Genomic DNA, 108,576 nt, shown 5'->3' on the forward strand with positions numbered 1-108,576 from the left:
GATTTCAATCAACAATTATTATACTCAAAGGGTATCCAACCACCGCCATCACCCTAATATTAAAATTCAAGTGTGTGTAGGATGTGTCAAAACAAGACCCTAGATCAAGTGACTATAAAGTTTTTATGTTGATGTTTATAGAGTACCTCATATAGAATCATGACTTTAACTTCATAGTCAAACACTTGAAATTGTTGAGGAAGCGTATCACCATGTTGACATACCACGAGAAGGCATTTGGTAATAATCTCATTTTCAATTCATTTATTGTGCTTATTGGTTAGATGAGTTAATTTATGAAATATTTTGGTTGTTTATACAGACTTGGAGGAATTTCCTTAATCTTAGATAAGCATGCAAACTTGATGGACTCAATTTAATTGGTGTTTTACTCATGTTATTGATTTTTATATTAGTACTTTGTTGTCACATATATCGATGTTATAGGTTTTTATATCATACAGTTATTTTGCATTAGTGTAAAATAAACCATGACAAAATAAAATAAAAGATAATCATATAAACCATTACAACATTAACAAAATAAACCAAACGTGATACTGGAGTGTCTTTGATCCTATCCACTCAGAAATGAAATGCATAAGAAAAAGTTACAATCTTTGTGTAACAAATCACTTATACTACACAACTAACTTTGCTACATAGAACAAGTGACTTTGCTACATAGAAGATGGTAACTTTTTCATTAACATACATATTGATTTTATGGCAGCAACAACCTGCTATTAAAACATAAGTCAATAATTACACGTGACTGTTATAACATCATAATAAACAATAATCACATTAATACAATTAAACACTGACAAAACAAAAAACTATGATAAAGAAAATTAACCATCAATAAAGAAAAAAAAACATGATATACTATTCCACTAGTTGGGTTGCCCTGACGATACAACAAGCTTGTCCTCTGCCATTACCTGATGTGCAAGATAAGCCAAAATAGGCATCGAAGATAGACTCAGACAATGCAATCAATTATGGTCTGATTGATGACATTGACTACAATTTTATGGTTAGACTTTCTCTCATTGTGATAGTCACCTGTCATGGTTGGATGAACGACTAGATCATATTTACTGCATCTAAGGTAGATAAATTGTCTGCATATTATATGGTGCTAAAGTTGATTGGTGGCCAACCAGAGTAGCATCTTCTCTATACACTGCTTGTAAATAATCTATAGAGTAATATATGCGAGGCCATCTGAAACAATCTAAAAGATTATTAAACCACGCAACAGTTGTGACGTGGGTACATTGAATTTGAGAAAGTTGAAATTTCTCATAGTCGCACATCCAGTAAAGAAGATTAACAAGGAACACTCACTACCCTAAATCATTAACATCGTATTTGTGGGCATTAATCTGTTTGACTATAATATTTGCAGATTTATGCATATAAATGACCATCTTATCGTCTACCTATGGTATTAATAGATAAGATCACTCATCTAATTAAAAAACTAATCAAACCCAATATAATCAACAATAAATTAATATACCAAATTTAAGCAAATATACCTATCAAGTTTCACCAATTGTAAAACTAATGTTGTATTGTGCTCCTAAGAAACTCAACCAATATGGTGATAGGTAAAACTCATGTAGTACGTGTCAAAGCATTAAAGGACTTAACAGTATTGGCTGTTATGATGTTATACTGTCATCCTCTAGAATAGGCATGCATGTATTTTCATATCCAATATTGGCCAAATAAGGTGTGTCAACACCATTTACCCGAGTAATCTTATTCGTGGCAAATTTGAAGTCCATAAGGTAATACGTCTTTATAGCTCTCCAAAATAATCTTTCAATATACTTGGTGTTTTTGAATTGTGTATGCATATTACTTGTATATGGCAGTTACAAAAACCATGACGAACATTTAGGAATTCGATCGTCACTGACATAATAATTTAATTTTGCTGATCAGAAATAACAGCCAAGTCCAAAATATCGTCGATGCATATATATAGGTACCTCAAGAGTGGGGTTCACGTATGGTGTCAGATGCCAAATGCTAATGGATAACTTTGATTATTATCATCTTTTACGACAGTTATGAAAAGAGACCCAAGGTACTTTTCCATCAAATATGAAACATCAATGCAAATCATTAGGCAACAAAATTGTTGGAACCTTCTTGTCAAACAAACTTAAGTTATGAAGAAAAATTGGAACTTATTATCCACATTGACATCAATATGTATAGTAATTTTGGGGTTCTTAAGCTTCAAATTATGACAATACTCAAGTAATAGCATGAAAAACTCCTTAGGAGATGCTCGTAATGCATTTATAGTGTATGTCTTTGCACACCATGCTTATGTGCATGAAATGTCAATTTTATACTTTTCTATCATATCGAAAACAATTTTCTTTGGTTTATAGATTCGATCAGTCACAAACATTGATTTAAGGATGATCTCCAGTGATCTAACTCCAGTCTAGCTATGATAGGGCAATATTTGTTCCCTTGGACAAATGTGTACATCATCGATAAGTTGTAACACCCAATAGTCTCCATCTTCCTCTCTTTTGGCTTGTCTCTGTCAAATGTATTAAGGATGTACACACCTAATCTGAGAATGCTTCGTATCAAAGTAACTTTCCATTGAATATATGTCTTTAAAGTGTATCTTTCAAACAAAGCTATCAATTCAGTCTTCAAATAATAAAAGCACTTTACTTTTATACTGTTGTCTATTTGTATTTCCCAATTACTAATACCTACATTATTAACATTTATAGCGAGCTCAAGAACCCATTGAAATATATTTGGATTATGAATTTGACTGGTATATGCTTTAATATCTATAGAGTCATAATGTCCCGTGCTAGACTCAGTCTCATCATTATGAGCATTGCTTTGACTTTTCTAACGTCTTCGCTTGATACACAGTAAGTCTAGTTATCATCATCAAATCTTAGAAACTCATCATCATCATCTTCTTCATCATCTTCATTATCGTTAGAATTATAATCTTCATCCATATTGTCATCATTATTGTCATTATCATGGTTCATACCATACTTTTGGAAACTTTGTAGTTGTATCCAATCGTATATTGTATAATCCTCTCTTTCTTCCTCCTGAACTTCTTTGTCTTGTTAATTGTCTCTTCCTTTAATACGACTCTCAATAACATAAAGTTTTGTCAATCTGTATAAACTTCTTGCTTCCATCATTACATACATAAGATCATTATCATCCTGAATTTCAATATGAGCCACTGATGTCTCATCAACGATAAATATATAAACATTTAACTAACTTTGATCGATTCTCAAATGATAGCATATTTTCATCATAAATATTTCGAAATCAACACTTGTATCAATGCAAACTGGTCTCTCTTTCCCACCAACATATTTCATTGCATTATCATCACATGTAATTCATTGCCCTCTAAAACGAACCATAAATTTGGCTTTTTCCATTTTTCCTTAAAACCTGCATTGTCCAAGCAAATATTAGATAAAAGTTCCTATGGGATGTAGGCAAGATCACCTACCCTAGGCAGGATCACCTATATTGCCTAAGGTAGGCAATCTCACTTACATGTTCTTCCTAATTTTCAAATTTCATTTAAGCTAATGAATGTTACATCTGCCCATTCTTAGTCAAGATCTAGGTCTTACTTGAACTATTAATCAATACTACAACTACTTTTAAACTACAAATAACAACATTCAACAATATTTTCACACAAATTTACTATAAACTATTTCTATACATATTTAGATTTCAACTATTATACAAAAAAAGTTATATGTAAGATAAAAGGTATAGATCAACACTGACTTGGATTACGATGAATACTCTACAAGATCCCTAAAAAAGAATTTTGTTTTTTAGTGTTGAAAATGACGTCTATTCCTTGTGTTTACATAGATGAAAATAAAGGTGTTTTAGGTATTTAACAAATTTTGTGATGTAAATGTTTAATGGAAAAGAGTGTGATGAAATTGTATACGGCCCAAAAAGTGATTTTTTTTTCATACCCCTTTAAAATAAATTACATATAACACTGTTCTACATTCAGCTGAGGACATAATCATGTGCATTATGCTCCTTGACATCGTGCTGACAACACAAGTACTCACTATATAAAAGCACTTATGACGTTTCTCTTGCTCATTATGACCCACATCTCACATTGACCACCCATGTAAAAAATTATAGCAGAATTTTGATGCATTTCATTCTACCAAAAAACGCTCTACCAACACCAGCCAATTGATTTTTATAGACAATGAATTTTGGTAGAATCTAATAGGAATGGGGTCACACCCTTGAATTGAATCTAATCTACAAACAATCAACAAATCTATGTCAATCATAGAAACTAGGAAAACGAAATACTAAACAAATATCTCATAAAGTAAATATTTATATGAAATATTTACTGAAAAAAAAGATATGAAAAGGTAATGATACCTTTAGATCTCACAAAATACATATTGAAATTAATCTTTCATACACGGAAGTAACGGTTTGATTTTGGGTTTGCTATGTGAGAAAATGCAAATAAGTGTGAATTCTAATGCAAAGGCTTTTTGTGTGATTTACAATCCTAAGAATATGTGATGATAATCAGCCTTGTAAATTTATATTAAAAACCATTGATTCTTTTTTTACAGTTGGGTTTGTGATACTTGTATATTTATATTAAGCTTATACTTTTGCATAAGCTTTTACTCATTTAAAAATTAATTAAAATTTAAAAAAAACTATTTTACTCAATTAGAAAATTTAGATTTAGTTTTTTATAAGAATTAAGTTTAAAAATAAAAATAAAAATGTGTATATTTACAGATTATTATATCATTAAGGCTAAACTTATTAAAACAAAAATATATATAGAAGTGTGGAATACTAACCAATTTATTGGAGTTGAAAATCATTTTTTGGTGTGCTTGCACTTTAAAAATTGGCCAGCCCATTACCGATTCAACAAAAAGTAAGCCACTGTTAACTTATATACTGTTGGATCTCTTGGTCCAAGCTTTTTTTTAACAACTCGACCTATGTGACAAAGGCAAACATGAAAGTGCTGGGCTATTGGCCCCCTTTTATTGCAAGGGAACATTATTTAAAGGGCCAAAAGACTTATTCCCACCCAAGGTTTAGCCAATTTCTAAATACAAATCTACAGAATTTCAAAAACATAAACACTTACTCATAGACTATTAAAATTAACCAAAATCATTAGATATAGGGGATAAAATCGTTATTTCACCACTAAACCTTAAGAGTTTATATTATTTTCCTTCTTTAGTTTGAAAAACTAATAATTTCTTCCTATGATCAAGTTTTGAAAAATTCACTAGGGTTTCAATTTTTCTGTAAAACTTCTCTCTCTCCTACAACCAGCACCTTCCGGCCATCTCTCTCCCTTCTTCCAGACTCATCTTTGCTAGAGAAGATGAATCGTCTTCATCCAGATGAATTGATTTGGTTTCGTCGTCTGGAATCAACAAAGAGCCAATGATAGAAGGTGACCAAAATACGATAGATTTGGACTTGATTCGACGAAAACACAACAAATCTAGAAGCTGATTCTTTGTCTTTGATTTGTCATCAGTCGGAGCTTTTTTGCCTGTCATCAGAGTCGTTGGTAGTGACAAAAGGAGAAGAGAGGAAAGAGATGGTAGTTGTCACTGAAGAGAAGAAAACCCTAAGGATGTAAGGGTAAAAAGTCACTTTTCAAAATTAAAGCCTTTGGTGAAATGTCAGTTTTCAAAACCTGAAGAAAAAATGAGATAAAATTATATATTTTTTAATATTACTGGTAAAATAATAATTTTACCATTGGCTCTAATAAAAAATTATAACAGAAGTTGGCCCATGGGTGGGTGTGGGGTTTTTGAAACCTCGCAAGTGTATTTGAAAATTGGCTAAACCTTGGGTGGGAATAAGTCTTTTGGCTTATTTAATGCAATGTTTTCAAAGTCAAATAAGATGTCAACATGATAAGAGGGTAGTTTGGTCAAAAAAGTGGTTAGAACGATCAATAAGTGGTTAAACCAGTTAACTGTTTAAATAAACATAAAAATTAATATTTAAAATAATTTTATATAATTAATTATTAAATATATAATTCTAATTACTTTAACGTAAATATATATATATATATATATATCTGGATGACATACATGTTCTAAATTGATAAAGAAGGTTTTAGGTTTAAGTCTTTTTAATGAATTTTAAAAAATGAATATTTTCTATATTCACTCGGTCAAACTATGAACCAAGGCAATTTGGTTGGTTGGATTGACTGGTCTGATATAGTTTTTAAAACTATGCACTAATAAGAAATATTAATTTTTATACTAATGAAAAAATGTTGTTATATGATTGGATATTATTATAATTTTAATGCAAATAGTTTTTATTGTACTCCAGAGTCTCAACACAACAACTATTTGACATTGATTTTCCTCAATCATTTGATTTTAGACGTAACTCATTACCAAGGTTAAAAGGGTAATTATCAGATACACAATGTTAAACGTAAAAGAGATAAGTTTTTGTTTGTAAATCCCTAATATCCATCAACAAACCCTAGTGCCCATCTTCTCCATCTCGAACCACCCATATGAAAAAAAAAAAACTCATCCACACTTCTATAACTACTAGATGCCACACCTCGTCGACCTTGCTATAAAACACAATTGCTATGAGTAAATTTGTACATTTAATATTATTATCTTTCTTTATATAAATGTTAAAAAAGATTGTTTGGTTTTTAAATATTAGGCTATTTTCTCTTTTTCTTTCTTTAATTTTGCAAAATTTGTTACCATTTCCCTCTTATTCTCACTCAAATGTTAACTAGCAAAATATTAAATTCATCTTTCTGTTCCTTTTTCTTTTATTCAAATGCAATCTTTCCACTTTGTGATCATTTCTAGAGAAATACTTTGGATTATAGTTTTTTAATGTTAAGATCCAAAGAGATGTTTCCTTTTCATAATAAATAATTTTTCTATAGTTTTACAAATTTTTTTTAGCGAATTGTGAAAAAAGACAGATAAAATATTATAATAAAACAACTTACACCATCTTAAACTTGAACCCTAATCTATTTTAATGAAATCCATTACCGACATATAATTATATGTTATATGTGTCATAAACTGTTATTAGGGGTAGTCATGTAATTATGTATATAAGGGACAATTTTGTCATTTCAGCTAAAACGATTGTTGAATCATTTCTCAGTTAAGATTTTTTTAACCATAGGTATATAAGCCCAGGGTTATCAATCGGTTATCATTGATTGAATAATCCTTCATAAGTTCGGGTGTTCTATTTTGTTAAGATTTCTAAAATCCTTATGTCCTCTTCGATATTGACTGAATCCAGTGAGAAATCTTGGATTCCTTCTGAATTTTCTCTATTTCGGTCCATTTATTTTAATTGTTTATGTAGATTGAAAGGATCTTGTGTTGCAAATTGTAACATTATTTTACTTTAGAGAATTCCATCAAAAGGTCTCCTCCACCTTGTATGTAAAAATTCTTTTAATGAAATCCAAACTAAGTATATTGATTTGTGCCTATAATCTTTCTTTATTGTTATATTGTAATTTGTAAGTCGATCCTAAAATCTACAACATTACAAAATTAGCGGGCATTTGAGTTATGTTGTTTGTCTCAATGTGTTTTTAGTTCAAGTTAAAACGTGTCCTTTACCCCATAAAATATTTGGTTTCTCGGAATCTTTATTATCCATACTCGTACCAAATTTGGAACATTTAAATTTGAATGTTTGAAAGCCGAAAAAGAAAACACTTGAAAAAAAAAAGTAAAAGTAAATTGGGACCATGTAGTACTTTGGAATCTAAAGTAGGTTCATACTTTAAAAATGAGTGCTAAAAGCACTTCACTATTTTATACAAAATTGGGATTTTGGTAACAAGTAATATGCAAGAAATATATAAAAATATATATATAAAACTATGCACAAAAGGATGTTTACTTGGTTTGGATTTCCTAGCAGAATATATATTTACAATATTATACTGTAAGTCATTTATGCACAAAAAGTAGAGAAGATTCTCTAGTTGAATCCACTAAAACAAAATATTATAACTTACAGTATAAGAATACTTTGATCTATAAAAGAGAATTATCATAGAAATTTTGATATACAATAACACTGAAAATATGGTTAAAGATCTCACCAAAACTCACTCAATACTAAACAAAACAAGATAATTTTTTCAGAGTCTAATAAACTCTAACAAAGGAAAAAAGATGAACAGTTAGATAAAATTCTCTCGAATTCTATTAACTAAAATAACTCTTAACCCTGGTTTATATACTAGGGGTTATTAAGATATCTAAACTAGCAAAAATACTATTTTGCTCCGCTACAAAATGACGTATAAGCCATAAATTACAATTCAACTCTTCTAGTTACAAGTTTAAGATACTTAAGCCCACTAAAACAATTCCTACCTTTTTCAATTTTAATCCCAAATTCGTTTTATACTTAATTTTATGTTTATTTGAGCTAGTTTTGATAAAGAATTTATACACTTGGTATCATTCTGAAGGTTCGTGACGGTTGATTTTGTCGGAAGAAGCATTATATTGCAAAACTAAGACATAGTGACCAATTCAATCCTTGTAAAGTTTTAAGTATATTCAAGTCATTTGACTGCTTTGAACCATGTAGTTCAACGTAAGTTGAGGTTATGATAACACTAGCATGGCCAATTCTAGGCATGAAACTTGAACATGCTCAATTATTTTACATTAAAAAAGTCAAAAAGCCCGAAGGAAACCACAAATATTAATTTTTTATATCACTTAGCTTCTCCAAATTGATATCTAATTCTTCATTCCTGGTAGTTAAGTCTTTGGACACCCTAGAATTAAGACTTGATGAATCTAAATAGCTCAATAGAGGTATAATGAACTCAATTCAAATTGTAAAATCAGATCGAACTGTTTGAAAATTATAGTTTTATTTAGTTTAGTTTAGTTTATAAAATAATTTAATTTTGATTAATAAATTTGGAATAACAATTTACTCTTTAAGCAATTTTGAAACTGTATTTTTTTAAAAAACATATATATAAAAGAATATTTGATAAAAATTTTTGATGAGTAATTAGTTGTACTATTTTTTTTTTATATTTATTTTATCATTTTCTTAAAATGTTTATTATATTTGTATTTCATATTTATTTTACAAATTTATTTTATATTCTAAAAAACTATAATATAATGTATTTAGAAGTAAATAATTTTTAATATATTCAAACTATAATTCAAAGTGTATTTTATAGTTTAATTTTAATGGTTTAGTTTAAAAAAAATTTTAAATCATTTTTTAATTTGATTTAAATTAGTTTTTAAACTATGTCAAACTAAACCATGTGCACCTCTATAGTGAAAAATTAAGTCCAAATTTTAGTTGTAATGTCTCATAAAAAAATAGGTATAGATAACCTCAACCCTACTGAATAGATATTATTTATAAAAATTTGGATTTAATTAAATAAATATTATCTTGTTTGAATCTAATTCGTACAAGCTACATACCAAACAATACGTTTGATGAATTGGGATTGATGGCGGTGGACCTATGAAATATTTCGTTTCAGCTTCGACGAAAAAACAAAATAGAGTAATTTGATGAATTAAAATATATTTTCAGAAAGTTCTGCGGTCTCTCCATAAAATATGAATTTTATTGAAAGAATGTTCATGCATGTTTAGAGTGCTTTGTAGAAATATATAAATGACCAACTTATTAGATTCTTTCAATTTTGTCTATGTTCATATAACCTTAATGTTTTATTATTTGCCACACTCTAAAGGACTTGGAATTCAAAAATAGCATATAATCAAAATAAACATGAAAAAATCCAAAAATCATCTTGCATAATCATTCTTTTTTATGAATTCTTCCTATTTTTTCAATGAAAAATGTAAAAATGTTCCTGTTTCTTTCTTCTATGTTCTTAAATTTTTAAGTTCATATACTCTAAAATCAACAAATTTTCTTGTTATAAGAAAGATGAAATATTTCATTTTTTTATAAATAAAAAAATTTTGAGCTTTGTTACAAAGAAAATTTTGATATTTTAAAAGAATTATGGCATATACAAAAGAAAAACATTTTATAAAAATCAAATATATATTTCAAAACATAGGAAAACAAACTAAGAAAATCATCCGGTCCTTCCGACTAAATTTCATTGATATATACTATGAAATTTTGAAATAAATATCAGTCAAATCTCCTTTAATTTCGATCAAACTCATAGACATGACACATTAGAGATGATTAGCAATTAGTGAATGGACAAAGCGAGATGAAATGCAAATAGGGTATAATCTCATCCAAAAATAGTAAAAAGAAAATAGGAGTTATCGATAATTGTCACGATCTCTCCGATATGAAATGACAATTAATTATCTATTATTGTGTAACCACTTTCTACAACTTCAACTATTACAATAAAAATACAATTACTCCTCCATCATATCAAAATTTAGGATTATGACAACATTTAAACATTGACAACTTATAGCATTATGACACTATTCTTACCCTATATATAGGCTAACAGTATCTTCATGGAGGTAGTTTTTCATTTACCGGTCAAACCACATTAAAAATTTTTATATGTCTTTACTTTCTTGTATTGAATCTCACATCCGTTTAATATGCTTTTTGTTTGTGCTAACCTTATCACCAACACATCAAATAATTTCATCTGATTATTGCCAAAAATATCAACAAAATTTTTTGAACATGTATAGTGACATTTCTCTGCAAGATTTTTCTGTTTAATCCACAGACAAGATAAACTATATTTAATATTAATTATTTAATTATTTAACCAATAAAATGATTAAAGGTGTAAACACATGATTAAGCAACAATTCTATTGTCGCATTTATATAATAAAAAGGAATATTCAAATAATTAAATATTATTCAACTTTGTTGCACGCATAGTATTAAAATCTCCTCTTATGGGATCAAGAATCTCCATCTCATATTCTATGTTTATAATCTCTATCTCTTATGTGTACCCAGTTTTGAGTTGTTTATAAGATAATCAAATCAATGATATATTTTTATATGATTAAATGTTATTTTACACTTAATTCAAAATTATTTAATCATATATATATATATATATACACACACCCCTAATGGAATATCAAAAACTTGGTACATATAGTTTTATTGATCGTATATACATTGTATATCTAGTAGTCTTTCCTTCCAAAGCTTTCTTTGAAAACAAAAAACCAAAAAAAAAAAAAAAAGCCCTATTATTTCTAGCACATGAAAATTAATTCCCTTTGAAAAAAATTTATAACCAAATTTTAGATTCAAGAAGTAATTAATGTCACATCTTGCATTTTTGGCTATGAGAACTCACATTACTCATAGAAAAAATATTATTCTTAAAGTTGGATTCGAATCGAATTGATTCGGTATCATCCTAGTGTTTGGTTTGAATAAGGCAAACTTAGGCGGGGATAGCCCCGTTTAAGTTCAAGTCAAGTCGACTCAAATCCAAGAGTCACTAGCAGATTCATCTTTTTTAGAAACTTTTTCTTCTTCTCTTATAATTTTTTTCGATATATCATTATGTGATTGGTGATTTTGAATTATAATTAAAATAGCATCTAATCACATGATATATCAATGCTTGTACTCATATTTGTATCTATTGTTATTCCATATTAGGGGTGAATTCAAGCCAAATATATTTTAGGATTGGCTCAAATTCAATTCGAATCCATAATATAAATATTAGTTTGAGTTTGAGCTTATTTGAACGAATGTACAGTGTTGTTAAAATGTTGTTAACAAGATGAATAGCATTATGAAATAAATGAATAATTTTATTGGTGGAGTGAGCATTATCATAGATGGAGTAAAAAATGTTATCGAAAAGACAAACAAACTAAATTCAAGTTAAACTAGAACTCTATAAGTTCAACTCGTTCAAGCAGATCTATGTTTCTATAATATTAATAAAAAAATGAAATATTAAGTAAAATGTTGAATGACTAGTTCCCACCCAAGATTTGATACAAACCTAACTTTCGACCGGTTAACTATCAAAACTCTAAATACTGATATGTCTATTAAATTTTGTTGTTACTGTTAGGGTAAAATTTTCATTTATCAAAATATTTAAAAAACTATAAATTTATCATATTTTCCCCTCCTAAGTTTAAAAATCTAATAAATTTTTTTCTACCCAAAGTTTGAAAAATCAATATTTCCCCCTAAAATTTTTCTAGTCACCACTGTTGGCGACCAAAAATAGCGACAACAGCGTTCTTCCTCCCTTTCGGCTTCCCTCTTAGTCTCACTTTATTTTTTTACCATCACCAACCAACAAAGATATTTTTTCATCTTTAAACGAAGACACAATTTGTCTTTATTTCAAATGAAGACGACATGTCTAAGACATTAGTTCAAATCTATAATATATACATTAGTTTGAATTTGAGCTTATTTGAACTAATATACAATGTTGTTCAAATATTACTAATAAAATAAATAATTTTATTAAAAAAATAAATAATATTATCAATGGAATGCACATTATCATAGATAGATTAAAACGACACATGAACTAAATTCAAGTCAAATTGGAGCTTCATAAGTTCTGCTCATTCAAACATAACAATCTTTACATAGTGTTAATAAAAAAAAATGAAATACCAAGCAAAATGAATGTAATACAAGGAAAAAAAATTTAAAGAGTGGTGGGTGGTCCGACAAGAATGTGTGGAGGCGATATATCTCTAATATAAGTTAGAGAGAGAGAGAGAGCCCCCTACCTACCGCATAAATTTAGGGTATGGCGGTGGCCCCACTTCTACCGCCACGCTCAGTTTCACCCTTGTCGCTTTCCTCTCCAAAAACCGTCGGTGATCGTAAACATCGCCACGAGGAATTCACATTCTTTGTGAGTCCGGGACCACCCCCTTGCCTGGCGGGAACCACCGTGCGGGTACCCCTGGACCCGCCCATGGCATAATCAAATCAAATCAAATCTTTTCAACTTAATTAACCAACGAATTCTGTTACTTTCCTTGATGTCAAAAGAATGAAGAGGGGACTTTGATTTATTTATTTTGGGATAATATTTTATTTAATTGGCGGTTGTTGAATCATGTTATCAAAGGTAGTTGCGAGCATAAAAAGATATAATCAAGAATCCTTTTTTTACGAGGTTTCAACAAAGATAAATATAAATCAGAATTTGTATACTTTTTAGTTTAAATTTGATTGATATAAAAATAATTTGATTCTAACTTGTGGAGTTAAAATAAAAAGTAGATTGAGTTTGAGGCTATATTCCGAAGATAAATATAGTGATTATAGGTTTAATCATTGTATTTCGGATTTATCCTTCCAACAAATATGTTTGGAATCTCCGATTATCAAAAAAAGAAAATTTGTTATCAATGGTTGAGCGACAGAGTGATGGTTCAGGTTGACGAGATTATGGCAGAGGTCTTAGAGGAACTCTTGGAGAAGCGTCGGTGAAGGACTATCATATCTTCTAAGCTTGCTAAGAGTATGATATGTGAGGGACCTTTAATGTGGTTGATTCATCACCCTATTATGATGATGAGTTGGATGATAGTATGATGGGTGGTACGTGTGTTCTATGATTTAGAAACGGATGTTCCAAATATTGTAAATCAAAAGGAGGTCATTACCAAGATAGGAGCAGGCATTTCAGCCGTCAAAATAAAATAGAACCTATAACCACTATATCAAAATAAAATAAAATTGATTATTCCTCAAAGGCCAAAGGGTTATTTCCCACCCAAGGTATGTTGAGTCTCAAGTTTTTCTCAGTTAACTTTGAAAATCTCATTTATCCACTCGTAGGCGGTTAAAATTAACGGTTTCAAGGGTAAAATCGTCATTTTGTTTGTATTATTAAAAATAAACTTAAATTGGATTTTCTTTTCTCTCCTAAACCCTAAAAACTAATAATTTTTTTCAACTCAAGTTTTAAAAAACAACATTTTCACCCCTAGGGTTTTCAATTTTTTAGAGTTAGTTTTCCGACGTCGTTTCTTTCTCTTCGACGACCTCCAGGCAACACTTCTTCCTCTCCGGCGTGGCCTCCTTTCGGCAGTTATCCTAGGCACAATCATCGATGAAGACGACCGTGCTTCTTTGAGACGAAGACTTCTCATTGATGAAGAGTCTTCGTCTTCGTTGGACGAAGATAATTCGTCTTCGTCGACAACCGTGTCCAAGACAACCATCAGAAGGAGGCCGCGCCAGAGAGGAAGAAGCGTTGCCTGGAGGTCGCTAGAGAGGAAGAAACGACGTCGGAAAACTAACTCCTAAAAATTGAAAACCCTACAGGGAAAAATGTTGTTTTTTAAAACTTAGATTGGGAGAAATTTGTTAGTTTTTAAAATTTTAGCAGGAAAAATGAGATAAATTTTTCAGAAGTTAGGGTTCTGTTAATTTTAACAGTCCATGGATGGGTAAATAGGATTTTGAAAATTAATCAGGGGAAACTTGAGTAAACCGTGTACTTTGGGTGGGAAATAGTCCTTTGGCCTTCCTCAAAATAAAATAGAACCAAGATTTCTCAAAATAAAATAAAATAAAATAGAACAAGATAGGAGCAGGATATGATATAATTAATTATTCCTAAAAGTTGTTTTTGGTCATAGCAAAAGCCTTTTAGCCATTCCCATGGTTAATTCCTAAAAATTATTTTTGTTTCTAAAGATTTTTAAGACTATTTAATTGATTGTTTATTTTCAAATACATTATTATATTTTGATTTTCGAGATTGATTCTCTTAAAATAAAATTATCGAAAGGGTTATTTTATTCATATACTCGATATGAATATAAATATAATTCGACGGTCATCTTTCTTCGTTGTTTCGGCATCAATGATATTAATAGAAAATTCTTGGGGAAGGTATTTCCTATTTAGAAGAAACATAGTAGTAATGAAATGGTTGTGATTTGAGAAATCTCAACCACCATACTTGATAAATTTGATTTGTTTTTGTCTAGAATTGATACCAGTACAAAAGATAGGGCCTGGTGAGACCCAAGAACCAAAGGTTGGCCAGCAGAAGAAGCCGATTGGTACGGAACCACCTGGAAGGAAGGACAACTGTAAATGAAAGCCTCAACTCTCTGAATGGGATCCATTTCATTTATGTATCCATTCTTTAATATCTCAAGTTTGAGTTTAGAAAACGATTTTCAAACTTAAGATCGAATTGAATCAATTGGTTCAATTAATTTGATTAGGACGACTAGCTTTAACCTCGAGTAAGATCTATGATAATGTTCGTATTGCATTAGTAACATTATCGAAGCAACAAGACTTCAACAAACACCTTACTAATCCACATTATATGTGTGTGGTACCAGACAAAATTAAATTTTAATTAAATGTAATTCGAATTTTATATTTAATTTATTTAATAAATTAATTTGTTTTAAATATTGATTTAAAGAGTAACCTACTCCAACCACTAATTAATTGATTTGATTATAAGTTTATATGGATTAATCAGAGTAATGTTCAATCCAAACCTGAAAACATTGGCTCAAACTTGAGTAGATCGAACTCGACTCAAATCGAATCCAAAGTCAAGTTGCTTCTAAATCAAATCTAACTCGAGTTCAGCACATTGATCTTGAGTTGATTATAAGTTGGCCATTTTGGATTCAAACTGATCACAAGTTGACTCTTGGTCATACTCAATTTGAATTGTATCCATCTATAGTACCAATACAATCATGATATTGATAAAAGAATAATTTTGTTGGTTTATTAATACAGGCAAGTGGTGGATATGAACCGAGCAAACCCTAAACACCCCTAGCTTGAGTTCAACTAGAATGAAAGATAAGTGTAGCTCAAGTTTGGCTTCATCATTAAGTTTGAAGTTTGAAACTCAATTTGAATTTGTGGTTTAAGTTCACAATTCATTAATAAAACTACATTATTTTAATAAATTTTTTACATGACTCTAATTGAATGACGAGTCAAACTCGAACCAAATCAAGTCATCTGCCCTGCTAGCAAGTCAAACTAAATAGAATTTCTTCTAACTCAAGTTTAACTCGGTTTTAAAAACAAAACGACCTTCTTAGCTTGAGTTTAATCTAAATGAATTCAATTTAAGCGAAGACGACTTTTAACATTGAGTTAACTCAATTCGAGTTCAACCCAACTGATGGCAACAATATTATCAGCATTTACTACACTCCATTGACCTAGTAGACCCCAAAATTGTGTTACATGAAGTGCCTGTGTCTCAAACCACGTCACAATAGAGCTAGAACACTCATAGCAGAAGCTACATCATTATATTTCTCACATTTTATTTACAAGAATATCTTATAACATTAAAAAAATAAGGGTATACTTTGTATTTAAATTGAGAAAAATACGAGACTTGAATCTGATCAGTGCTGCGATGTAACCAACGAAGCTTCATTTATGAATAAGATTTGGTTGGGGCCTCGCTTGATTTTATCTGATTTTTTCAGTACATTTCTGGGATTAAAAATTGATGATATTTGGCTCTTCATGTCGGTACAACCGTACAAGTATGGTGCCACGGACTAGCACATATTATAAAGTTCGAATTGACCTATGTTAATCGTATTATATGGAAAAGAAGGCCAAAAGACTTATTCCCACCTATAAAGTTCGAATTGACCTATGTTAATCGTATTATTTGGCTCTTAAATTTTTATTTATAAAATTTAAAAAACTTAAATATCTATATTTTTATTAAATTTTGTTATTAAAATTAAAATTAAAATTATTATTTAACAAAATATATTTAAAAAACTAAAATTTTATCTAATTTTTTTCTTTTAGTTTTTAAAAACTAATATTTCCTCTCACTAATAATTTTGAAAAGTTATATTTTCCTTCCTAAGATTTGATTTTTTCTAGCTACCACTTTTTGGTGAACTTCATCATCTCCTACTACATTTTCTTTCCGTCCCAGCTTCTCTCTTCCTCTGGGTCTCTCTCATCTCAAACCTTGTTAGCTTTGTCACAAACAAAGATGACACTAGAACGAATCATCTTCGTCAGTTTCTTCAGTCATTGATGGTGTCTCCTTAGCGACTAAAATGGGAAAAGATAGGTGAGAAGCATCAACTGTTGGCCAAAACGAAAGAGGTGATTGGAGAAGAAAAAACCCTAAAGTGAAATGATAAATTTTCAAACTTTGGGTGGAAAAAATTATTAGTCTTTTAAATTAAAGGGGAAAATGAGATAAAATTTTGGTTTTTTAAATATTTTTTATTAAATAACGGTTCTACCCTTAATCTTAACAGAGAATTTTAACAGATTGATGAATATTTAAGTTTTTAAAACTTTGTGGGTGGAAGTTTAAAAATGCACCAAACCTTAGGTAGGAATAAGTCTTTTGGCCAAAAAAGAATAATGTTATAGATATTCCACTTTTGAGTACCTAAGTTAATTGTTATTTAAAAGGTGTACTATCTTATAAATATGTGTTATTTTATTTTTTATTCAAAATTATCAAATCACAATATAACATATCATATAAATATCTCGTTCAATACCCAAAATCATATATATATATATATATAATTTTATTTTTTTGAAAAATAAATTATATATTGAATGCAACATATTATGTTATCGAAGATCTAAAACTATTTTTAGTTTATTTTTTTAGCTTTGAAGTAATTTATTGGATATTGTTTTCCTTGTTTTTTAAATTACTATGTTAAAAAAGAACACATAAATAAATAATAATAAAGTTATATGTATATATTTTATATATACAAAATAAATACATAAATGATTTAATAATTTTAAATTAAAAATAAAATATATTTAATAATATAATAATATATTATTTATATATTTATTTTATATACTCAAAATATATATATATAATATTATTGGATAAAAAAATAGAAATTGAAATCGGAGCAACCACTGGTCACTACATCTTATAAGGACCTACAAGGATTTTGGTACTGACTATCTCAGTCAAAGCTTTCATAAGGTACGGAGAACACATATTTTCTTGTTTGGATGCTCAGAGAATTATAATGAAAAAGAAACAAAGAGCTGTTTGGTTTCTCCAGCTGTTTTGCATACCATTGATATGAAAATTTACACCAGCCAACTGTGGATGTGGTCAAGAGATAAAATTGATGAGCATTATTTGCGTGATTTTATGTAAGTAATAAATAAATGGCCGAAGGACTATTTCCCACCTAAGGTCCAATGAAAGGAAAGATTCTCATTAAGTTAATTTTTAAAAATTCAAATATTCATTCATAAGTTAAAATTTACTATTGAAATTAAGGATAAAATAGTTATTTAATTAAAAATATTTAAAAAACTAAAAAATTATCACATTTCACCCCCTAGGTTTAAAAACTAACATTTCCCCCCACCCAAGATTTTTAAATTCACCATTCCCCCCTAGGGTTTAGAAATTTTTGCCAATTTCTTTTGGTAAGCTTCTCTGTCGTCGTCTTTGTCTCTGTCAATCTCTTCTTCCCAACACTCTCTCCCTCACCGGTTCTCCCTCTCCCTCCAAACGCCATCGATTTCCACCGTTAACGACTAACAACTTTAAAACCCATGAGTGGGTTTCAACCCTAACGATGATCGATGACGGATGACGCTTGAGAGACCAAATGTCGACGGAAGAGACGCTAGGGAGATGAATCGCACGATGACAACATTGGGGAGACGAATCACACAACGAAAGAGACGTCGGGGAGACAAGTCGTGAGATGAAAGAGACACCGGGGAGACGATCACTTAACATCTCTAGGGAGATAAATAGTGCGATGACAACACCAAAGAGATGCTTCTACTCGTGATTGAGATTCGTCGACCTTCTTCTTTGGCCGCCATCGATCTTCCTTCTTCAATTACATCGATCTTCCTTCTTCAATTACAAAAGACGACGAAAGATGAACCTTCTCACCTAGATCTGGATGATAAAGAGTTATCCAGATCTAGAAGAATAGACAAAGGACGATGTTTCGTCGTCCTTCGTTGTCGAGTCTAGATAAATTTCATCGATCTTCCTTTAGGGTTTCGTCATCCTTCATTGTCGAGTCTAGATAAATGGCTAACTCTTTCCATCGATCTTCCTTCTTCAATTACAAAAGACGACGAAGGACGAACCTTCTCGCCTAGATCTGGACGATAAAGAGTTATCCAGATCTGGAAGAATAGACGAAGGATGATGTTTCGTCGTCCTTCGTTGTCAAGTCTAGACGACACGACGAGCGACGAAGGACCGCCTTCCACCAAGAGAAGGAAGAAGCTGGAAACAACGTCAGAAGATGAAGTTAAAGAGTGAGAGTGAAACTGCTGTTTTTGAAAGTTATGGGGGATGGCTGCTTTTTGAAAAATATGGAAACCCTAGGTTTGAGGGTGAAAATATTACTTTTTAAAGTTTAAAAACTTTAGGTAAAAGTGAAATGTTGGTTTTTAAAATCTAAGGGAGTGAAAATAATAATTTTATAACTTTTAATATAAACAGTAAAATGACTATTTTATCCCTCTCTTCAACAAAAAAAAAATCGACAGAAGTTTGGTCATAAGTGAGAGTTTGGGTTTTTCATCTCTCGTGAGTGTAACTTTGAAATTGGGCTAAAATTTGGATGGAAAATAGTCCTTTTTCCTATATTTTATTATTATTCTAATCTTGACCTGTCACATTTCATTTGTGACTCCATCAGCGTAGATAGAGGGATTTATTTGATTGTCCCAAATTCCCAATTGGAGATTAACAAAATTCAACTCTAATCTAATATTTTTTTATTATAAATTTATAATTATATAATAAAGTTTTCATTATCATATTTTAAATGTAGTTACTAAAATAGAGCCAAAGCACGCACATCCACCACTTAACGTTCTCATCGCCGATTCATCGCCGTACAAGGAACCTTCCATGACGCTTAAACTATTCAAGCAGTCTCTTCGTATTCTCCTCTCTATAAAACAACTTCCACTCTCCCTTCTCTTCTTCATCCTCATCTTCATTTTCTCGTTTGCCTCATTTTGATCTCTCTCTCTCTTCCCCTATCTTTTTTATGGCTGAATATAACACCGAAATGAACAAACTCAGTTACGAGATCTTCTCCATTCTTGAAAACAAGTTTCTCTTCGGCTACAACGAAGACCCCAAACAGCAGAAAAAAGCCAATCACAAAGCTGTCAATCGAGGGAAAGTAAGAATCCTCTCAATCGATGGCGCCGGCGCCACCGACGGTATTCTGGCTGGGAAATCACTTGCCCTCTTGGAATTCTTTCTCTCGAAAAAATCTGGCAACCCCAATGCACGCATTTCCGATTATTTTGATGTAGTTGCAGGGTCTGGTGCCGGAGGGATTCTTGCTGGTTTGTTGTTTACACGTGGCAAAGATGGTAACCCCATGTTTACAGCTAAACAAGCGCTCGAATTTATGATCGAGAATCGCCCGGGAATTTTCCGACAGTCATCAGGTGGGATTCTCCGGCGGGTTCTCCGGTCTGGTAAGGTGGAGAAGTTGTTTCGGAAGACTTTTGGCGAGTGTACTCTGAAGGATACTGTGAAGCCAGTGCTGATCACGTGCTATGATCTGGCCACGTGCGCGCCGTTCTTGTTATCCCGCGCTGACGCGATGGAAGTGGACGGCTATGATTTTAAGATGAGGGACGTGTGCTTGGCCACGGCGGCTAATCCGACGGTGACGGGAGCTGTGGAAATGGAGTCCGTTGACCGGAGGACTAAGATTGTGGCCATTGATGGCGGAATTGCGATGAATAATCCAACGGCTGCCGCTATTACGCACGTGTTGAATAATAAACTGGAGTTTCCGTTTTGTAACGGCGTCGAGGATCTCGTGGTAGTATCGTTGGGTAACGGAGAGTCGGATTACGGCGTTGGGTCAAAACGAAGTCCGTTGCCGTCGCAATCCTTGAGAATTGCTGGTCAAGGTGCTTCGGATATGGTAAAAATATTTTTCTTCTTTTTTTTTTTAAATAAAATTATTTTTTTATAATTTTGTGAATAAAAATGGGTATTAATTGTGCGGGTCCAATAAATTTTCACCTACCACTAACTAAATATATTTAAATATTTATTAGCTTTTTTGGTTTTTTATTATATTATTAAATTAAATAATTATTAACCAAAATTTGAATTTGTTTTCCTATTTTATAGGTTGATCAAGCTGTTTCCATGGCATTTGCTCAAAGTGGGACAAACTATTATGTCAGAATTCAGGTACTAATATTCTTCATGCTTTAACAATAATTATAATAATTTAAAAAATACTCATTTATAATTAAATAAATTGTTTTTTAACCAAATCATAAAATTAATTTATTTATTTATTTATTTATTTAAAGTTTTTACCTTATTATCAACATATTTTTTTCAAAATATTATTCATGTTATTTTTTATTAAATAATTTATTTATAAAAAATGAGAAATATAATTATAACAAAATTAAGATTAACTTAATAATCATTTGTAATAATCAAATTATTCATATATTAAATATCATCTTATATTTAATCATAAAATATTATTAAAATTAATAAATATAATTATAATAAAATCAATTTTGTAGGTAAATGGGATAATAGCGAAAAGCGAGCAAGGGAAGCTGGAGAAAGCAATGAAAGCAAAGAAGAAAGAAGAAATATTATGTGCAATAGAGGAAATGTATTCAAAAAACACATATGAGTCCATTCTTTTCCAAGGGAAAAGGATGGTGGAAAGCACAAATTTGGAGAAGCTAGAGCTCTTTGCAGGAGAATTGTTCAAAGAGCAAGAGAGAAGAAAAACAAGCATTCTTCCAACTGTTGTGTTGAAGCATTCATTTCCAACACCAAGAACTTCATCTGCCACAACTTTATCGACTCTATCTTCTCCCTGCTAATTCGGAATTTTGAGAAAATTTCCGATGCGATTGATTAGGGTTGAGTTATGATCGATCAAGATTACTTAATGAATATATATATATATTTGCATTTGTGGCCGCTCTGGATAAAGTTTAAGATGTTTTTGTCCGAGCCGAGCTACTGAGTTTTTCGAATTAATTTTTAGTTTGATGTGTGTATATATATATTGATTGTTTGTAATATAAGTTAAAGCTTGTAATTTGTTACAAATGTTTTTCAAATTAATCTCCTTTTTAGGCTTAAATTTTCTGCATAATTGATAATACAAAAAATAATGTAGTAACAATGTTAACTAATTTTAAATTAAAAATAAAGTAATAATTGAGAAAATTTCTGATGCGATTGATTAGGGTTGAGTTATGATCGATCAAGATTACTTAATGAATATATATATATATATTTGCATTTGTTGCCGCTCTGGATAAAGTTTAAGATGTTTTTGTCCGAGCTGAACTATTGAGTTTTTCGAATTAATTTTTAGTTTGATGTGTGTATATATATATAATGATTGATTGTAATATAAGTTAAAGCTTGTAATTTGCTACAAATGTTATTCAAATTAATCTCTTGTTTAGGCTTAAATTTTCTCCATAATTGATATTACAAAAAATAATGTAGTAACAATGTTAACTGATTTTAAATTAAAAATAAAATAATAATCAATCACGTAAAAAATTATAATATCGTAAATGAAAAATATTACGGTATTTAGAAAAATAAATTGGAAAATTCGTATAGATACCATTTGAATGAACAATTATTTAGAAAAATGTTATAATAATCTTCATTAACATTAGAACATAACATAATTGAAGTGAGCAAATTAAAGTTAATTGTCACTACATGCTTTCTCATTGAATTAGAGCTAAAAATATTGAAACATTTTATAGAGTGCAAAATTATTAAATGGCACTAGGGATGCATTGAAATTTGAATGAATTTGGGAGCCAAAAGTGTAAACGGCACATGGGAAAAGAGCATTACAAAGGAATAATTATTAAATCATTTATTTCTTAAAAAAGAAAATTCTTTAATTATTATATAATGAGTAATACTACATGTAGAATCAGCACACATATGTGTTATAATATGATTTAATAATTTAATTATTTATCTTATTTTAATTAAAAATCACTTAATTATATAATAACACGTCAACTATTAATACCCGATAATACTCGTCTTGTAATACCAAAGTATTACTTTTACTATTCAAGTAAAAGCTATGTAATATACACAATATTATGTCATCATATGATTAAATAATTAAAAATTAAAGATAAAACAATACTTAATCACATGATGACATATCGTTTTTTATGTACAAAACTGTACATAAAAATTGTATACATAGTTTTATTGTTATAATGAGTACTAACTTGTGTATCCACAATAATATGTTATTATATGATTAAGTGTTATTTTATTTTTAATACAAAATCCTCCAATCAAATATTGACACATCATTATTAGTATCCAAATTGATAATATACTATATATAAAACAAATGGATATTAATGAGTACCAACAACTAATGTCTTATCATATAATTAAAAAATCTAATTATATATTTTATCTTTATTTTAAAATTATCAAATCACATCATAACAAGTTAACTATACACTTAATAATTTGTGTTATTAAATCATGTTTATATCATTTTAGTTCAAATTTTTCAAGTTAAAAACCCCCGACCATTATTCAAGCCAAATTAAGATCATATCAAAATCTTTCTACTTTAATATTGCCCGGAACCATGTTCAAATTAACCTAACAAGGTCTGAATTGACCCTCGCTATCCCAAATTGCAACTTAAACTTTAATCGCTAGTTTATATCAAGTTCCCTAATGGGGCATTTGGTTTGGGTAATGTTTTATTACCAAAATAAAAAGATTACCTTAAAGATAGATTACTTAAAAAATTACTGGATATAAATTATTACTATATTTGATAGATATATATATTTATTGTATTTAGTTAAAGGTAATAAAAAATTACTAGTAAATTATTTTACTTAAATGTCGTTGAATATAATTATTTTTAAATATTTTTTATATTATTTGTTATATTAATTAAAAACAAATTTATTTTTGTCTCAAAAAATTAATAAATAATAATATAATTATAATAAAATCAAGATTACTTCGGTAATCTTTAAATACCTAAGGTGAAGGTAATAATCAGATTATCACCTATGTTATCTGTCACGTCAACATTGATAATAGAATATTACTGTAATTTTTTATTACTAATAAACCAAATAAAGGAATAAAAGATAGATTACCAAGGTAATCTTTAGAGCAATACTATGTGTACCCACTTTAGGTACACAAATATATACACACTCATATGTGTCATCATATGATTGGTTATTGTTTTATTTTCAATTCAAAATCATCCAATCACATAATGACATATATAAATATGTATATATTTATGTACCTAAAGTAAGAACACATAGTTTTATTGTAATCTTTAAAAACTCAAACCGAACGCCCCCTAAATGTTGTCACAACTTTTGCCTTCCCAAAAATGCCATTCCCTTCAAAATGAGAAAGGCCCAATTTACCCTTTCACTATTTACCCACTCACTATTTACCCACCAAATTTTAAAATCAATTCTCACCTCTATTTCCTTCTTCTCGCTTCCATTATCGCTCCTATTGTCTAGGGAAAAACCCCAACTTAGTCATTACCTTCATTATTTTGTTAAAAAATTATTTTAAAACTCACAATATTTTTTCAAAAGATAATATTATATACATAATTTGTATACATAATTTTATTCATAAACAACTATGTATTCTCATGTGAGTAAAAATCTTATTATCATTGATTTCTAACGGTCTAATCATATGATAATACGTTATTATTTATATATAAAAATTATGCATATATCCCTACTTTTTTTCAAATGTCCAATTCCATACATATACATATTTTTTTCTTCCAAATCTTTCTCTTTGATTTCTATCTCCTATGAAAAATTCCAACTTAAATACAATAAACACATTAAAAGAATAAGAGACTGCAAAATCACACAGATAAAATGTACAAAGGCACCCGCGGCCGGGAGCAAAATGCAACCAACATGCCGTCGTCAAGATCTTGAGATCCGCGACCACAGAGCCTGGTCGCCATCAGAATCCTTAGGTCCCGCCAGCAATAAATTCTCACAACCTATTTGTTATTTATAATATCTACATGAAAAAAGAAAGAGAAAATATAAGACAGAAACTTAAAATGCTACTAAAACCATTATTCTACAAAAGAACATAGCATTATAAATAATGTATGATCCAAAGTGATGACTTACAAAATACAATCTCCAGTTCTGATATGGGTCAAGAGAGCAGTGCGTCTCCCTTGCTAGAAGCCGCATTCTTTTTATTCACTACAGGATTAAGCAATTTTTGTAGCACCCAGTCTGGTGCACTGCTAAGCCACAGTCCTTCACCAGATTCCTTGTGCTTAAAGTCAGGAAAGCATCTGCCCAACTGAAGAGGGAAGCAAGGAAGCATATGAGTAAGAGAGAAAAAGACTGAGCAACAGAAACGACATTACAGCCGATTAAATATAAAAGTTTACCTTATTCATTCTATCATCCCACCAGTTTTTTGGATTTTCGATCAAGTCTTTCCAGAATTCGTTCCCTGAAAGTTAGATATCCACCTTATTAAGCCACAAGTGTCCATTTATATGAAACAATATATATATATACACATATTAAAAAAAAGATACAATCTACAACATATATTTCTTTGTTTACAGATTTTTTAACATGACATGTTGCTAGAGACTGAGACGCCTCTCTATCTCTCACTTTTTTTTTCCAAAGGCATTCATTCATAACTTTTTTATCAAGCAGAGATTCTCCAACTCAGGGAGCTAGTTATTTATACTTATAAGTAGGGTCAACAGCAGAGGAACATTTTAAATTACCATGTGCTGATGATGATACAGTGTCACATTTATTTCTAGCTGAGAAGATTAAGATGGCAACTGTGTCTCTTCACTAAGCCTAAAAGATATCAAAGAAATTTCAGCTCTGGGACTCTATTAAAAATTTTAGCCAATTTTTTTTTAATTTTTAATAGGGTTAGGACTTAGAATTTTTCTAGTACCAGGGTAAGTACTCAATCTTTCTGATCAGTCCCCTCTGTACCAAGGTTGGGACCTAGCTCCGCTAGCTTAGAAAAGAGTTGGCGGCTACAGAGGAGAAACCCAAAAATGAAATCACATATGATAAAGGAGCCTCTGATTAAACTAAAGAGGATGTCATGTTGTTCAAGCAAATTCTACAGGATATTGATACATTGGACTACCAACAAAACGAGTAGAAACAACAGTAAATAAACTGGTTCCAAATTATTTAATTTAAATTTCAACAAAATCATCAAATTTGGCACAAAATTTAGCACTTACCTGCTGTAATAAATTAAATCATGTAGAGACATGTAAAGTTTTTCAAGATTAAATCCAGTAAAATATGCCAATATATATCAAACAATAAGAAAAAATTGTCAGAATATTAGAAAATTTCATTCCTTTCTGTTGCTTCATATATTTTGATTTAGAAGTCCGAAAATCTTATTCCAATCATTCAAGTCAGGCAATAACATTTTAGATTAAATGCTGAATAAATATTTGCCAGTATATTTCAAAAATCAAAACATCCGATATTCAAGAAATGATTGTATAGCAAGTTAGAATCAGAATCTAGTCCAAGTCCTGAGAAAAACTTTTTCAATTGTTCAGTGGACAGAAACATGCCAGTATGTGGGATATACAATGATAAATATTCAGTATCTAAGAAAAAGTTCAGACTTTTACCTTCCTTCACATTTTTTTACTTAGGAGTCTTTACATCAAACTCCATTCCATCAAGTTGAAATAAAACCCATCCTGATTCCTTAATAAGCCACAGTGAAAAGCTACCATCCTTGCATTTAAAGCCAGGATGTCTTGAATTTACCTATTATAGTAAACTATGGTATCAAATATTTAATTACAGTTACTCAGATGATGAAGAAAATTCAAAATAAAAGGGTCATCACCAATCTACTGAGCTTTTGACTACAATAATCCCACCAAAGTTCTGGACTATTAAGGAGATAATACTAGGGACTCGAAGATGAATTACACCAATTAGTATTAAGATGTCATACAACAACGACAATGAACAATATCTAAGATAGAATAATTGCAGGGAAAGTCCTGACAATGAGAAATCATATATGAGTAGCTACAGAAGATTTTTGCTGATTCAGATAATCCCTCCCAACATCTGCTTAAAGACAAGCCAACAGGGTAATGGCCTTCATTATCTTCATTTCCCTGTTTGCTATTTGAAAGACTTCCTAGTTTTACCAAGCAATTAAGCCCTTCATTGGTTTCATCTTTTTTTTTCATATATTCACTCTCACAGCTTATCATTAAATTCTTTTGCGGGAGAAAGAAAAGAAAAAAAAAACTACAACATTATCAACTATATATATCCCTCTAAAAATGTTGAACATAGCAACAATACAAGTAATTTGAAAGCCAATATTTTTCACATAAGGTGACAACGATACAAATGGGAAATGAACCAGACATTATGGTTTTACCTGAATGATCAGCAGTTCTCACTTCTTATTTTTGAGATGGTAAGGACTTCCCTTTTTCAGAAGATACCTCAACAAAATTGACACTATGGACCATAACCTAACATAATCAAACCTCAGATGTTAAGCCTACACAAGATGATAACCCAAAACTGCTCAAACAAAAAATAAAGAAATAAATAAATTCAAAGATATAAAATTTCCTTCTATAACAGAAATGCATTGAAGGAATTAAGCTGTTATCTTTATCAATAGTAATCTAGCGTCTCATGATAGTTTGAAGTAATATGATTGTGATTTTGTTGATAAGAAATATATAGTTGCACTCTATGCGAACCAGTAATCAGATATCTCACAAAACCACTAGCTCATTCTTCTTTCACTCTGTTTAGCTTAAGCTTAGATGTTTGATCTCTAACCTCCAGCTTGAGGATTATGTTAGGGATTATGTTTATATGAAGAAAAGAAGAAACACAAGTGGCAATGCTAGGAGGATAACAAGTAGCAGTCAACTAGCAAGTCAACTTGTACTAAAACATACTCAACCTGCAGGGGAACATGCAGCACAGCAGAAGCCTCCAAATCAGGATACGCAATCAGAATGTGGGACCACCAAGATATCCCAAGATCAAGTAGCAATGCTGGATTAGGAATAGAGGGAAATGGAGAGATAAAAAGAAACCTGGAACGGAAGAGAAAAGGAGGGAAAAATTTGAGTAGAGTGAGCGGGAGAGAGTCAGCCTCTCGGAAGCTGAACGAGGGAGCCCTTGGCTATGGTTTTTGGAGTTGTTTTGTGAATTCTTTTGGAAATCAGTTCAATGTTATTGGGATGTGCTTTGCTGGAGTCTGTAATTGTTCTGTAATTTTGAGTTAATCCTTTGTAATAGCTGGGAAATAGTCATTGTATTGGTAGAAGACTGCTGTAAATAAGTTTATAATTTCATCAATACAATACATATTTTTCTGCTCTATTTACATTTGCATGTTCTGTCTTGGCTGGAAATTACAAAGTTCTGCAGTTGCTTCAGTTGTGTGATTGAGTCTGGAGGAGTGACATCGTCTGGAGTGCTGTGGCAGTGAAAGGCTACTCAGGTATCCATCAGATTAGTTGAGTTCTTGAATTTTTCATATTTACATCTTCTTATATGGTTTAGCTTTCTGTTAGTGCTATTGCTGCCCATTTTGAGGCTATATTACATTACTCTTATTGAAGCGGGTCAGACCTATTCAAAGATAAACTTAAGATAAGGAAGATTGTTTGCATACTGCAACCAACTTTTATTTCTTAGTCTTCTATCTTCTCTCCCTCTCTTCCTTCAATCCGTTATTCTATACATAAAACTACCATGAACATGCTGCCGGAATTTCTCAAACGCAATAAAATAAATATATTTCTTTCACATTTTAGCACGCTTAAGGTAGAGTGAATGTTAGGGGAAAAGAGCCAGGTTTAATTAGAATTTAAGGGTTTAGTAACCAATAAAAGGCATTGTCATTAATTCTTAAGGATAGACAAACAATGAGCAACACACAAAAATTTTTGAGAATGAGGAAAATGACAACAAGAGATGTGAAAAAGTGGGGAAGGAGAAAGATTTGTGCCTTCAACAAACTATCAATTTCTATTAATCAAGGCCTGAAAGAAAATTAAGGATCAAATTAACAAGAAGACGAAATCATCATAAAACACAAGAAACTGATACAGACCTGGGATTAACTTGTTTTTGGTTCTTTTGCAGGTCTGAGATTCTGCTTCAACCACTGCAAGTTTCTTCTGCCGAGTGTGATATTAGTGGTATTGTGTAATGCTTGAGAATAAATGTATTCAAAGTATTCAGCAACCAAGATTAATTGAAGGGAGTTTTTATTAATTGATACAAACGAAGCTATTTTAACATCTGCTCTTGTTTCCAATACAACCACAGCAACATTAAACAGCAAATACATAAAATAAACTGATAGAATATAATACACGTAACAGAGTGTTCACTTCCAGCATTCGAGAGGCTGGAACTCTCACCTTTCCTTTACTCCTTAGATTCTTCTCTCTGTTTTCCTCTTCTCCCTCCTTCTTTCTTCAGTTTTCTGTACGTAACTGCTTCTGCGTTCTAGGCTTGCCACATCAACACATGATTCCATAACTGCTGCTTTCCCTTTGGCTAAATATCTGACATCTGTCACTCCAATGGTTTTGCCACATGTGCCCCTTCCTTCTTCTCCACAATTTTTCTTCACATACACATGGGTCCTAACATTATCCCACCCTTCAAGAGGCACCTTGTCCTCAAGGTGAAAGTGTGGAAAAAGTCACTTCTCACAACAGACAGCTTTATAGAAAAGACCCTAACTAAGTTGTACTAAAGCAGCACTCATGTCATGTTATTGCCAGAAAAAATTTATGAGTATGTTAGGTAGCAAATATGTTATAGATTTTTGTTCTATTCCTTCTACAAAAGTTTTTGGCTCCTAATTATGAAACTGTTTGAACAAAGACTTAAAAGACTACCTTAAACGTCTAATACACATACATGTAAGTTTTCCCCTAAAAGATAATCAGCTCAACTAAATCACAGTGAATATTGGCCGACATACCAAAAAAGTGTCCAAATCTTAGTAGCCAAAACATATAATAATCTACAAAAGATTCTATTCTATTTTATCAAAATAGCCTATAAGAACTTCCAGAAATTACTAGAACTCATCAAAGTTTGCGATGAAACCCCAACCAGATGAGACAACCTAAGAAATCAAAGAGTAAATTCTCTTACACCCTAAAACCATAACTTTAGTTCAATTTTTTTGGCAATAATTAAGTCAATAGATACATCAAAAAAACTCATCTCTTACCTGGACATTGGCACAATGACTTGCTAGAGGAGGAGGATCGGCACTAAGTTGTCCAGCTATATGTACAGGATCATCTTTCTTCGAATGACAGGCAGCAATGTGAGCCAAATCACCTTCGAATACTACAGGAATCCTAAACAGACGTCAAATAAACTACATTCCCAAATCTTAGGCTAAAATTTTTGTTAAACCTACCAAAAACCTCCATGAAATTTCAATATGGGTAAAAAAATTTGGAAGTACCTTAAGTTTTTTCTAAACTCAGGCAAACCCATAAAGAAACAATAGCTAAAAGGGGTTAGAATTGAAGAAATTCCAAAGTTCAGGAGAATTTGAACTCCCAAAGTTAGGCTAAAATTCAGGTAAACCTATCAAAAATCTCCCTGACATTACACAATGTCCATGGAAACTTACATTTAGTTCCCCTAAGATTTCCTCAAACACGGCGTACCCAAAAAATAGCAATAGAGGTTCAAATCGAAGCAATAACAAAGTAGGGGAGAATGAGAAATGGCACGCTGAGTGATGACAGTGCGAGCCCAATGCTTGCTGTCAGGAGAAGTCTCGAACCGAACCAGCAAGTCCACGTGGCCACCTTCACTTGAAACGGAATTTCCCTTGGCGGCTGCCAAACATCAGATGCTGCTAGTTTGGCTTTTCTCGGCTGTTTAGTGAAGTAAGATTGAGCAAGAAGAGCCATGATCCTCAGACGTAAAATGGTGCGCTTTGTTGTGGGTTGTGAATAGGCGATTAGTACGACTGCTTGACGAAGCCAGTTCATTGTGGGCGTATGAGAAGAACAATTAAAAGAACGGCATTAAAAGCTTGGAATTTTCTGTGAATTTTGGCGGTTGTTTGAAGGTAGACATGTAGGCCGGCAGGAGGTATGGACCTGGCCTTTTTTGGCACAATATGAGCCGTATCGGGGCTTTGAAGTATAGCCCAAGGACCGGTCTGATAAAATTATAATAATTAAAAGGACTTCCCGTATAAGGTGTAGAAAAATTCCAAGTTTCACCCTTGTATTTTCAAAATTTAAACGCCTATTTGTAAGTTATTTTTATTAAAAATTTTAATTAGAGTCAGAGATAAAGTTATCGTTTACTAAAAAATTTAAAAAATAAAAATTTTATCATATTTTCCTCCCTAAGTTTAAAAATTCATAATTTCCTTCTAAAATTAAGTTTTAAAAAGTAACAATTTCCCCCTATCTAGGGTTTCAAATTTCACTAACAATTTTTCTAATGAATAATGATCGATATCTCTCTTTCCTAATGATGTTTCTCCCTTGGTGCTTTCCTTCCAACCGATGACATCTAGATTCAATGGAATTCAAATAAAGAGTCGAAACTCTTTATTTGAACATTAGTCATCCAGATGAATTGGTTTTGTCTGGATGACGACTACATGTCCAGATGTAGAGTCATCATCCAGATGAGGACAATTCCTCATCTAGATACGTCACCATTGTCTAGACAAAGAATCAAAACTCTTTATTTAGATTTCAATACCAAAGAGACAAACATCACCAAGAAGTAAAGATATCGACCATCACTCATTGGAAAATTGCTGATGAAATTTGAAATCTTAGGTAGGGGAAAATGTCACTTTTTAATACTTAATTTTGAGAAAAAATTGTTAGTTTTCTAAATTAAGGAGGTAAAATGATATAAACTTTAATTTTTAACATTATTGTTCAATAATGATTTTACCTTTAATCATAACTAAAAATTTTAATAGAAATTGGCTCATGGGTAGGTATTTAGGTTTTTAAAAGTTTGAGAGTAAGATTTTAAGATTTCACTATACACTGGGTAGGAATAAGTCTTTTGGCCTAATTAAAAACATATAAAATAATGGGTTAAGGGTTTACAAATGTTAGAGCTTAAGTCGTGCCACCTATTTTATTATACTTGTAGGTTAGTTTGACTTGTAAGAGCAGTTAATTAACAAACTTAGGCATGGCACATCTATGGATACAATGGATCATATCATATGCGATTTGGCACGACCAATGTCGTGTCTATTTGAAAGGGTAAGGGGTTTGAGTAAATGTTTAAAATGAATGAAATTTTTAATATATTAAAGAAATCAATAAAACTATGTATACAACTTTGTGTATAACTAATTATGTGTCACTCTATGATAAGATGTTGTTTTATTTTTTTACTTTCAACTATCCAATCATATGATGATACGTCATTGTTTATACATAAAGTTGTATACAAAAGTTGTACATATAACACCCACAGGTAAGTTCAAACGCATTTTAATCTTTTTCCTTAGTTTAAATTCAATTATTAATGATTTTTTAGAGGCACACACCTATGTATAGAGACATACACGACCATGTATGATCAATAAAAAGTTAAACTTTTCGATCAGATTGTGATCATAGTGAAATGGGAAACTACTCTAATTATGCAACTTGATACATGGTCGTGTATGACCTATCCATGCTTGTGTATCACGTCTTAGAATTAAAATAAAAACATAATCAATCCTAATTCTCTTCATTCTTTGCATTTGCAGTTGCATAGATTGACAGTGCAGTGAGAGGAGAGTCTCGTGGATACTAGAGAAGTCGTTGTAGGGTGAGAGAAGCAAATCACCAAAACCCAAGTAAGTGCCATGGTTTCCCTTTGATTAGTCAGGAATATATCTGAATTTTGACGTTTAGATGTATGAGTTAGGGTTGTTGTGGGGTGAAATCGTTGTTCACTTGTTATAATTGCTTGTATATTTGATTATAATGAATCTTGTGCATGTTAAGTACCTTGATAGAATGAAATTAGAGAAATTAGGGTTTATATGGCATGATATGTGAAGTGTGTATATTATTTATTTATATGTGATGAACATTCCAATAAGATAGGTGCTAAATGTGCTTACAGATGGATATATATGCATAGGGGAGTCGTGATATTATGTTTGTTGGCATGATCAAAACTCATTATGGTTTGATAATTCAATAATGCTTTAATTGTGTTGTGTATATAGATTTTAATGGCATAGGGGACTTAAAGACTTTTGATACAAACTTGTATATGTGTTGAATAACCTTATGTGTGACCAAAACAATGTAGAAACCCCTAGGGCGCGATTTCTAGATCACGACAAACAGACGTGTATGGTCCTATATACATTTGTGTGTTGTTTCAAAAAAATTTTTAATCCAAATATCTTGTGCTCATTTTGAGGGAAGATATGCACAGTTTTGTGGTATGAGATATGTGCTCATGTATGGCTTCTCAAAAGTGGACAATAGGTGACATAAGGCACGTGGTAAGTATACGTGGACCCATATGCACAAGAGTATGTCCAATTTAACTCATTGTGTACACTTGTTTTATGCATGGTTATGTGTTAAGTGCCACAAGCCAATGTATATGGGTTAGGAGGCACACAAACGTGGATGGAAAAGTACAGACTGTGTACTCTCAGTCAAAGACAAGAGACGATTATGCCTCTAGGTTATGTGCATAAAAAATGGAAAGTTAAACAAGAAGAATAATAAGCCATCAAAGGATACATAATTTAGGAAAAACATAGTTAAGTGTTCGACTACATGGACAACAGCACAAGCTTGGATCGAGTTGAATCCATGTCAAAAGTCAACAACCTTAAAGTTAGTGTCACACATTTAGATAGTGATTAACTATGTGTATAAATGATGATAAACGTGAAAGCAATAAGGTTGAATACCTATGAGATGCATCATACACTCAGTGTCAACGTGCATAATTATCTAGTTCAATTCAAGTATGCACGGTAAGGATATAACTTTTAGATATTCTTCACATGATAAATGAGATGCATCACATAGATGCTCAAGATAATGGTCTTTTTGGATAATTAGTCAGTAGTTTCAGTCGGCTTATGTGATAAGGAAATGAGTTGTTATTAGAGATTTTCTCATGTGATCATGGTGTCCTAATTAGTTAGCCCAATAGACCATTTGACATGTGCAAGGCACAACAATAGCTTTCACTAGGGCATCAAATATATCAATTCCAGCTTGGGTCTGCTTAGTTCTTGTGGATGATCCATGTCAAGGCACCGAGGTGTTGTAGTGTGACCATATTCAACTTACGGATGAAATGCAAATTTTAGCATCAATTTATTCATATTAGTTTTGGATATCAAAAGGTTGTCACTTATTGAGTTTTACTCGTGCGTTTCATTTCATATATTTTGCAAATAAAAGTGAGTAAAAGGGACGGGCAGAGCTAGACAGCTACATGAAAAGGAGGGGTTATAATGTCATTTTGGTTTATTTTCTAGATGATAAGACTATTTTATTGATATTCCAAACATAACTGTTATTTACACTCTGTGCATTTATTTCATATAGAGATTTTCCAAATACTTATTATTATTCTGTGAACTTTTATTAATGAAGTATTTTTTTTCATTTTTCACCTTTTTGCACACTTTATAATTATGAGTATGCATTAAAATTTTTAAATAGTTCACTTTTACACGTTTCTTTTGATATATTCTTATCAGGGGTATATCTCTGGAGAGGTGTGTTATAATACACATAGCACTACTCGAAAGAAACTAAATAATGGGGGAATTTCATTAACCGCTCTTGAGGTTTACTTATAAGGCAAGAGCGTCCCTTTTGACCCAACTTTGTTGACCATCTTAGAAGGTTAAAATGGTCTTTTTACAAATCTTTTATATAAAATTTAGAATAATTTAGGCTCTCACTTCAATATTTGTTCAAGATAGCAACACAATCACTTGGGATAGTCACTTGGATGAGGTTACACCTATGAGCATATTTGAATCAAACTAAGTATAAACAAAATTTAATTCAAACTCGATTCGAATTTAAAAAGTTCATCTCTAGCTCACTCAAGTTGGCAATGAGGTTGTTGAAGAAGTTTTTAGAAAAGAATAAGAATAGACATTAGAGATGAAAAAGTTTTTAGAAAAGAATAAGAATAGAGGTTAGAGACTAAGAAGAAGAAGGAGATAAACAAAATTTGTAATAAAAAATTGACCCAAAAAAAAAAAAAAATGAAAAGCACCGAAATAGATTAACCTAATTTATAATCACTCCAAGACTTGTCCTTAAAACAAATATAGTGCAATTTAATTTCCAGCGCTTTCCTCTAGTTGAACATAAATTAAATTAATTGACATGTTGTGGGATTCAATTAAAAGATAACATGCTGCCCTAAGGGGTGGTTTGGGCGGTAAAAGGGTGAGCTTATAAAGTGGAAAGGTTTGGTTCAAGTTCTCCTGGTGGCATATTAAACTAAGATTCTTGACTTATCCAGTTTAATAATTATGAAAAAGTAATTGGATTTAATGTTTGATCTACTTGGTATGGTAGATTCAATTAGGAAGGGATGCGCTAACTTAAGTGAGGGTTGATTCAGTCCAAAAGAAATAGTTTGATCTAAATAAAGTTTATCGTTAATAAAAAACAAAAAAAAACATGTTCCATGAAAATTATAATAATAAAATTATGCGTATAAAAAATTTCTCATTACCCAAAAAACAAAAAGATATCATGTTCCATCAAAATTATAAAAATAAAATTATGTATACATATTTTTTTGTACATAATTTAGGTTATTTATTATCATGTGATTATATTATTTTAAATTAAAGATAAAGTAATACTCAATTATATGATAACATATCATCGTTACCTAAATTGTGTGCTAAAAATATGGATAATAATATTGTTCAAATTATAATTCAAATTAGTTGAATATTATTTTAGTGTTTATATAAACATGTCATCACTTTACTTGTTGGTTGGACTGAAAAAGACTTGATTAACCCCCTTGGTTTGATCTAAAAACACGTTTTTTAAATGGCCAAAAGACTATTTCCCACCTAAGGTTTAGTGGAAGGACAAGTTTTTATCTATTAATTTTTAAAAATTTAAATACCCACTAGTTTATTAAAATTCACTGTTAAAGTTAACAGTAAAATTGTTATTTAGTTAAAAATATTAACTAAACTATAAAATTATCATATTTTCCCTTTAAGCTTAAAAATCTAACAATTTCATTTTATCTAAGGTTTGAAAGGTTATACTTTCCCTGTAGGGTTTGATTTTTACCAAAAACCACTTTTTTGACGATCACTTCGAGAAGGCCATCGACTGGCCTTCCCACCACCTCCTTCCCCGATGGTTTTTGGTGTGGAAACCATTAGAAATCCAACCAAAATGGTTGGACAATGTCAAACAAATTTGTGCAACATTATAAGGATATGTGTGTCATTTGGCCACTTTGATTCAACTTGATGCACACATGTTTGTGTATCATCTGACCAACATCAAAGTAGCCAAACAATGCATAAATCCTTGTGATGTTGTATAGATTTGTGTGACATTATCTGACCATTTTGATTGAATTTCTAATGGTTTCCATGTTGGGAAAATTGAGGAAGGTGGTGAAAAGGCCAACTGATGACCTTCCTAGAATGGTTGCATGAAAGTGGTTATTGAAAAAATTAAAACCTGAGGGTGGGAATGCAACTTTTCAAACCTTAGATGGAAAAAAATTATTAGATTTTAAAACATAGAATAAAATATGTTAATTTTTTTATTTTTTTAATATTTTTAATTAAATAACAATTTTACTCTTAGCAGTAGTAGTGAATTTTAATAGATAATTAGATATTTAAGTTTTTAAAAATTAACAAATAAAAATTTACCTTTTTACTAAATCTGAAGTGGGCAATAATCCTTTGGCCTTTTTAAATTAAAAAAAATTGTATTTTACTCACCAGGCGAGAAAATTTTAGAACATAATTATTTGTTTTTACTCTTTAAAACAGGTTATTTCTTGACTCATACCGAAAATATAAAGTTTATCGGACACTTTTTGAATAATGAATTATTTAGTATAATTATTAAATTTAAAGAAAGAAAGAAATAAAACGTTTTTGTAACATGACATGCAAAGCTTATATTGAAATAATCTCCTAATAACAAATCATTACTTCTTAATGAAAAATTATTAAAATAGACTAAATGAAAGTCTGCAGAAAAAATAGCTTCCCACCCTTTGAATTCCATAATTAAAAATTTCACCTAAAATGTAACTCGGTTAATCAAAAAAGATTTCGTACTATTGTATTTCGATTCAATCGCACATTTCTCAATATAATATGATGTTAGTGGATTTTCTTTTTTCAAAATTTGAGAAAGTACAATTAAAGTTGAATTTAAACCGAATTAACTTGAACTTATTTGTTAACTATATTTGAACAAGATCAAAATAAGCTCAAGCTAGGTTGAGTTTATAGGTTGATCGACTCATCAAGTTTACGAGTTTAAAAAACTCAATTTAATTCGATTGAAATAATTTTATTTCGACTAACACATATTAAAATAATATTGTTTAGATTAATAATGGCTCACCTATGGTATTGTGTTATGTTTATCTCTAGCTTAAATCAATACAATAGTCGAACTTAAATTTGATTCTTTTTAAGTTGAGTCAAGTTTGAATTAGTTTAAAAGAGAGTTCAACGAACTTGAACTTAGATTTGAGTTTTACTTTTTCAAATTAAATTGAACTTAAGTTGACCCAAACTCAAACTTAGATTAACATGAATCTAGCCTTAAATATAATGACATTTATGCCTTTTAGAATTTGAGTGAATTTAAAGGGTAAAAATGACTTCTCTAAACCTTGGGTGGGAAGCTGTGATTTCCTCATTACATCAGATTATGAATAAGTTAAAACCTAACGGAACATAAATTTAAAAAATTTCGAATAGCGCGTAGGGTTGAAGGGTCACATTTTAGGATTAAACTATTTAGAGGCCAAGAATCGTGACATTTATAATTGAACTTTTATCCAATTGCCACGTACTCGAAAAACTGTCACTGTAGAGAAGCAACTGAATTAAATTTAATCTTTAATTTAATAATATATATAATAATTTTGACGATACCTGCCGGCAAAGTGACGCTTGGATTTTGATAACGTGTGTCAAACGTATGTTAGTAGTATGAGTCCTTTTGATATCAACCGTTCAATGGGTTTCTAATTTTATTTGAATAGATAGATTCAAATTAATCGACTATATTATTTGAATTCAAATTGAATATTATAACTACGAATCAAATTTGAGAGTTCTATTTGAATTCATATGTATTAGCTAGTTTAGTTTGTGAATTTATTTATTTATTTTTCAGATTGTTTTTTTTTAAATTTATTTAAGTTAAAATTATCAATCTATGTAATTTTATTTAGATGAGACAAAAACCATCACTAAGGGAAGGTACCATATGGTGATAGCACTAAAATTTACAATGAAACCGGCAACAGAGAATCATAAATTATAGGCATTGGAAGTGAGCTCTTTTTTATTAATTATAATAGTACAATGTCTCTTCTCTGTCTCCTTGTTTGGTCCCACCTACAAAAATTAATTATATCCCCCACGCGCGTTCCAAGATTTCCCTCCCACCCCACAATTTGAGTCTCGCGTGCCGCAACCCCACAATTTCACTGAAACAACTCAATAAGCGCAATATTTTTTTCACCCAAACTTTGTGAAATACATTTAAGTTTGAAAAGTTCATTTTCACACCTATTTATCAAAGCCATAAGTTATTTATAATTGTCAAAAAGGTGTTTTTGATATTTTAATAATATAATAGAATTAATATCACTTAAACCCATAAAAGTATAAACAAACTATATTGTCACACTGATTATTTCATATTTTTCTTTTTTTTTTCTATTTTTTCTTTCTTCTCCTTTCTCATATCTTGGTTGTTAAAAAACAATTAGAAAAGAGACTAAGCATCTTGTCTTGACGAAATGAGTAAGTGACGACAAGATGCGACAACCCAAACCCTTTAACCTTTATCTCCTTTCAATCTTACCTAGTGACGAGACTAAGCATCTCAACTTAAAAAACCATAAAGATCCAGCCAACTTCTAGTTATTCTAGTGTTGTGGGGAGGGCAACAAGGGGAAGTTGACTACTTCGACATCATTTTTTTAGGATCGAATTACCTAAGAGAGGGGGATGAATTAGGTAATTTAAAACAATCTTTACCAAATTAGAGAATTAAAATAATTTATTTAAATCAATAAATATTACTTATTTTTAATTCAATTTATGAGAAAAACAAAAATATTTCAAATAATCAATACAATCAAAATAATATAATATAAAATATAAGTTAAAGGAAAGAGAAAATCAAACACGCGATATATAATGGTTCGGCTCAATCCGGCCTACGTCCACTCCTCCAAGTTTCTCCTTTGGAGTATTCCGCTAATCTTTGGTTGACCAAAAACTCAACCAAGCTTTTCTTCACAACAAAATAGCTTCCAAGGTGCTATTAACTTTTACAAGTGTTAAAGTTCAATTTCTCTCACTAGAAATTTTCTAATCTCTCTAAGAGTGAACCTCACTCTTTTATAGTAAGAATTTTAGTATAAATTTAAAGTGTGATCTCTCTCAAAGAATGTATATGAAAGTTAAGCTTAGTACAACCCAATACAAATGAAATTATAAAGTATATGAGTAAGAGTTTTGATTAGAGAAGAGAATTTGCAAGTGAATAGTTCAAAACTAATTTGCTATCAAATATATGAAAGTTTTTTGTGGCAAAAGTTTTTTTCGAACAAATTTGATTGAGTTTATATAGGAAAAAATAAGGAAAGTTATCGTTGTGCACAAAGACTGGCTGTTTTAGTTTTCCAAAAAACACACAATTCGAGCGATTAGATATAATTCAATCAACTGAATATGACGTGGCACTCCCGTAGTGCCTATGTGGCGCTAGTCGTTGAAAGTTCAAACCAAAATTCGGTCAATCGAATTTTTTAAAGCCAAAATACATGGTTTTTGGACAATTCGGAAGCTGCCATCGAGGAATTCGGTAGACCAAATTTTATTATATTTTACCCCCAAAATTTTAAAAAATTATAATGTAACCCTTAAAACTTTGAAAAGTGACAATTTAACCCATTTTTGAAAATTCTTTCAAAACCAACTTTAAGATATGAAAATGTAGTTCACAAAACTTCATCATTTTAAATGAAACAATAATTTTTAGTGAACAAATTAGCTTAACCCAATAAGTTTGAAAAATGATATTTTAACCCAAAATGTGAAAGATATGAAAATGAGTTTTCAAGTGAGTTATCTCATGCAAATAAATATTTTAATCAAAACGAATGCTCCAAATTACAAATATATCTATCTAAACTTGAGTTTTACTTCAAATCTTCAAGATTTCTTCACTTGACCCTTGTCTTTATTTTCATCTTGAAACTTCTTCAAGTGTATTAGATAAATTCTTGCAATATAAACTCACACTCAAGTAAAATCATTAGTTAATATGCTACGGGACATATTAGTTTGTTATCATTAAAATAAAAATATAATGACTCATTGAGTCAATAATTTTATGGTGTTTTCAGCTTAAGACTGTTTTTTGTGACTTTTCAATGTTGTTCTCATGTTTATGATTTGACAATTTGTTCATCTCTTTCTAATGTCTTGTGGTGGCTTTTCGACATTAATTCCCAACTTCTTATATTGTTTTGGTAACTTTCTAATATTGTCTTCTTGTTTTAGTACCATTATTCATATTTTTTATGTTATTATTTTATTTTTTTTTTTGTCTTTAATCACTATATATTAAGGGCAAACTGATATTTAATTTAGCAATTATTTTATTATTCTGTTATCAATTTTATAAAAAACTTAATGATTTTTATAAACAAATTTAATATACGTATAAAATATTAAATTTTCAAAATTTAAAGGTGAAAAAATAATTTCATAAAAGTTCTGCTGAGAATGACCAGTTGACCTAAAACAAAAAAGCAAGTCATTCTATCTTTAAAATATTCCCAAAATTATAAATTCAAAAATAGCATACTTAAATTTATAAATTCATAATATATAATTAATTTATAAATTATTACAAACAAAATATCTATTTTTAATAAATGTCATGTAAATTTAATTTTATTCATAGAATATAGATATTTTAGCATCTTATAAAAATACAATAATGTTATTAAAATAAATATTTTAATGATTTCGATTCACTTTTTTTAAAAGATAATAAAAAGATGTGGTATATTAATATTAAAAAAAATATAATTTTGTATTTTTAGGACTTCCTTATATTTGAAGATACAATTTATGTTCTATTAAATAAAGTATTTGTATGTTAAAATATACTTTATTTGATCGTTTAACTTAAAACATATTAATTTTTTTGAAAACTATTATACATCTCTACAATGATTAAAAGCAGAGTATTAAAACTTTATGAAAAAACTCCAAATGATGAGTAATTTTAGAGGGCTGGTAAAAGGATTATTTAAAAACTTTTGGCTAAATAAAAGTATTTAAGCAAATTTATAATCAAACACCACTAAACAAATAAACGAAACAATATATTCAAACAATTAAAAATAAACTATATTAAAGAACTAATCAAAACATGCATTATATATGTAAACATAAAGTAAATAAAGTATAGAAAAGAAGTATTAAATAATTTATAGTACTTCGAAGTTTTCTCTTCTAAGCGTTCTGTATCCACTTGTTCAAGCAATCCACTTAAAGTTTTAATAGTAAAAAATCTCCTCTTTATAATAGTTATTCGAGATTTCGCCTACGTTCATTAATTGATTTGAGATTATGTCCAACTCAATAGTTATTTAAAATTTTGCCCACCACAATAATTATTTAAGATTTTGTACAAAGGTTTGAATATAGAAAATAATGTTTGTGAATTCCTTTAAAAGGTTGATACAAGAAAATAAACACAAATGTATTTGTCAAAAATTTTGAGTTATGAGCTTGTGTGAGAGGAATTAGAGAAGAAAAAAGTATAAGTTTTTTGCATTATATTTTCTAACCTATTTCCCATCAAAGAGTATTCAATTTATAGTTTTAGATGGTTGATATAGCTCAAATGACCGTTGGTTGGAATAATGTATCTGTTGAGTTTTGATAATGATGTTTTGGCCTTGAAAATATGATAAAACGAGTGTCCTATTTTGAGAGACGGGCATATTCTTATACATTTTGAATTTAAGGGCTTTGAATCAAACCTCCAACGGTTGAATTTTTGAAATATGCATTCGAGGGACAAATGCCCTTCTTTGCACATTCAGAATTCACTTCGAGAATGCTTTAGGCATGAAGGAACAAGCAAGAGATTGATAGAGGAATGAACGTCCCAAGCAAGGGAATGGGCGTCTATCATGGGAACGAACACCCTTGATCTGGGAATGAGCGTCCTAATCATAGGGATGAATGTCCTTGTTTTGGGAATGGGCATCTCTGATCATTTGACAAAAATTCTTGATATTTCTAAACTTGCAAGGACGAACATAAAACTAGCAAAGGAACGGACATCCCATATTTGGGGATGGGCATCCCATGTTTGAAAAGTTAAAATAAATTTCATCTATTTTTTGGTCATAAAAATTTTATGTTATGTATTTAATTAACTCATTAAATATAAATTAATAAATTTAAATTTAGTTTTGACGTTATTATAATATCTAAAGGTCTAACATTTTATTATGAAAATATAGAAAATCCTGTAACTATGGACTTATAATATATTTGGGATGTATTTGATTCGGGTAATTAGGAATTACTCTAATAATATATTTTTTATTACTGATATTTTTTTGTTTAGTTTGACAGATATTATCAAGCTAATGTGACAATTTATATAGTTTTACTTTGATTACCAATTTACCACTTCTTTCAATATTAAAAAAATATAAATGTAATATTAATTTTTAGACAATTTTACCCCTTATTTCAATTAAATTAACGATATACCATAACCCTTATTGTCACTACTATCCTCACTTGTATAATTTTTATGACAAAAAAATACCCATATTTACGATGAAAATTATAAACTACTGAACTCACCACCCAAACTACCATTGACCACACCACCCACTATCACTTACTAAGACCATCACCATTTGCCACTATGTGAAGAAGGTTGAGAGGATTGGATGTCATCGTCTACTACGGCTCCCAGTCTTTTTTTTTTTTTTTTTTTTATAATTTCTCCTATTTCCGCATATTTAATTTAGTTTAATATATAAGAACATTTTACTTTAATACATAAGAATATTTAAATAAAATAATATTTTAATATTACTAAAACAAATTATAATAATTATTAATACAAATCATCAAAACACAATACTAATTTATATCGATTGATCTGTAAAGTAATTTATTTCTATTGTAATCTTTTAATTTTTGTAAAAAGATTAAGATTAAAAGACTTATTCCTATCTAAAGTTTAGTTTATTCCTAAATTCATATCTGCGGGGTTTCAAAAACCCCAATACCTAGCTATCATCAAATATTTATTAAAATTTTCTATTATATATAATGGTAAAAATGTTATTTCAATATTAATATTAAAAAATATATAAATTTATCTTTTTCTCCCTTATATTTTAAGAACTAACAACTTCACCTTTACTTAAACTTTATTAGTTTTGAAAAGTAACTATTTCCCCTCACCTAGGGTTTTTTCCTCCCTTCTTTGGTCACCTCTATCTCCAATGGCCTCCTCTTTTCTTATTGACCATTACCGAGCTCTCCCTTGCCATTAGCAGACGACGTCAATAAATAGACAAAGATCTTCATCTCTTCGTCGATAAACAAAGAGACTTCTTTATCTCTTTGTCAATGACAAGGGAGAGCTAGCTAACGGTTATAAAGAAAAGAGGAAGTCACTAGAGACAAAGTGGGGGCTAGAGAGAAGAGGAAAAAAAAACCTGTGTAGGGGAAAATAATCACTTTTCAAAACTAAACAAATTTAGGCAGAATGAAGTTATTAGTTATCAAAATATGAGATAAATGAGATAAATTTATATACTATTATTAATGTTGAAATAATAATTTTACCCTTATATTAAAAAATTTTAACGAATGTTTGATGATAAGCGAATATTTGAATTTTTAAAATCTTATAAATTACGAATATACTACATTTTGAGTAGGAATAGGTCTTTTCACTTAAGATTAACCATACCATAAATGGATATAGCGTGATATAAATTATGAAAATAACCTTATATTTATTAAACTTTTATATCATAAAAAAGTTATAACAAAATTAAATTTTTGGTTTTACGTCAACCCTTGATGTTTGATAAAAGGACCAAAAACTCTATAATATTTTAGAAATGACAAAATCTCTCTATCATTGTTAATGTAATTAGAGTTGAATTCAACCTTAATATTTAAATTTGATAACTTAAATAAGATTTAAAGTAATTTTTTTGGAGCCAAATTTTAATTTATTAATTTTAAATTAACTCTTTTAAATTTAATTTGAATCAGATCTTTTTCATTCCCGGATCTTAAATGTATTGTTAAAATTTGTTATTTCTATGATAATAAAATAATTTATGTTGTTTAAATATGCCTGGAAGGGGGAATTTTAAACCCTTGAATTAATTTAAACTTATCGTGAAATACATAACAAAAAGTTCATATGGCCCACCATTTGAATCTCTCACTCTGCTCCACCTGATTGGTCACTTTTGCCACTCCCCGCTCCAGGCGCGTGGGCGTGACTGACATTCTAAACGTACAACCCAAATTACCCCGCCCCACTATTTCTCTCTCTAGATGTAAGATAAAGATATTGTACCTTCGTTCTGTCATTTCGTTTCTCTCTTCGGAGCCGGCTCTCGGCAGAAACAAAAGCGAACTCAAAAAAGGGCAAAAAAAAAAAAAAAAAACAAGCAAGAAAATCAAATCGATTCAAAGACGAAGACGGAGAAGCTTAAACGATTCGTTTTGGCGGAGACGAGAAGAGATCAGAGTCGGCCTGAGTGAAAAATGTCGGAAGAAGAGAAGCTTTTGAAAGAGGCGAAGAAACTGCCGTGGGAGGATCGGTTGTTACACAAGAATTGGAAGGTTCGGAACGACGCCAACATTGATTTGGCTACGCTTTGCGACTCCATTACTGATCCTAAGGACGCGCGTTTAAGAGAATTCGGTGAGTTTGAATTTGGAATGAGTTAGATCTGATTTGATCGGTGCTTGTTTGGATCTGATTTCAATGTCATTGTGGTTGTGAAGTGGGACGGTGTTTTTTTTTTGGTTTATTATGTTTTGAGTTGTTGATACGGTGTCGTTTGGTTGTTTTTAGGTCCGTTGTTTAGGAAGACGGTGGCGGATTCTAATGCGCCTGTGCAAGAGAAGGCGCTTGATGCGTTGATTGCCTTTTTAAAAGCTGCGGATGCAGATGCCGGCAGGTGAAGAAGTGGAAATGCTTGGGTTTTTATTGTTGTGAATGGATGAACATATGTGAATGAATTAAGTAAATTAATGGTTTTTGAGTAATTTTTTTGTGGTTTTCTTGTTGTGTAGGTACGCGAAAGAAGTTTGTGATGCAATTGTAGCAAAATGCTTGACGGGGAGGCCAAAAACAGTTGAGAAAGCTCAAGCAGCTTTTATGCTTTGGGTTGAATTGGAGGCCGTGGATGTTTTTCTTGTATGATTCTTCTTCTTTTACTAGTTACTAGATTAAATATGCTTTTGATTTTCTTGTTGATCATTTGTTAAAGTATGGCAACAGTGTATGTCTTATGGGTAATTTCAAATTTTAGAGTTTATATAATTGGGTTTGATGTGGGGATTGTAGGATTCGATGGAGAAAGCAATAAAGAACAAGGTTGCAAAAGCAGTTGTGCCTGCTATAGATGTCATGTTTCAAGCCCTAAGGTTTGTGCATGAACGAGTTATTTGTTGGGATAAATATGAATAAGTTATTGGATAATCTTGTTTGTTAATCTAATTAGGATTCTGTTGTTGTCATGTTCTTAATTAGTGAATTTGGATCTAAAATTGTACCTCCGAAAAGAATTTTGAAGATGCTTCCTGAACTCTTTGACCATCAAGATCAAAATGTACGTGCATGCTCTAAAGGGCTGACTCTTGAACTTTGTCGTTGGATTGGAAAAGACCCGGTGAAATCAATATTATTCGAGAAAATGAGGGATACAATGGTATGCTAAATATTAAGTTGTCATGACTTGGCATTTTGTGACTTACATTTCAATTGGAAGTAATTAGCATTTCTGGCATACTATTGTCTGAAGAAAAAAGAGCTGGAGGCTGAGCTTGGAAATGTTGCGGGGATAGCTAAGCCAACTCGGAAGATTAGGTTAGTGCTCTGTCATGAAGAACTGTCTCTTTCTTATAAACATGATAAACTTGGTTTTGTTGGATGCCTTCAGACCCCTTTCTACTGATATTCTAGTTATGCATTATCTTTTTATACTCTCGTCTGAGTGCCTCTCTATTTTTAGTATTGTGCTATCTGTAGATAAAAGTGATCTCATTAACTTAATAAATGTATCGCACATGTATGTATATATAATTAGTTTTCCCCATTTCCTAAAGAGAAATTTCCTTGTTTCTTAAATCTTGCCAATTACCTGGGGCTACATGAACTCAAGTCCATGTCCTGGTGTTGTTTTCAAGTCCATTAGCTTAGAGTGTAATTCATCTTATTGATCAGACAAAGTTGGTGGTACTCATATGATACTGGCATTGTCATATATATATATATATATTGTACAATTTGTCCTCGTATTCTGTTGCCGTTACTTGAATCAAATTGATTGAGCAGATCTAGCTGGTCAGTTTTGCCGTACATGTGGTGGAATTAATTTACATATAATTTTTAGATCTGAACAAGATAAGGAGCCAGAGCAGGAGACTCTGTCTGAAAATGTTGGTCCTGGTGCTTCTGAAGAGTGTGCAGCTGAGGGTATGCCATTTTCATCGAGGGATTATGGAATTTATTATCTTTTTATTGTTTCTAAGTGTTACCTAGCACCTTATATATTTTCCTTTGTTGCCAGCTCCTCAGGAAATAGATGAATATGAACTCATTGATCCTGTTGACATATTGACACCTTTAGAGAAATCTGGTTTTTGGGAAGGAGTGGTAAGTGCTCTCTCTTTGTTGTTTCATATTCTTTATTAACATTTTTCTGTCGTTTATGGTTTTCTGTTTGTATAACAGAATGTTTTCCATGCTTATTTTGTTTTAATAATTTTTGTCCTTTTAGAAAGCTACCAAGTGGTCAGAACGGAAAGAGGCTGTTGCAGAGCTAACCAAGCTTTCTTCAACCAAAAAGATAACCCCTGGTGATTTTTCAGAAGTTTTCCGGACATTGAAGAAGGTATTTCTGATCATTATAATTGAAGTGAACTAGTTTTCATTTTTTACACTGCATATTCTCACTCATTGTTTCTGATAGCAGATGGGGTGGTGAGTACAGCCTGCTACCTTTTTAATACTTGATTTCTGCCATTTAGAATGCCTTGTATTCTGGTTTGTGGATTCATTATTGAAAATGTTTGAATATGCATCTGATCTTGAAATTTTGGTGATGTTTTAAGGTTGGAAAGACTGCATCAATCAGAATATAAGTGTTTTGTGGGGTTCTAATTTCCATTTAGTTTTGCATTGTTTGATATGATTATTTATGATAGATGCACTTTTTGCCAGTTTCTGTATCTGGTTAGCTGGAGTTTCCTTGTTGCAACAAAAATTTGGCATGTCAATGTGCATATTCTCTTTTTATTTTGTGACCTTTTTATCCTACTTGTTTTCGGTTCACCGTTCATGTGATTGTTAGTTGATTTTCAAGTAAATGTCTGACCAGGTGTTTTTCTGCAGCTTATAACAGATGTGAATATTGCTGTTGCAGTTGAAGCCATTCAAGCGATTGGTAATCTTGCCTGTGGTCTTAGAACCCATTTTTCTGCTGGTTCACGCTTTCTTTTGCCAGTTTTACTTGTGAGTTCTGTATCCTTACATCTTTCCATGTTTCATGTAAAATCATGGATAATAGTATTTTGTCTGCCTATGTTTCTCTGTAGCAATCGCTTCTGTCTTCCTTGTTCCAATAAGACCGCGACGCATGTGGAGGCTTTCCATATCTAGCATAAAAGTAGTGCAAAAGCATAAGTCTAATGTTATTATTCTTTTTGTATTTGAGAGGCAGCCTCTGACTCCTCCCTTGCATGCATGCATGCATGCATTTGTTTCCACTTTCTAGATCAGTGCTTTTTACTAGAGAAACTTAATGTATTATAATTTCACATTTTCTAGTACAATGATTTTGTACTTCTTTAGTGGTAAGCCATTTTTTTCTCCTCTTTTTGTTGCTTTGCCTGTGCTGCCGCATGATGGTTGTTGAATCTTTCTTTTGGCATGAACAATTATTAGGTTTCTTTAAGATTTTTTGGCTATGCAATGACCATTTAGAATTTTGGACTTAAACCCTTCCCTTATCTGATTCATTCTCTTGGTGTGTTAAATTCCGTTATTGTTGAATACTAACTGTAAAGTGTTTCAATGCAAAAGGAATTTTTGTTTATGATATTTGTTAGTGGAATGATGAATCATATGACTTTAAAATATAGTATGATAGTTTAATTAGTTATGTTTTTTTCTTCAGAGAAGCTGATTTTGATGTAGACTCTTTAATATCATGATTTAAGAAATTATTGGATTGGTTCATTACTTATGGTTTTCTGCCCATACTGTATACAAATTAATTTTTAAAAAATTCTTGTACATACTTCTTCACTAGCTTAATAAAGGGCTATTTAAAGTCCATTAATTGCTGGTCTAACAAGTTTCTTCTTCTGTAGGAAAAATTGAAAGAGAAAAAACCTGCACTGTCTGAGGCACTGACACAAACTCTTCAGGCAATGCACAAGGCTGGGTGCTTAAATCTTGTTGATATTGTGGAAGGCAGGTTTTTTTTTTTTTTAATTGTGAATAGGAACTTATGACTTCCTTAGAAAGTACTCTTTTCGATTGTCTCTAATTCAATACATGTTTTTCTAGAAATATAGCTCTCTCTTGGAGATGAAATGAATTGTTTTTTCTGGGAGTTCTGAGCTTTTGAAATGAATTATTGCTCATTGTTCAATAGATGTTTGAATGTTACATTAATTGCAGTTTCTACTTTTTTTTGTAGATGTTAAGACAGCTGTGAAAAATAAAGTTCCTCTTGTGCGCTCAATGACTTTGAATTGGGTAACAGTTTGCATTGAAACAAGTAGCAAAGCTACTATTCTTAAAGCGCATAAGGACTATGTTCCGATTTGCATGGAGGTCAGTGAATCTGTTCCTTAAGGTCTTCTTTCCTTATGCTTTATCTGTGATTTTCTCTGAATTCATGAATCATCGGCACTTATGGTTCAGCTCTATTAAATTTTTGGACATCTGATCCTTCTGATTTCACCACCTCTAGTACATAGATAGCTGAAAAACTGAAAAATTACAGAACTTCTATTTGTTCTCTTGGACATAGTTTTTGGATGATCAGGATTTGCAGATTAAGATAATCATCTATTTAGATGTGTGATTTCTGTTGTGGACGATATTTTGATCTACGTATTCATAGCTGGGTACATGTGTGTTTGGACAACTGGATTTTCTTCAATTAATTTTTGGATCTTTTCCATAATACGTATACATAAACCAATTGAATTTTGTAGTGCCTTAATGATGGGACCCCAGAGGTCAGGGATGCTGCCTTTTCAGCTTTAGCTGCGATAGCAAAGGTAAATCTGTCAAATTTAAATTCACTCTCTGTTGGTTCTGATTGAAAATTTTGATTGCATTAAATTCTTATGATATCTTTTTTTATCCAACTTTAGTCTGTTGGCATGAGGCCTTTGGAGAGGTCTCTTGAGAAACTTGATGATGTTAGAAGGAAAAAACTTTCTGAAATGATTTCGAGCTCTGAAGGTGGTGTCTCCGCTTGTTCAAGTTCAGGTTTGTTTCCTTTTTTTTTTTTGGATTTCTATCCAGTAGTCATTGCTGAATTTAGTGTTCTTTTATTCTGTTTAATTCTTAAATTTATTGTGCAGTGGGGGCTAGGGTTCCTACTTCTGGTGGAAGCATGCCATCAATGGAGGTTGGTTTTCTATAACTTTTTATGTTAACAGTTACACTTTCTTTTTTTAATGTATTCTCTAATGGCATTTGTGCTTTATTTTCTCTTTTTAGTGTTTATGGTACTTATGCTTTATTTTCTCTCTCTATTTCCATATGGTACTCTGAGTATATTATAAGTCTTTGTCATGTGTCTTGGGTTGCTATTTCTGGACCAATCAGGCCTTAAAACTTACCATTGGGGTGAGTTTCAACCATGCTGTAACTTGAAAGCCCACTAACAGGACTTAAAATTATAGATCAGCTCTGCCATAGTGGATAGAGAAGATCAGTTATTTATCTGTCATGTTGGTGGTCTTATGCTTAAACACATTCTTTCCTGTTGCTTTCTTGTTCAACTATTTTGACAAATGTGTGGCAGATCCTCCTCTTCTACTGGTGATGAATATTCTTTTAATGTTGATATAGACCTATAATATTTATTATTGAATTAGCTGCAATCAAGTTTTATAGTTTTCTTGACAGATCAAATTGTTTTCCTCCTTACTTAAATGGAGTATCATGTGTTTGCAAGTCAATAACATTATTTAAACCTGTTTAATTTTTGTTTTTTCTTATGTATCCATAAATATTAGTGTTATGATGCGAGTTCTGTACAACATTAACCAGTCCATCAGGTTGGTTGCTTTTACTAATATTATATATTAAATTAATATTTATGCAGAATTCAGAAAGTTCATTTGTTAGAAAGTCAGCAGCAAGCATGCTTAGTGGGAAGAGGCCCATTCCAGCAGCAGTGAGTTCTTTGTTTATCCTTTTCATGTATCTTTCTGTCACAGAAAGATTCTTTATTCTTGAAAGTTTTGGAGTGTTCGTTTCGATTTAAATTTAAAAAATTTTCACTATCATTCTGATGTTCCTTGACAGGCTGCCACCAAAAAAGGAGGTCCAGTTAAATCTGGTGCCAACAAGAAGGCAGATGGAGCTGTACGGCAAGAAACTAAAAAATTGGTTGAGGCTCCTGAAGATGTTGAGGTAAACTAATAACCTGTTAGTCAAAGCTTTTGATTTGTATTTGGCCTGATAAATTTATGATTTTATATCTTTAATTTCTCTCTCTCTCTCTCCTTTTGCAGCCAGCAGAGATGAGTCTTGAAGAGATTGAAAGCAGAGTAGGCTCTCTTATTCAGGGAGATACGGTTGGTCAATTAAAGAGTGCTGTGTGGAAAGAACGCCTTGAAGGTTGTTATTAGAATTCTTTCAATTCTCCATCTTACTTTATTTCTTTTCGTTTATTTGGTGAGAAATATAAAAATTTAATTAAAACAAAGGGAGCTAGCATTTCCAAAATGAACAAACATTGCACAATAGAAAGACTTGCTTGAGAAAGTGAAATGAAGACATAGAGTGTATATTAATTGATCTGATATTTGTCTATTTACATAATCTCTTCCCTAGCTGTGCCCTGAGTATCTGTAATTATACGGGTGGGTAAAATTTGTAGCATATGCTTTCTTGATCAATTAGAAAATACCTATAAATATTATATGTACTTGGATTGTGAGTGTTCTGCATTTCCTACACTGGTTATCAAGATTGGTAAATTATATCATCTAATGCTGTTGTTTGAAATCTGTCATAGTACATGTGAAATGCTCCAGTTAGGATGACTTAAGTATTATAAAATTTTCAAAGTTGGGGATACTTATGTTAATTTCTCACAGTTTTCCTGTAGTACGCAGATCAGCAATAGAAACACTGTGGGCATATTCCTGACATATGTGGTTTAGTTATTTGCTTGTTTTTATATTAATTGTGTTTATTTGAACTGTCCCATTCAAAGGTATTAAAATGAAATAGTAGGAATATTCAATCAGCTTAAGAGGAAAAAATTGTCAAGTGGATAATTTGGACAGATGGCACAGTTTCTAAAGAATCTCTGAAGTTAATCATTGAACTATGACTTTCATTTGCCTTATGTTGTGATTGGACTCGACTAGTTAATTGGTTAGCTTCTAAATACCGAATTTTCTTACAGCTAATATGTTTGCTTTGTGTTTTTCATTGAACTTAAGGGTTTGCCAAAAAAAAAAAAGGCAGTTCAATTGTGCTTAATGCAATGTTATGTTATTACTTGTTGTGCATTTATTTATTTGTCTTTCTTTGTTGTTTATCAAATTTTATTGTTGAATCTATGGTTTCTATTTGGCTTGTGTTGCAGCAATAACATCTTTAAAGCAACAAGTTGAGGCACTGGAAAACCTGGACCAGTCAGTAGAGATTTTGGTCCGTTTGCTTTGTGCTCTTCCTGGTTGGAGTGAGAAAAATGTTCAGGTATTTACAGGTTTTCCTTTTTATATTGGTAGATTTATTTTTTTGTTCAGGTGCTTCTTTATTCTCTTTTTCTGACTGCTAGTTTACTCCCTTGTGATTCTTCCACCTTTTTTTCTGGTTAAGGTTTCTTGTTTCTTATTAATAGAAAATTTATGGATTTATCTTTGCCTTTGTTTTCATATAATCTTAAAAGAAGAAAAAACTACTAAGCCATTTAATAAACAATGCAGGTTCAGCAGCAGGTTATTGAAGTTATCACTCACCTAGCTTCTACTGCAGCTAAATTCCCAAAGAAATGTGTAGTCCTTTGCCTTTTAGGTGGGTATTAGGTCTCAACTACATGTTTCTTCTGTATAAAGCAAATAGCTCACAGTGTATCTGGCTTTCTTGGTCTTTGACTAAAAGGGGATTGGTTGGCAATCTCTAAGCTTAATTAATGTGCCTTTTTCTAACCTGACAGAGAAGATGCTTTGAAGCTATTTAACCATCTACTTATCTGGTTACATTTTGCCTAATTGACAGGTATAAGTGAACGTGTGGCAGATATCAAGACCCGTTCTCATGCCATGAAGTGCCTTACTGCTTTCTCTGAAGCAGTTGGTCCAGGATTTATTTTTGAAAGAGTAAGTTTGCAATTTTGGTTTTCATCAGTATCAAAAATCATCTCTGTACAGTAAGTGGTCTATGAAGCATCTTTGTTTCATCGCAAAGAAGTGGTCTATGAAGCAGAGATAAATAATTCTTCTTTTTATGGTTTGTTTTGGTATTCAATTTGTTCTTAAAACTTATAGTTTAGATTCTGTCTGTAGCTTTACAAGATCATGAAAGAGCACAAGAATCCTAAGGTTCTTAGTGAGGGAATACTATGGATGGTTTCAGCAGTTGAGGACTTTGGTGTATCACATTTAAAACTTAAGGTTGCATTTCTTTTTAAGTTCCTTCTTTTCATTTTATGTACTTCGATTTTTCTTGCTTTAATATTTATTAACTTTTATGATAAATTGGTATACAATCATTCCTCTGCAGGATTTAATTGATTTTTGTAAAGATATCGGACTTCAGTCCAGTGCAGCAGCAACTAGAAATGCTACTATTAAGTTATTGGGTGTTGTACATAAGTTTGTTGGTCCAGGTAAGCAGTCACTTTATTTGGAACTCACTATTTGATTTAATTTCATAATTCAGGTTCTAAGACTTCTTTCTTCTGCAGACATTAAAGGGTTTCTCACAGATGTCAAACCTGCACTGCTTAGTGCGCTTGACACTGAATATGAGAAAAATCCATTTGAGGTATACTTCAATTTGGTTATAGTTGTATTTTAAAAATGTTTCTCTTTCCTAGAATACTAACACAGTCCTATGACATTTTCAGGGCGCTGCTGCAGTTCCTAAGAAAACTGTTAGGGCATCAGATTCCTCGTTATCTGTGTCTGGTGGTGGGCTAGATAGCCTGCCACGTGAAGATATCAGTGGGAAGATCACACCTACGCTGCTGAAGAGCTTGGAGAGCTCTGATTGGAAGGTCTGGTTGCTCAACATTTATAAATTGAGCTTGATATGTTTTTCCTTGTTTTTGTTAATGTTATTATTGAAAAGTGTAATTAAAATTATTTTCATTTGTCTTGCACACTTTTGCTTTTTCAGGTTCGTTTGGAGTCTATTGAAGCTGTTAATAAAATCCTTGAAGAGGCAAATAAGCGCATTCAACCGACTGGAACTGGTACAATTTCATAATGCACTGTGTGCCAATATATGTTCTTTGCTCTACACATGCTATGACACAATTTTGAGCCTTGGAAAGATGAATTTGAATAGTTAATCTCAGCCATTTGAAATCCATTGATCCAATGACTCAAAAAAACTTGAAAAAATTTATTTAGAAAAGTGGTTCTCTTCTATGCTTATAAGTAAAAACATACATGCCATGCTTGCTTTTTTTCTTTTGAACATTTTCAATATTCTGATCTGTATCACACCATTTGATTCCCAGGGGAATTATTTGGTGCTCTTAGAGGACGTCTATATGACAGCAATAAAAATTTGGTTATGGCAACTTTGACTACTCTTGGTGCTGTTGCTTCTGCAATGGGGCCACCTGTTGAGAAGTCAAGCAAGGTTTGTGTATAGGCAATCAACAATTTTTTAAGGTATTATGTTGGCGGTACTTTAGGAATTTGAAGCTTAGCATGAACGGCTTTCTTGCAGGGCATTTTATCAGAAATTTTGAAATGTCTCACTGACAATAAGAAGCATATGAGAGAATGTACTTTGGCTACTTTAGACTCTTGGCTTGCTGCTGTTCATCTGGATAAAATGGTAAATGCTTATAGTAGTTTATTTGATGCTAATTGATGTCTTATTGTCATTTGTCATGATTAATTTTGTTGTTGTAGGTTCCATATATTATAGCAATTTTGACAGATGCAAAGATTGGTGCGGAAGGGCGTAGGGATCTTTTTGATTGGCTGTCAAGGCAACTCACTGGACTAACTGATTTTTCAGATGCTGTACATCTGCTGAGACCAGCTAGCTCTGCCATGGTGGTAAGTTCTTTGAAGAAAAATAATGACTAGTCATTGCTTGACCTATTATTTTAACCTGATCGCTAGTGCTGTACACATTGTTTATCAAGTCCCCCATTTTTTACTACATCATTGTCTGGAATCTTTATTAGGATAAATCATCAGATGTTCGAAAGGCAGCAGAAACATGCATTGTTGAAATCATCAGAGTTAGCGGACAGGAAACAGTATGTGTCATAAATTTTCTGGTGTCTTTTCATTCTTTGATATTGAAGTTGAAGTTGAACTTCATTTTTTCTTGATTTATATAACCTTTTTCAGATTGAAAAGCATCTGAAAGATTTGCATGGGCCAGCTTTAGCCCTTGTTGTTGAAAGATTGAAACTGCCTGGGGGATCTCATGGTGTGTATGATAACCTAGTTTTTGTGAATTTCCCTGTGTTTTTTTATATTTTTTACTTTGTATGCTATTTTATGTTGCTTGCTATATCTCTTGAATCTGCAAAATCAATTTCAGTGGGGCCTACATCCAAAGGCAGCACAAAGGTTGCAAAATCTACTTCTAATGGTTTGTTGAAGCACGGAGGCAGGACTATATCTGCGGTATGTTTTACATGCTTGAGTTGCAACTATTTCTGAATGTAATGAGGGTGCTGAGTGTTTGTTTGATGGCATGGACAGAGGACCATTCCAGCAAAGGGTGCAAGGCCAGATGCAGTTATGTCTGTTCAAGATATAGCTGTTCAATCACAGGCTTTGTTAAATGTCAAGGATTCAAATAAGGTATTGATCAGTGTAATTTGAGACATCAAATATTGAAGTGTTAAATATGCTCAGAACATTTTTTAAAAACATTTTTGTTTACAGGATGAAAGGGAGAGAATAGTTGTTCGCAAATTTAAGTTTGAAGAGCCACGGGTAGAACAGATCCAAGATCTTGAGGTTTGTTCTAGGTTTTTTCCTAGAAGTATTTCTTTGTTTGCTTTAAAAAAATATTTGTGATAGAGAATGTGCCTTTGTTGCAGAATGATATGATGAGATATTTCAGAGAGGATTTGCAGAGGCGTTTACTAAGCACAGATTTTAAGAAGCAAGTTGATGGGCTTGAGATGCTGCAGAAGGTGGTCTTGTCACAATTTTGGTTCTTGAATTTATTTCAAGTTTGTTAATAAGCCATCTTAAATGAATATATTTTATATTTACAGGCACTCCCATCGATACGAAAGGAAGTTATGGAAGTTCTGGATATACTTTTGAGGTGGTTTGTTTTGCAGTTCTGTAAATCTAACACAACATGCTTGCTGAAGGTATAACAATTTTCATACTTCTAAAAATTTCCTTTTTGTTTTGTTCCTTTAAGTCAGCAGCAGTGTGAGATATACTGATTTACACTTTTCTATTGGAATATTCAGGTGCTGGAATTTCTTCCTGAGCTTTTTGATGCATTAAGGGAGGAAGCCTATTCTTTGACTGAATCAGAAGCAGCTATATTTGTTCCATGTTTGATAGAAAAGGTGCTTGAATTATCTGTAGCCAGTATTTCATGCATGTCTTGATGTCAGTTGTTACCTATTTAAACTTTTTTTATGTTCATGTGCTACAGTCAGGGCATAACATTGAGAAAGTGCGAGAAAAAATGCGGGAATTGACAAAACAAATAGTCAGTTTTTATTCTGCCACTAAAACACTTCCTTACGTTTTGGAGGGTTTGCGTTCTAAAAATAACCGTACTCGGATAGAGTGTGTTGATCTTGTTGGATTCTTGATGGATCATCACGGGGCTGAGGTGCAAGAAGAGTACTTTAATCTTGTTTCACACTTCTGATTGTTTTTTGGAAAACTTATGTATGTTATCTGTTTAACAGATCAGTGGACAATTAAAATCTTTGCAAATTGTCGCAAGCTTGACAGCAGAACGTGATGGTGAAATTAGAAAAGCTGCTCTAAATACATTAGCTACTGGTTACAAGATTTTAGGTCTGGCATATCATGATGTTACATAGTTGCTTTGAGCTTAACTGTTATTGTTCTTTTATTCTTTGATTTTTTTCTCTGCTTTTTCTTTGTGTTGAGAATTGCATTATATTGAAAGAGTGTTTAATACTTTTGTGGGAGTTTTTCTTGTCTATATTTAAATGTAGATTCCTTGTTGTGGTAACCAGTTTGGATTGTCTTGGTACTGGCTCTTATTGAGTATTTTTCTTGTTCCCTTTCCTAGGTGAGGACATATGGAGATATGTTGGCAAGCTTACAGATGCTCAAAAAGGCATGTTAGATGATAGATTTAAGTGGAAGGTCCGGGAGATGGAAAAAAGAAAGGAAGGAAAGCCTGGAGAAGCAAGAGCAGCTTTAAGACGATCTGTCAGGGAAAATGGGTGTGTGTTTTAATCTTATACTTGTTTATCTAAATGTACCTATTATTGGACCATAATTCTTTGCTGTATCCATTCTTAATTTTTTTAAGTCACATTTGAAGGTATTTTCAATTTAATTTTTAAGCACAAAATGTACATTTTCACTCTAGATGTTGATGCATTGAGAAAAGTTGTCATCTGTTTAAGTTATGCTGGACTCTGGTTTTCTTGTCATTTTCCTGTATAATAAAAATAGAGAAGGAAGAGACATAGTGCAATAGCTAAATTTTAAGAAGCTTCTTCACAGTTCTGAGAAGATAAATAATTTCCTTGGGAATTTCAATAAAGTTGGCTTTCATTCCTCCTGATCCCGATAGTTATCTTGCTACTGGGTTTTTACCTTCTTGTGAAGCTTAATATTTTATTTAATTTTTTCATTTTTCGGATATAGGTACTTTACTGTAATAGTGGCATGGAAGCAGAAATATCATGTTTCTGATCCTTCTCTGTTTTAGTCTTTGTGTAGGAGATTGGCAAGTTAAACAACTGTACTAGAAAGTCTTGTCAATGAACTGGATATACCCCTTCTGTTATGGTCTTCATTTTATAACAAGTTTTAATATGTTAAAGTTTGCTTAGTTTGTGCTTTCAAGTGTTTTTCTTTATGATTTTCAGGTCTGAAGTCGCAGAGCAGAGTGGGGAAGTGTCACAATCTGTTTCTGGACCTGCATTTATGAGGTTATTAATGTTTAAAATTTTCCTTTTCTAAATGTACAGTAACTTCTTATCATGATGTAATTATTTGTTCTCTTTAATATGTCAAGGCAATGAAAATAATATTGTTTCAATTCCAGGAAAATCTATAGCCATTCCGAGCTTCATGTGGAGAGACATTTAGTGCCACGTACACTAGCTGGTGGTAATGGTCCCACAGACTGGAATGAAGCCCTGGATATTATTTCCTTTGGTTCACCAGAGCAGGTTTCTAACTTACCTTGTCTAATGTTCATTTGGTGTTCATTCTTAGAGCAGTTTCTATTCACTTGCGCTGAGTATCAATATTCTGGACTATGTCCGGGGTTTTCTAGTCCTATTAAAATTAAAAAAAAATCTCATATGTATAGTCTTGTGCACTATAATTCTTAGTAATAAAACTATGTGTATCTATTTTAGGTACACAAATATGTACACACTTATATCTGTCATCATGTGATTGAATGATTTTGAATTAGGGATAAAATAATATCTAATCATGTGATGACATATATAAGCGTGTGCATATTTGTGTACCTAAAGCGGATACACATAGTATTGCTAAATTCTTAGTGCCAATTGTGATTTTTTCCTTAAAATATGGAGCAAGTAAAAGATCACTTTGGGTGCCAAATATTCTTCAAATGTAAATTACTAATACTCAAACTCAAATTTCTATCAGGAATTATTTTTAAAATATTCTTGAACTAAAGGATAATATCCATTTTTATAATAGAATTTCTTAATTTTTTAGGAGTAATAAATTAACTGTGGATTGGTGTCTATTGCCCTTTTAGAAATTGTGAATATGATGGGATCCACTCCCTTGCGTCAATTTCAATTAAGAAAAGATCTTAAACTTAAAACAATGTGTTGCAGTCTGTTGAAGGGATGAAAGTTGTATGCCATGAATTGGCACAAGCAACTAGTGATCCAGAAGGTAGTGCAATGGATGAACTTGTGAAGGATTCAGATAAACTTGTTTCATGCTTAGCAAATAAGGTAGTGGAATTACAAATTAGTCCTTTATCTTTCTATCGTTGCTACTTCGTAATTGAACTGTTAAATGTAAAATCCTTATGTTATAAATATGTTTTTTTAATAGGTAGCCAAGACTTTTGACTTCAGTCTGACAGGGGCATCATCAAGGTCTTGTAAATATGTTCTTAACACACTTATGCAGGTATAGTGTAACAAAAAATCTGTCATTTCTGTCATGAGAATATTGTATATGGAAACTTAGCATTTTGTGACTGAGGATATTTAAATTCTTCTATTTAGTCTTCTTGGCTGTTAAACTCAGTTTCAGGGAATTGTTTTGCTGCTACAAACTAACATTTTGAACTTTTTGCAGACATTTCAAAATAAAAGGCTTGCTCATGCTATCCAGGAGAGTACTCTTGACATTCTAATAACTGAGCTTCTGCTTTGGCTTTTGGATGAAAGGGTTCCTCACATGGATGATGGCAGTCAACTTTTGAAAGCTCTAAATGTGTTGATGCTTAAGATTCTGGTAAAAACTTGTCTGAAATGATTACATTTTCTATAATTTAATTGTATTTTTGCTTAATTGACTTGTGATTTTTCATACAGGACAATGCTGATCGAACGTCGTCCTTTGTTGTTCTTATTAATCTCTTGCGTCCTTTAGATCCCTCAAGGTGGCCTTCACCTGCAACTAATGAGTCCTTTGCTGCTAGAAATCAGAGGTTCTCTGATCTCGTTGTAAAATGCCTCATCAAACTGACGAAGGTATTTTTCATTGTTGGTGCCTTTCTTGCTTTGCTTTCTGGGACTGTTTTGACAATCCAGAATTTTTATTTAGTTGTATTTTTCTAATTTAACAAATGGTTAAGCAGTTGTGGGTCTGAAGAGGTCAGTATTCCTTGAGTGGTGCAATACCACCATCTTCAATAATCTTTATAGCAAGGACTATTGCTTTTGTCAATTGGTTGCACAATTTGTCCTTACTAAAATAGCATGTACTTATAATGATGGATAAATATTTTAATGCTAGTATGTGCAGTTTTTTTTTTTTTTTTTGCAATGCTAATGATTTGTTTCTCAAGAACTGCATTAACGAATCCTCATGATTGGAGAGACTTATTAAGAAATCACTATATACAGTTTGATTATTGAAAACTTTTGGAGGAAAGTTTATGGAACTTTAAGTGTTAGAAACAATGCTGACAAACGAACAAAACAATTTAAAAAGTTTCAGTGTTTTGGCTGGATGTCCTAAATTCCTCTGTTGCTACAGGTTCTTCAAAGTACTATATATGAAGTGGATCTTGACCGCATTCTTCAAAGCATTCATGTATATTTGCAAGAATTGGGAATGGAAGAAATTAGGAGAAGGTGTGTATGTGCTGTCATCTGTTCTTTTTTATTTTGGGGAGGGGGGATTGAATGCTCTGTTTTGTTTTTCTGATCTTGTTGCTGCAAATTTTCATAAGCTGACTTTTCTACTTATTTATTGTCTTGTGTTATAATATTTTAAAAAGAGCTGGAGCTGATGATAAACCATTGCGTATGGTGAAAACTGTTCTACATGAACTTGTGAAGCTCCGAGGAGCTGCAATCAAGGGTCATTTATCAATGGTTCCAATAGACATGAAACCTCAGCCAATTATTCTTGCCTATATTGATCTAAATCTTGAGGTAGTAAATTAATCAAACAATCACTTTATTGGTTTGATCTATTTAAGATATTCCTTTTTGATTGAGTATTTTTTCATCTCAATAATGTTTTCAGACTTTAGCTGCGGCAAGAATGTTGACAGCAACTGGCCCTGTGGGTCAAACTCATTGGGGTGATTCAGCTGCCAACAATTCATCTGCTGCTACAAATTCTGCTGATGCACAGTTGAAGGTAATACCTGTCTTTGTGTTTGATCTTCTGTTATATATCTTATTCTCACCACATATATATTTCTAATAATATGTTAAATGTAATATAATACTCAATCCACAGCAAGAACTTGCTGCAATATTCAAGAAAATTGGCGACAAGCAGACTTGCACTATTGGCCTCTATGAACTATATCGCATCACTCAGTTATACCCCAAAGTAAGTATTCGAGTCTGTAGTTCACTTGGTTGATTTGTCTCTATTTTGTTCTCTTAAATTCAAGCTTTTGTCTTTTTTATTTCAGGTTGATATATTTGCTCAGCTTCAAAATGCTAGCGAGGCATTCCGCACATACATCAGAGATGGTTTAGCACAGGTTAGTGTTGCTTTCCTTCCTTGTAAACTGTGCCAGGTATCTGTGCGTTCTTGAAGAGGTGTATGTTAAATGATGCTATTTAATCCTGTTTTAGATGGAGAAGAATGCAGCTGCAGGGAGGACTCCTTCAAGTTTGCCAATGTCAACCCCGCCTCCATCATCATTAAGTGGTTCATCACCGGAATTTGCACCTCTATCTCCTGTACATACAAATGCATTAAATGATGCAAAATCAATGAATGTAAAATCTGAGCCAACAAGCTTTAATTTACCACCTTCATATACTGAAGATAATCGAATTAATAATGTCATTGCCTCGAAAGGTCTTGCCTCCGAGAATCCTTTGGGTGATCAACGAAATGAGAGATATGGAGGTAATGTACAATCTGCTTTCGCTTTTACATTTTTGTCGGTTAATTTAGTTAAATTAAACTGGACCTAACGGTGGAAATTGTTGTTGAAGCTGCAGTAACCACTGGGACATTAGATGCCATTAGAGAAAGGATGAAGAGCATGCAATTGGCAGCAGCTGCTGGGAACCCTGAAGCTGGAACCAAGCCTTTAATAAACATTAACGACAATTTAAATCATGGACTCGCTAGTCTGAATCGGTCATCTGACCACCCTGGTGCTGAGAATGCTGTACAGGGTGCAGTTCTCCCCATGGACGAGAAGGCGTTATCTGGACTTCAAGCCCGCATGGAGAGACTTAAAAGTGGAACGATGGAACACCTTTAGAATTTTTTCAGCAATGTGGGGAGCTACTGCTCCAATTTCTTTTACGATCCCTGCCATAGGATGCCATTTTTGTAAATGGAAAGGGAGATTGAAATGGTAGTGCAGCTGCCACTGTAATGTACATCTTGCATTCATTTTATACTGCAAATGATCACAGGATTATGTAATTTTTTTTAGCCTTGTGCCCAAGTTTTGGTGGTGAAGTAGCACGGCGGACTGCCTCTGGACTGTTTTTTCTGTGTAGGGCATTTGATTGTGCTATAATTTAGTGTTTGTATATTGTAATGAAAGCCTTGTTATATTTTAGCTAGTGACTAAATACAATGTATACATTTTAGTACAGAGGGCATGGCTCCAGTTTTGCTGGGTTTCTTGTGTGTGTTGTTACAAGTCTTACAAAGTTGAACTCAAAAAAAAAAAAATTCTTGTAAAAGACTTGGCAGAGAAATCTATGCCATTGAGATATGTTCTGGACGGCCTCAAGTTTCGGTAACAATCGCACACTCTCACCTTGTCTATCTCTACGGTTTATACATGGATGAGATTACCTAACCTCGGTGATTTCCATCCTAAGATTGAGTTGTGTATTATCGAACCTTTTAGTCTTTGAAGGATGGAACCTGATAGGCTATTGCTTGACATTGTAGCTTGTTTGTCATTGCAGGAATTGAACCATTGAAGAAATATGACTCAATTAGGAGGTTTTGGAGGTCTTGGGTTTCAAAATTTATGCATATTCATTTTGAATGTATAAATAGGTATACACGTCATTATGTCATTTGATGTCATAATTATCTTTAATTTAAAATCATCTAATCATATAATAACATATTAATTGTGTATTTATTTATGTATTCAAATTAAGTATACATAATTTTATTGATTCCGAATAAGGGCCACCAAAATGATGGTTTGTAAAGTGGTCCATATAACTTAAACTTCTTGCACTGTCCAAGCCATTAAGAAATTCTTCCCCCAAATGTTGTTGTTCCCTCCAAGGTTCTGAAAAGTGAGAGGAATTTCCCAATCTGGTGGGCATTTAAAGCCAGGTACTTAAGTGGAAAGTTTGATGGAAATGGATTTTGGCCTACTTCCAACCCGTTAAATCCCAGATATCCAAACTATAAAGTTTTCCTCCTATATGTAGAAACATACGAAAAATAATATATTTTTTTTAATTTATATATTTTAATATTTCTAAATAAAAAATAAATAGAAATAACAACCGTACACGTCAATTACACCCAATTTGTTTTCCGGCGAATTTGAGCAAATTATCCTATCCTATCAAGCCACTGAAGATTAATGCATTTATTGCCCCGGACTGAAAGTCAACGAACATTTATTTTCTCCCCACTAGATCTCGAAACGTGGCTTCTTGGTGATTGGGCAGCCGACAAAAGGCCGAAGAACTGATTTCCACCCAAGTTTGGATAAGCTTTCAAAGTCATATTTACGGATTTTTTTTTTTTTTCAAAATCTTTTAAAATTTTGATTCCATAGGGTTTGATACCCTAAAATTTGATCATTTTCTCCCGTGAACAATGATTTCTCTCTGCAGACTTTCAAAAAAAAAAACTTGCCTGTAAATTTAGATTACTACCAATGATTATAGAGGTGAAGGGGATTTAGGGTTCTTCAAAATTAAAGCTCAAGATGATTTTTAAAATTCTAACGAGTATGTTTCATTTACACACTGAACGTTGGGTAGGAAAGTGTCCTTTGGCCTATTCTTAAATCGGGATTCAAGAGTTGTCTGTGTCTCAATTAATAACAATTAATGTTATGTAGATTGATGTCTTAATAAGTTTAACATACGAATGGAGACTTTACACCCTGAAGCAATGCCAAAGAGTGCGACTTTACATAATCTCCCTTAATATATTTCTCACTTCCTATCAATTTACATAATATCATATTATAGTTTTAATTATTTTTGTTTTTTTATATTTTTTTATTAATTTTATTCATCCTAAAAGACAATTTCCCACAAAATATATTATTTATATGATTTAATGATTTAATTTTAATTTATTTTAATCCTAGTATAAATCATATAATAAAATTCGACAAAAGAACAATAAATTTAAATATAATAATAATAATATGAGCCTAATTTATTTACCCCTTAAAAACTAACTTAAATTTCACTATACAGGAAGAGATTAAAATAATCTTCAAATCAACACGATGAATTCAGATCAAGTTTAACCTTCTTCACCGCCACCGGTGACGGTACGGTGGCGTTGCAATGAGGGCATCGAGGGTTTGCTTTTAATGTGATTACATAAAACAGGCAACCAGGGCAACCAGCTGCAAACATTCCAGGACCTGAAGAGGAAGACGAAGATGAAAATGAAGATGATGCTGATAAGATTAAGGGCCCTGAAGAAGGAGAAAAAGAAGAAGAAGAAGAAGAAGGAGGTCGTTTTCTTTCCAGGGCCTGTTTTTGGGCTCTTTGCAGAGCGGATTTGACCTTGTCAAGAGTGCAAACGCTTTGGTAACGAGTTGAGGATTGCAGCTTCAAGTCCAGGCAAGTTTCTTCCAGAAAATGGTTCAAGTCCTGGAAATCTGCTTCTGGTTTTGTTTCATGACGATCATTCTTCTTGTTCTCTGAGTCTTCTGATGCTGAAATGGATGATAATGGTGTGTTCGGTGAGTTGCATCTCACAGCTCGCTCTCCATGCTGCTGCACCATAGAAAGCTTTTATGATTTCTCATCATGTTGATCGGTTCCACTCAGTGATTAATTAAAAAAAAAAAAGGCAAAGAAACAAGCCTACCTTGGAATCCAGATTCGATTCTGAGTCAGAAACCTTGGATAGCCCTGCAAGCAAGTCTTTGGTGATCAAAATTTCTGAATTTGAGCTACGTTCTTGTTTGAGTCTGAGAAAAGAAGTAACTTCAGCTGCCATTTTTGAGGCAAGGCAGAGGCCTGGAAGCAAGGGTATTTATAAAGGCTCGAGAAAGTTAATGATCAATTAATTACAACAACTTGTTTAGATGGCCACGTCTCTACATTTCTATGCCAAATGACAATTTTGCCCTTCCTATTTTTATAATTACATTAATATTTTTTGGGATAAAAGTGGTAGACTTTGCAATTTATTATATTATTTAAAATCTATTGCTACTTAAGTTTAGATCATGGTTCCAAACTAGTGGGTTCAATCGAGCAAATCATGTTAGGTCACACCTTAACTATTAGGTGAATTTAGTTGAACTCTCTAGTTAGGCCAAAGGATTATTTCACCCCGAAGTTTTAGTGCATTTTTAAAATCATACCCACGAAGTTTGAAAAACCTGAAGTTTTACTTATAAATTAACTTCTGTTAAAAAAAGTAAAGGTAAAATCGTCATTTCATTAATTATATCAAAAAAATATAAAATGCATTATCCCCCCCCCCCCCATAGTCTTAAAAACTAACAAATTACCCCTATCTAAAGTTTTCCAACTTTCAAAAGTAACATTCCTCTCCCCCAAAACTAAGGTTTATTTTCCAGAGGTTCTCTGACCACCAGAGAAAGAGCTTCAACCTACCATCTCATCGGCCACCTCTGAAACTTCTAGATGGCCCACTGAAGAGTCATCTTTGTCGATTCGAGAAGAATCGACGAAGATTTTGTCAATTCAAACGAATTCACGAAAACGAGTCTTCCTCGCCTCTTCTTCTACTGCAGAATAAAGATCTAGAGGCTGATGAGTAGTGGGTTACAACGTTGTTGTAGGTTACCAGAGATGGTGGTCGGAGAACGTCTGAAAAATAATTCCTAGGTTTTTTTGGGGGGGGGGGGGAGAAAATGTTATTTTTGAAAGTTAATAAACTTTTTGCATGAGTGAAGTTGTTAATTTTTAAAACTATGAGTAGAAAATATAATGAATTTATATTTTTTAATATAATTAATGAAATAACGATTTTACCTTTACTTTTTTTAACGGAAGTTAACCCATAAGTCGGGTTTCAGATTTTTCAAACCTCATGAGTATAACTTTAAAAATACACTAAAACTTAGAGATAAAATAGTCATTTAACCCTCTAGTTAATATTAACATAACATCGTAGTAACATCATCATATTATTTTGAAATTTTGAGATTCGAACTCAAAATTCTACAAAGTGACATGTCGCGTCTTATAACCTACAAGAGCAAGTTTAATTTTAACTAAATATAATTTAGATTTCATATGATCGATTATCATTCTAAAATAAATTTAAACCTGACCTCTTCATCAGATCAAATCAATATAGGACAAAGAATATTAATTTTTAAATACATAATATGAATTTAAATTTTATATATATATAATATATATATATATATATATATATGTATAAAAATTTCAAGATGTTGAAAATGAAAAAAGGTCAATCACTACCTACCAAAAAAAAAAAGGGTTTCGATTTCTTGTTAAGGATAGATGGCTCGAAATGGCAGCATTTAATGGCTTTTGTTTTTAGGCCTGTGGATTTTTGTTATTTTCAGTAAATCTATCAAACTTGGAAAATAAGACTGCGTGGTTTAATCAAACCTTGATTGGAAAATCTATTTGTTAATAGGAATGTAACATCCAAATTTAGGTATATTAAATCAATTTCAAGGATAATTTTAGAAGTAAAGTTTACTAATATACCTAAATTCGGGTGTTACAAGAAATACACTTTACATAGGAATAACATTATCTTCAAATAAGTTTAACATTACAGAATTTCTACGTGCATCCAGTTTTGAAAATCAAATTAAATATTAAAATAATATATTACCATATAATTAAATATTAATATATTATTAATTTAAAATTATTTAATTATAAAATTATTTATTATTTAATCATTTACTTAAGTATTTATTACAGATGAAGTAAATGTTGATCAAAACTTATTGTTGCAAAGAACAAATTCATTTTTGTATCCATTCAACACACGGCAGAGTCCTAGTTAAGTGTACGCCATTTCATTATTTAATGATCTCATTGTCGCCTTCACATGGCTAGTCCACCATAATAAATTGTTATTCCATCTGTATGTTATCTAGTTGGTATTAGATATTTATACAGAGCCCCGATGTTATCTATATATTCAGTTTGTAATATCCAATTAGATATATAAAAAAATATATATTATTATTGTGTGTTATTTTATTTTGATTGAAAAACTTATTTTTATTGAAGGTATAGTAAAATTTCAAATTTGAAAAATCTAAAAACCTATTTATAAACAAAATTTTGTTAAAATTTTTAATTAGGATTAGAGATAAAATTATTATTTACTAAAAAATTTAAAGTTTTGTCACATTTTCCTCCGTAGGATTAGAAATCTTACAATTTTTTCTTAACTTAAAGTTTGAAAATTGACAAATACCCCCTAAGGTTTATTCCTCTTCTCTTTAGTGGCAATGCACCATCTTCGACCATCGGTCCTCCTCTCTTCTGTCCTATCTCTCCCTCTTGTTACTCTCCCTTCTCTCTCTGGTCGTTTTGGATTAAGATAAAGAAAAATAGTCTTCATCTAAGACGGAGATGCGTCGTCTTCATCTCAACTGAAAATGGTCGAAGAGGGATGTGAGAGTGATCAGAAGGAGAGACAGAGAGAGGGAGGACGATTGACAATCGAAGATGGCGAATCAGTGCTGAAGAGAAGAGGAACAAACCCTTAGGGGGCGTTTGGTTTGGGTAATGTTTTATTACTAAAATAGAAAGATTACCTAGAAGATAGATTACTTAAAAGATTACTAGGTATAAATGATTACTATGTTTAATAAAATTTGGTAGGTATAAATAATTATTGTGTTTGGTTAAAAGTAATAAAAGATTACTAGTAAATTATTTTACTTAAATGCCTTTAAATATAATTATTTTTATATTATTTGTCATATTAATTAAAAATAAATTTATTTTTATCTAAAAAAATTAATAAATAATAATATAATTATAATAAACTCAAGATTACCTCAGTAATCTTTAAATACTTAAGGTAAATGTGGTAATCAGATTACTACCTATATTACCTGTCACGTCAGCATTGGTAATAGAAGATTACTGTAATCTTTTATTACTGACAAACCAAACAAGAGAATAAAAGATAGATTATCAAGGTAATCTTAAAATCTCCCAACCAAACGCCCCCTTAGGGTATTTGTCAGTTTTCAAACTTTAGATTGAAGGAAAATTGTAAGATTTGTAACTTGGGGAGGAAAATGTGATATAACTTTATTTTTTAAAATTTTTCAGTAAATGATGATTTTACCTCTAACCCTAACTAAGATTTTTAATAGAAATTTACTTATTGAGAGGTATTTGAGTTTTTGAAAATTACAAGGTGAAAGTTTGAAATTTCACTATACCTTGGGTGGGAATAAGTCTTTTGGCCTTTTATTTTTACTTTTAAATCTCCTACTTATATTATGATATATTATCTAATTAAACTCGAGTGCACATAATTTTATTGATGGATATGATTATCTAATAAGGGTAATATTGTATATATTAATTGATAAGTATTAATGATTGATGTATCATCAAGTGATTAAATGATTTAATTGTTTAATTTATTTTTAAACAATTAATTCATTTTCTTTTTCATCAAGCTCTCCTCACTAACTTTTCATTTTCTTCTACGATTTTTTTCTCGAGATTCTTTTCCTTCTCCAATGTTATTGTCCACTAGTTTGAACGAGTCGAGCTTGAATTAGTTGTTCTAGATTTAAAGCAAACTTGAACTAACCCTTGTTTAGGTTTCAAGTTAGATTAAAATTGAGTCGGCTTGGACTTAGAAGTCAACTTAGCTTGAATTCATTTAATTCGAATTCGATTGAAAGTTTGGCTTGTTTTCGAAATCGAACCAAATTCAAGTTAAGAGGTGTTCAGTTCGGTTTGGTTTAAATTTGTAACTCAGTCCCACTTGAATTGATTGTTTGAATTCCTAGGTTAGTTTGACTTGAATTTTTTGCTCAAATCGATAGTTTTGTCTATTATTGGAATAAAATAATATTATTTTATCAATAAATCATGAATTTAAATTACGAATTTTAACCATCGTTTCTAACTATGAAAGGAGCCACTCTTAATTTTGACTCGAAAAACTTGAGTCAGATTATTTTCTATTTGAGTTGAACTCAAGTAAGAAAATATTCAAACTCGAACCAATTCGTATCCATCCCTGTTTGGATTTGGCTCAACTCAAGTGATGTTACTGTGCTAGTAAGAGAGTGTTCTTTATTTATAAATAGCAGTGTTATGTGCATATATAATTGCATAATTTTGTGCATAAATAATGACATTATCATGTGATTAGATAATTTTAAATTATAGATAAAATAATATTTAATTAAATGATAATATATCATTATTTATATATATAAATATATACATTATTTATGCACGTAGTTTTATTAATTTATAAAACACATTAGACATGTTTTTTTTTTTTTATCTGCAAACGTTTGAAGGAATTTATATTAAAACAGGAGATTATTACTCCTCAAATTACAATAGAATTTTTTATTTTGGATAATCTCCTAAATGATGAAACCTATGGCTCAATGCGATCTAAGTCGATTCAATTTGATTTAGTTCGGTTTAAATTTATTGATTCAAATTTCAGTTAAATTTAAACCAAAAGATTTTGTTCGTTTTTTACACGGAACCGAACTCAAGTTAGGTTATGTTTAACTCAACTTGATTTGAGTTTAACTTAAATTTATAGTTTAAATTAGTAGTTTAAATTCATAGTTCGATTAGTTTGAATTCATAGTTCGATTAGTTTGAATTCATAGTTTAAATAGACAGTTTGAATTTATGACTTAGTTCGATTTAAATTAGTGGTTTTTTCTACTATTTAGGTAAAACCATATCGTTTTATCAATAATGCATAAATTTGAATTACGGATCTAAATCACAAATTTGAACCATTAATTTAAATTATAAATTTGAGTTGAACTAAACTATTAATTCAAACTATCAATTGAACTATGAATTCAAATTGAACTTAAATTAAATCATTCTTTATTTAAATTGGTCTTGAATCAACCTTGATTTTGACATAATAAATTTGAATTAATTCAAACTAGATAATTTTTTATTTAAATTAAATTTGAACAAAAAGGAAAATTAGGCTCGGCCAATTGTAGTTTATATTGGCGGCTACAATCAATTAAGAAATTAATTTTCCTTGGCGGTTTGCTCATTGATCTGCTGAAGTTTTGGCCATCTTTACTTGACATGGCCATGCTATCTTCGCTTTTAGTGGCAATTTGCATCATGCTTTAACACCAAACACCCACTAGAAATATTGAGCTTACTTGGGATTCATGCATGAATGTGGCTGGACTCGAACCGAGCCAGCTCATGCTCGGTTCGGATGAGCCCAAAATGAGTTGGCCCTAGCCGAGCTTAATCGAGTTTTTTTTAATTAAAAATTTTGATACAAAAAGATATCGTTTTGATCAATATATATTAAAATGATGTCGTTTTAATAATGAAAAACAAGTCAAATCAAATTAAAATCAAGTTTGAGCTTGAGTTTCACAAGCTCAATGAACTCAAACTCGAACTCGAGCTCAACTATATATGAACAGAATTAAATTTGAATTCGATTCGATTTAATTTAATTCGAATCTAATCTTAATATACGTTGATTTTGTAGGCACCAGGAGCTCAAATTTTACACTCTCATGCCGCCTGCAGCCCAAACTCAAGGTGCCAAATATCAGTGTTTTGAAAACCAAACCAGATCAGGTGGTTCACCCAAAAACTGTCCTACAGTCCGATCCAATTTTCATGAACAAAAGGGTTAATCTAAAATCTGGTTTATGACAATCAAACCTGGTGAGCCGATTGAACCGGGTTGACCAAACCAGCGTTTCCAATTTTCAAAAGGCATTAATTACCTTCAGCCCGCCATCTCTCTCTCTCTTCAACGACTTCTTCAGCTTTTTCAACTATATAAAATATTAAATAATCTTTATAAATTTATATATATATATATATATATATATAAATCATATTTTATTATAAATTAAATATAAAATAATATTTATTTATATAATAATATATTTAAAAATATTTTTTAAAGTTTTTTAATTATATTAAATTAAATTTATATTTCAAATCACCACCTGTCATTGGTAATTATAAAAAGTTATTTCTAATAAATTTTATATAATATATATTTGAAAAATATGTTAAATAGTTTATATTATTTAAAAAGTTCCTAATAATTTAAGAATAAGTTAAATCAATCAATTGAATCAATTAAATCGATTGAATCATAAATCAGTGATATAATTAATTTGATCATTAATCTAATTTTAAAATCCTTCTCAAAGACTAATATTTACATATCTGAACAATGCTTATCATCAGTAAAGTTGGGGAAATTAGAGATTTTGAGAGAAAAAATTATTTTTCAAAGCTAATGTTAAGGGTAAAATATTAATTTTTAAAATTTGAAGGGAAAATTGAGATAAAATTATATATTTTTTAATATTATTATTAAATAATAATTTTAATAAAAATTTAGAAATGAGGATTAATATTTAAAATTTTTATTTATTATAAATATATTTAGAAAAATGAGCGAAATGTTAAGTGGAAAATAGGCTTGAGTGAAAACCAATATACACTGTCTGACAGTGAAAGGCCAGAATAAATAAATCTGGAAATTGAAATAGAGCATGGCAGAATTTTCCTTCCTTATCAGAAGAAATGTGACGTAATACAAATTTTAGTCTTTTTCTTGTTTGAACAATAGGAACAAGATCTCATCAGCTGTACAACAAAGTCAATAAATTCCTGCGTGTATGCACTTCTCAATTCAAACCCTACATATTTTGCCATCTTAACTTGAAAACCTGAAACCATTCTCTTTCTTATCATTTCAATGCACACACAAACATGAAGTTGCAGATTTCTTCTTCTTCTTCTTCTTCAGGATTTACTTCCCACTTCTTCTTCTGCTTCATCTTTATCTTCTTATTAGAATTTCACGGCTCTATTGCTCAAACTGCTGTCACTGACCCTAATGAAGGTACCCTCTCTCTCTCTCTCTTCGATCTTCTTCTGGGTTTCTGGTGATATATTCTCTTGTTTTTGTTCTTGATTTTCTATAGTTTTGCCCACTTTCTTTAATTCCTGGGAATGAGCTTATCGATTACATATGAATTACATGGTAGGTTAAGAAATATATTTTGAACATATAGTGATTGAATGTATTCAGCATTTAACCCTATTGTTTATGGTGATAATTAAGGGTGGATCCAATCTGAGTGGGTTCATATTGAATCCCTTACTCGATTTGAATAAATTGATTTTGAGCTGGAGCTTTAGTTCTGCTCGAAATCAAAATATTTGTTCATCCTATTACACTGCTTATTCGGTCACACTATACTATTCACTCTTCCAATGATATTGTTTCTTTTGTCGATGGCCCTCTGATGTGCACTAGTTTGAACACAAGTTAAACATTATGGCTTCGATTCAAGTTGAATTGGCCTTAAACTTGGTTTAGCTCGGATTGAATCCACCCAATACAGTTTTTAGTTTAGTGCAAGTAATCTGATATACGGTTCTTAAGAGAAAGAATCTTTCACATTTTTTTAGTGTATCATTTCAAATGCAAGAGAGACGACTCTGAAATTGAATTTAGGGAGACTGTTCAGAGTAAAACAATATAAAATATAGAAAAAAATAAACACGTGAATCAAATGAAAAAACTTTAACATAAACATTGTTCTACATAGAAAGGAAAGCAAATTATTGTTATTTTTTTACAGTGAATTCAATATTGTCCACTTATTTGTATTGTATGTGGATTCGTGCTCAATATAAAAAACATTTACTGTGACAAGAAAAAACCTAATTTTGATCACACGTGATGTTATTTATACTAGGTGTTGACCTGGTCAAAGAAAGGATCAGTTGGTCAAACTCACGATATCAGTATTAGCTAATCAAAATTTAAAATGGTCTTTAGCCTCGATGTCAGCATGATATCAACATGACTGTTAGGCCTGACAATTGACTCATGGTTTGATACTATTAATTGATCTAATTCTGGGTCAATTTGGTCTAATGACTGAAACGGTTTTTAATGATGATCCAGACCATATTTGGTACTGATTATTGGTTGGACTAAGCAATTTGATCCAGGTTTTAAAAGAGGGTGGCAAATCTTTTACAACACTAGTAGTCAAGAATTATGAATTCAGAAGTGATAAATAAAGATGTAGGAATTTAGATGAATTGTAGTGAGTAAATGGAGCAGTTGGTAGAATATTTTCTTAGTTGTTAGAAACAAGTAGTTTTCAATCAAATTTATCACCAAACAAACAAACGTAGTAGGATTCTTAATTCGGTTTGAATTTTAAGCCATTGATTTGGTCATCATATTGGATTTGTCAAATATTTGAAGACTTTTTTTTTTTTTTTCTAAAATTCCTTTTTCAGACATCCCATTTGAAATAAATTTCTGAAACGAACATTACAGTAAGGAAAATCGTCATGGTTATCCAAAGTCAAGGGTAAAACTATGTGAACTAACAATGAATGCTAATTTGTGTAGTAGTTTGCAGCTTTGCATGCAATTCTCTAAGCTGGTTATGAAAATTTGATTGACTGGTTTGATGTTGTGAGCAGTGAGGGCATTGAACTCAATATTTCAACAATGGGATGCAGAGGCAGCATCAGGAGTGTGGAACATAAGTGGAGAGCCATGCAGTGGAGCTGCCATCAATGCAACAAACTTGGAAGACTATAATCCTGCTATCAAATGTGACTGTTCTTATGATAATGGTTCAACCTGCCATATCACTGAGCTGTACTCTCTCTTTCTCTCTACCAGATTTAGTGAAATTTTCATATTGACTTGTTTCAGGTTAATCAGTTACAGACAGATTATACTGGTTCCTAAAGAATCCTCTTTTGAATTGTAAAATTTATTTTAAACTTGCCTTTTCTGCAGAACAAAGTTTGTTTGTTTGCTTGCTTCTCTTAGGCTTCAGTCTCTAAATTTTAAAAAAAAAAAAAAATCCCTTTTCTCACTTAGATTATGAAGAGATTTTGGGTTGACTTAGTGCTATTAGGCATTAGCATTAAATTTTGAGTTATTGACTGTTCAACCTACACTGTATGAATCATTTTGTGATGCTTTAGATAGATTTTAACTTCTGTGACTGAGTGCTCATTATTTTGTAATTCTTTTTTCCAATAAATAATATGTTCCAATTTTCTCCCAAAAGTTGTGGTAAAACCTGTTGGGTTATCCTAAATTGGTTGGGAAGGAGCTTAGATGTTAGTATATGCTAGCTTTTGGGATGGGAGAGACCCAAAAACATCAAATAGTGGTATCAGAACCTGATTGCAACAACTCCACCCAAAAGTCTACAAGATTAACTGCTTCACATGAAGTTCCAACCAGTATGCTATTGCTCATCCAGATGACTGGTTATGAAGAATGTTGAGCTGATGGTGTGAGGGGGAGATTGTTAGGTTGTCTCACATCGGCTAGAAAACAGGCTAAAAGTGTGAGGGACCCACTAGCAGCTAACAAAAGCTTTCCTAAGGTTGCATGTGACTATAAGGAAGTGTGTATTTTTCTGAAGCCAAGAGAGTGTACAACTGTAATCTGGTCAAATTTGAGGAGGCATGAATGAAAGTTGCCTTTATTTTTTTTCCAGGAGAGTATTTGCACTGGACATAACAGGAGTAATTCCAGAAGAACTGGTGGCTTTGCAATTTCTGACAAATTTGTATGGATTTTCCCTTCCATTTCCCTGAATTTGATTTGTATAAATCCACTTTGAACTTTATCATTTTCTGTTTGAACACTGCAGTAGAATTAATCGAAATTACTTCACTGGTGCTTTGCCTGCATTTATTGGAAATCTATCTCAATTGAAGTCTTTGTAAGTATTGAAAAGTACCCATATGATTGAAAACATATTTTAGATTATATTTGATTATTTTTGGTAAATGAGTTTGGATTTTGTTATAATTGTGTTTCATGTGTCTAGAGAGGTTGGCCACAATGCACTTTCTGGGCCTCTCCCAAAGGAGCTTGGAAACCTGAAGGACTTAACTTTTCTGTAAGATTGGAAAACTCTCTCCTTTTATCTCGTGTAAAATGACAGCAAGATTTAGATAAGTCTCTACAATTATTCTTATTAAACAAAAGCATCAATAATAAGTATTCTATAGACATACAAGCTATCATCTGTGCCATTGTCCAGAGTAGGGCTGGATTCGAGCCGAGCCGAGCTCGGCTCGGTTCACATATGGGCGGCTCGAGTTCGGTTCGGCTCAGCTCGTTTTTCATTATCAAAACGACATCGTTTTTAATATATATTGATCAAAACGACGTCGTTTTGTATAAAAAAAAAAAAAAAAAACTACCGAGCCAACCCGAGCCAGCTTGAGCTCGGCTCGAGCTCGATCGAGCCGAGCAGAGCCTGGCTCGTTTCGGGCTCGAGCCGAGCCGAGCTCGAGCTGGCTCGGCTCAAGTCCAGCCCTAGTCCAGAGTGGTTGGCTTTTGCAGAATCAACAGTAGAAGTTTTATTGTTTTTATTCTGAAATTGATTACTGTTAATACTCTTAAATCTAGAAAGAAAATGGATGTCTGATACGATACTAGAACTTGGATTCCACATTAACTTTTGGTTTGGGGTTTATATGGCTTTGGACTCTGCAATCTCTAAAGTTAGATTCTCTCAATGTTCGTATCATTTGGCATTTTGAACAGTGTTCGTCTCCCCACATTTCAAAAGTTAACTGTTAAAATTGAGGAACTCAAAGCTATATAAACCCCACATCAGAAGCCCCTACGTTCTAACGTGGGATCCAAACCCCATCCATACCTTGCATAACATTGTCCAAGATAAAGGAAACTGTCACGATTCTATGTGTCACATGCTACTTAGGAAAACTCACTGTGATGATTAAGCCTTTGTCCATATATATAATTGTAATTCCATTCATCCAAAAATTCTGCTTAAAAGTTGTGTTTGTCACAGAAAAATTATGAGTACTCATATAACACAATATATGAATTTACATAAAACAATGACAACTAAAGTGTTGTATTCTTCTGATATATGTCATGCAGGGCTATAGGTTCCAACAATTTCTCTGGAGCACTTCCTGCTGAACTGGGTAACTTGGTCAAACTAGAGGAAATGTAAGTCATACTTTTTTGTTTAATATTTCATATTATATTTTCTTTAGTATATCACTATTGTCTCCCCAGAGTTTCAGGTCTTCTGAAATTAAGAAGTTTTCTGTTGGTGAATCACAGTTACATTGATAGTTCTGGAGTGACTGGGGAGATTCCCTCAACACTTGCTAATCTCCAAAATATGCGAATTCTGTAAGGAAGACCCTATCTACATGTTTGTGGCCTTCTGATTCTGCAATGCATGAAGATTACCTTGTGCCTGAACTTGGCTTGGTGAATTTTTAATTTCAGGTGGGCATATGATTGTTCTTTAACAGGCAAAATACCGGATTTCATTGGAAACTGGACCAAGCTTACATCGCTGTAATATTTTCAAAACTTCTTTCATATTTTTAAATTGTGTTTAGTGAATGGGAGCAGAAATTTTCTCACACTCTGTCTAGATTTAAGCATTCTGATTATTATGTAAATAGTCTGTCAAATTTTCCTGCAGGAGATTTGGAGGAAACTCTTTTGAAGGTCCTATACCATCCAGTTTTTCTGACTTGACCTCATTGGCCACTTTGTGAGTATAGCTTTAATAATACTACAGATACCAACTACAAAAATTAACATGGCAAGCTATCATATTAGTGATGTTAGAATTATTTGTGCAGACAAATTACAGATATAAATAATGTGAGCTCATCGCTTGATTTCATTGAAAATATGAAGAACTTAACTGATTTGTAAGTTATGCATACTCCATTCAGTTACATCTAATTTTTCGATTTCTACTTTCCTTCTCAGCTGATTCATTTTGACATTGGTCAATCTTTTTTCTTTGGCCTTAGATCTTTAAGAAATGCTCTGATCAATGGTAGCATTCCAGCTAACATCGGAGAATATAAAAAATTACAAACTCTGTAAGTGGTATTGTATTACCTTATGTTTATTTACTTGTTCAATAAAACTATATACAGATAGTCTTGAGTACACAGTTAATGTGTCTTTATGTGATTGAGTGATTTTGAATTAAAGATAAAGTAACATTCAATCATATGATGACACGTCACCTGTGTGTGCAATTGTGTACTCAAAACTGTGTGTATATAATATTGCTCCTTATTGTTTATTCAAGAAGACTATACGTATACACTTTGTGTATACAATTTGAGTACATAGATAATATATCATCATGCGATTGAATGATTTTGAATTAAAGATAAAGTAACATTCAATTATATGATGAAATATTATCTATGTACTCAAATTGCGTACTAGAAGTGTATACACTTAGTATTGCTCTTGTTTATTTGTGTGTCTTTAAATAAATATTTTTCTCTTTTTGCAGGGATTTGAGTTTCAACAACTTAATCGGTCAAATCCCAAGTGCTTTGTTCAGTATTGATTCTCTTACTCACTTGTAAATTTATTGAAGCTTCCCTCCCTCTATTCAAGATTTGACTACTTTATTTTAGTTTTTTCATGTTATATTTTGTTCATCCTTGTTCTTTCATTTAACATACATTAGTTACCCTCGTGTTTCAATGGCCAGGTTTCTAGGAAATAATAGTCTGTCAGGAACCCTTCCGCAGCAAAAAGCTGTGTATCTTCAAAACATGTAAGCCTTAATTTCAGTTGGGAACTATGCCTATTATATGATGTTTAATTAGATGGAAATTATATGTCCATTTTTGTTGTATCTTGAAGGTTTTAGAGGCTCCAATCGAAAGAGGTACTAGGGCTAGACACCTTATGAATAGATTAAGTAGATAAAAATAGATAATTTTTTTTTCTTTTTTGATATATAAAGACCACTTTATTTTGACAAATAGTTTGTAACATCTTTTGTCTAATAGTGTGACCCATTGTTAAAATATTGTTGACAATTTTACATTTTAGCTTGCAACCTTGCTCATACATATCTAATATCTCTCTTGTACTTTGTTGATATAAAAATTGTCTAAATTTGTTATATTCCTTGGCTTTGATACCATAACAATCTTGTTCAATACTCCAATTTACTTTCAAGATGTTATCTATTTTGGATAAATTTTGTTACAGTTTTCCTTTTGGGTTTTGCAACCCAAAACTGGTCATGATAGTCTAGGAGGTTACGTACTATTTAACCAATTTTTCAGTTATCATTTTCAAGCAATGTTATCATTTTCAAGCAATGTGGGATGTCCATATATGACCAACATCCCTTCTGCGTTTTGTTGATATGAGATTTGCTTAGAGGGTGTTACATGATTGATTAAAACAATTGAAAGTTTTGATAAAGTTCCCTTTTAGATTTATATGCATTTATTTCCTACTCATATAGTGCTTGACATTATATTTCTTGCAGAGATTTATCTTACAATTATCTATCAGGATCTTTTCCCTCATGGATAACTGCAGGTTCACAACAACTGTAGGTCTCTTGAACCATAATAATTTCTTTGTATTGTGGAGTTCACATGAACCCTCTTTCTTTATTTGTTTATGCTTCCTTAAATTGCATGATTGTATGAAGAAATCAATAATAAAATTTATGACATTCTTGCCAATTCAAGAGAAATTCAGATGACTGTATGAGAATTTTTGAGCACTCATCTTCATGCCAACACTTATCATTTCAGTGGCCCAGTTCTCTCTTATTATCTGTAAATTATCTTAAAATACTTGACAGTACCCAACTAATTGCCTTGATGTGCTTGAATTTTCAACATCCGAACAAAAGTTACTTGGAATAACCATTTGAATACCGGGGGCATAACTCATCTCTAATGCTTTTGTAATGTGGTTGGTTTTTTCTCATGTCATGACTTAATATAATACATCCCTGATAAGTATACTTCAAACGTTGAATGATAATTGATCTTACTATGGAATTGAACAGGAATTTAGTGGCCAACAATTTCGCATTTGATGACTCAAACAGCAGGTTAGTTATAGTTCCTTCATTGATGAACTAAGGTGTCAGATTTTGTTTTTGTAAAAAGGCACTGGCAAGATAACTGGTAATGTTCTCTGTGCCTGCCAGTATTATCCCTGGATTGAACTGTCTGCAGAGGAACTTCCCCTGCAATAAGAATAGTCCACAATGTAAGCTTTTTTCTTTATACTTAAATATATATAGATGCTGCTGTGGCTTTATTAATTGTTTGTTTATTCAGCCCCAATTGGGTTAACTGGACCATATTGATATCATATTGAGTATTTGCAATTGCAGATTCAAGTTTTGCAATCAAGTGTGGTGGTGAAGAAATGAAAGTTGATAAAATAGTGTATGAGGCTGACACCTATAATACTGGTGGGGCTTCTTTTAATGTACTTGGTACAGAAAAATGGGCAATTAGTGATGTGGGTTTATATGCTGATGGACAATTTAACACACATGTACAAAATACTGGCTCGCAAGTGACTGGCACTGCAACCCCGAAGCTTTATCAGTCTTCAAGGCAATCCCCAGGATCACTTAGATACTATGGACTTAGTCTGGAGAATGGACCTTACAATGTGAGCTTGTCCTTTGCTGAGACAGTTTTTGGTGATCAAGGCTCACACAAGTGGACAAGTCTCGGAAGACGTGTTTTTGATATCTATATTCAGGTAAACATTCACTGGAAAATTTTGGTTCATTCCCTTATTATGCATTTATAATTTCTTTCATTATTGATCTTGTAGGGAACTCGTGAGTTAGAAGATTTTGACATATCAAAGGAAGCAGGTGGGGAAAGGAAAGCAATTATAAAGAATTTTAATGCTAATGTGTCAGAGAACTATCTTGAAATTCACTTATTTTGGGCTGGTAAAGGGACTTGTTGCATACCTGATCGAGGTAGTTATGGGCCATTAATTTCAGCTCTTAGTGTCATTCCAGGTTATTATTTGATTCTTTTGAACCTTCATTTAAGATGAGTTATAATAGATGTGCTTATATGCTTCTTCGTGGTATACGTTTAACTTAATTTTACTTCTCAGATTTCAAACCAAGTGTTGGTATTGCACATAAGAAGAACCAGACTGGGCTCATTGTTGGTATTGTAGTAGCTCTCGGAATTTTAGGCTTCATATTGATGTTTTTAACGTTCTACATGAGAACAAAAAGAGACAATGACGATGTGGAAGGTAATCGTGCCCAAAAGATTTTAAAAATAATAATGGTTGAAGTCTCAAAAACCAAGTTTAATATAGGTGTCACAAAAGCTTAAATGTTGCACTAGTGCACATAATTTGGTTCATGAAATTGGCAAAGCTGCTGCTGTAATTTGTCTCTTAATGTTGTTACGTAATCTTTTACTTTGCTTCAATATGCAGTGCTACTTGGAATGGGACCTAAACCTAAAATTTTCAGTTACACTGAGTTGAGATCTGCAACAAAAGACTTTGACCCTACAAATAAGCTTGGTGAGGGAGGATTTGGACCTGTGTACAAGGTAACTTTAATATCTTACATTTGCAAGTTACAAACAATAAATAGTACACTGAAAACTTAGGCTGCAATGTTATATCTGTAATGCATTATCATAGTTTGACACTAATAACAGGAAAACTAGGTGAGCTTTAGCTTTCGGATACTCACCGAGATGGAGCAGAAATGATTTATGTCTATAAATCTGATGCTACAGGGTACACTTTCTGATAGAAGGGTGATAGCTGTGAAGCAACTTTCGCTTGGATCCCACCAAGGGAAGAATCAGTTTGTTAATGAGATTGCTACCATAACTGCAGTGCAACATCGCAATCTTGTGAAATTATATGGCTGCTGCATCGAGGGAACTAAGTGCCTCCTTGTTTATGAGTATCTTGAAAACAGAAGCCTTGATCAAGTGTTGTTTGGTATGGGAATGCTAATAATCGATCTCTCTAATTCGTTTGTGGAGATAAATTGTCTATGCATCTTGAATTATCCACTTTAATAATTCTTGGAAGATCTTAATGATTGCCGCCACATTTATGCAGGAAGAAGGGACATGCATCTAGATTGGCCTACCCGGTTCAATATATGCCTAGGAACTGCAAGAGGTCTAACATATCTTCATGAGGATTCTAGGCCAAAAATTGTGCATCGGGACGTCAAAGCAAGTAATATTTTACTTGATGCGGAACTCTGCCCGAAGATATCAGATTTTGGATTGGCAAAGCTATATGATGACACAAAAACTCACATCAGCACTAGAGTTGCAGGCACCATGTAAGTTCCTTCAATTATTCCTTGACTATCATTCTTCCTTAATTCTCCTTTTAGAGAATGTGCTGCAAAGAATTGCTTTGTATTTACGTACATTCTTCCTTCATTTTGTTGCAGTGGCTATCTGGCACCGGAGTATGCAATGCGTGGACACCTGACAGAAAAGGCTGATGTATTCAGTTTTGGTGTTGTTGCTTTGGAGATTGTCAGTGGAAGAGCAAATTCTGATACTAGCTTGGATAGGGAACAGATTTATCTTCTTGAATGGGTAAACAAAATGAACTTGAATTTTGAATTTTTTTTTTTGTTTGCTTTCTTCTGTGCACCCTAGTTAAAATTATTCATTCTTCATGAGCTGTCTCTATGACATTTGTAGGCCTGGAGTCTGCATGAAAGTAACCAAAGTTTGGCACTGATAGATCCCAGATTAACAGAGTTCAATGAAATCGAAGCTCTTCGAGTAATCAGAGTTGCACTTTTGTGCACTCAAGCATCACCAATATTGCGGCCACCAATGTCACGTGTCGTGAGTATGCTTTCTGGGGACGTCGATGTGGAAACTGTTACTTCAAAGCCAAGTTATTTGACAGATTGGGATTATAAGGACATAACAAACAGTCTTTTGAGCAAAGATAGTGCTACATCTTCATCTACAAGAAGTTACAGCAGAAAGAAGAGCCAATGTGACAGTGCAACTGATCTTAGCCCCGGAGTTGATCCGTTGCTCTCTCTAGAAGATCCCACTCAGTTCAGTGACATTATAACAGAGGGGAGGTGAGAAATTTCTACGCTTCCTGAAACTAGTCAACTTTTTGATTGATATCCTCCAAGCTATAGTAGGACTTGTAGTGTTGTGAAGCTGTAGTATGATGAATTTGATGGCCATCATACTGGATGTAAAGTTAGAAAAGTTTCTAATATATCAGTTGGGGCAAGGGAATCGTCAAGTGGAAGCAGAAAATCCAACCCCAATTTTAAACAGTAATACTATATGCACTAATTGTCGATACAAATATGAGTATAAACGTTGATGTGTCATCATGTGATTAGGTATTATTTTATCTTTAATTCAATTTCACCTAATCAAATATGATATGTTAGCGTTTATGCCGGTGTCTATATACATTATTAGTGCATAAAGCATTATTTTAGTTTTTAGTGTATGGGATTTTAATCCACTGACTAGATTATAGGGTGTTGGTGGTTAAGATGCAGAACAATTTGTTTATTATTGTCCATAAATGTGCTTTCAGTAGATTATTGGGTGTTGGTGGTGAAGATCCTGAACAATTTGTATATGATTGTCTATAAATGTGCTGGGATTGAATTGTTTTTGGACAAACTTTCCCTGTGATAAAAAATGCTCTGTTCTATAAGTTGCTTTCATTTTGCCCCTTAATTCATTTCTCATAATTTAGTGTATGGCCAATTTTCCTTTCTCTACGTATTATTTGTTAGGTTTGCGAGCTTAATGAGTCAAATATCCTTTAAATTTGAGTTCAAAAATAATAAAATCTTAAGCTCGAGTTCGAGTTCGAGTTCATTTGAGTTTATTCAAGCTAGTTTGTTTTTGAGTTTGAACAAGCTTGACTCTATTCCAGTCAGATGGAAGGTAAGAAATTTCTTGACTCACTGAAACTAAATGAATAATATGAGATATTAATTAAAATAGTCTATTTTTTTCTCCGGTATATGTATATTGTCACTTTTTTTTCTATTATATATATATAGTCTAAAACGTAAAATATCTTTAGGTTTTATATTCAGCCAATCAAAATTCATTCAATCAATGCATAAAACTTAACAATTAACCTCACCAAAATTGAAATATAAGGTGAGATAAAATAAAAATGTGAAAGAAATGTTAGTCGGATGGTTGGTCACATGGTCGGTTGACCATCTAACCAACAAATTTATTTTTAAAAATTGGTTGGCCGACTAGTGAACCTATCCAGTCAACTTCAAATCTTATAATTTTCTTTTTTTAAAAGTGAAGTCAACTTAAAAAGTGGGTAAATCTGTATAATAGAAAAAAAAAGTGATTGTATATGTATAAAAGACAAAACAAGTGGCTATTTTAAATAATATCTCAAATAATACTCCTCTTGCAAACTATAATCCATGCCAAACTACTGTAAGTTGTTAGCATTTTCAAAGTGGAAGCAACCATTGTATACAATATAGAATTTCACCATATTTCTTTAGAGTGAGAAAAAGAACCAAACTGAAACTGCTGAGTACTCAATTTTTGGTTTCGGTAAGAACTGTTGTACCTCGGATAGGTTCTAATTCCAATTTTAGCCGCATTAATCGGTTTAGTTATGATTCCTCTTCTTAAAAAACTAAATCGAAAGCAGAACCCATTAACACCAATGGTAAAACAGTAAATTATTGCTTTCCAGGACTCTAGGACTCACCAGTTTGGTTCATCCAGTCTCTTTTTGGCGGTTTCATCTCCGGGCAAAACTTTCGTTACTAACCTACTATTTTCACCCAACACTTGAATTAGCCAGGGTAAGCTTGAGTTTAGTGAGATACTTTTCCACAAATGACACTTGAATCTGGGAGTTCTACCCATTTATCCTTTCATATCATTTATGTAAATCTACATTATTTTTTAAGTAATATTATGTGTATATATTTTTAGTACATAATTTAATATATAAATGATGTATCATCTTATGATTGATTGTTATTTTTTAATTTAAAATCATCCAGTCATTGATAATATATTATTTATATATTTAAATTATATATAAAAAGTATATATAAAAAAATATGTACATATAATTTTATTGTTATTTTATAAAAATCAACTTTCCAAGGGTAGGTTCTTGTTTCCAAATTTAAGGAATTGACATTGTGAGAGTAGAATATTGGTTTTACCATTTTAAGGAATCAAAACTTACTCGATAATTGGAATTGGAATTGAGAGAAAGGTTAGGTATAACAACGAGGAGGGGTGAGGTTGAATATACTATTCCACATCCCCGTTCCCGTAAGAGATATCAATTTCCGTTCTTAGCTCGTCCCTTTTATGAGGATAATAAAGATTTCTCGCCCCTTTTTTGAGGAAAAAATTTCCCTTTCCATCCTTTACTTATTAGATTAAATCTTCTCTCTGTTTTCATATTTGTGAAAAAAAAAATCTCCTCTTTATACTTTTTAAATATAACATAAATATACTTAAAAAATTAACTAAAATTAAAACAAATCAATTATTTCAAATATCACAAATAATATAAATTAATATATACAACAAAAATATAAATAAATTAAAAAAATATAAAAAATATAAAATTATATTAGTATTTTAATTAAAGATATTAATATAAAATAATGAGCACAAGGATAGGGGTGAGGCTAAAGATAGGGTGAGATGAAGAGAAAATACATATATTTTTATTCATGATGATGAAGATATATTTTTATTTTTATTCTTATTTATATAGACCCATTTTTTCTCTTCTAAAAGCTCTAAATTTGGGATAAAATTATTATTTATAAATAAGGTATGCCATTTGAAAGTGGTTTCTTTTTGGAATATTAATTAAAATCAACAATAATTTTTCTGTCTAAACGTTTTTAGGCAAACATATAATGGTTTTACTTTTAAAAGCAAATTTAATTTTAATTCCAAGAATACCCTCTCGGCTAATTACATTATTCTCGGCTATTTACATTACTTTTGGCTAATTACATTGAATTTGATATAGTTTTTTTTCAAAAATTTGATAAGTTCTGATTTAAAGATTCAGTAAATCATGTTTCAAGGATTTAAAACATATTTAAAAATTAACAAATTTTTATTCAAATATAGATAGGAATGAAAAGATGAGCATAAGTGAAGAAAATGACGAGTGCGAACAGATGGTACGTAAAGTGCGTAAAGGGTACGTAAAGTGCGTAAAGGGTGTGTAAGGTGCGTAAATGGTGCGTAGGGTACATAAAGGATGCATAGGGTACATAAAGGATGTGTAAAGTGGGTAAAAAGTACGTAAGGTGCGTAAAATGAGTTAAATGTGCATAAGTTACGCGAGTTATATAATATAATATAATATTATAATATTTAATATAATATACCTAAATAATAATAATAATTTTAAATATATATTATATTGTTATATATATTTATTATATTTTTTAAATATTATATTATATTATTATACATAAATATATATAAAACAGAGTTGCGAAGAGGGTGCGCACCCTCTTCGCAATATGTGTATATAGATTTTAAAATAAGTTTTACGCACCCTACACCATTTACGCACTTTATACACCATATGCATCTTTTACGTACTCTATGCACCCTTTATACACTTTACACACCCTAAGTATTTTTTAGGCACCCCTATGTACCTGTGCACACTCTCACGCATTCTTCTTCGCACTTATGTTAATCTTTGTGTTTTAATCTATATTATAACAAAAATTGATCATTTCGAATAATTTTTTGAAATTTTAAATTATAACCTAACAAACAGAGAGTATTCATAGGTTATCAAAAAAAATATTTTAATGTAATTAATCGAGAAGGTGATGTAATTAGTCAATAAGAATATTATTGAAAATAAAATAAAATCACTATAAATTTATCTAAAAAAATTTAGACAAAAAAATTGATACTTATTTTAATTAATATCCCTTTCCTTTCTTTGTCCATATTGAGTCAACATCTTGTATTTCTCCATTTAGGCATTTATAATAAAAAATTTAAAATCCTTTTATACTTTTACTTTTGTCGTCATTGTGTACCATCTTTCACCGTTTTGTTGTTTTTGTCGTCTTCTTCCTTTCTTGTTGTTATCCCAAACACGTTCATTATTGCTGCGCTTAACACATTACCGAATTCCATTTTTAGCCCTTCAAACATAAAATCTCCATTTTAACCTTCCACCATTAATCTGCTAGGAATTGCCTTAGGCCTTACTTGTCACTTCTCAGTCATTTTGATGGTTAGATTTAGGCCTGGGTCTAAGTTGGGCCGGCCTGGTTTCAGAAGCTGACTTAACTTGGATCAATTAAATTCAAGTTTATTCTCATATCAAATCCAAGTTATAATAAATGATTCAGACTGAAAAACGAATCCAATTCAAATTATGTAAAATTTGATTTGAAATAACTTGCAAGCCATTTATCAATTTGGTTCGGTGCGAGGTGAGTCATGATTCGGTTAGAACCCATTCGGGAGGCGTAAAAATATAAGGAAAATTATAATAAATGGTCAAAATTAAAAGGGTCTAAGCGAAATTATCTAAAACAATCAGGTTAAAGCAAAAAAACCTAATTTTTGTGAAATAACAAAACTGTCCCTATATATAAACAAAGAAAATTTTATTATTTTCCACGATAATCTTCCACGATTCCACTGTGTAAATTCAAAGAAAAATCACTCACCGCAGTTATCCCACGGTTGAAAAGATTTCTAGCGATTTTCGTACTTTTCGACGATCGAAAATGGCAAAGAAGGTTAGTATATCTTCCCTAATCTTGTTTAAATCAAGTTATTGTTCATATTATTGACATTTTAGTGAGATTTTACGGTTTGAAATTTTAGAGTTTCGATTTTGAACAATATTTAAAATGTTTTAATTCTTGATTGTTTTCGTTGAATTTGTTGAAGAGTTTTGTGTTATACCCTATGTAAATTTCATTTGTGTTGAAATTGGAGGTCGAAACGACCAATTTTTGGATTAAAAATGTGTCCGAAGTGATCGATAGTCTGATCGTGGGAACAGTGTATCTCATGGTCATGAGAGATTGACCGTAGGTTAGGGGGCTAAGTAGCGTTTTCAAAATATTAGGGAGCTAGCTAGGAGCTGTTATTCCACGATGGGTGTTTCTGAAATTTGCCATGTGACAATGGGCTAATGCCGTGAATATCGTGGGTTAGGGGGAAAATTTACTTTTTTGAAACTGCAAGGGCACTAATAGATTAGAAAATTACTGAGGGAGTAACAAATATAAATTTTCTCAGGGGGTAAATTGATTATTTTCATATCTAGGGTTTCTCGAATTTTAGTTTTCGAATTTTATATCTGTTTTTTTTGTTTAGGGTTTTTCAATATGTAGTTTTCGAATTTGAGATTTGGTTTTTCGATTTTTGTGCTTTTTGGACATATTTTACGATGAATAATGTAATTTTAGCTCAATATTTCGGTTTTTTTATTTATAGGATATACCGATTCGTATTTTTGAATTTCAGTTTTATTTTTCCAAATTTTGCCATTTTAAGATATATTGACTCGTATTTTCCGGATTTTCGTATGATTTTTCGATTAGTGACATTCTTACATATTTCAACTGATAAAGTTCAAATTTTAATTCCGTTTTTTTTGATTTTCATCGTTTTAGGATAAATCGAGTCTTTTTTTCAGATTTTTTAACAATTTTTTGATTGTTCACATTCTACGACATTTCAATGTATATAATTCGAATTTCATTTTTGTTTTTTCAAATTTCGCCGTTTTATGATATATAGACTCGTATTTTTTAGATTTTCAAATGATTTTTCAATTGTTGACATTCTAGGATATTTCAATGTTTAGAATTTGAATTTTAGCTCCATTATTTTACCATTTTAGGATATATTGACTCATATATTAACGATTTCTGAACGATTTTTCGATTATTGACATTTTAAGTTATTTCAAAGTATAAAATTCGAATTTCAGTTATGTTTTTTCGAATTTCACTATTTTATGATATATCGACTCGTATTTTGAAGATTTCCAAATGATTTTTCGATTATTGACATTTTAAGGTATTTCAAAGTATAGAATTCGAATTTCAGTTTCGTTTTTTCGATTTTCATCCTTTGAGGATATATCGATTCATATTTTCAGATTTTAGGCTGATTTTTTGATTGTTAACATTCTAGGGTATTTCAACGTATAAAATTTGAATTTCATTTACGTTTTTTCGAATTTTCCTGTTTTAGGATATATCGACTCATATTTTTTAGATTTTCGAACGATTTTTCGATTGTTGATATTCTAGGGTATTTCAACGTTTAGAATTCGAATTTCAGTTTCATTTTTTTGATTTACACTCTTTCAGGATATATCGACTTGTATTTTTCAGATTTTCAAACGTTTTTTCGATTATTGACCTTTTAGGGTATTTCAACGTTTAGAGTTCAAATTTTAGTTTCGTTTTTTTGAATTTCACCATTTTAGGATATATCGATTTATATTTTGAAGATTTTCGAACGATTTTTTGATTATTGACATTTTAAGGTATTTCAAAGTATAAAATTCGAATTTCAGTTCCCTTTTTTTTGTTTTCGTCGTTTTAGGATATATTGATTTATATTTTCAGATTTTCGGTTGATTTTCGATTGTTAATATTTTAGGGTATTTCAACGTATAAAATTCAAATTTATTTTTGGTTTTTCAAATTTCACCGTTTTAGGATATATCAATTGGTATTTTCCATATTTTTAAACGATTTTTTGATTGTTGACATTTGAGAGTATTTCAACTTTTAAAATTCGAATTTTAATTTCGTTTTTTTGATTTACGCTCTTTCTGGATATATCGACTCGTATTTTTCAGGTTTTGAAACAATTTTTTGATTATTGACATTCTAGAGAATTTAAACATATATAATTCGAATTTCAATTTCATTTTTTTTTATTTTCATAGTTTTAGAATATATTGACTTGTATTTTTTTAGATTTCTGAACGATTTTTTGAATGTTGACATTCTAAGATATTTCAATGTATAGAATTCGAATTTCAATTCTGTTTTTTTATTTTCATCGTTTTAAGATAGTGAAATCTTTTTTTAAAATTTTGTTATTTCTTTTTTGATTGTTCTCTATTTTTCATCCTTGTATGTTTTTTTTCATTACTACATTTGTTTACATATTTGTTTTTTATGAATGTATTACGAATTTTTAAAATTTTTGTAAGATATTTCTCGCAAAAGAAAACGTATTGAAGGCGAGCTGCGAATTTCGGATGAGTGCAGACACTTTCGGGCAGATGTGATATCTCGTGTACAATGCACCGCATTATCCTGGATTACCTTTACACTGACCCCGGATCAGCTTCGACTATTTGAGAGGACATGTTTCACGTATCTCCTTCGTCTATCCGAAACCAAATTCTCTGGGATATTGGTTCATGCATTTCTACTACAAGAACTACATCGACTCTCTGTCAGAGACGAGTTATGGTTTAGGGTTAGCGGGGTTGATGTTAGATTTAGACCGTTTGAGTTTGCTTTGATGACGGACCTTTCATTTAGCTGATGCATTGCTATTTCTTCATATATTCTTCGCTCCTCCGGACATAGGATCAGAGATACGTACTTTCGAGGTTGTCCGAAGGTGTAGTATCATGACATAAAACGTGTTTTCTTGGTCAGACCATAGGGGGATGACGATATTGACGTTGTCAAGATGATCTTGCTGTATATTCTTCACATAGTGTTGTTAGGGAATGATCGACGAAAGAAGGTATTTGCGGAATACGTACAGTTGGTTGATTGTCTAGACGAGTTTAATTCCTACCCTTGGAGCATTGCCGTGTGGCAAATGACGTATGAGCCTATGTCATAGGTAAGTGACAGAGTGTGCTCTGGACAGATGTCTGAAATGCATAAATACGACTTCTATGGATTTCCTTTCGCATTTCAGATATGTTTTAATTTATTGATTATATATAGGCCGAAGGACTATTTCCCACCCAAGGTATGCTGCAATCTCAAATTTCAAAATACCCCCTATATTTTTAAATATTTTTTTTACCCCATACAATTACCTAAAATTGCATTTACACCCTTGTATGTTGTCTCATATCAAAATACATCCATCTATTCCTAAAATTTCATTTATAATGCTCTTACAATGTTTAATATCAAAATGCCCCTCATATTTTTATAACATTTCATTGACCCCTCATAATTATCTAACACTTTATTTAACATCCTTGTATGTTGTCTTGTATCAAAATATACCTATTTATTCTTAACATGTTATTTAAATCCTTTATATATTGTATAATATCAAAATACCCCTATATTTATCTAACATTCATTTAACCTCTATATTATTATCTACTATTTAAGTACCCTCTTTATATGACATATAAATTAGATTTAACAAATAAAATTAAGTTTAAGATTCGTATAAATATATTTTTTTCACGAATAACCTTTTTTCAAATCAAATTAAAAAATACGAACTTCTTCTGTCCGAATGAACTCGTACTAATTGATATTGAGTAAAAATGAGAGTGAGAGTAAATGTTTGAGTGATATAAAAAGTGTGTGTAATCAAAGTGAGTGTGGGGGTTTATATAAATGTGATGAAGGGTAATTTTGGTATTTTAAAAAAGTTTAGGGCATTTTTGCTTAGAAATAGGAAACTTGGATATTTTTGCTTAAAAATAGTGAAATAGGACATTTTTTCTTAATGGAGGGATATTTTGGCCATTTATTAAAATTTCCCAAAATATAATAACGATTGTCATTCTCGCTGAAATAAAGCTTCTTCTCTTTCTTCTTATCGTCATTTTCATCAATCGCTTTCTCTCCGGTTGCCCCTTTTTTTTTTTTTCCATACATTTATTTTTATTAATCTTTCTTTCTTTTCTTCATCAGTCATTCTCTCCGGTCTTTATCTTGATCTGTCTCCGTCTTCAACTTGATTTCTTTCCTTCAAACATTTATTCTTATTGTCTCACCGCATCAGCAGTCATTGCAGCTGGTAAACCGCGATTTTGGTTGTCCTGTTGTCGATGGCTGGTGCACTACAACTATTCAGTTTTCATCTTCAGCTGTAAGAATTCTAATTGAAACCCTAATGTTTTTGTTTGTTAATTAATTTGTTGCATATTCATGTTTGAGTTTATTTGATTGTTTCATAAATTTAGTGATTGCATTTGAGCAACTGAAATGTTTGAAGACATATTAGGCTATATAAAACATATTACTGAATGGTTGACATTTTCATTAATATGATGTTGAGTTTGTAACGTGAGTTAATAAATATGGTTGACATTTTCAGCTCTATATAAAACATATTAGGCTTGAATTTGTAACATTTTGTTTGCAGATTAAGTTGCCAACCTTTGCAGATTAAATTTGTAGCATCTAATGTTTAGTTTTATCAAATTCGAGTCATAAACTTAAACTATAAACTTTAGTTATGAGTCATAAATTTGAGCTACCAACTCAAATTGAGTCATGAACTTCGAATTTTTCTTTTGAATCGAACTTGAGCCATAATTAACACCTTTCGAGCAAAATTCAAACTAGTTAATGTTCAAGCTCTATTCGGTTCTAATTCACCTCTAGTTAGATTTGATTGGGGTAAAGTTCAAACAAGTTAAGTTTTGGTTTGAATATAAAAGAATTAGTTTGAGATAAACAAATTGAGTTTTACATTAGATGGAAAGATAATTTAATTTTAAATTTGATATAAATTAATTTAAACTCGACTTATTTTATTAGTTTAAACTTGATCCATTCAATCTGAGCATAAGGTTGAACTCGATCAATTCGATTGAATCCATAGCAAATTGTTTTCTTACGAATTTTCAAAACACTGGGGGTGTTTAAAACTCTTTAAAACATAAGAGTAGTTTATCCACAATCTTCTTCCCTATCTACCTTTCCCTTCATATCTCATCTTCGAAGCGACACTGTCGATCTCGTTTCGTCTGAGGTGGCGCTAGTCCTCGTCCTTACCGTTTTCGATTTCAGGTGAGCGTTCAAATTCCTTCAACTTGTCCGGTATAATCAATTTTCAATCATTCACAGTATTCATCCTCATATTCTTTTGTTCAGGTAAAAAAAGCCCAATATATTTTTAATTTGACGATCTTTAAAGGATTTTGAGGCACTTTTTTCTCTGAAACTTGTGATCTGTTATCTATTGCTTTAATGTTTCAAACGGCGGCGCCGATTTCGAAACAATTTATCTGATTTCCGGAAACCCTATCGAATTTCATTTCTGTTAAAGGGTGAAAATTGGGGTTTTGTAGGTATAAATCAGCTTGAAATTGTTGAATTTCATTGTAATCATTGACTCTTCTGAAAGAAGAAGAGAGAGAAATGGAAGAAGCTAAGGCTATGGCTCAGCAGCAGCAGCAGCAGCAGCAGCAGCGTCTCTTACAACACCAGCAACAACAAGTTCAACAACAACAAAATCAACAGCAGCAACAATTTCTTCTGTTACAACAACTTCAACAACAACAGGCGGCTATCTCTCGTTTCCCTTCAAACATTGATGCCCATCTTCGCCCACCTGGTGTCCACCGTCCCATCACTCTCCAGCAACAAAACCCTAACCCTAACCCCAATGTTAATGCTGCTAATGCTAATTCTAATTTGCAGCAACAGAATCAGCAAAGTTCACAACAGACGCAACAACAGCAGCAACAACAGAAAGGGATGAGGCCATTGAACCAAGTGGAGCTCCAGATGGCATACCAGGATGCCTGGCGGGTTTGCCATCCAGATGTCAAGCGCCCGTTCACGTCATTTGAGGATGCTGTTGACAGGTTTGTCTGTTGTTTAAGAGTTTCATTTTAATTTTTGCATTATTTTATTAACTGTTTGGTGAAAGGTTAGGAATTGTGCATATATGGGTTTTTCCTATCGTCGTAGAATTCTGAGTTTATATCTGTTGGAGTTTCATTTGTTATTGTTGTTTATATAACAGTGAGCTTTGCTTTGAAAAATTTAACTAGGTGTGAGTGGCATTTTACAGGGCATGACATTATTGTCAGGTATTGAAAAGATTCCAATGGATGTGAGAATAATTCAATGAATGGTTTAGTTTATCGGTTTTAAGGACAATTTTAATTAAGTATTTGAAATACTGTACCATATTTGTTTTGCAATGATGTTGATTACATAATGTTATTGTCATCAAGTTAGAAATGTGAATAATTCTAATTGAATTTTTCCTTTATTTATGTTATTGGAATTTTCAACATTTGGATACCAGTAAGATGCTTTTGATTCAATAGAAGGTATATGTGAAGTATTTCTTTTGGTAAGTAAATGCACTGAAAAGAAAGGAAATACAAAATGCACTCATCCATGCGGAATTGTATTTCAGGAGCCTTGGATAATCTAGTAAAAAACCTAACCCCAACAAGAAATTCACGACATAACTTGTATGTCGATCTCTATAGAGGCAAGATAGAGTACAAGATGGTCCAAAAACTATACACCACCTTAGCAATGCACTCAAGATCCATTAACTTGGACAATCCAAATCGACTACTAGAGTACCCCATATCTTCAATGATAGGCACACCAATGATTTCAAAGAAAGTGGAGCTCAAAAATTCAATGGCGCATGCCCCTAATTCACTAGAAATAATAAAATAAGAAGCAAATTTAGAGTCAGATCTATGGGAACTAGCCAAAGAACAAACCAACTATTTATTAAACCAAGTGGGACACCATGCTCTTCCAAAGGTTGTCTCCGCAGTTGGAACTTGGGAGATGCAACAGTTTCTTCAGTTGGGGCAGATGCATGCACGAAGATGCAACAACTGGATGATTTGGAATTGACTATTTAGAACTAGTCAACTTGGACACATGGGTCAAGGAACTTCTCAAGTAAACACATAACCTGCAAAAGGGAACATTTTGTTATTAGAAAGCAGCTCCTCATCTCTAGAGCACCAAGTTGGTCTAAGCTCCTTTCCCATGGTTGCACCTTAATCCTCTTATCTCATATCTTCTCCTCTCCTCCACATATAGGTTGCTCAATCTCCTCTTTCATCTCTAAAAATACAATTTGACAACCCCTATTTGTTTGCAATTCTCAAATTTTCATTAGTTTTCTTCAACTTGGTTATTTCCATCATCTTTTTCCTTACCAAGTTTTTAATTTGGTTTGCGAGAGTGGAAGCCTCCATGTGTTCATTAGAGTAAGTCCTATTATTCATTTCTCTGCATACCAAATAAAGGGTAGCCTCTAGACTTAGCTTCCCCTAGAGCTACTTCAATTTCATTCCTTTCCATCTTCAAGCTAAGTGATCAATATACTCATGCTGAGTTTGACCATTATAACTGAGTTCGCTAATCTCAAGAACCCTTTTCCATAACTCCTTGGTGACAACACACTCTAAGAAGAGGTGTTCTTTGGATTCCACTTGAGAGCTACACAAGCAACATCTGGGATTGGTTGTTATCCTGTACATGGCCAACTTATCTTTCTTTTTTAGTTTCCTTCCAGTAGCCAACTAAAGGATGAGAGCATGCTTAGGAAAATAAATAAATAAATAAAACAGTACCTTATTCCTTTCCTTTTCCCCTTTTTTGCTATATTGATTAATAACAAAACAGTACAAAATCGCCACAAAATGTATCACACAATGACTCTCTTCTTCAACTCAAACTCCAGTGAATTCGAGAGTGCCAGAAACCTCTCCCAATGCTGGATTCAAGAGCCAGCTCTCTCCAGAAGGGTTTCTCTAACACTGGAAATTTTCTTTCTTACCTTATTCCTTTCCTTTTCCCCTTTTTTATACTAGTTTTCCTTCACATGTTTTGTGCCTTTTTCCCACAGTTGGCCATAGGGCTGGATTCTTGAGCTTGACTCGGTTCACATAGAGTTGGCTCGAGTTCGAGTTCGAGTTCGAGATCGAGCTCGGTTAAGGCCGGATCGAATTCGATTCGGCTCGTTTTTCATTATCAAAACGACGTCGTTTTAATACATATTGATCAAAACGACGTCGTTTTGTATCAAAAATTTTAATTAGAAAATCTGACGAGTAGCTCAAGCTCGGCTAAGGACAACTTGTTTTGGGCTTGACCGAGCCGAGCTCGAGCTCGAGTTGGCTCGGTTCGAATCTAGCCCTAGTTGGCCATATGTCCTTTTCTCTCTAGGATTGCTCCACCTTATCACAGAATGCCAAGATCCTAACATATTGCATGCTCCTAATTTCACAATGGGAACAAATGGTTACAGGTTTATAAATCTCCTTGATCCGCTTGCATCTCCTTGTACACGTATCCTCTCTTTCGTCAATTTACTCCCAAATTGAGAGCCCCTTGATAAAAGTGTTCGTGGCTTGATGCTGCTTAATATATCAGCCATTCACATGTGTATTAGTTTGTTAGGTGCCACCATTCGTGTGGTAACTTACCACTTACTTACTCAGCTACACTAGAGGGAGGGGGAATGTGGATTGACTCAGTCTACTTTAGTTGTTTGTTAGTTCCAAATAATAAGCCACACTCAACTGCACTAGCTGGAAGAAGAATGTGGATTGACTTAGTCTAATTTAGATAGTTGTTGTCCCTGTATAATAAGCCATGAAAGCCATAAAGTGTTAGTGGGTAACTTTGTTTTCCTAATTCTTAGCATTATTTTATTCTCCACATCATTGTAAGACTATTATATATAGTCGATAATATCTGCAATAAAGGACAATTTTAAAAAGCCAATTAACATTCTCTCTTACTTTCCTCCATCTTCTTCATTATCAAAATTCAACATATCATAGTTTAGTTATTGAAATCAATTGGAGTGGTGATTTGACAGATCCACAGATTTGTGGTCTTTCTCTGCTGGCGCTTCTCTTCTTTTTAGGCATGATGTAAAACACATCTTGATTCAGTTCATTACTATTGATACTGCTATATACTACAGACCTTTCTAAACTTTGTTAACTAAATGTCTTTCCTATTCAAAAAGTAAATACACAAATGAAAAGTGTATCCCCTCAGCTACCTTGTCTTGGTGTCTTTGTCAAATTCTACTGATTCATTTTGTTGAGCACAATTTATCATTATATCCATTTTAAGACTTCTTGCATGCAGTTTTTGATACATGCTTATCGGATGATTCACTTAAATAGTACTGAACGTATTAATTGAAGTATTAAATGTTTGCCTATCTGATGAATTATTTAAGTGGTTTTTAACACAGTAAATTAAGTCTATGCTTTACACAAAGGACTTGCGAGATCGATGTTTGAGAATATTTCAGAAGTTCATGATTTCTCATTTCTATCTTTGCAGGCTACTACCTTATCATGTGGTAGCAGACTATGAAGCAGAGGAAGATGATAGAATTCTTGATTCTGATACAACAGGATTAATGCCTTCTCGCTCTCAGCAGTGGGATAACAACATTGCTGCCAAAGTTGCAGAGTTCACAGCAACATTTGAGAAACAGGCCCTTGCTTTTAACATAATAACACGCAAGCGAGCCATTGGTGAATTCCGATGTGAGGAGAGGTTGATGATTGAGCAGGCTCTTCTTCAAGAGGAGAAAAGAGCGATACAGGAACTGAAGGCAGAAATAGAGACGAGGGAGAAGGCTGGTAGGGAGGCTCATGAGGCTAGGTTGCGAATGGCTGCGATGGTTCAAGCAGAGCAAGCTCGAGCCGAGTCTCATGCTCGTGATGAAATGATGGCTCGAGCACCAATAAGGGCAAGTGTTCTTGGTTCTCAAGGCAATAATATTGGTGATGATATGGGAGAGCAGGAACAAGGTGTTAACCCAGATGAAATGATGAACGGATGGGGAAGCAATACACAGAGAGATGAGAAGGAGCCATCTGAAGATTTCTTGAATGACGAGGAAACTGAAAATGAGGAGACAGGTATGCAAGACGAGTGGCGGGAAGTGGGAAATTTTGATTTGAACTCCAGGTGAACTCATGAGAAATCTTAAACAACAATCTCCACAAGGGAAATCAATGCAATTTTTTATGTCGTGAGCTTTAAGGTAAATTTGATTGATGAATGTCAACTTTTTCTTCTTTCTGTGAACTTATGAATCTTTATAAAGTGGGTATATATAGCAGGTTGACTGTTATTATCCTATTTGTGGGTTGTATTGCCTCACATTATTTCTTCTCCGGAAAGTGAGTTTCAGAATAACTTTGGGCATTGTTTTGCATTTTATAATTATATACTTGTGATAGGGTGAATTTGAGTTGAGTTCAAGTCAAACTTAAGAAGAGACAGTACTAACTTGAGTTTGAGTTGAGCTAATTTGACTTCTATCAAATCATTTAAAAGTCACTGGCATACAATTTTTTCTTTCGTTTTTCATTTCTTTTGGTAAAATTTTCTTTATTTTTGGTAGTTTCTCTGGTAAACTCATTGGCAATTCAAGCAAGTTAAACTTGTACTTGTTTTCACCGTTCTAGTTTCGAGTTCAATTTAAATTGGTTTTATTCAGATTTGGCTTGGCACAATCCAACACTAACCATAATATATTCATTTCCTGAACAAGAAGTCATTAGGTAGGCTTGATCAATTACCAATTTGATTCAACATACATCTCATAATCTCATCAATTTCGATGGTGTTTAGTTGTCAGGTAGGTCCTTTTAAGATTCTTTAGAAGTGGTGTTATGTGCATTTATGGTGAGTATCAATTTAAATACTAATGATGATATAGTACCAAGTGATAGGGTGTTTTGTTTTAACTTTAATTTAAAATCATTTAATAAGATTAGGTGCACAAACAATGTACATAATTTTGTGTAGATATGTCATCCATATATCATCATTGACACGTGTTCAAGTTTTGTTTGACGATATTTCAAAATTAAATAAATTTTTGATTTACCTAATTTAGTGGTTATGAAATTGATCATTGGACTTGAGGTTTGATTTGTTTGGTGTGGTTGGTTTCATCCCGACGGGACAATTCGATTCAGGTGGGATTTCTCTTTACACACAAAAAAAAATCTTTTATATATTCATCTTAATATTGAAAGAGCTTGTAGCATTTTGAAGCCAAGGTTTGCAAGTGATGGGGTAGAAGGTAATTGATAGAGACAATGTTACTAAACTTTTTTGTACTAAACTGATGGTTAAACAAAATTGTAGGGCCTAAAATATTTTCACATAGGCCAAAAGAGTAATTCCCACCCAAGGTTTGATGTATATCAAAACTTTTATCCACAGAGTTTTAAAAATCAAAATATCCACCATTTTGTTAAAATTTTCTATTAGGATTAAATGTAGAACCATCATTTAACAAAAAATTTAAAAAAGCTAAAATTTTATCTTATTTATACCCCTTTAATTAAAAAACTAACTTTTTTTTTCACACAAAGTTCGAAAAACTATCATTTCTCATTAGGTTTTTTTTCTTCTTTCCGGCCACTTCTTCTGTATTGATAAACAGTTAGTGTTTCCCACTTATCTTTCTGTGCCGACCACTCTGAAGAAGCCGTTGACGGCTAAAGAAATGGATAAAGATGAATGAAATAATTTTCTAATCAAAATTAGAGATAAATCTGTGGATGTGTCGTAAAAAAAAGAAAAAAATAAAAAGAAATGATAGGAATAGGAATTGGAACCGAGAAAGGTCAATTTGTAATCGAAATCGAGATTGTTAATTCTAAATAGGTTTTGATCCTTACCTAAAGATTTCATTGTCAACTAATAGTTACTCTCTAATATAAATCAATATTGATTCCAACACAAAAACTTAACACAATAACTCTAATACACACATCTCATTCTTCATTAGAAGTCCAAGAATATGATTAATGGTGGTAGATTTCCCCCTAAATTACTTTGAATCTTCAAAGGTCATGGTTTAAAACCTAGCTGGCAGCATTCACCTTCAGATCAAACACAAAATCCGGAAGCTCTACATAGACAACAAATGGCCAACAAAGAATTTTACACGACTCCATACATACTCTCTGAACATTGCATGCCTCATATTCAAATCTCTTCAAACGCACTTCAACATTCCTTATCTTGTAGTTTGTTTCTCTTTCTCGAGCTTCATTCTCAATGTTCCATTACGTGAGCTTCTACAAGAGCTCATCACCAAGTTGTGGTGATAAAGATGTATGCAACTGGGAGGATTCCACGAAAACTCTAGGAATATATAATCAAAATTTTCAGAAGATTTTCGACCAAGGAGTTGATGAAAATTGATGCCAATGAAAATTTTGTTTGTTATTTGGGTTCACAATACGAGAAAATGAATGAGGGTCAAGGAAAATCTGCGCAATTTTAGGGATATCACCAACATCAAAATGACATCGTTTTGTGCTTAATAAAAAGTCATTTTATGCTTGGATGCTTTTAGAAAAAATATAAGTTGGATGGGTATAAATAAAATACGGGATAGTTTTGTTTCCTTATTGAGAAGAATCAATCTCGGATTTAGAACCTGATTCCACTATATCACTGCCCAAATCTTATCATATTTCTATCTATTCAAGACATGAATCATAATTGACTAGGAATCAAAACCAACAATTGGATATCCGATGGTTCTAATTCCTAACATGTAATTTGCTCACCCTTTGTCGGTATATCAACATAATAAATGTAGGTGAGACCATACATATTTAATGTGGGAATGATTGTATTGAAAGCGTGGTCCTTACAAAAATTTATTAAGACTCCTAATTGAAATTTTTTTCTATGTAATAATAATCACTTTAATGGGAACATATAATTATATCAAGGCCAAATAACTAATTTTCACCCATGAAAAGCCAATTTATTACACTTGAAGATTCAAAAATTTAAATTCTCTCTTATCATTTATTTTTCGTTTGTGAATTATATTGAACTTGCTAAGAAATTATTATTTTACTCTTTTATTGAATTTATGAAACTGCTATTAACACCTAATATAAATATTCAATTACCAATATATCTTTACTTATTTAAAGATTTATCATTTAAACCCTTAAAATATATAAAAATTCTAATCAACTTTAAAATGTTATGTTTTGTTAAGTTCTTTGAGGGTCTTATTGTCATTTTTAAAACTACTATGGAATACGTTGAAATTTAAAAAATTTTTAAGACACCCCATACTTTTTCAAAAATTATAGTTTACTTCTTAATATATATTGTTTTGAAAAGAAAAAATAGAATAGAAAACTAAACAAAATGACTTTTAAACTCTTTCACTGAATGAAATCCTATGGATAACTGGTGAAATTATAGCTTTTTCAAACTTACATAGTAGAAATTTGTCACTTGAGCAAACCATGGGTGGGCAATAGTTTTTGGCCTTATATCAACTTCACTTTTGAATATTGGGACATCCGCAGCACTGCCTAATAGATTGAAATAATATTTTACAAACAATTTAGGGCGAAATGAGTGTTGGATTTTTAAATAAATGTGAGTATTCTCCATATATAAGATTAGAAAAACCTTTGGAATGGTAGTGATATATATATATATATATAACTTATCTCTAAATACAAATACAATGTGAAAACATCTTTCATCTACCAACAATAAAATAAAATTCTAAATAGAAAAGTGGAATCTTTCATTGCACTAGCATAGATCTTTGCATGCTGATTTTGTGTGTGTGAATTCTCTATGAGTAATAATATACATGTAAATTATACAAATTTACATATATGTGATAATATTTAATTAAATGATTTTGAAATGTGAGAAAAAATAAACAATTAGATTACTCAATCATAAATTATTATTTCAATTTGTATAATTTATTTATACGTATAATTTTATTTTTTTAATTTACTTATTTAGACACATATGTAATCGTAACTCCATTAGTATAAATTTAGGACAATGGGAGAGACACTTCTAGTATATCCTATACTAGCATCTATGCCTTCTGACATTGTAATATCGCTACTCTCTTTAAATCACTAAGCTAATATCGTCTACGTGGAAGTAGACTCTTGTTTATTGGCCGGCGTCTAGATGGGATGAGCATATGAAGATTTTCCACATATACATGAATGCACACGTTGGTGTCTACATCAGTTGACTTGTCATCTTCCACATGCCTTATCGTTTCCACCGGGGTGGGCTCTTCAAATGGTGTTGACTTGTCATCTTTATATGACCATTCAACAATCGAAACCAAAAGTGAGTTTAGATTATACCTTTATATACATTTTAAACTAAAACTTATATTACTCAAAATAAATAAAATTATATATTTAAAAAAAATATTATAAACTTCTATGCACGAACTTATATGACATTTGTAATTGAATGATATAAATATTTATTTATTTTATTTTAAAATCAATCAATTAGATATTATTATTTCAATTTGTATATATAATTTTGTATTATACATATAGTATAAAATTATGTAGCTTGATGGATGTTACCATCATTATGTAATCTTGCCGATGTGGTAGGAGAATGGTTGCATTTTGATTGTAATTACCGTGATTATGAGAAGTGGTTCTATGACAATAAAAAATTATTATTTAATATTAAATAGATTGTAAGAGTCATTATAGATATTAATTATCTATGAGCTGACATGTAGTCTATATATTAATAATTAAAATTATTCCAGTACGTTTTATTCTTTCACCTTTAACCCACTTCAGTCCCACTCTCACCTGTGTATACAAGTGAGTCGAGATCCATCATTTCTTCATTATTCTCCTGTAAACCGAATGAATATCATGAGTTCCAGAACGAAGCTGCAGCTGCTTTCTTCTTCAGGATTTCACCATTGTCTTTTATGTATTTGCTTCTTCATAGCTTCTTTTATAGTCCAGAAATCCACTGCTCAAACAAATAATGCCACTACTGATCCCAGTGAAGGTACTGTCTTCTTCTTCTTAATTTCTTTGTATTTTATACTTCATTTCTTTCTGTGTTTCAATATTTATATGTATTTATCATTTCGCATATGTGTCGGTACCAAGCTTAAGTTCTGCCTATTTTTTATTTTTTCTTCATCTTCACGTGTATAAATATTGTCATATATATATCTTATTCATAGCGGTTCAACCACGAGTTAATTTTGTCTTAAATGAATCTGATTTTGGATAGGTTTTTGATTGGATCAAATGAACTAATTCAATCCAAATTCTAAAAGGATGATTTGTTGTAGAAATGGATCAATATCAAGTTAACTTAAATAAGTTGACTCGTTTCATTTATCCATTCATTAATATTGTTCGAATTAGACATTATATATAAACTCAAACGAGCTTCAATTTAAATTCGAGTTAAATATTATGGCTTCGGATTAGATTTGAATCTAACCCTAAGCTTTGACTCGATTATACTCAAATTGGGTTTATGTTTAATAATGTTAAATAATTGTTGAAGTTTTCTATCATATGGAACCCTAAATCAAGATAACCTAGAAGTATAGGGTTCGACTTGACTTGAGTCGAACTTGAGCTTGCCTAAGCTCAAGCTTGGCTTGGTTTGAGGGTAGTCGAGCTCTTGTAAAAGTTGTTCTAGCTAGACTCGCCTGAAGGGAGTCAAACTCGAGTTTGGCTCAAGTTTGAGTTGAGTTGAGCTTTGAGTTTGATTTTTTATTGTAACTCAACAAAAAATGACTAAAACAACATTGTTTTGATATGTATTGATAAAAAAAATGTCATTTAAATCGATTCATATCAAATTTTTTTAGGCTTATGAGCTTGATGAGATGATCACCCCTCAAGTTTGAAATAGAAAATTTTTAACTCGTAGGCTCAAACTCAAGCTTGAATTCACTTGAATCAAGCTTGTTTTGGGCTCTTTCGCCTTGAACTCATTTTTGAATTTCAACAAACTTAGCCCAAATATAGCCCTACTTGTTTACTTGTTCAAATTGAAAATACATTTTATAGTGCAACATTGTACATATAATATAAAGGGTGCAATTGCACTTAAATAAAAACTTATGGACTTTTTTAAAAAGACAAGAAAGGTTAATTGACCCTTCTTGACCCCAGCTCCCTTTACCATTTGGTGAATTTGATCTAAACTAAGCCGAGTTTGAGGTTGGCTCAATCTTAAATAGAATTCATAGTCCTAGCTTGAGTTTGAGCTTTTTTGAAATAGTATATAATATCAATGGAAGACTGTTAGTAAAGTGAACAATATTGTTGCAAACTAGGGTAAATAGTATCATCGAAACAATGAATAGTGTCATCAGATAGACAAACATGTCTATCTCAAATCAAGCTTTAACATATTTGACAAAATTTTAATCAACTTCAATATGCATGCATGGTGTTGTGAGCAGTGAGGGCATTGAATTCAACATTCGAGCGATAGGGTGAAAAAGTAGGGACTTTTTTGTGGAATAGAAGTGGAGATCCATATAGTGGAACTGCCATAAGTGATATTCTTAATTTGAAAAACTACGATTTCTCCTTAGGTTTTTTTCTCTTTTCTGGCCACTTCTTTTGTATTGATAAATAGTTAGTGTTTTCCACTCATCTTCCCATGCCGACCACTCTGAAGAAGCTGTGGACGACTAAAGAAATGGACAAAGACGAATGAAATCATTTTCTAGTCAAAATTAGAGATAAATTTGTGGATGTGTTGTAAAAAAAAAAAGATAAAAAGAAATGATAAGAATAGTAATTGAAACCGAGAAAGGTCAATTTGTAATCGAAATCCAAATTGTTAATTCTGAATAGGTTTTGATTCTTACCTAAAACCTTCATTGTCAACTAATAGTTACTCTCTAATATGAGACGGAGAAGTAAATAAATATAAATCAATACTGATTCACTATTACATTGATTCCAACACAAAAACTTAACACAATATCTCTAATACACACATCTCATTCTTCGTTAGAAGTCCAAGAGTATCATCAATGGTGTTAGATTTCCCCCTAAATTACTTTGAATCTTCAACGGTCATGGTTTAAAACCTAGTTGGCAGAATTCACCTTCAGATCAAACACAAAATTCGGAAACTCTACATAGACAACAAATGGTCAACAAAGAATTTTACACGACTCCATGCATACTCTCTGAACATTGCATGCCTCATATTCAAATCTCTTCAAACGCACTTCAAAATTCCTTATCTTGTAGTTTGTTTCTCTTTCTCGAGCTTCATTCTCAATGTTCCATTATGTGAGTTTCTACAATAGCTCATCACCAAGTTGTGATAAAGATGTATGCAATCAGGAAGATTCCATGAAAACTCTAGGAATATATAATCAAAATTTTTAGAAGATTTTCGACCAAGGAGTTGATGAAAATCGATGCTGATGAAAATTTTGTTTGTTATTTGGGTTCACAATATGAGGAAACGAAATGAGGGTCAGGGAAAATCTTCACGATTTTAGGGATATCACCAACATCAAAATGACATTGTTTTGTGCTTAAAAAAAGGTCATTTTATGCTTGGATGCTTTTGGAAATAATATAAGTTGGATGGAGATAAATGAAAATACAGGGTAGTTTTGGTTCCCTATTGAGAAGAATCAATCTTGGATTTAAAACCTAATTCCACTATATTACAGCACAAATCTTATCATATTTCTATCTATTCAAGACAGGAATTAGAATTGACTAGGAATCAAAAGCAACAATTAGGTATCCTATGGTTCTAATTCCTAACATGTAATTTGGTCACCCTTTGTTGGTATATCAACATAAATGTAGGTAAGACCATACATATTTAACATGGGAATGATTGTATTGAACTAAAACGGTGTATAAATATCTAGCGGTGTATATGCGTGGTCCTCATAAAAATTTATTAAGACTCCTAATTGAAAATTTTTTCTATGTAATAATAATAACACTTTAATGGGGACATATAATTATATCAAGGCCAAATGACTAATTTTCACGCACGGTTTAATGAAAACCAATTTCTTACTTTTTAAGTTTCAAAAAATTAAATTTTCACTCGTCATTTATTTTTCATTTGTGAATTATGTTGAACTTGCTAAGAAATTATTATTTTACTCTTTTATTGAATTTATAAAATTGCCATTGACACCTAATATAAATGTTCAATTACTAATATATCCTTACTTATTTAAAGATTTGTCATTTAAACCCTTAAAATATATAAAAATTCTAATCAACTTTAAAATATTATGTTTTATTAAGTTCTTTGAGGGTCTTATTGTCATTTTTAAAACTACTACGGAACATGTTGAAATTTTAAAAATTTTCAAGACACCCCATACTTTTTCAAAAATTATTCGTTTACTCCTTAATATATATCATTTTGAAAAGGAAAAATAGAATATAAAACTAAACAAAATGACTTTTAAACTCTTTCGCTGAATGAAATCCTATGGATAACTGATGAAAATTTAGCTTTTTAAAACTTATAGAGTAGAAATTTGTCACTTGAGCAAACCATGGGTGGGCAATAGCTTTTGGCCTTATATCAACATCACTTTTGAATATTGGGACATCCGCAGCACTGCCTAATAAATTGAAATAATATTTTACAAATAATTTAGGGCGAAATGAGTGTTGGATTTTTAAGTAAATGTGAGTATTCTCCATATATAAGATTAGAAAAACCTTTGGAATGGTAGTGAGTATTCACCAACTTTTACTCCCTTTTTACCTGCTATGAAAATAAAATAAACTATTATTATCCTGACAATTAGGTGGAAACAGAAAAATCGATTAAAACTGTTTAGAAAATAATATACAATTTTATCCTAATAATTATGTAGAAATAGAAATATCTATTAAAACGGGAGATTATTTCCCCTCTGTTATAAATTTAATACACAAGTATACAAAGATAAATGATTCAAGAAGAATGGAGAAGAAAAGAGAGGAAGAGCAAAAGCAATTGAAACAATTGATTTCCGGATGAAGAAAAGAGAAGAGAAAATTTATATATCTCATGAAGAGTAAGGGGGCAGTATTTATAGACATTTGGCTGCCCCATTAGTCAACAAATATGGCTGTAAACATAGCCAATTCTCCAAGCCAATTTTCCAAGCTAATTTAATGCATTCCCATTGCCTTTTGGCCAAAGTCAATAATATGGGGGTGGAAAAATCCACCATCTGCAACACTCCCCTTTGGATTTCCACCACTTACAGATAATTATATTAACTTTGCTAAGGAAAAACCCAGTGGGATAAAAACCAAAGCAAAGGAACATAATTATTAAATGTTCTGTAAGTTGGCGTTGGACATGCTTAAACTGCCTCGTTAAAAACCTTACTAGGAAAACCCAGTGGAACAAAACCTAGTGAAGGAAAAATACAGTGCACCTTTTGTCCAATATTGGATAACCTTCAAAATTTTGCCTGATGAATGCTCCCCTTGATGAACGCTCCCCCTCTTTGTAGTAGGATTAACTTGGTTGCTTGTTGAGCCGCCGCATACCGATGTTATACACTAACTTCTCAAATGTTGATGTCGGTAGTGTATTAGTGAACAAATCTGCAAGATTCTCACTGGATCTGATTTGCTTGACATCAATCTTTTTACTCTGCTGGAGCTCATAAGTGTAAAAGAACTTCGGTGAGATATGTTTGGTTCTGTCTCCTTTGATGTACCCACCTCTAATTTGGGCTATACATGCTGCATTGTCTTCATATAATATGGAAGGAGTGTTTATTGTAGAAGGAAGACTGCATGCATTCTGAATATGATGGATGACAGACCGTAACCATATACATTCTCAGCTGGCTTCATGGAGAGCTAAAATTTCTGAATGATTTGAAGAAGTTGCAACCAAGGTCTGCTTGGTGGAGCGCCATGATATAGTTGTGTCATTATAAGTGAAAACATATCCCGTTTGTGAACGGGCCTTATGGGGGTTAGAAAGATAACCAGCATCTGCATATCCAACCAAACTAGGATTTTTAGGGGATTTGGCAGAATAGAATAATCCCAAATCTCTAGTCCCACATAGGTAACGGAGTATATATTTGATTCCGTTCCAGTGACGACGGGTTGGTGCAGAGCTAAATCGGGCCAATAAATTAACTGCGAAGGATATATCCGGTCTCGTGCATTGGGCCAAATATAATAAGGCTCCAATGACATTAAGATATGGTACTTCAGGACCAAGTATCTTTTCATCTTCTTCTTTAGGACGAAATGGATCCTTTTTTAGATCAAGAGATCGAACAACCATTGGGGTGCTCAAAGGATAAGCCTTATCCATATTAAAACGTTTTAATAATTTTTCAATATACGCTGATTGATGGATAAGTATTCCATTTGAATTGTGCTCGATCTGCAGGCCGAGACAATATTTTGTTTTCCCCAAATCCTTCATTTCAAATTTTTTTTTTTCAGATATTCAGCAGTTTTTGAGAGCTCTTCAGGAGTCCCAATTAAATTCATGTCATCAACATAAACTGCTACAATAACAAATCCCGATTCTGACCTTTTGATAAAGACACATGGGCATATCGGGTCATTCACATAGCCCTCTTTTTTCAAATATTCACTGAGGCGATTGTACCACATACGTCCAGATTGTTTTAATCCGTACAATGATCGTTGTAATTTAATTGAGTACAAGCCTCTTGAATTAACCCTTTTTGCTTCAGGCAATTTGTATCCTTCAGGGAGTTTCATATAAATTTCAGCGTCTAAATTTCCATACAAATAAGTAGTAACTACATCCATTAGACGCATATCCAGTCCTTCAGAGACTGTTAAACTGATTAAATATCTGAATGTGATTATATCCATTACAGGTGCATATGTTTCATCAAAGTCTATACCGGGCCTTTGGGAAAAGCCTTGGGCTACAAGCCTGACTTTATATCTAGCAATTTCATTTTTCTCATTTCGTTTTCTCACAAAAACCCATTTATATCCAACGGGTTGTACGTCTTCAGGTGTTGGAACTACAGGCCCAAACACTTGACGTTTTGCTAGAGAAACTAATTCTGTTTGAATTGCTTCTTCCCATTTAGGCCAATCATGTCTTTGTTTGCACTCAGCCACAGTACGTGGTTCAAAATCATCATTTAGAATTTCAGTAGCTACTGCAAATGAGAATATGTCATCAATTATAATTGTTTCACGATTCCACATTTCTTGTGTATGAACATAATTTAAAGATATTTCAATATTCTCATTTTCCTGTTCTTTAGGATTTTGTACCATTTCAGGGGTTTGTGCCGCTTCAGGGGCTTGTGCCGCTTCAAGGGCTTGTGCAACTTCAGGGGTTTGTGTCTCTTCAGGGACCATAACCTCTTCTGGAGGAATATTTGTTTGATTATTTGC

The 108,576-nt window shown here is 31.9% G+C and overlaps 5 protein-coding genes and 1 pseudogene across 10 annotated transcripts; 4 read left to right on the forward strand and 2 right to left on the reverse strand.

The window, feature by feature from the left end:
• Positions 1-20,030: 20,030 nt before the first annotated feature.
• On the forward strand, positions 20,031-22,180 carry LOC123218499 (patatin-like protein 7). Its single transcript, XM_044639971.1, has 3 exons — positions 20,031-21,049; positions 21,262-21,324; positions 21,675-22,180. Exons 1-3 carry the CDS (start codon positions 20,150-20,152, stop codon positions 21,984-21,986), a joined length of 1,275 nt encoding a protein of 424 aa, XP_044495906.1. The 5' UTR covers positions 20,031-20,149; the 3' UTR covers positions 21,987-22,180.
• Positions 22,181-24,961: 2,781 nt separating this feature from the next.
• On the reverse strand, positions 24,962-31,097 carry LOC123219707 (annotated as a pseudogene).
• A 14,028-nt stretch (positions 31,098-45,125) lies between these two features.
• LOC123218041 (protein MOR1) lies at positions 45,126-62,686 on the forward strand. Of its 3 annotated transcripts, XM_044639236.1 has the most exons (53): positions 45,126-45,484; positions 45,638-45,743; positions 45,859-45,982; positions 46,133-46,212; positions 46,319-46,496; positions 46,590-46,654; positions 47,181-47,263; positions 47,358-47,443; positions 47,568-47,681; positions 48,182-48,301; positions 49,162-49,264; positions 49,494-49,630; positions 50,017-50,082; positions 50,179-50,296; positions 50,392-50,438; positions 51,141-51,212; positions 51,344-51,451; positions 51,553-51,658; positions 52,638-52,750; positions 52,981-53,068; positions 53,273-53,373; positions 53,560-53,667; positions 53,777-53,882; positions 53,961-54,040; positions 54,123-54,272; positions 54,395-54,470; positions 54,741-54,865; positions 54,956-55,066; positions 55,144-55,293; positions 55,425-55,499; positions 55,594-55,675; positions 55,790-55,875; positions 55,954-56,055; positions 56,140-56,214; positions 56,298-56,393; positions 56,478-56,579; positions 56,685-56,786; positions 56,876-57,058; positions 57,138-57,249; positions 57,491-57,647; positions 58,302-58,364; positions 58,481-58,607; positions 59,259-59,381; positions 59,485-59,562; positions 59,734-59,892; positions 59,973-60,131; positions 60,640-60,737; positions 60,884-61,040; positions 61,135-61,251; positions 61,354-61,449; positions 61,535-61,606; positions 61,701-61,980; positions 62,070-62,686. In XM_044639236.1, the coding sequence occupies exons 1-53, from the start codon at positions 45,325-45,327 to the stop codon at positions 62,342-62,344; spliced, it is 6,057 nt and encodes a 2,018-aa protein (XP_044495171.1). In that variant the 5' UTR covers positions 45,126-45,324; the 3' UTR covers positions 62,345-62,686. The 3 variants fall into 3 exon arrangements, with proteins under 3 accessions (XP_044495171.1, XP_044495169.1, XP_044495170.1); XM_044639234.1 differs by having other exon boundaries at positions 55,594-55,875; XM_044639235.1 differs by having other exon boundaries at positions 45,127-45,484; positions 55,594-55,875; positions 62,076-62,686.
• Positions 62,687-64,409: 1,723 nt separating this feature from the next.
• LOC123218042 (uncharacterized protein DDB_G0271670-like) lies at positions 64,410-65,288 on the reverse strand. Of its 3 annotated transcripts, none has more exons than XM_044639238.1 (2): positions 65,128-65,288; positions 64,410-65,033 (listed from the first exon to the last, which is right to left on the reverse strand). In XM_044639238.1, exons 1-2 carry the CDS (start codon positions 65,257-65,259, stop codon positions 64,527-64,529), a joined length of 639 nt encoding a protein of 212 aa, XP_044495173.1. In that variant the 5' UTR covers positions 65,260-65,288; the 3' UTR covers positions 64,410-64,526. The 3 variants fall into 3 exon arrangements, with proteins under 3 accessions (XP_044495173.1, XP_044495175.1, XP_044495172.1); XM_044639240.1 differs by having other exon boundaries at positions 64,410-65,030; positions 65,128-65,283; XM_044639237.1 differs by having other exon boundaries at positions 64,410-65,048; positions 65,128-65,282.
• Positions 65,289-72,032: 6,744 nt separating this feature from the next.
• On the forward strand, positions 72,033-83,046 carry LOC123218259 (probable LRR receptor-like serine/threonine-protein kinase At1g56140). The gene is made up of 24 exons (XM_044639566.1): positions 72,033-72,369; positions 73,977-74,157; positions 75,017-75,088; positions 75,173-75,244; positions 75,353-75,424; positions 76,441-76,512; positions 76,630-76,701; positions 76,801-76,872; positions 77,003-77,074; positions 77,166-77,237; positions 77,343-77,414; positions 77,843-77,914; positions 78,047-78,112; positions 78,842-78,907; positions 79,376-79,420; positions 79,520-79,581; positions 79,709-80,088; positions 80,164-80,359; positions 80,461-80,607; positions 80,797-80,915; positions 81,108-81,318; positions 81,442-81,673; positions 81,788-81,938; positions 82,047-83,046. The coding sequence occupies exons 1-24, from the start codon at positions 72,237-72,239 to the stop codon at positions 82,446-82,448; spliced, it is 3,111 nt and encodes a 1,036-aa protein (XP_044495501.1). The 5' UTR covers positions 72,033-72,236; the 3' UTR covers positions 82,449-83,046.
• Positions 83,047-91,292: 8,246 nt separating this feature from the next.
• LOC123218261 (putative uncharacterized protein DDB_G0268364) lies at positions 91,293-97,537 on the forward strand. 2 transcript variants are annotated; one of them, XM_044639569.1, is made up of 3 exons: positions 91,293-91,460; positions 92,668-93,186; positions 96,671-97,537. In XM_044639569.1, exons 2-3 carry the CDS (start codon positions 92,738-92,740, stop codon positions 97,308-97,310), a joined length of 1,089 nt encoding a protein of 362 aa, XP_044495504.1. In that variant the 5' UTR covers positions 91,293-91,460; positions 92,668-92,737; the 3' UTR covers positions 97,311-97,537. The 2 variants fall into 2 exon arrangements, with proteins under 2 accessions (XP_044495504.1, XP_044495503.1); XM_044639568.1 differs by lacking the exon at positions 91,293-91,460 and adding an exon at positions 92,196-92,386.
• Positions 97,538-108,576: the final 11,039 nt, after the last annotated feature.

Source organism: Mangifera indica, chromosome 6 (genome assembly GCF_011075055.1).
Source record: "Mangifera indica cultivar Alphonso chromosome 6, CATAS_Mindica_2.1, whole genome shotgun sequence".
Taxonomy (NCBI): Eukaryota; Viridiplantae; Streptophyta; class Magnoliopsida; order Sapindales; family Anacardiaceae; genus Mangifera; species Mangifera indica.

Bases quoted from the DNA above. Each gene is read 5' to 3' on its own strand.
- LOC123218259 (XM_044639566.1), top strand. From the start codon at position 72,237: ATGAAGTTGCAGATTTCTTCTTCTTCTTCTTCTTCAGGATTTACTTCC. The intron at 75,245-75,352 runs GTAAGTATTGAA...TCATGTGTCTAG, and splicing joins CTATCTCAATTGAAGTCTTT to AGAGGTTGGCCACAATGCAC. The intron at 76,873-77,002 runs GTAATATTTTCA...ATTTTCCTGCAG, and splicing joins TGGACCAAGCTTACATCGCT to GAGATTTGGAGGAAACTCTT.
- LOC123218261 (XM_044639569.1), top strand. From the start codon at position 92,738: ATGGAAGAAGCTAAGGCTATGGCTCAGCAGCAGCAGCAGCAGCAGCAG. The intron at 93,187-96,670 runs GTTTGTCTGTTG...CTATCTTTGCAG, and splicing joins TTTGAGGATGCTGTTGACAG to GCTACTACCTTATCATGTGG.
- LOC123218041 (XM_044639234.1), top strand. From the start codon at position 45,325: ATGTCGGAAGAAGAGAAGCTTTTGAAAGAGGCGAAGAAACTGCCGTGG. The intron at 47,682-48,181 runs GTATTTCTGATC...GTTTTTCTGCAG, and splicing joins TTTTCCGGACATTGAAGAAG to CTTATAACAGATGTGAATAT. The intron at 52,751-52,980 runs GTATTTACAGGT...TAAACAATGCAG, and splicing joins GGAGTGAGAAAAATGTTCAG to GTTCAGCAGCAGGTTATTGA.
- LOC123218499 (XM_044639971.1), top strand. From the start codon at position 20,150: ATGGCTGAATATAACACCGAAATGAACAAACTCAGTTACGAGATCTTC. The intron at 21,050-21,261 runs GTAAAAATATTT...CCTATTTTATAG, and splicing joins GTCAAGGTGCTTCGGATATG to GTTGATCAAGCTGTTTCCAT. The intron at 21,325-21,674 runs GTACTAATATTC...TCAATTTTGTAG, and splicing joins ACTATTATGTCAGAATTCAG to GTAAATGGGATAATAGCGAA.
- LOC123218042 (XM_044639237.1), bottom strand. From the start codon at position 65,259: ATGGCAGCTGAAGTTACTTCTTTTCTCAGACTCAAACAAGAACGTAGC. The intron at 65,049-65,127 runs GTAGGCTTGTTT...AAATCATAAAAG, and splicing joins AATCGAATCTGGATTCCAAG to CTTTCTATGGTGCAGCAGCA.